Here is a 126,061-nt window from a genome sequence, read left to right as displayed (position 1 = left end):
CCTCTTCACAACTGAGGAGAGGCGGAAGATTTTACAAAATGCTGAGGCCATCACGCGAGAACGTGTTCCCGAGGGGATACAGGACCCAGAGGAATGGGTTAGAACTTGGTTCCCTCGCGCAGCTCCAGCTTGGGATCCAAATAATGGACAGCACTATGACCTGTTGTCTGGCTATTGCCGGGACTTGCTGGAAGGTATGAGGAAAGGCATAAAGAGGCCCATTAATCTGGCAAAGGTCTCTGAAATTCTCCAAGGGGCAACTGAATCCCCTGGGGCCTTTTTAGAGCGACTAATTGAAGCCTACAGAACATACACCCCATTTGACCCTGAGGCACTAGAAAACCAGAGAATGGTGAATAGTGCATTGGTGGCCCAGAGTATGCCAGATATCCGGAAGAAGCTACAGCGTCAGGAGGGATTCGCAGGGATGAATACCACCCAGTTAATTGAGATCGCAACAAAGGTTTTCGTAAATAGGGATCAGGAGATGCGCCGAGAGGCTGACCGGAAGATGCAGAAGAAGGCCGATCTTTTGGCGGCAGCCATTACTAATTCCACCCTTAACCGAGGTCGACCTCTAGCTAATGGGAAGCCAAAGTGGGACCCCGGACCGCCAGCCAGGCCCCGAGATTCCTTCAATCAATCCCGGCCACGAGGGGAGAATCCCAGACCAAGATTGGAGAGGGATCAGTGTGCCTACTGTAAGGAAAGAGGGCACTGGAAAGATGAATGCCCCCAGAGGCGCCAGGGACTGAGAAGGGGACCAGGAGATCGAGGAAGCCGAGGCCGAGTTCGAGAGGGAAGGTATGAGCCTTCAGAATCTGACATTGGGATAGCCGAGATGGCAGAATGGGATGAATAGGACAGACCGGGTTCCTACAAACTGGGCTCCCAGGAACCCATGGTCAAGCTAACTATAGGGAGCCGCTCAATTCCATTCATGATTGATACAGGAGCTGAACATTCTGTTGTGACGGAGCGATTAGCGCCTGTGTCTGGAAAAACGTCCGAGTGGTGGGAGCCATGGGGGTGCAGAACCGGAGGCCCTTCCTGACGACCCGTAGATGCCAATTAGGCTCACACACAGTCACTCATGAATTCCTGTATATGCCAGACTGTCCAATCCCTTTGTTAGGCCGGGACCTGCTGTCCAAGCTTAGGGCCCAAATTTCCTTTGACTCTGATGGCCAGACCTCAGTCTCCTTTCGGCCCCCGACATCCAGCCCTAAGGGCATATTGAGTTTCTGCTGCCCCCTTGAAGAAGAATGGCGGCTGCATCAGTCGCAGGGTCAAGTTGACCTACCCCTGGCTGACAGCTTCCAGGTCAGTGGGGTATGGGCAGAAGATAATCCCCCAGGGTTGGCCCGAAATATTCCTCCTGTCCATGTAGATTTACTTCCAAGTGCCCGGCCAATCCATCTTCGCCAATACCCAATTCCCCGAAAGGCTCTGGAAGGGATTCAAGCACATCTGAATCGTTTGTTATCCCATGGAATTATTCGACCTTGCCAGTCTCCATGGAATACGCCACTGTTGCCAGTCCAGAAGCCAGGGACTGAGGACTACCGGCCAGTCCAAGACTTACGAGTGGTCAACAAATCCACTATTTCATTACACCCTGTAGTGCCTAATCCATATGTCCTGCTGGGATTGATACCTTCTGGAGCTACCCATTTCACAACACTGGACCTAAAAGATGCCTTCTTTTGTATTCGGGTGGCCCCCGCCAGTCAACTGCTTTTCGCCTTTCAATGGGAAAACCCAGTAACAGGACGGAAGCTTCAGTATACATGGACCCGCCTGCCACAGGGGTTCAAGAACTCCCCCACCATTTTTGGGACTGCCCTAGGACAAGACCTTAAGACTTTTAAATCTGAGCCTTCCAGGCGAGTTTTACTCCAGTATGTAGATGACCTCCTGATTGCAGCAGTGACCCAGGAAGAGTGTTTTGAGGCTACCAGAGAATTGCTGGAGCTACTCTTGGATGCAGGCTAAAAGGTCTCACGCTCGAAGGCCCAACTCTGTCAGTCAGAAGTGAAGTATCTGGGCTTCTGCATCTCCCAGGGAAGTCGGAGACTGGATGTCAGTAGGAAGCAAGCAGTTGCTGCAATTCCCCAACCCAAGTCCAGAAGGGAAGTTAGGGAATTTCTGGGAGCAGCCGGATTCTGCAGAATTTGGATTCCAAATTTTGCACTGATGGCGAAACCCCTTTACCAGGCCACAAAGGGGGGTGAAAAGGAACCATTTGAATGGGGACCTATTGCTCAACAATCCTTCATCGCCATAAAGAAAGCCCTACTCCAAGCCCCTGCGTTAGGCCTTCCTGATGTGGAGAAACCTTTCTCACTGTATGTCCACGAGCGACAGGGGGTTGCTCTGGGTGTGCTGACCCAGATGATGGGATCCTGGCAGAGGCCTGTTGCATACCTGTCTAAACAGCTGGATGGAGTGGCTAAAGGATGGCCAGCCTGCATGAGGGCCATTGCAGCAACAGCCTTACTGGTCCAGGAAGCTGATAAGTTGACCTTGGGGCAAGAACTGGTTGTTAAAGTCCCCCATGCAGTTCTCACCCTCATGGAGTACAAGGGCAACCATTGGTTTACAAATAGCCGCATGGTTAAGTACCAAGCCAGTTTATGTGAGAATCCACGGATACACATGGAAACAGTGGCTACATTCAATCCTGCCACTCTTTTGCCAGCATCTGAGGGACCACCGGATCATGACTGTATCCAAACCATGGATGAAGTGTACTCCAGTCGACCAGATCTTAAAGATGTTCCTTGGAGGGACCCAGATGTAATTTATTTCACAGATGGAAGTAGTTACGTGGAGAACTCCAAGCGATTGGCAGGCTATGCTGTGGTGACAGAGGACAAGGTGATAGAAGCAAGAGCCCTGCCCCAAGGAACTTCAGCCCAGAAAGCAGAACTTGTGGCCCTCATATGAGCTCTGGAGCTAGCAGCAGGACTGGTGACCAACATTTATACTGATTCCAAGTATGCCTTCACAACTCTACACGCTCATGGAGCTTTGTATAAGGAAAAGGGACTCATAAATGCCGCAGGCCAACCTGTTAAGTATGGACCTGAAATACTTCAGCTGCTAGAGGCTGTTTGGGCCCCTAAGAAGGTAGCTGTCATTCACTGCCGGGGACACCAAAGGATAGATACTCCAGTGGCCTGAGGGAATCGCCATGCTGATCGGGTGGCCAAGGAAGCTGCTCGAGGACCCCCAGCAAGTATTGTGACTCCCCTGTTCCAAATTCGACTGCAAGAATGGACGCCTATGTACACCCAAACGGAAGAGAAATGGGCTCAAGAGGAAGGTGCAGTAAGGAGACCTGATGGCTGGTTACATCTCCCTGATACCAGAGTTCTGGTGCCACGCCACCTAGCTTGGCCTGTAGTGTCTCAAGCTCATGACCTGTCACACTTAGGGAAAACAGCACTAGCCCGCCTACTCAGTCGAGTAGTGGTCTTGGAAGGATTGGATAGTCTGGTTGCCACTGCCTCTGCCCAATGTACTCTCTGTGCCCAGAATAATGCTCGTCAGGGACCCCGTATTCCACCAGGAGTTCAGTCTAGAGGACTAACACCCTTTGAGTCCCTAGTCATAGACTTCACAGAAATGCCCAGGAGCGGTAGGCTCCGATACCTCTTGGTCATGGTCTGCACTTTCTCTGGGTGGGTGGAAGCATATCCTACAGTCACTGAGAAAGCCACAGAAGTAGCTCGAGCCCTCCTTAGGGATGTCATCCCCAGGTAGGGACTGCCCCTTGCCATAGGTTCAGATAATGGTCCCGCCTTTGTTGAAGCCACACTTCAGGCCCTGTCCCGCGCATTGCGCATTACCTGGAAATTGCATTGTGCCTATCGTCCCCAGAGTTCAGGGCAGGTTGAGCGGGCAAACAGAACCTTGAAAAATAGCCTAGCAAAGATTTGTCAGGAAACCCAACTGAAATGGCCACAGGCACTGCCACTAGCCCTCTTCCGCCTCCGATGCACCCCAACTAAAGGAACAGCCCTCTCTCCCTTTGAAATTGTGTATGGGAAGCCCCCAGCCATTTTGCAGGGAATTAAGGGAGACATAGGGACTTTAGGGTCTGCCCAGGTGCAGGAGCAGGTAGCCCTCTTGGGCAGGATAATTTCTGAGCTTCAGTCTTATGTGAGAGAAATAAATCCTGTCCCCTTCCAGGCTCAGGTACATTCCTTCCTGCCAGGGGATAGAGTTTGGGTGAAAGACTGGAGGCTCCAGCCTTTGGGGCCCCGATGGAAAGGACCTTTTACTGTTTTGCTTTCTACCCCTACAGCTGTGAAGGTCGCAGGGATAACTCCATGGGTCCATTGGTCTCGAATCAAGTCTGCTGACCAGACTGAGCCCAGCACGGATCAGACGGAGCCGAAACAGTGGAGAGCAGAAAGTGATCCAGCGGAGCCATTGAAGTTGCGCTTGACCCGAACCAAAGAATCTACTAGCTGAAAAGAAGGGTCAACTGCATACTGCAGGAGCTGCTGAACTTCGGCTTCATACTGAGACTCTTTCTTGCCTGATTCTGGCTTTCTTGGAATTTGAGAGCTTGATCCTTGTCAGTTGAGGTTCTATCCCAACTTGGTATAAGAACTCAAAGACTGAGAACATTATATTAGAGTAATCTGTGACTAGCACAGACTGTTGGAATATTATTGCTTAATTAGTTTGCTGTATTTGTTTTAGATTAGGAAGAAAGAAAATGTTAGTAGTTTGGGTGCTTTTGTTGTTTTCTACTCCTTGCCTCCTTGTTCCTAATACCCCAACTCGCTCCAACCTTTGGTTACACTCTGTCCAGGAACTAATTAGCCAGGCAAAGATTACTTCCCCTTGTATTGTGTGTTCCCGATTTTCTCCTTATACCACAGATGTCCCAGCTGTTCCTGTCCCTGTGCCGCTTACAGCTCTTATACCTCCCTACTTTTCGAGTTCAGGCCCTTGGAGCCAGGATTATACTTGGTGGTCCTTTTATAATGCTACTTCCCCCTCTGAATCTTCTCTAAGGCCAGTCTTTACGTCTCCCTATCCAGCTTCTGGAGTGTTTTGTTTAACAAGAAACATCTCAACTGTTCTTCCCATTCCCTGTAACTATACTAATGTTCTCCCAGAGAAGGGGGAATCTGTGTGGGTAGTCTCTCCAGGTACTCCTATGTGCCCTACTACCGTACCTGTAGATTATGACCCAGGTGATTATCTGGCTCCTAACCGTACTACTGAGAAGACTATAGTGTCCCGGCTTATTTTCTACTTTCATAAGTCCCCGGGGTATGAAAGGTTTATAACAATTGAGCAGCTTGTCACAATTGGGGATTGGCACCTATGGTGTGCAAAGTCTCCATTTCATCTTCGTTCCCCCTGGGATAGGGGCTCGCATTATGGGCATCCTAAGCACCTTGTCCATCCTGTGCCAACATTTATTGGGAACTTTCCTCACCCTCTCCTTGGTCATTACTGGCTCTGTGATAATGTCCTCCACATGATTCTTCCCCCCATGTATGAGTTTTGTGTATTGGTAACCTTGAATTATTTTCCTAAAGTTATTCCTCTCCTCAAGCCACCATCCCCGCACCGCTCTAAGCGAGAGGCTTTGTCCTTACCCTCTTCCGTTGCCACAGAGGATGAGGCGATTGAATTAGCCCTCCAGTATATCAACTCTACTTATCCTCTGACTAAAAAGAGACTTGTGGCCCTTTCTGCTATGGATTCCAATTGGGGGCCCGGTAGCGGGTATTACTGAACTAGGCATGGCTACCCGGAGACTTCAGTCCCTACTCCATGTTTTAGTTCATGAGCTGAACGTGGTAGTCAATGCATTGCAGGATCAAATTAATGAATTAAGTATAGTTTCTCGGTATAACCGTATGGGTCTTGACTACCTTTTTGCAGCCCAGGGTGGCCTCTGCACAGTGCTAAATTCTTCAGAATGCTGTACCATTGTCATAAATAGGACGCATGTAGTTAGGCATGCTATGGATAAAGTCCTACAGTTGGCTAGCCTTAATGTGGAGGATTACCGAGGAGGATTAGACCTTACCTCCTGGTGGTGGTCATTGACCTCATGGATACGTCCCTTGTTCATTTCCTTAATAGTCTTAGTTTTAGCAGGATTGTTATTTTGTTTCCTGGCCTCATGTGCTTCGGCAGTATGCCGTCGGACCTTAACGAGTAGGGTAATGGTGATTCACAAGCCTATTCCTAGAAGTTATGCCCCGGGAGGAGGTATGGAGTTGGGACCACTATAATCCCCAGAGTTTGAGTTGTGAGACTTATCTCTGCATAAGCTGATTTTAGTCTCAAAGGGGGGAATGAGACAGCATGGGCAGATTCTGCTAACACTAGTGGTAATTCCTGCAACAATATCAAATTGTTCATTTCTAACATTTAGTGTCTGGACAGCGCAGCCTCTGTAGGGCCACATTTTACAAACAATGTCCTGTAAGCTCATGCAGATTTTCAGCATTCTCCCATGGGCCTCCAGAGGCTGCCAAAGACACAGGTTCTGGTTGGTTGGGGGGGAGGCAGTATCTGTGTGTGTTTGGGGTACTGGGGACTATGGTCAATTTTAGCTTAAATGTAAAAGATGCCAGTCCTCAGTATTACCAAATACCCCTGAAAAAAGTCCTGGACTTATACACACAGATGAGGGCGTGTGAACCTTTTAAGTGGTTAGTGCACTGGTTTTCCTGTGGGACACATTTGGGCAGAGTTGCAAGATACCTGTAAACTTTATAAAATACACACATACCCACTGGGGACTCTAGCAAAATCCTCCCCAAAAGATTTTCTATGGGAGATGATATTCTAACTGCTGCAAGAAACATTAATAAACTGAAACACAGCAGTTAGGGGATTGCTCCATTCAAACTGCCTGTCTCACCCTGGCACAGATACAGCTACAGTCATTCACACAAAATATTAAACAGTTATATACACACAGTCAAGCACACAGACACAAGTTGGAAATAATTTCAAGAGTCATGCTTTCTCCACCAGGCCGCTGGGCTGCATCTTAGTGACTGAAGTAGATATTTAATTTTGTTGTAAATTTTACTATGAGACACAGTGAATGAACTGTATAGCTTTTTTAATGGTTGCTATATACAGTGACTGAACAATGTAATTTGCTAGCAGTTGCTATGTGTACTGCCAACTAGTGATGGAGAAGCACAATATCTGGTGTCTTAGGCCATCCTATTTCATTTTGACCATGCAAATGTTTGGTTACCACTCCATTCAAATCACTCCTCCCAGCCAGGTCAGAAACACACCAGGAAACAGACTGATTAGAAAGAATTCCATTAGTAAGGCTGCACCTGCTTTCCCCACTTATCAAAGGATTTATCTCATTAACTGGGCAGTTTTCACCCCTGTTTGAGCCTTTGCTCATCAAGTTTTCTCCCTTTATGTTACCTCATAATTGTGAAGCAGTAGAACTATAAAGGGCTACAGATGGAACCACAACACAGGAAGCTTATTTTGTTTGCAACAGATACAAAAATTTCTCGTATCGTCATCTGTTGTTATTGAGTAAACACTGTTAAGAAGAGAGATTGTGAGGTGACTATCTGACAGCCCCCTGACACAATTATTTGCTGAACCATGGGTCGTACTGTGTCACTGAATAAAATCTTCCTTCAAATTTTGACTCCACCTTGTGGTTTCAGGTGTTGCCCTACACACTCCTACTTGGTTTACGTTTCATTGTGTAGTTTCTCTCTTATCTGCTTGACTTCATAATTGCAAATTAAGAGGGCAAAAGCTAAACACAGTATTCAAAAAGACCCACACCAAACTATTTCATAAGTCACACTCAAGCTTATCTTCACTATTTCTAAATACTGGTTTTAAAATTTCAGAAACAGTGAAGACAACAAGCTTGAGTGTGATGTACATAGGAGCCAACTTTTCAAAATTATTGGGGGTGACAAAAAAAACTTAGGAGTGGCTGCGAAGGTCAAAAATTTACATCAGGCATGGATGCTGTTCAAAAACACCATCCTGGAACCCCAGGCCAAATATATTCCATGTATTAAAAAAGGAGGACGGAAGACCAAACGACAGCCAGCGAGGTTAAAAAGTGAGGTGAAGGAAGCTATTAAAGCTAAAAGAAAATCCTTCAGAAAATGGAAGAAGGAACTGACTGAAAATAATAAACAGCATAAGGAATGTCAAGTCAAATGCAAAGCACTGATAAGGAAGGCTAAGAGGGACTTCGAAAAAAAGATTGCACTGGATTTTCAGGAGGCGTTTGACAAAGTACCTCATGAAAGACTCCAGAGGAAATTGGAGAGTCATGGGATAGGAGGTAGTGTTCTGTTATGGATTAAAAACTGGTTAAAAAGATAGAAAACAGAGAGTAGGGTTAAATGGTCAGTATTCTCAATGGAGAAGGGTAGTTAGTGGGGTTCCCCAGGGCTCTGTGCTGGGACCACTGCTTTTTAACATATTTATAAATGACCTAGAGATGGGAGTAACTAGTGAGGTAATTAAATTTGCTGATGACACAAAGTTATTCAAAGTCGTTAAATTGCGGGAGGATTGTGAAAAATAACAAGAGGACCTTACGAGACTGGGCGTCTAAAAGGCAGATGACATTTAATATGAGCAAGTGCAAAGTGATGCATGTGGGAAAGAGGAACCCGAATTATATCTACGTCATGCAAGGTTCCAGGTTAGGTGTCACAGACCAAGAAAGGGGTCTAGGTGTCGTCGTCGTTGATGATACATTGAAACCTTCTGCTCAGTGTGCTGCTGCGGCTAAGAAAGCAAATAGAATGTTAGGTATTATTAGGAAAGGAATGGAAAACAAAAATGAGGATGTTATAATGCCTTTGTATCACTCCATGGTACGACCGCACCGCGAATATTGTGTTCAATTCTGGTCGCCTCATCTCAAAAAAGATATAGTAGAATTAGAAAAGGTGCAGAGAAGGGTGACGAAAATGATAAAGGGGATGGGATGACTTCCCTATGAGGAAAGGCTAAAGCGGCTAGGGCTCTACAGCTTGGAGAAAAGGCGGCTGAGGGGAGATATGATAGAGGTCTATAAAATAATGAGTGGAGTTGAACGGGTATATGTGAAGCGTCTGTTTACGCTTTCCAAAAATATTAGGACTAGGGGGCATGCGATGAAGCTACAATGTAGTAAATTTAAAACGAATCTGAGAAAAGTTTTCTTCACTCAACGTGTAATTAAACTCTGGAATTCATTGCCAGAGAATGTGGTAAAGGCGATTAGCTTAGCGGAGTTTTTAAAAGGTTTGGACGGCTTCCTAAAGGAAAAGTCCATAGACCATGATTAAATGGACTTGAGGAAAATTCACTATTATTGGGATAAGCAGTATAAAATGTTTTGTACTTTTTTGGGATCTTGCCAGGTATTTCTGACCTGGATTGGCCACTGTTGGAAACAGGATGCTGGGCTTGATGGACCTTTGGTCTTTCCCATATGGCAATATGTATGATCGTTAGCAGCAGCCATTAGTGCCATACTGGGTCAGACCAATGTCCCATCAAGCCTGATAACATGTAAAAAGTAAGCATACATTGTAGCATAGTAGATGACAGCAGATAAAGACCTGTACTGTCCAACAAAATAAACTCATTATATGTGTATACCTGATCTTGATTTGTCCTTGCCATTTTCAGGGCATAGACCATAGAAGAATGCCCAGCAATGTCCTTGTTCTAAAACTTCTTAAGTTTGGTCATCGATGCCCCTGAAAAGCGCCACTGCAGCCCATCCAAATCTATTCAGCCACGATCATGGCACAGACTGTAGAAGTCTGCCCAGCACTGGCTTTGCTTCCTGATCTCCCCTAAGTTTCTTTGGATCTGATCCTTCTAAACAGAATTCCTTTGTGTTTATCCCACGCATTTTTGAATTCCGTTAATGTTTTCATCTTCATAGAAGATGAAGGCAGATAAAGACTATGGCCTATCCGTACCATCTTCCTATCCCTTCCTCTCTAAGTGTAACGGATCTGGGTCACATGGCTGAAATTGCCATCATCAGAATAGGAAGAACCATTCCTACTACTACTACTACTACTTAACATTTCTAGAGCGCTACTAGGGTTACGCAGCGTTGTACAGTTTAACAAAGAAGGACAGTCCCTGCTCAAAGGAGCTTACAATCTAAAGGACGAAATGTCAAGCTGGGGCAGTCTAGATTTCCTGAGTAGAGGTAAAAGGTTAGGTGCCGAAGGCGACATTGAAGAGGTGGGCTTTGAGCAAGGCTTTGAAGATGGGCAGGGAGGGGGCCTGGCGTATGGGCTCAGGGAGTTTATTCCATGCATAGGGTGAGGTGAGGCAGAAAGGGCGGAGAAGGGTACCGAAAGGAGGGATTTGTCTTGAGAGCGGAGGTTACGGGTAGGAACATAAGGGGAGATGAGGGTAGAGAGGTAAGGAGGGGCTGCAGATCGAGTGCATTTGTAGGTTAGTAGGAGAAGCTTGAACTGTATGTGGTACCTGATCGGAAGCCAGTGAAGTGACTTGAGGAGAGGGGTGATGTGAGTGTATCGGTCCAGGCGGAAGATAAGACGTGCTGTAGTCATTCCTTGTTGGTTCCTAGTAATAAGAGGCAACATTCCCCACCCTACCTGGATAACAGATGGGGATAGACTTGTCCTATAGAAACACGTCCAAACCTTTTTTTTTTTTTTTTTTTAAAGCCTGCTGTACTACTGGCCTCCCCAGCTTAGTTGGGCAATAACTGAAAAAAATGCTTTCTTAAAGTTGTTTTACATCTGCTACTAGAGTCAATTATGGACTAATAATGTTGGCTGCTACAAGGACCATCCTGCATTACTGATCAAAGTATAAATGAGAGACAGATTTTTTTAAATTATTAAACCGGGCAGATCTAACTGAAATCAAGTTTGAGTTTACAAAATAACTTTTTAACCCTGCAGCTACCCCCAGATCCTGATCAGGCCATCTAACCGCCGTGTGCTCAGACAGGCATGTGCACCCTTCACAGTTCAGGTACTGTAGTCATGTACAGGCAGAGCTGTGAAGTCAGAGCACAACAGAGACAGGTACAAAAGTCACCCACATCCATAGTCTCTCCTGGAATGGACGGGGTGGGAGCGCTAGGACACAATTCCAACTCAGGATGCTTCTGTGTACAGGGAAAGCATTATAATATATATCTCGTTGGGAATGACGGCTGCATCAGTAACTCAACAAGCACTACTGCGTCATGGACAGTGATAAGTGTCGGCCACAAAAGCAAGACGGCAGCTGTATAGGAATTTGTTTTCGAAAGCTAGTATTCCACTGTAGCTGTACAAATGCAGAGTAATCAAGCTGTTCGCAAAGCAGCAGGCCTTTCCGTTTTTAGGAGAGTTGCAAAAAAAAAAATCTTTTAATGTTTCAGTAAACACAGACTTCATCTGTTGTACATAGTGTCAGTGGAAGGATCCATCTCAGCCAGTTTGTTTCTCAGATGAAGATAAAACAGTTCTGAAACATGGCTCTTGTGTAGTAGTTTTGCTTACATGATATACTTTTAATCTGTAGCTGTATTAAATGATGAATCAGCACCTGAGAGAGCAGAATGCCTGTTCTTTCTTTGGCAACACCCAGGGGCGTAGCCAGACCTCAGCGGGAGGGGGGTCCAGAGCCCGAGGTAGGGGGGCACAGTTTAGCCTGCCAACCCCCCCTCCCCGTCGCCAGGTACCTTTGCTGGCGGGGGTCCGCAACCCCCGCCAGCCGAAGTCTTCTTCAGCGCCAGTCGACTCCAGCACCTTCGCTGATGATCCGTTTCTAACTCCTGACGTCCTGCGTGCACATCCTGTATGTAGCCCTGTGTAGGATGTGCACGCAGGACGTCAGGAGTCAGAAACAGATCATCAGCAAAGGCACCGGAGTCGACCGGTGCTGAAGAAGACTTCAGCTGGCGGGGATTGGGGACCCCCGCCAGCAAAGGTACCTGGCAGCAGGAGGGGGGATCTAAAGTGGCAGGGGAGGGTCGGCAGCTGGGGGGGGGGGGGGGGGGGGGGGGGTCAAAGTAGAGGGGGCCAGGGCTTAATCTGTGGGGGTCCATGGCCCTACCTAGCTACGCCCCTGGTAACACCTAAACAACAATGTGTTCAAAAATGTTTAACAGTAATGCTTTATTAAAGCAAAAAGGAAAAAAAAAATCACTCCTTTTTCTTTCTCTGATCTCCCTACAGTCTGAATTAGGACTCGGTTTCAAAATCTAGCCTGTGCTTCTCTTGGTTTGGATTCGCTTGAAGGTTTAGGGCTGGATTTAGTAAACGGCACCCACAGACGCCATGCGCCAAACCAGTAAAGGTAACTTAGTGCTAAGCAACCGTTATAGACTAGCACTTGGCATGGATTCTTGCGCCCAACTTTGAGCGCAAGGACTTACGACCGCTGAAACCTGATATACATGCTGATGTGCAACCACCAGCAGATGGGAACCTATTCTAGAACACTGCGCCTAACTTTTGGCAACGCCCCTGACCAACACAAGTCCTTCCTCTGGTCACGACTCTAGTAGCACAAAGTGTTATAGAACAGTGTCTAGGCAGATCCGGGCATGTCCTAATTAGTGCTAACATCAAGAACTGTTAATGGCTCATGACTTAGCCTGCGTGCAGATTTGGGATCTGTGCCCAAATAAAATCTGGGTGGATGGCATTAATTGGGCTAAAATTTAAAAGGTGTGACCTTTCAGGTTCAGCTTATCACTAGCCCTAGGAACACCTCCAATCACGTCAGCTAAACTTATGGCCAGGTCTACCCTGTGCACTTTTGCAAGAGGCCTTTTCTGGACATGATGTACAAAATAGCTTCTTAAAATTAGCCTATGAAGAGGAGGAGGAATAGGGGAGACGATGGAGACGTTCAAATACCTGAAAAGATATAAATTGTACACAAGGGGCAGGTACGCTATGGCACATGGGCTGAAAGTCATGAAAGAAAGTAAGTAAGTACCTAAGTACCTAAGCACAAAAGGACAGTGGATGCCTGGAGCAGCTTCCCAGTAACCACAGAGAAGTCCAAACTGGAAGGGGTGGTGGGGGGGGGGGGGGGGGGGACGCCAGAGCTGTGGTTTCCTGGTGATCTTCATCTGATAATAGAATATACAAGCTAAGTGAACCACAGTCAGGCAATGTAACTTTGCATACAGAATATACTCTACAAAGGTGCAACTATTATAAAAAAATAAAAAGCTGTGCAAAAAAAGCTCTAAACTAGCTTCTGCGTCACTGTAACAAACGAGGACTTGCCACAGACCCGGTTTAGAAGCCAGCCCACCTCAGCCTCATGAAGAATATCTTGAATTGCTGCTAACCCAGCTGCACACAATCCCAAGATTGCTCTTCATCACTTTGGTAAAAGTGCGATAGTGCAAGGATCAGGCGCAAGAGTCAGAGAAGCTCAAAACCTTTTGGTACCTGCCAAGCAGAATCAGGGGAACAGGTACAAAGGAAATTAGATCCAACAGTCCGCAGCTCATGATTACAAAGCTTGCTGTACACACAACCGCTTCATGTGTTCTTCAGCACATTTGCAATGATTCCCCCCCCCCCTCCGAGTTTCACTCACTGCCCACTTTGATCAAAAATTGGATTCGGTTAGTATTTGCTTCAGATGGGCTTTGTGCTGCTGTTGTCTTATCAGTTTCTCCAGATAACAGCACCGAAGCTCGTAGTAGGATGACGACAACAGGCGCAGCAGCTGGTAATGGTGGTTGTCAATACCCGACTCTGTACGCAGAATGTGTTCGTGCAGGTGAAAAATGTCTCTGTTGGCAATGTCCAGAAGGACTTGATGCTGTAACTGCAGCCAACTGGTGCTACGCTTTGCCATGGGCTTGTAAATTTTTATCATGTGACGGAGTGCCCGCTCCGCAGCCAGCACCGTCCTAATGGCTCCTTCTGAGGGCACTAACAGCCCATAGTTGTGCTTAAGTCGCAGCAGGTGGTAGCCACTTCTGAAGTTCAGGGGCACAGCCTCCGTCACCAAAGCCTGCCTGCACTCATCGCAGGCGAGCTGACCGAGGGCCTTCTGCACGACCCAGCCCGTAACATACGCGGCCGGATTCTGCAGCAGCAGGTTTAAAGTGTCTGATGAGTAGTCGTGCCCCTCCACCGCTAAATTATTGCCCTGAAACAGAGAAGGAAAGAGTTGTGCACTGTTAGCTGGAACAGTGTAATCTTCCAGTGTGTAAACAAAACCTGTTTTATTCTCTGAAGGGCAGTTCCTTAGTTGTCCTGCCTGTACTCCGCAGCGTGAGAGTAATCTTCTGACAGCAGACTTAAAGAACAACGCGGTCGGTTTCTTATTCCTCCCACCTGCATGAAACATTAAAAAGGTCATTAGTATGGCTCAAAAACGTATGGCTGAAAAGTCAGAGGTTCTAGTGTACCAAGGGCAGAGTGGTGGGGGCGCTCCGCCCCAGGTGCAGGCAGCAAGGGGGTGAACGGGGCAGAGAACCGGCAGAACCGACACCCATGCGACTGCTCCGTGCACCCCCCAGGTGGTGAGGATGATGCTCTTGGGGGGGGGGGGGGGGGAGGAGGTGGGTGATACACTAAGGGGAGTGATATGCCGGGGGGAGGGGTCATAGAAGCGACCTGCTCCAGGTGGCCGCCAACCTAGGTACGCCAATGGTCAGAGGGGCAGTGGATAGCATTTATCCTGCTACCTAGTGGCACCATCCGGAAAGGCTGTCCTAAGAGCTACCCTGATAGCGTCACTATCCGGTTAGTGTTGCAGCTCGTCACTTTATCCAGACAGTCGGCAGCAGCCTCTCTCTGGCTACCTACCACTGCAGATCTGGACTTCTGTGCACATGGTGGCCAAGGTTTATCCCCCCCCCCCCCTCCCACAAAAACCGCGGGTTCAATCTAAGAGGAGACTGTATAAGATTGACTACTGTTATAAAAAGGATAAGGGGTTACATAGTTGAATGCAAGGATATTACATTTAGTTTACACAATTAACCATTTAAACTGTGGCCAACTTGGGGGTGAGCATGACAGTCTCACAGCCAGCCACATGGAAGGACTGAAGGGAGCCGCAATAGGACTCGTACATACCTGGTTGGCCACCAAATAAACTTATTTATTTGCCATTAAGCAGACTAACTGGTAAGACTATTTCCCAGGGAACATTTTATATTCTTAACTAGAAGAAGGAAACTCAGAAGAAACATGCAAAATATTCAGTTATTACCATCTACTGAAGGTAGACTAAGAGGGTGAAGGAGAGAGATGAACAGAGACTGAGTAGGAGTCTTTGCTGATCCACTAAGCAGTGAGCAAATGGGTGAGTTGAGAGGTCCTGGTGAACCATGAGCTATCGAATTATCACCCATTATAGGCCCTAGCTTTGTTAACCATATTGGTTTTATGTTACTTACTGAACACTGGCTAAAAAACATACATCCATTTACATCTGTTAACTGCATCTTAAAAACAAGTTCTTACATATTTATAAGGTAGGGTGTAATGCTAATGAAGTTTCCAGTAAAATGACATCCTTGATATAGAACAATTCAAGAGACACAGAGACATCCAGATAACAGACCTTAGAGTGTCATTCAAAGGCAAAATAAAACACCCAGAGGCTTCACCTGCTCTTCTGATGCTCTCACAGAAGAGTCGGATGTGATCCTGGCTGAATCTGTGCATCAGCACGTATTCCTGATCCAGCAGCAGGCTCGGGAGGAGGGAGGCCATGGATGTAATATTCACAAGAGAGCCAATCATGCAGCTTCTAGAAAGAATTGAAAGCGATTTACTGATGTAGTTGAGGAATAAATCCCGCAAGAGAGGACATATGCTGGCAATTAATGCTTATCCTGATGAGTTTCCACAATCAGGAATAACATTTGCTATGACAGTTGCTGAAACAAGGGATCACTCCTATCCCTTTTGGGCTTACGAGACCCTTCGGATGGGGTAAGAGGTGCCTGGCAGGGTGGAGCAGGCCAGAGAGGTCGTACTTAGAAGGAAAACAGAATGATGGGGGGAAAAAGAAAGAGCAAAACACTATTTTAACCTAATACCTTTCAGTTCTTATCACAAGACGAACTTTTCCTTCCTATAACCTAATCCATTCTGTCTCCTCTTCCTCAACTATGTATTTCTCCTCTCCGGAACTGGTAATCACCACTTACAGTACTATGTAAGCCACATTGAGCCTGCAAACAGGTGGGAAAATGTGGGATACAGGTGTTATAAATATAAATAAATAAATCAATTTTATTCACTTTTCTTTGATTCTGTTTTTCAAACCGAATGAAAGTGGACAAGTTTCACCCTAATTCCAGCCCCAAGAACGCTTCTGCCAACCATAAAAACTAGCCCCCTCCTTCTATAACATTAGTCTCTAAACTTAAGCACCATTTGCTCAGTAAAATTATAAGAGTCGATATTCAAAGAGATTTAAGCGGGCAGTAACGGCTCCTGCCTGCTTAAAATGTGCTCAGTGGACCAGCCATCCATATCCAGCAGTACATAACATGGCAGTGCCACCGAATACTGGTATTAAATGGCCAACATGTTCACTGAGGACTGAGGCGTCATATCAACTCTCAATTCTACCTTTGACAAAGTTTGCCTTTCCTATCGTGGAATCCATAAAATGAAGCAAACTGCCTATTACACCGAGGCACATTACGGATACTGACGCTTTTAAAATCTTGGTTGTTTGGGCATATGAGGTTAGTGATCATCTTATGACAGGCTGTGAAAGATGGGAATATATCAGAGTTTGTGTTGTGTTCATATTTTTAAATTGTTTTTGTGTTTGGTTTTTTTAAATGTTTTTACTACTTTGCATTTTTCTGTGTATGTGACTTATAATCCACCTAGTTTTTAGGTGGAATAGAAATATTAAATAAACAGATTTATGGCTAGTGCAGAATATACTTTTTCTTTTTTTAAATAAATAAAAGAAGACTGAGAAAATTAGCATCTTGGAGCAGTTGGAGGTGGAATTGAAGAGGAGACAGAAGACAAAACATCTTTCGGCAGCCTAAGAACTCAGACATCAGCCATCCTGCATTAATGAATATTTAAGCACCGAGGAAGAGACACAATTTTCTTTACCCTGAACTTTCATATAAGGGCTGGTTGTCAGCAGTGGTCAGAGTTACGAGATATCCCTTCGTCTCCTGCAGGACTCTGAGTTTATCTGGTAAGTTCTCGCTGCTGATTCGCTCGCCCTGCATGCGAGGACTCCTGCTGCTCATCATGTCAAATAATCTATTGAGAATCTGTAACAAAGCACAAGCGGAGACAGGATGAGCGATAAGGTTAGACATAAAACATGAGCAAACTCTCACCTTGTTCACTTTTCTTCATCGCTAATGGAAGAGACTTGCACAGCAATAGGAGATAAAAACCCCAAGGTGTGCAGTAGAGCACTAGGGGCTGGTCTTTCTGTTCTCTATATTCCCCACCACCCCCACCCCGCCTCCAGGAAGGCAGCAGGAATGGCACCCAATGGTGCATCAGTTTTCTAGGCTTCTGCGACTGCTCCCACATGCACTGCTCCTGTAGCCAATATGAAAGGAGAATACAATATTCTCTTGTGCTAGGCCCAGCTGAAAGAGTAACTTCCTTCCACCAAACCAGCCTGGCAGACAGCAGAATGTGGCCAATGGTTCATATAAGTTACTCGACTGGACAGAAGGGAGAGAAGGCAGGAGAAGCAGGAGAAAGGCACCAAATCTCTAGCCTGCTATTTTACTAGCCAGGCTGAGGAGAGAAGTGGAAGGCATAGGTGCCTACAAGCTGAGAAAGACTGGGACTTGTGAGGAAGAAGTGGTAGTGAGTGTGAACTCAAATGAGTAGGGTAAAAAAACGACTTAGAGTTTGCAGCAGGGAGGGGGGGTCAGGGGCTAGAGGGCCTGACTTGAGTTTTGGGACAGCAGAAACTTAGATGGGGACACAATGGAGACTTAAGAAAGTGGAAACCATAATGATGATTTGTAGAGCCTGGTGCTCACGCTTTCAGGTCTAGCCACAGAAACCTGGGTCACCTCAGGACATAGAGAACAGGTGGCTGATGACACCAGTAGGTCCTGGGCAACACAGTCAGTAACTGCTGTCACAAGTGAGACCAACGTCATGAGCTGTCAGAAACTACTGTCAGCGCAGCCCTATTGTGGGAGAAGGAGAAGATGGAAGGGAAAGAGACCATTTGGAAACGGGGAAGGAGAAAGGTTCCTCTAAAGGAATAGAAGGGAGGAGAATATGTGGAAAGAGAGAAGAGAATAAGGGAAAAATCATAAAAATAAAAGGAAAAGCATCAAAAACAGTAAGACAAATAGAATAATAAAAAAGACCAAGAAAACAAAAATCCCTTGGCACCTAAGTTTTCGACATATTTCCCCCCTCCCCACCTACTGAGTAGCGTAGAGTGACCCATCCTATGAGCCAATGTACAATGTGCTGCTTCCCTAGCAAGTACAGTAACATCACATTAATGGACACTCAGAGGCCCGTTATGAGGGACAAGGCCAGAACTGGAAGACCTTTAGTAACCATGGTGTAAAGGCAAAATTACTTAATGTCCATCCTGGAGTGTCTTACTGCAGCTGTAAAATGATGCCTGGGATAAAAAGAAAAGATTTTTCACTTTTAAAATAACTTCAGCTTGGACAGTAGAAAGATGATCAGTTAAGTGATGCTGAAGCGGACTTACTATCCAGCACGCTTCAAGCCGTCATTAACGCGCCTCTGTCTGTTCCAGAAATCCCAGGCATGGCTTTTCTCAACCGGGCCTAACTGCATCAACATTTCTAAAACCCTCGTCGACAAGCTCAGATCTGGAAGATGCACAATACCAACCTGTATAAAAGAAACCGTTCCCATACAGTCCGTGAAGTGCTCTGATCCGTGCAGCAGCCAGAGGGCTTTGGCGATAGAAGGGCTGAGCGCTTGCACAGCCAGCGCCACTGTCTTGATCTGAGAGAGACTAGGAACCAAATTCATGGCAGCCAGCAAGCTGATGTCTTTCTGCAGATTGCAGTGCTCGATATACTGCCACTTGATCTGTCCGTAATGGCTTTTTATGGTAGTACAGGCCTCCAACATATCACATGCCAACTCCAGCTCATGGCCCGCATCAAAGATGACATAACACTTTTGTTTACTACCAGGTAAAGAGAAATAAGTCTTCAGCTGCGTGGGTTTAGTAAAATCACAACCAAGTAAGGTACACATCTGCTTGTTCAGCTCATTTCCCTCCAGAACCATGGCCACCACCTCAAAGCCACCGTCGCAGACTTCTCGCAAGGTGTGTAGCACAAGCTGCTTCAGTGCTTCCGCAGTTAAACCATTTATTAGGAAGTAGGCAATAGGTGTTTTCCAGTGACTTACAACGCCAACGAGCAGCAGCAGCAAGGCTTCAGTGGCGACCTCTTGAGTCCCGGCGCCTTTGCCCAAGTCAATGAACCCAACCATCTCTGTGCGTGCCGCATCAAATGACACGCAAGGCCGCAGAGCGACGGTGTCCAGTAGCAGACAGACTCGCGTGTACTTTTCAGGTTTCTCTTCCTTCCTCTGCATTAGAGCCTGCAGCACGGCACAGTTGATCCCTGGGCCATCGTCCTCAGTCTTTAGCCACCTTTGAAAAACAAAAGCAGTTTCCCTTAGAACTACATTTATCTACAGAACCAAAAGCATTCTGCCATATGCCTCAAACTGGATGGTAGTTTGCCATGACAGTGATGGCAGAAACTCAACAGTTCTGAAACAGCATTTCAGATCTATTTACTTGCAGAGTAAAATTTTGGTCTCTTCATTAATGATTCTCAGTGGAAAAATCCACAGAAAACCAGCTAAAGCTGTGTGACAGAATGTCTTCATGATTTGTACAGTGAAATGTGGTATTTTGGTCATCTCCTGGATTATCTGGTATACACTGTAAATGTTCAGGAATAAAGAGCTAGATATAAGAGTTGGGGATTAAACTGCTTTCTTGGTGTCTGATCTAAGGGAATTGTTTTGAACAAGTCTACATGATTCTAGAGCAGCGGCTCCCAAACTGATCAATGACCCCTTTTTAGCCTTGCATGAAAAGAGCAGGAATACAGTTTGCTCTCTATTGCTGTCCCTCCAGTGTGCCTGTCACTAGCAGCTAAGGGACCAGGTAATTGCTACTTCTTTCCCACAATCACTGTCACCAGCCTGGACCTTGTCGATTCCCCTCTAGAATCTGCTTTCCTTCATCTTGTTAATGAACACCTCCTTCAGCTAGGGCCTGCTCTCCTTCACCTCATCATTGTTCCCCCTCACCAACTGGGGCCTACTCTCCCTCATCCTGTTGCCAACTGCTGTTATCAGACATGAGATGCTCTCTCTCACCATACTGCCGATTGCCACCACCTGCTTAGGCCTGGTCTTTTCTCCTTCACCATCACAAATCGCTACAGCTATCAACTGAGCAAGAGGAGGTGAACTGAAGATTGTTCTTCTCCCATCAGGCAGATAGATGGTTTAGAAAAAAAAAGACTAGCAGGAGAGGGATTAAAGACAGGGGATGATGCTGGAAGGTAGGAAGGGGACGAGAAGGACAAGACGCAACTAGACGGAGAAGGTATTAGTATTGGAGGGGAGGAGTTAGCTATTATTAAAATGGACTTGGGGAAAATCCACTGCTTATTTCTAGGATAAGCAGCATAAAATGTATTGTACTGTTTTGGGATCTTGCCAGGTACTTGTGACCTGGATTGGCCAGTGTTAGAGACAGGATACTGGGCTTGACTGACCTTTGGTCTGTCCCAGTATGGCAATACTTATGTACTTAAGTTGTTTAAAAAGTCTCAATTAAAAACAACCCCAAAACACATCTTTAATTTTCTGAACTTGAAACTTCATAGAAAGGGAGGACTCCCCTTTTTTTCTGCTATTGCCTGACAATGACATAACTTACAACCCGATGCTCTCCTCCAGATGCTGGAGGAATTAAACATGTGTTTTGTTTGTTGATTATTTTGTGGATGTTTTTATTGTAATCCGCCCTGGATAGCGGCAGACTAGAGATATAATAAATCTATATTACTTCTTTTGTACAATGAAGATAGTTATAAAGCTTACTGTCTAAGTCCCTGAGGGCTTGGAAGTGGCAGCTTTAACTCGTCCTTCAGATAGTCGTACGCCTTTGGTCCGTATAAATGTAGTGTCAATGCAAAGTACTGCTGTTGCAGAGAGTATTTGGATTCAGGCTTTCTGAAGAGATCCAGAGGAATATCTGAAAAGAACCAGCAGATCAGGTAATAAAACACTGTACCATATAAACTATTGTGCAAGATCATAACTGCATAATTTGCCATCACAGTGCAAAAAAAAAAAACCCCAATAAAAACCAAACCCAAAAAGAGTACCCTCCCCCACCCCCCAGGACTACCTTACAATCTCTAGTGGTCTAGTCAGAGCTGGAATGATACCCCAGTTGCAGCAGGCATTTTGCGAGCACTGCTGGAATAGTAATCCCGACCCAACTACAGCCCTAGACCACCAGGGATTATAAACTAGGCCCAGGGTGGCCTACAGGTTGGGGAAAAGGCATTCAAGGGGGGCCTGGGAGGGGGAGACAAACGCAACAAAGAACAAATTTTCGGCTTCCACTGAAAACACATGGCCATTTTTGGATGAAACTGAAAACATGCTCGAAAATTAAAATAACCTTTCTGCTGAAACCAAAACTGGGCAGAAAATGGATTTGGGGCTGGTTTCAGTGCCATAACTGAAACCAAAATTTGGTCAGCCTCTAAACTTTACCTTCTAAAATACTGCATTATTTCCACCCTTGTCATCAACTTCTTTAGCAGGCCAAACGAAGCAAGTTACAATCAAAGTAGGAGATAGTCACTGCCTGACTCACCAAGTTAAGAAATTCTTTTAATACTCCTTTTTACTGGGACCTCGATTACACCAATTAAGGTATTTTCTTACAAGGCGGCTCTCAAGTCCAGCACCTGATATCTGTATTTCAAAAATGACAACTGTGGCAGATTAGAGCAATTTTTTTCATTGGATGATTTACAAAAATTAATCCATACATGTATTTTTCACAACTGGACTGTTATAAGATGGGCCTTAGACCAAGTTATCATACAGAGACTGTAATAACTACCCTTATATCAGCGTTCAGGAAGAATGTCAATTTAGACAGAAATGTTATTCTATTGCAGTTTGATATGTTTATTTCTTTATCAATGTATTTATACCCCACATTATCCCCACAAACATGGAGGCTCAATGTGGCTTACAAAACCAGAGAGAGAGAGAGAGGGATCTCTGGGTGATATCAGAGACAAATTAGAAATGAAGAGTAAAAGTGCATGAAAGAAACACTTTACATAGAACGGTACAAAAGAATGGGTCCAACCAGAATCCACGTTTGCATGCTTGCAGGGGTTATAGTCCTACATAGAAAATGTTTTTGCAAACAGATGCGTTTTAGTGCCTTGCGAAAGAGAAGGTAGTCACTCAGACTGGTTACTGCTCTTGGAAGTGCATTCCAGTTTTGCGCACTGATGAATGGAAAGCTTGACGCCTGAATAGAGCCATGCTTACATCCTTTCCAGCTTGGGTAATGCATGGTGAGATATAATCGTGATGTCAGGTCAACATTTCTGGCTGGCAAGTCGATCAAGGTCAGCATGTAATTCGGTACAACCCCATTGATGATTTTGTGTACCATGGTGCAAACCTTGAATACAATTCGCTCCTTGACTGGAAGCCAGTGAAGTTTAGCAAGAAGAGGCGTTGCGCTATCGAACCGGGCTTTATTGAAGATAAGTCTTGCCGCTTATCTTATGTTGAGCGCTTTTGATGTTGTGGACCATGAAATATTACTGAAACTTCTAGATTTTGGGGGGGGGGGATCAGTGGGATGGTACTTAACTTGTTCCAGGGTGTTTTAAAAAGTTGATCTTAATCAGGTGAAAATGGGGGGGGGAGAGGTAATTTTCTTCAGTCTGGACCCCAGAATGTCATGTTCCTCAGGGCCCATCACTATCACCTATACTATTTAATATCATGATGGCACTACAAGGGAACAAACTGGTGACTGTGGGATTACACCCTTGCATTTATGCGGATGATGTTATAATTTTAATCCGTTTTGCTAATAATCGGTGAGATTTTGTCTGAAATTTAAAAAAAAAGGACTTCCAGGAGATGCTCAGCCCACCGAACAGGCCTGAATTACGTAACCAGCACAAAAGGCTAAGGCAGACAGCTCAAAGGAGCACTTCAGCACAGCCTCCAACCGACGGTCCTGAGGATCCTTAAGGGCCACCCCACCCTCAACAGAGATTGCCGTCTTCTTGGTAACCGCAGTTACCAGCGCGTCCAAATTAGGGACCCAAAAGGACTCCAGATCCGCCAGAGGGAGCCGATAAAGGCAAGCCATGGCCCGACCAATTCGTAAAGGAAAATCTGGGACCTGCCACTCCACCTCAACCTGCTCCTTCAAATCCTCATGATAGGAAAAGTCTGGGGCGGCTGGCGGACCCCCTTTTCTTGTCACCGGAGGAGGGTCCTCTTACAGCTTCAGAGCCTGGAGGACCTGAGACAACTAGGTTGGTAACTCTTGGTGTCTAAAAATGCGCACCACCGAAGGGTCATCCCCCGGAGGAACCTGACAAGGCTCATCCAGGGACCCTGCGTCCCTGGGCTCCCCACTGTGCCTCCACTTCAAGTGGAGGCTCCGACCTGAGGGAAAGAACTTCCTCAAGGTCCTCCACCATGGTCATACGAGGCTTCTTGGCACCAAGGGCCCCTACCGAAGCTCCCATCAGGCCCTCCTGCGCCAGCGGCCCCCAGGTCAGGCAATAAGCCTGATGTAACAAAAGAACAAATTCAGGTGAAAAATGAGAAGAGACCACGGAGACATCATGCCTAGTAAGCACCAGCAGCCCTTCTCCCAAGTCTAAGCTTGGAGTACTTGGAGTCAACATGGCGGACGTTCCTGCCAAAGCTGCATCAAGCACACCATGCACTAGAGGAGCAGGCTCCCCAGAAACAACCTTCTTATTCTGGAAGGATGCCTTTGCAGCACTCTGCCAGCGACAACCCCAATTCCGGCTCCGTGACACGCTCTGGCTTCGCCTCCTCACACACACAGCAGAGGCCACTCTGCACCAAGACCACGTAGCACACCTTCTCCAACTGTGCCGCTATGCAGTGAGCCGCCCTCAAAGTGTCCAGCCACCAGCCTCCCTCCCACTAAAAATCTTCCCTGGCCACCAAACAAGGCCTGCAGCTGCAACCAGCACTGTGTCCACGGCTGTCTGCCTTCTTTGTTTTTTGGGTTTTCTCACTTTTTTTTTTTTTTTTTTTTTTAAATCGGTGTTCCGATTTCCTCCCCCCTCCCCCAGCAGTACCACCTTAAGGAACTTCTCCCAGGCAAGCAGGGTAGAAGGCCAAGGCACACTGTGCAGAAGAAGGGCAGGGGAGCAAAAGGGAGGGTGGGGGGGGAGGGACCCAGAGACTGGAATGTACACCCCCAAGGTGCAGCTGCCCTCTCCTGAAGAATTATATAATTGCTCTTCTCCAAGTCTAAGAGTTTTTGCTTTTTTGTTTTTTTTTAAGTAGAAGCAAGAGCCAGAACTTCCTAGGACCCTGTGAAGGAGGCCCAGACCAAAAAGCTAACATGGGGCCAAAACCGGCACACCCACTAAAGCGGAGCAGAGTTGAGCAGATTCATCTATCTCTGCTGGGAGACTGAGAAATACTGAGGTCAGGGATGCAGTCCCTTATACAGGTGACTACTCAATAGTTCTCAGTCCCCTCTGCTGGTAGGAGTCCATATTACCCACTCATCAGGAATGGTCTGGAGCAGACGATAAGTAATGTGGGATACATACATGGATACATCAAACATATAAAAGGCGAGTGTCGTACTCACTCGCAAATGCGCAGTAGAGACTTTCCTCTCTGCCCCACCCCTGCATCAATATGTGATGAGGGGGGCGGGACAGAGCGGGAAGTCTCTACTGCGCATGCCGCAGACGTACTCGCAACCTCTCCCCGCTCCCCCCACCCGGAGTCGCCGCCACCGCCGCCCCTCCACCTGGCCTGAACACTGTCTTTCTTATTGAACTTACATCGCACCACGCAGACGCAGCAGGCACATCAGCAAAGCTGCCGTCGGGACGGCCTTCCTTCTTTGCCTGTGTCCCGCCCTCGCCGCGTTACGTCACACGAGGGCGGGACACAGGCAGAGAAGGAAGCCTGTCCCGATGGCAGCTTTGCTGATGTGCCTGCTGCGTCTGCGTGGTGCGATGTAAGTTCAATAACAGACAGTGCTCGGGCCGGGGGGGGGGGGCCGAGCAGCGGCGACCTCGGTGGGGGGGCCTCGGAACCCTCCCCATTCCAAAACTAGCCCGTTTACATGGGCTCAACGGCTAGTATATACATAAATGTAGGAGGTAAATCCCCCCCTCCAATAATATAACCGGTGTATCACAGACAAACTTATTTCATCCTGCTGTTCTGGCTTATGATATCATCTGACTGCATTGTGCTCTGTGCCTGAAAAGTCTTGTGATTACCTTGCATCTAAGGACTCCTGGCCACGACCCTGACCCTGACAGTGACACATCTGGCTCAGTCTGGAGGTATGCAGATTTCTTGGGCAAGGACAATTGTTTATGCAGCCCTGAGAATTTGTGGGGTGGGGGGGAGGGGATATCCAAGAAGACAGACATTCTTTTATAGGGCAATGGACAAAATCACTTGTATCGTGAATTGAAGGCTACTTCAGATAAGAGATTGTATATAAGATGCACCTTTAAAAAGGTACAGGAGCTCATGGAAAACCTCAACATCAGTGTCACAATGACCAGGACAGGCATAACAGATTTCCGCTTGTGCAGCCTTGGTTTTGGGAACAGAAGATTATCACTGCCTTACACCTGAGGCACCAGTTGTTATTGTGTGGCGATGACTTGTCTTTCTGAGGTGGCATATGTTAAGGTCTAGGATCACAAACAACTGGGCTTTTCAAATGCTTTTTGCCTGTAAAGGTTGTTATTTCATCTGACTACATTTCATCACCATCCTATACGTTTGTATTAGGGACTTTTATATCTGCCCTTAAAAAAATATATATCTTTCCCGTTGTTTACACTTGGTTCCTGCACTTTAGCTTTATAAATAAATCCTTTTCCATTTGTTCCTTGTGGCTTATCAGTGAATAAGAGGGAATTCTGAATTTTGGTATCTTTGTGTTAGATGTGTTTCCACTAGATTTAATGCCATTATTTACAGGAGAATAATCAAACACCCCCCCCCCCCCCCCCAGTAGGGGGCATATCATAGCTTCTCCCTCACAGAAGCCACAGTCAGTATGATAACTGGATAAGTTAAGCCAGTTTAAAAAGAAATCCCTGCATATCAGTCTCAATATCACCTCTATTTGAATACCAGAGCTGGTCACTGTTCTATCTAGCTATTTTGCATCGGCCATTATCAGAATACCAGTACCGTTTTCGCATCCTGTTCAAACTTCTTCTAACCTATAAATGTACTCACTCTGCTGCTCCCCAGTATCTCTCCACACTCGTCCTTCCCTACACCCCTTCCCGTGCACTCCGTTCCATGGATAAATCCTTCTTATCTGTTCCCTTCTCCACTACCGCCAACTCCAGACTTCGCTCCTTCTGTCTCGCTGCACCCTACGCCTAGAATAGACTTCCTGAGCCCCTACGTCTTGCCCCATCCTTGACCATTTTTAAATCTAGATTGAAAGCCCACCTCTTTAACATTGCTTTTGACTTGTAACCATTTGCCCCCACCTACCCTCCTCTCCTCTTTCCTCTACACATTAATTGATTTTCTTGCTTTATTTTTTGTCTATTAGATTGTAAGCTCTTTGAGCAGGGACTGTCTTTCTTCTATGTTTGTGCAGCGCTGCGTATGCTTTGTAGCGCTATAGAAATGCTAAATAGTAGTAGTAGTACTGAGTTTTTGTAGCTGCAGTGGCCAGTGTAAAAAGCCAGAATGTCTTGGGTGGATATTGACCTAAATATGCCTGCTCTTTCCCCCTCCCCCTGCCCAATAACTGCAGTTCTTAGAAGCGCCTGTCTCCCTACCTCTATAGGGCTGAAGTTTGTCCTGCAGCTCCAGGCTTAAAAGGCTTCTCTGGGTCAGTTCCTTGATGACACTAGGGCAGGTCTTCCCCCGGCGCTTCTCTCGGTCCTTTGCATTTTTTAATTCTTTCTCCTTTTGGGCTCTTGCTTCCTCCGACGCCTGCAGCTTTCTTTTCAGAGTCTCTAGATTAGGAGTGGAGTAAAGATGATCCTAGAAAAGTTAATAAATAATGTGAATTATTGATGCTTATAGATAATAAAAAAGCGAGTCAACCCCATTTCCTCCAGCCCTTCTGCGTTAAGAACACAACAGTTGCCTCAGTAAGACTGTTTTGATAACTCCCAATTAAGGAAAAACCCTTTGTATACAAACGTCTACATGTTACAAGTGGAAAGGGGCAGAGGAAAACCACAAGGATTCATTTGTCCAAAGAGGTTAGATTCAGGGAGCTGTTGCATTGTTAATTAATGTTCTCGGCCTCTCTTCCTCCTCTCCCAACTGTCACGGCCCTTCAGAACTGGCAACAACCAAAAAACCAAAGATTCTTTTCCAACATTCAGCATGCAATGACTAGCATCAAAATAGGGGTTAGACAAAATCATCACAAGCTGAATACCAGTCAGGGATATCACCCAGAGCTCAGTGTATCACCTAAATGATGACAGGGCAAGCGCAGAGAGACTAGGAGTGGCCTAATGTTTGCAGCGTTGGACTGGGAATGAGGGAAACCAGGGTTCAAATCACTTAACTTTCCATCGCTTGAAGTCCTGAAGACGTGCTTTGAGAGGACTTCCAGAGGGGAAGAAAACTTCACTGGTATTTTACCTGCTGGGAAACTGCATTTAAAATTGGGAAAAGGTAAACTTGAGTTAAATAGGTAATCTGAGTGTCTTTTTAAAGTTAAAGTTACTCTGCTTATTGAGCAATGGCAGTTTATGGAACAGTTTATCATTTAAGTCTCTAAAACTGCTCATGTATGAAACTCAAGAGTTTATCATAGCATCAGTGTACAGCAATTTTATGAAGGACTATTATAATAAATAAGGGCAATTCTTTGGGTTTTTCTTTCAGAAATGCACTGTGCGCAAAAAGATTGAGCATGTGATGGTTTAGACTCAATGGTGGGTTTTATCCCATGGAAAGTCCTTTTAACCTTTTATGTGAAGAACATTTATTTCCGATGCCTTTCATTACAGCTTTTACATTTGTTATTTATAAGGACCGTTATATAATCTCTCTGTTTTTGGATTGGTTATTAAAACTGTGAGATGGGGGGGGGGTGGAGTTCCCCTCTTTTTTTTTTTTATTTAGAAAATAACTATTTTCCATGTAGGTCCTGTGCTCACTTCTGCCCATCCAAAGTCAAAGGTTTTCCACTGCGAAATCAGACACCACACTGCATTACTAGGGAGTCTGAAGGAAAGACATCCTCACGGTGTGCCCTTCATGTAATGCTCTTTGTATTGAAGAAAGTGGAGTGGGGTTGAGGGTATAAAGCTACAGTCTATGTCTGAAGGAAATTTCCACAGATAACTGGAAAGGTCAGAAAAACTTGGATTTTTCACACTGCCAACGTTGTGGCCATCATCAACCACTCAAGTCTTAACCGGATATATACTGCCTACCAGGACCAGATCTATATCCAACACACCCCAAAGTGCAGGAATCTTCCAATGCTCTCTCCCTCTACCAGCAGGAGGGGAACAGCACTGAGTGGACCCTTGGCATGCTGCTCGTTGCAGATGCTCCTTGGCACGAGTCCATGACTAGTGGAAAATCCACCATACAGATCTTTCATCCTTATCCAGTGAAGGATGCTTATGTAACAGTAAACCCCTTCTAATTAGGCCATGCAAATGAGATTTACCTGCAGCTGTGCCTGAACGTCACTGGCAGATCTGGTGGTAAGTGGCATTTCTGGTTCCAAGGATTCCTCCCCTTTAATAGATATGGGGCCAGCTGCTGGGGCATGTCTTTTTAACCCTCTCCGGCCAACCTTTTTAACCTGAAATTGTGAAAAATTAGGTATTAATATCCCCATTGTCATTTAGCTGCTCATTTTTTGTTCCACGGTACCATGGGAACATTACAGAGGCAGCACCCACAGCCCTTCAGATCTCGTAGGGAGTTGAAGCATGTGCTTCTTGGTCAGGGATAGTCATTGCAAGCCAAGACACAGTGGGTGGGTGAATTACTGCAGAGGAAAATTCCTTGGTGACCTGCAAATGTGCAGGACGTCAGACTCACAGAAACAGAAGCCTGCGCGGCCGCGTTGCTGATCTGCAAGGGCAGGCTTCTGTTTCTGTGAGTCTGACATCCTCCACGTACTTGTACGTGCAGGACATCAGACTCACAGAAACAGAAGCCTGCGCGGCCGCTTTGCTGATCTGCAAGGGCCGACTTCTACATGGAATGTTGCTAGTGGAATAGCAACATTCCATGTAGAATCTCAAACAGTAGCAACAGAATCTCAAATAGTAGCAACATTCCATGTAGAATCTCAAATAGTGATCTATCTCCACCTGCGGTAGATGGACACAACCCACTAGTTTCTGGATTCATGTTCTGCTGATGCAAAGGAAATATAATTACCCTTGGACATCTTGTGAGCCAGTCAGTCCCCTATTTGCCCTATTCTATAATTTGGGGGCTCGTCCGGGATATTGTCCCCTACAACTCAAAAGAAAATATTTACAGAGGTATATTTTGGGCAGAATTAGGTAACAGCACACATGCACTGCCTTCTCAAACATATAGGCACTATTCACCAGCCAGAATTTGCCCATGTATTAAAACCTAAAAGGTGCAAAGCCCATGGGCAGTTTCACACAAGGGCAAATTTCAGAGAGTAAAGAGTACATGTACACTTTCCCTAAGGGAATTTGAAGGTGAGGATCTTGCACATGGGCAAGCTCTTTAGAAAGTTGTATTTGGGGGGTGGGGGAAGTAGTAACAGGTATGGCAATAGGATTTGTTACACATATAGAAAGAAGACACCAAATCTAAATGAAAAACACACACACATTTGAATGAGGGTTTGTCTTTTGGGTTTTTTTTTTTATAAGCACAAGCTCCACACACACACACATTTATTGCCACATGTGATGATATCACAACAATCTTTACAGAGCGGACAACAGGAACCAAGGCAGATTTAGTTATCATTGAAATTACAGCCTCTCTCATGCGGCAAACAGAGGCTGGCCTGAACGCATCAGTACACAAGACGTACAAGTTTCTAATTGTCATGCCAACCTGGGGGTGCTCTGGGAAATTGAAGATGCTTGGAATGACATCATCTCGTAACCTTTTGGTCTGTCCTGTGGTGTCAAAGCACTTCTCTTCGAAATGCAGACTACAAAGCCGCTGGTACCGTGAGGGCATCCATAGCTCACCAGTGCTGGTTGCTCTTTCTACAGCAATCCGCCACTTTTCAAGTAAAGCAGGATTAGACTTTGGAAACCTACAATACAAAACGTGAATTAACACACACCCCCGTCTTCTATCGGTCCTATGAGAATGAATTCAGAATAAACAGGATCCAAAAAGTGAGGCGAGGACCCAGCAGCAAGTATAAAATAGGGAAAGAAAGAGCCCTCTTCTCTTAGGCTGTCTTTTGGCCACAATCTGCCTCCGAACATGTGCATAGTTTCCCTATTCTAAGTACTTTTTCTAGTCTCTAGTTTAAAGCACACATTATCTTGCCCTTAGAAGAAACACCTTTGCTCACTGGATCGATACTTGTGTGCTGTGGTGTTTTATTATTTAAACATTCTTATAAGCCACATTATCTACCAATCTAGGTGGCACACAATAACTTTCCTTTTGTTATCTGAGCCTATTTTGGGCTTGTTCAGAAGAACTGTCCAAAGCCCAGGTGATCCATTCTGCCCTCACTCTGCAGGCCGTGGTTCTTATCACCTGTGGAAGGTTATCCCCTTCTCTCGTGCTTCCAGGGTGTATCTTGACTTGCAGCCATAAGCAGCACAAGACACGGGCATCTCGAGTCTGTACAAGAAACATAAAAGGAGTGGCAATCATCAAGTATATGTTCAGTTTCTCACTTCTCCCCATCCCCTGCGTTACCTACTTTTCATCATTTACCCAACTACAAATAGTAGAGTTGCACGGGGACAGAAATTTCATTTATGTAACAGTGGAAGGGAAATCGAGACGAGTGAAAACCCCCCGAGGGGAGGTGTGGTCAGCATTGAAAGCTCTGGGGTGCACTGGAATTATTATATATATTATCTACTATAATAAAACTCACCCTCAACATTCTGAGGACACTGACGTCAGTGAAGCCAAGCCCTGACTTCCTTCAAAAAGGTTCGAAGGTTCGTGGTGGTGAAGCCACCAAAATCGCTCCGGGCCCCACCCTCACCTCAAACGTCATGACGTTGGGGGCGGAGCAATGGCAGAACAACGAAGGGGTTGGCCAGGGAGGGGGGGGGTGTTGGCGACGAAAACCTTGCTAGCGCCCGTTTCATTTGCTCTGAAACGGGCCTCTTTTACTAGTTTATATATATTATACCTAACCCGTCCCCACCCATCCCCTGTACTAAAATAACCCAATTTAACAGTAGCCCACGTTGATAACTTCCCCTCTCAATGCTTAATGGAGATCACCATATCCATTAATTTTTTTAGTGCTATTATAATTGCTAAGCTAGCTTAGCAACACAAGTAAAGGATAGGTAAGCTGGTCTGGAACTACCTTTCCACAAGAACCCTGCAGGACCTGTGTCCATCCCCAAGGGAACCCCTCAAAACCTGTGCCCATCCCCGCGGAGTCCCATGGACCTGGAGGGGATCCCTGGGGGATTCCCACTAATCCCATTCCCGTGCAACTCTATAATGACTAGCAGAAACAGGATATCAGTGGCGCAGTACAGGCCTAGTTCAGATCCTATCACACTGGCAACAGCCCACACAGTTCCACAGTGTCTCATTACCACTGTGGGGGTTGAACTGTAGGGTGAGGTAACTGGAAGAGTTAACATTTTTTTCTGGAAAATAAACGTTAGAAAATACAACACTTAAGAGTTACTGACAAAAGATAGTTTAGCAGATTCCACTTTATATTGCGAAAAGAAGGCCAGTATGTACAAACAGAAGCCTTTAGATAAGAGAAGTTAAGGAAGGTCTGAAACTGACCAGTGTTTATGACAGATGTCTTCTTTTAGAAAAGTAAACCAGACTCTGTGTTTAACTAAACAGAACAGGTTATAAATGTCAGTCTATTATTAGATGTAGTTGAGAAATATGATATAATAGTTTTTTTCCATTGTACTATGCCCTTATACTTTACAGTTTTAGCATATATAATATTTAAAAAAATGCCCCCCCACATAACTTGGTCGGACCATGGAGAGATACACAGGCATTACAGTATTTTTGGTCTTATTCACCATCCCTTTTCCTAATAATTCCTAGCATCCTATTTGCTTTTTTGGCTGCCACCACACACTAAGCAGAAATTTTCAGCATATTATATACAATACCACCTGGATCTTTTCTTTTTTTTTTTAGTGCTGACCCCCAAGGTGGATCCCAGCATCAGCTAACTATGATTCGGATTGTTCTTTCCTTGCATTTGTCCACATTAAATTTCATCTGCCATTTAGATTCCCAGTCTTCCAATTTTCTAAGGTCTTCCTGCAATATTTCACAGTCCGCACATTTGTATCATCTGCAAATGTGATCACCTCACGCGTCGTTCTGATTTTCATATAAATTTATAAATATGTTAAATAGCAAAGGTCCCAGCACAGATCCCTACACACTCCACTGTTCACCCTCCTTTGAGAGAAATGACCATTTAACCCTACTCTCTGTTTTCTGTCCAATAACCAATTCCTAATCCACACCAGAACCTTGCCTCCTATCCCATGACTCTAATTTGCTCAGGAGTCTCTCATGAGGAACTTTACCAAAAGATTTCTGAGATACACTACATCTTGCAGCTCTAATAAAAGACCAGTTTTACTGATGTCTTGTAATACAATGTATTTTAGTTCTACTTTCCACAGTACCACAAAGATCAATACTGTTGCCTATTTTCTCCAGTATCTGCCAATAACTGAGGTAAATTGGTCAACAGATACTCAGTTCTACATCTACCCAGATGACATGCAGCTACTCATACCCACTGAGCCAGACTTAACTACAGCCTTGAATAACCTAACAGGAATTCAAGAATGTGCTATAAAACAACTTTGCCTGAAAGCAAGTAAAATAGATCTCTTGTGGGTCCTTAAAACACAGGAGAGGCGTATTTTCAGAGAAATTATAGACTTACAAAGTTACATGGAGGAGCATTTTCGATATGACCTCTAGTTCCAACTTTGGACGTTTTTGCTAAAATGTCCAAAATTCAAGTGGGGGATACAGTCACTTTCAAAACAGAAAAAAAAAGACTTCTTTTTTTTTTTTTTTTCCCAAAATGGCTATTTGCTAGATGTTTTTGTGCTCTGTGCATTTATCTTTTTGGTCTATTAAAAAAAAAAAGTCCAAGTGAAAAACGCATAAAGTCAAGCCAACAATCTTAGTAGATTGGCCACACAGACATCCTAGGAGAATGATGGGGCATCCTAGGGGGCACTGAAGTGGACTTCAAATAAATGCTCCCAGATACACATCTCACTGTTGCTCCCTTGTCTCCTGAGACCTCCAAAACCCACTCAAAACCCAACTGTACAACACTACAATAGGCCTTATGGGTGAAGGGGGCACCTATATGTGGGCACAGTGGGTTTCTTGTGAGTTTTGGAGCGCTCAGTTTTCACATGTTTAACAGGTAGGGGGAGATATGGGCCTGCACCCACCACTAGACTAGTCCAGGGACCTGCACGCTGCTCTAATGGACCCGAGTATAACATCTGAGGCTGGCTGGCATAAAGGCTGATACGTAATATTTTTAATCACATTTTGGGGAGGGGAGTAAGGGGGTTAGTGACCACTGGGGGAGTAAGGGAAGGTGATCCCTGAATTCCCTCTGGTGGTCATCTGGTCATTTAGGGCACTTTTTGCGGCTTCTTCATTAATATAACAGGTCTAAACCAAAACGTCCAACTTAAATCCCTGGATGTTTTTTGTTGTTCCGTTATGGCTAAAAAACATCCAAGTGTTAGGAACGCTCAGATCCCACCCTTAACACACCCCCTTGTGATCTGAATGCACTTCTGATGGACTTCATAGAAAAATGTCTAAAAAGTAGTTTTGAAAATACCAATTTGGATGCTAGTGGTTTCTGAGACTTGGCAGACTGGACGGACCAATTGGCTCTTCTCTGCCATCATGTCCTGTCTGTCCTAACCCTTATCCCTCACTTGTCCTGTCTGTCTGCCCTAATTAGATTGTAAGCTCTATCGAGCAGGGACTGTCTCTCCACGTTCTAGTGTAAAGCACTGCGTACGTCCACTAGCGCTATAGAAATGATAAGTAGTAGTAGTAGTAATGTTTCTATGTTTCTCTGTTTGGGGCTCGTCTCCAGCAGTGCTCCTGAGTCGGCAGCCTCTCCCCACTCTTACCATTCCATCTCCTTCTGCATGTCTACAGCGTTTTCCTTCTCTTTCTCCTTGCTCTACGCCTCCCCCTTGTCCAACCTATCCTTACTGCTCTGCTGTCTGTTCTCCTTGTCCGTCTTGTCCTCTAGATTGTAAGCTCCTTTGAGCAGGGACCGTCATTCTTTGTTTATTGTACAGCGCTGCGTAACCTTAGTAGCGCTGTATAAATGTTAAATATTATTATTATTGTTACATTTGTATCTCACATTATCCCATCTTTTTGCAGGCTAAGTAGTAGTAGTAGTCGTTGTAGGAAAACGTCTAAAAACTGGTTTTGCAAATAGATTTGGACTTTTTCTGACAAAAACGTCCAAATGCAGATTTATGCCACTTTTTGGATGTTTTTCCCTTTTGCAAATGAGCCCCAGGGTGCATTAAAGATGCCTTAAAAGTATATTGTGTTGACATATAGCATACCATAATGTACACTGTTATTGAAACATTTTTTTTTTTTGCTACTATGTTTGGATTGCTGTACTCTGTCTTAAGTAAGATTTTTTTTCAAAGAGATGGCAATAAAAGAACCCTATTTGTATGAGCTGCAGTCAGCTGCTGTCCCACGTTGTACTTACTCTCAGCAACAAGAGGATTTCACTTTCACAAGACATCGAGCCTGGATTCTTAAAGGAAAGCTGAACTTACAAGAGAAGGACCAGATGAGAAAGTGAAAAACAAACCTGTTCGGTACTTACCTACCTTTCAGTCTGATGCGCGACCTAGAAACACTTAACCAACCACAAGATGGCGGCCAGGCCAACGAGGCCCTGCGGGGCTTCAATGCCAGAAGTAAAGATGGCGCCGCGACGTGGCTTTTCCCAGCCTATAGGCGTTCGCCATGCTGGCTCGCTCAGCCAATGGGACGCTCCGGTGTTAGAGGGAGGAGGGGGCTTTGGATCCTTTGACGCGTGACGTAAGGGGAAAGGTGGAGCTGTCGTTTTGGCGCGCAGGCTGGACTTGAATCGTAGCTGGGGAAGAAGAAGGAGCAGGAGGAGGTTTAATATTAAAGGACTAATTAATTTAAACCTGGGCTGTTGCCGGAGGAGGAAGGCCTGAGAGATCCCGCTTGGGGTGAGGAATGATCAGCGGTGTTGTGGAGCAGACAACTCTAGGCACTGCTCCAGATGTCAGTCTTCTTTTATTTATTTATTTATTTTTAATTTTATTTATTCCATTTGTATTCCACATTTTCCCACCTATTTGCAGGCTCAATGTGGCTTACATAGTTTGGTTATGACATAATCATTCCATGATATCAGATACAATTAGTGATGTACAAAGATTAGGTGAGGGAAGAGAGAAGGAAGGTGTTAGGCAGGATATAAGGTGGACTGTAATAATTGGGTGAGTTAGTGAGGTAGTTTTGTAAGGCTATGGGTTCTCTTTGTACGCCTTGTTGAACAGATGTGTCTTCAGAGATTTGATTTGCTTACTTTATTTTTTGTCTATTAGATTGTAAGCTCTCCTCAAGTCGCTTCACTGGCTCCCTATCCGTTTTCGCATCCTGTTCAAACTTCTTCTACTAACCTATAAATGTACTCACTCTGCTGCTCCCCAGTATCTCTCCACACTCGTCCTTCCCTATACCCCTTCCCGTGCACTCCGCTCCATGGATAAATCCTTCTTATCTGTTCCCTTCTCCACTACTGCCAACTCCAGACTTTGCGCCTTCTATCTCGCTGCACCCTACGCCTGGAATAAACTTCCTGAGCCCCTATGTCTTGCCCAATCCTTGGCCACCTTTAAATCTAGACTGAAAGCCCACCTCTTTAACACTGCTTTTGACTTGTAACCATTCGCCCTCACCTACCCTCCTCTCTTTCCTCTACACATTAATTGATTTGCTTGCTTTATTTTTTGTCTATTAGATTGTAAGCTCTCTGAGCAGGGACTGTCTTTCTTCTATGTTTGTGCAGCTCTGCGTACGCCTTGTAGCGCTATAGAAATGCTAAATAGTAGTAGTTCAGAGATTTGCGGAAGTTAGTTATTTGATCAATAGTTTTCAGGGCTGTAGGTATTGCATTCCACAATTGCGTGCTCATGTAAGAGAAGGTGGTGGCGTGTATCAGCTTGCATTTTAATCCTTTACAGCTGGGGAAGTACAGGTTGAGAAATTTGCGGGATGATCTTATGGCGTTTCTTGGAGGCAAGTCCACAAGGTTTAGCATGTAGATTGGGGCATCCGCGTGAATGCTTTTGTGTACAATCATGCAGATCTTGAACGCAACTCGTTCCTTGATTGGGAGCCAGTGGAGTTTCTCTCTTAGGGGTTTTGCACGTTCATATTTGTTTTTTTCCAAATATGAGTCTGGCGGCGGTATGCTGGGCTGTTTGGAGTTTTTTGATGGTCTGTTCTTTGCAGCCAGCGTACAGTGCAGATGACTTATTACCATTTTGTCTGTCCCAGTAGAGGAGCAGGTCTCGGGTTCAGCAAACCAGTCTCTTTCCCCCACCCGACCGCTCGCAGGTACCAGCGGCCCTCCTACGTCCTTGATTGCCTGCTGGTAGCTGCACTGCATCGAGTAAACTAGGGGCTGCCTGCCTCGGCCCTCCTGGGACAGAGAAATATCCAGTGTACCTGAATGTAACTCACCTTGAGCTACTACTGAAAAAGGTGTGAGCAAAATCTAAATAAATAAATATGGTAATACTGAGGCCAGCTAAGGAACAGGTTATTTTGAGTTAGTCTTCACTGGACCAAACATGCTTTCCTTGTGCCATCACTATCCAGCGGGAAGGCAGTGTCTTAAAAGGTGGAGGATAAAGGACTTTTTTTTTTATACATTTATATCACACATTATCCCAAGCCAAGTTGCGTTCAATGTGGCTTACGTTTGAAAATACAGTGAGACAGATTAATATTCAGTAAAACAAAATATGAAAGTGCTCAACCCCTACTAGAAAAGCTACACTGGCTCCCAATCAAAGAACGCATTACGTTCAAGATATGCTCCCTAGTTCACAAAATAATTCATGGGGATGCACCAGCCTACATGTCAGACCTGATAGACCTACCACCCAGGAATGCCAAAAAATCATCCCGCACATTCCTTAATCTTCACTTCCTCAACAGCAAAGGTCTAAAATACAAACTAACGCATGTGTCAACCTTTTCCTACCTGAGCACACAATTCTGGAACGCGCTGCCGCGCAATTTAAAAACAAACTATGAACTTACTACTACTGAAGACCCATCTCTAACAAGGCATACCACAAAGACCAACAAATGTAAACCTCTCCACAAGTATCCAGAAAAGACTTAGCATATCTGCTTGTTAGACTACTATCTTGTCTTATCATAATCATGTCACCCAAGATCTGTCTGTAATACTAAATATCTATCTTATCATGTATATCCATTATTCATGATGTATTGTAAGCCACATTGAACCTCCAAAGAGGGGAAAATGTGGGATACAAATGCAATAAATAAATAAATAGGATTTTTATATTACGAAAGCTAATAGATGGATATGTGTGACACATTTAACAAAGTTGGGATTTGCATATCTACCCAACTGGGCATTTAAAAGTTTGTCCTTTAATGGTGCCACATGTTCAGAAATTATAGCCATGCACACACCAGAACAGGCATCCATCACATTGCAAAAGTAAATAACTTCTACAGAGTACATCCAAAATTTTATTTTATTTTAATATTTCCATCTTCCAAAATTCCTGACAGCAGATATACAGATCAGCAGACCCCAAAGCACTCCAGAACAAATAAAGTCAGAACACAATTTATACCTAATTGTGCGACCACTCTTAGGATTCACCTTTGGGTTTAAAATGCAAGACCATGTTCATATAAGGTCTGGATAAACAAATTAAAACAATCAAAATGGAAAACAAATGCCCATACTGTGTAATATGTGGTAGCAATAATGGAATATTCACATAGCAGGTAGCCTGAGCCAACATATTTATTTTCCACTGAACATAATTAATTTTGTATGAACTTGGTGGCTAATAGTGTGCTGAACTGGATAATATTGGGACACTTAGGGCCCTGTTTACTAAGGCACGCTAGCATTTTTACTGCGTGCTAAAAAGCAATAGCGCACCTACAGCGTGGCTTAGTAAACAGGGCCCTTAGACTAACTCTGGACTTCTGCATGAAGGTAGCTCTGCCCTCATTATTCAATATCTGTCTTTTAAATAGTAGTAATAAAAAAATATCAAGTGCATTTTTATAATATACTACTTAGACAAATCAAATCTATTAAAGGCAAAATATCTCCATTACCATGATAGTTATAAGTCAATAGAGGAAAAGACTTCAGACCCTCGGTAACAGCTGACCAACTTTTTTTTATATGGAACAGCTGACCGCTCTGCTCTGCGTGGCTGAATTTAAGGTCACGCTGGCGAGAATCCTCATTAGTCAAAAAACCTCTAACACTAGCAATAATATTCTTTCATATGAATGCTGTGTATATACAGTACTATACAAGTACTTAGCTGTGGTTGTGCTGGAGTAGTTACGGATGTCCGCGCTCAACAGCGAGCTCCTGTTTCGCTTAGTGCTTCTTAAGGAGCCGGACCATACAACCCTTCACAGCTGATATTGACTGATAAAAATGGCTGCCGTCCCTTTGGAGTGTTTTCTCTTTTTCATACACACTTCTGTAGCAGATGAGTCATAAAGCCCAGTTTTATTTCTGATATGATGGCCGAGACCCCAGCTGATCTGTTCCGCACGGTGCTCCGTGCTTACCTTATGTTTGAGCCAGTTTTGCCTTTGCTGCTGTCACTTTGTTTATTTTTTTTTTTTTCCTGTAGGTTTGCTTCTGTCTGCTCATCCTTATCGCATCTCCATGGCAGATATGGACGGTAAGCTCCTCCACTCCAAAGAGACACAAAAGTGGCCATTTATTTGAATTTATTTGAATTAATTTGTGAAATTCATATTAAGGGCCCTGTTTGCTATGGTGTGTTAGTGGTTTTAGCAAGCCTACACGTAGCTTGCGCGCTAACCATGTAGGCACTTATTGTAGGGGCGTACATGGTTAACGTGTGAGAAAAACATTAACGTGCCCTATAACGCTGCTTAGTAAACAGGGCCCTAAGTGTTGTCCTGTTTTAGTCCGCACCCTGCTACTCCCCTTTACTGTAGGACCCAGTTGGATATCAGACTTTTCCGTTGTCAAATTAAAACAAAAAAAAAAGCTCAGTCGAATGCAGTGGGTAAGGCAATGTTTGAATGTTATTCCATGCTGTCTGTTATGGTATTGTTTGTATTGTACTGACGTGTATCATATTTCTGTTATATGGTTCTGCAGTGCTGTTAATTCTGGTGCTGTTTCATGTAGTTTCAATTTGCTGTTTCCAAGTTTACCTCATATTTATGTTTATATTCGGTCATTTTACTATTGTTATGCTGTTGATAAAATTGTAAATTTTGTTAAACTGTACTGCCTTGGGTGAATCTCTTCAGAAAGGTAGTTAATAAATCCCAAGAAATAAGAGAGCAGCAGTCTATTTATTTCTAAAGTGCACTCCGAACCTTAACGGACAGCTGAGACCTTCTGGTTTCTTTTGCTTTCAACCCAAATTTACCCAATTTGTTTCTAGTTCTGAAGGGTGTATGAAAATTCACTACTCCTGTAAGGAACCTTTAAAAAGAACAAATATATATATATATATAAATAAAATTATTTGTGGCATTTATATCCTACATGATTCCAAACAAGTTTGAGTTCAATGTGGGTTACAATACACAATATAGTATAGATAAAGACTAATGCATAAGAAAGTAATTTGTTGTAAGAATCCAATTTTACAATATAGTATCATAGACATACTGGGATAACTATGGATGTTTAACATTTAGAAAATCTATTATGAATGAGACATTGTACATGAAGCAAAGAGAAAGTTAATGGTAAATAGAGTAATAACCAATTCAGGTAATAATTAATTGTTTGAGATATGGTTGTTCTTTGTGAGGGTTTTGTTTTGAATAGGAACGATATGAGGATTTTGCGGAATCGAGTATATTCCTGTATATTTCTTATTTTGGGTGGGAAGGAGTTCCACCATTTGGTTCCTAGGTAAGTGAAGTCTGCAGAGTGGACAGTTTTGTAGATCACTTTTTTTTTGCAGTTTAGGAGGTGTAGTCTGAGATAGTTTCTTGCCTCATATTTAACGTTTCTTTTATATATAAGATCCTTGCATTGTAGTGTGATGCTGCTGATAGATTTGGCTACAGAGCAGAGTGACAGAGGGTCTTCGTCTTTTGCAGATGTTGAGCTGTTGGCCTCCTTGTTAGAGGAGAGCAGAAGTGCAGCTGAAAACTGTTTGGGGGGCTGCGGAGAGCCTGCCGAGGAGGCTGTAGAACTCGATGAGTTTGACGAATTGTTTGATGCCGATGAAGAAGGTTCTTACACAGATGAAATTCCTGTTTCCGAGGAAGAGAAGGGAGTGAAGGATGATGTTGCTCTGCTATTTGGAGATGTGGAAGACCTGGAAGAGGAGGAAGAGGAGGGTGACACTGTGACACATAGTAACCACAGTAATATGAAACAATCACCAGACCTCAGTCAGGAGAAAACCCAGCAAGATCTGGAAGGTATTAAGCTGGTGTAACATAACATAGTAGATGACGGCAGAAAAAGGCCTGCACGGTCCATCCAGTCTGCCCAACAAGACAACTCATATGTGCTAGTTTTTGTGTATACCCTACCGTACAAGTCTGCCCAGCACTATCCCCGCCTCCCAACCACCGGCTCTGGCACAGACCGTATAAGTCTGCCCAGCACTATCCCCGCCTCCCAACCACCAGCCCCGCCTCCCACCACCGGCTCTGCCCAGCACTATCCCTGCCTCCCACCAGACAAACTGACGTTAGCTATTATATACCAATGATTTTCCATTTAGTAGGAAACCTCCAATCTTCCCATATGAAGGTGCTGGATCAGAAGAAACCCAAAACATAGAACTATCTGGCCCCGTTAGTCAAACTTCTGCATTATCTGGGTATTCTGTTTAGAGCAAATACTTTATGTTCCATTTGCGTTGCACGATGGAGCGGCATCTGCAAAAGCCGTTACGGTCTTCCCTCAAGTCACGCATTGGCCATTTCTTAGTGGTTTCAATCAATTTTAAGAAAATGGAAGCTAAGATGATTTGTGGGAATCCTAATTATACTTAGACTAGGTCTTTCATTAGCAGAGCCTGAAGTGGTTCTGAAGACAGAGGAGAGATACTTGGGAATTGTTTTGAATGCCCCTCCTTCCCAAAACCCGCAGATTCAAAAAGTTAGACTGCCTTTTTAAGTTTGAGAGTAATTAGGCACATGAAACAGGTGTCTTCATTACCGTGAGGTCCTCTGTGCTGCATCTGATTTGAGAATGTAAATGTGAATCCCCCTGATGTGGACGTTTTTTATTTTCCCTTTTCTAACTGCTTTCTTTTTCTCTTGTCCTAGCTGAATTGCAGCGAATGCAGGGACAGATGAGGAAATTACAGGAACAGCTACAGCAGACCGTCCTCGGGCACCCAGCAAGCACCCCACAGCCAAACGTTTTGCCTCCCACCAAGAGCAAAGGGCCAGGTAACAGAATTCCGAGAACACGCCAGACTATGCCTTCAGTGATTAACAAAACCCTATGAATGAATCCGTTTAAGAACTGAGATAGGAAATGAGCTGCAGAGAGATTACTCGATACTGGATTTGCCTTTCACAAATCAGCGTTCATTAGTCAAAGCAGGAGTAGAGAGCTGCATGGAAATGGATATTGTGGGACTCCTGCAGAAGCCACAGGGATGGGAGTTTCCCACGGGAGTGTAATCAAAATCTCTGACGGTGTCAGAGCAAGACTTGGAATGCATTGAGAGAGCCTGTTGGGGTACTAGAATGAGGCTTGGAAAACTTGTTACTGCACAGATTTAAGAAATAACTACCTTCAGTTAACAAATATTGTTTTTTTCCATTGGTTTTTGATGTTTGTGTGCTTTAGAACCTGAAAGAAAGTTTGGATGGAGTGGAGATGGAAGAGTTTGCAGTGGGGATGGGTAAGGGCGGATGAAATTTCTGTCGTCATGCAACTCTCTAAGCAGGAGCGATGACTTAGAGATTCATGATGCCAGTTAAGCAGGCACTGGTCTGTGGTATTGGAAGCCTATTTTTTTTTAACTTCTGAAATATAAAAAAATGAAAAGCATCTGGAAAACTAACCACTTAATCATGTTCTCTGTTTCCTATCTTTACAACCGTTCCCAGGCTAGAGAGTTGCACGGGGACAGAAATCATACCCATTCCCACCCATCCCCGCAAGAATTTAACCTGTCCCCATCTAGTCCCGCAAGAATTTAATGGTACATTTTTTTTTTTTTAATTCACTGGCACTGTGTGCGCTAAGAGGTCGCCACATACACACGCAAGTAGGTCAGCTGACATCTGATGCTTGTGGCTGTGTCAGAGCTGAGGTCTGCGCATCACCCCGGGAGCAGAGAGGATTAATAGTAACGTACTAAGTGACAGCTGAATGGTCCATCCAGTCTGCCCAATAGTCACACTCATTATCAATTCAAGATTAAATCAACAATGAACGTGATATATACTTGATTATGGTCTTTCTTTGGCATTTCTGGGACATAGACCATAAAAGTCTGCCCAGCCGTATCCTATTCGTCTTCTCATTTGTGAGACACAGACGGTAAAAGTGTGTTCAGCACTGTCCTCATGATCCAGCCACTTAGCCCTTTCCAGCCCATCCTAAACCAGATTGCCATCTATGAGAGACAGACCATACAAGTCTGCTCGGTATCGGCCCTAGTTCATGACAGATTGCTAAGCGTCACTCAACACATCCACACACATGCAGCCATTTAGTTTAGGAGTTTTTTTATAACTTCCATTTTTTAATTGGAGATCCTCTGTGTTCACCCCACGTCTTTTTGAATTCCATCACCATTTGTGTCTCTTACCACCTCCTTAATGGAAGGCTTTCTGCATCTGTGCTGTCAAAGTGAGGAGGAGGAGACAGCATTCAAAGAACCTGGTACTCGGTAGGTGAGAGGCTGGCACAAGTGCAGTGTACACTTCCACGGGATCCCCACAGGTCACTATCCCAGTCCACAACAGGACCTTGCCTTCTATCTCATGACTTTTTCATTTCCTGAGGAATTTTATTTTTTATGGAATGCTTCAAAATTCAGCAAGGTTAGGAAATTATTGATAACTAGTAAAAAAAGAAAAAAAAGGCCTGTTTCTGTTTGAAAGGAAACGGGTGCTAGCAAGGTTTTCCTCTGAGTGTGTATGTTTGAGAGAGTGACTGTGTGAGAGAGGCTTCTGTTCCTGCTGCTGTGCATTCCCAGTGTTCTGCTGATTCGCTGCTCCCTGTATCGTGGCTCCGCCCCTCTCCCTTCTACTGGCCAATCTGGTGTGGGTTGTGTGACATCACTATTATCTACTCCAACATGATCCACGGTTCCAGGCAGCCTCAGAATGTTGGAGGTGAGAATTATTATATAGGATGATTGGTAAGAGTCTCGCATTCCCCTTCTATCCACCCTGGAAGCACAGTGGATTCCCTACACTCCATTGCTAAGATCCAGCCAGTGATGCTCATGTTATGTGCTGTCTGTTTACCCTGGTGTTACTTCCTGATATCTCTCAATACCAGAATGCAGTACAACTAAAGCTTGAAAAATGAAATACTGAGATTCTTGACTGGAAGCACTGTTCAGTGCATTTGACTAAACTTTTTCTGTTTTTGTTGAATAGCAGCAGTTAGCCGCAGCCCCTTGAGAGATCGGACTTCGAGGACACTCCAGGAGTCCCCCTGCTTTGCTGCCCAACTCACATCCTCTGTACTACAAAATCAAAAGCAAGAGGTGAAGAAAACCCCCCTTCCAGCTTCAGGTATTGAGTTCTTATGTCTGGGTCCTCTTGGGTTTTGATTATATTGTGTGTACGTTCTACCCTTCCTATGTTTTAGAGTTGTGCATACATTCTGCACTTTTCCCTAACACCCCCCCCCCCCCCCCAATCATTCCCCACCCCGACCTGTTGGATGTGCTTTATGTAGTGGAGTTACTGGTGTAATTTGCCACTGTACTTCAATGCTTTGAAAGCAAAAACCTTCTAATGGAGCTTGCTGGGAACAGATTGGTTGCCTTGTGTGTGTGTGGGGGGGGTAATTTTATTTATTGGGGATTTATTAACCGTCTTTTATGAAGAGATTCACCCAAGGCGGCGTACAGCAGGTACAGTTTAACATAAAATGTACAATTTTGTTAACATAATAGTAAAATGAGTGGAGTGGAGGAGTGGCCTAGTGGTTAGAGTGGTGGACTTTGGTCCTGGGGAACTGGGTTCGATTCCCACTGCAGGCACAGGCAGCTCCTTGCGACTCTGGGCAAGTCACTTAACCCTCCATTGCCCCAGGTACAAATAACTACCTAAGCCGCATTGAGCCTGCCATGAGTGGGAAAGTGCGGGGTACCAATAAAAAAAAATATATATAAATATATATATATAAACATAAATTCAATAAATGAGGTAAACTTGAGAACGGTAAATTAATACCTAATAATAGGACAACCATGAAACAGTATCAAAAATATACACATTTAATAGCACTGAAATTCAAATAACAGAGATTATAATACTAATAAAATACTTTCCAAGTACACGTTAGAACATTCAAATAACATAGATATGATGCTAATACTTTTCTACAATACAGCTTACCATATAGCCAAGGAACCAAAAGCAGACATATAATGGGAACAAGATGGGGTGGTACAGAGTTAGTTGGGTAAATGCATTGGTACATAAACTGAAGCCAAGTTCTTTGTACAGTTAAGCAAAATAAAGGAACTGGTCTAAGTTACAGGATGTGTTGCAAGCCAGTCACCCTATGTATTAAAGACTTGTGAAAAGAGTCAGGCTTTCGTCTGCTTCCTGAAGTAGAGGTAGTTTTGAGTTAGACAAAGCCCATCTGAGAGTAAATTCCAGAGTGTGGGGGCTGCTCCTGAGAAGGCTCGTTGGTGGGGGGGGGGGGGGGGGGGGTCTGTGACAAAATGCTTAGTCACCCACCTGGGGCTAACCCTGAAGCCACCTGGCGAGTCTGGCCCCAGCACAACTCGGGTCCACCTGCACCTGCCGCTTGTGCTCTACACTAGCACCCTCCTCCTACCAGTTGGGTCCTAACTGCCTCTGGACGAGTCTCCCTCTCTCAAATTATTCCCCAGTGATTTCTAAGACACTAGGGCCGCAGTCCCACAATTCCTAGAAAGCACTCATAGACCCAACACACAAACCACCAGGATTCTTAGTCAGTCCAGACAATCACAGGCAATAAACTAAAGAAGGTTTATTGTCAAGAAAATTATTGAACAGATGGAATAAAAACAGTACATAATAACAAGGTAACAGAATATGGATCAATTATAAAACTATGTAAACATTTTATTACTACCTGGGAAGTACAGGAAATATAGCTGCTCACAGGTTATCACAGGGTGTCAGAGGAGAGGTCTTTCTCCCTCTACTTCCAAACTGAGACTAATTACCTCACAGTTAGGCAGGAAAAAGAAAAATGTCACTTCCGGTACAGCTTTAAAAAAAAAAAAAAAGCATTCTTTAGATGAGGGTACAGATTTTGATTCTCCTTGGAAGGACCTTAGAGATCTCAAAAGGTATGTAAAGGGGTAACTTATTCTTTAAGTACTCTGGCCCTTTTTGTCTGAGGCCCGTGAAAATCAAACATAAGAGTTTTTTAAATTTAGCCCTGTAAGGTACTGGTAGGCAATGTAGTTTTTACAGGAAGGGTGTGGTGTGACGTCACGCCACTTGTAGCCTTCTATCAGTCGGACTGCAGCATTCTGAATTAATCGGAGATGACGCAAGCTCTTTTTGATTTGACCAGTGTACAGGGCATTACACTGGTCTAATCGTGATGTTATCATAACATGGACCACTGTGGACAGACTTATCTTATATAGAGAGAGATTTTGTAAGTTTCACAAGTGATAGACCGTTTTTGAATTTGTGAGATCAGAGTGAGTGATGAATCTGGCAGTATCCCAAGATTTTTCATCTGTGATTTTAGGGGGAGTTCATACTTCCCAAGGTATTTGAAGTCCGGTATTTTTTTTTTTTTTGCATTGATACTTCAGTTCTGTGGAAGATTGTCATTCCCATTCTTTTTCTGTTCCATATAGGCAGCAAGAGCCCCTCCCAGAGGTCAGTGGCCGCTCTGTTGGCCAATGGTTTTCCTGCTCGGGCAGGAGCAGGCAGTGGTGGGAATTCAGCTGTTTTCAGTGTAAAACATCAACAGATTCCAGTGGAAAAATTTTCTGGCCTTCGATTAAGGTATCCAAATTTAAGAGAGCGTTTTGAGACTCTTGAGTTCAGGTGTCATTCTCTGTATATTTACTGCAGATGGCCCTTCACATCTCTCAACGTGCTGATGGATGTCTCAAGGGTGGTTCTTCCCCACAGTCGTTTCCTGCTTTTGTATGACCCTGTGTATTCTTTGAAGGCAAAAGAAATGTTCTTTAAAGTGTCTTTTCACCATTGCAGTTTGAGATATGTGCCAGTATCTCAGGAGAGGTGCAAAGTGCCAGTACCTTAAGGACGAAGGAAGGAAATAAGATAAATTCCTTGTCACTAGTTCAATTCAGACAGATGGGTTTCAAAGAAAAAAGGCCATGGATTTGATTTACTGTCTTTCTGTTTATATTTATTGCATGCAAATATTTTCTCTGTCCCTAGTGGGCTCACAATCTTAAGTTTTTTTTTGTTGTTGTTTTTTTTTTTGTATCTGAGACAACAGAGGGTTAAATGACTTACCCCAGCAGCCACAGACTGTGTTAGGCCTACTGCCGGAGGCCCTACACTAACTGAGTTTCTAAACACCCATTGCCCGGGATTCCTGTAAATAAACACTTCTTTTGTGTTCATACCTGTGACCAGCTGTATCCTTTCACTGGCCTGCTCCCCACTCTCGCTCAGGGTCTCGCAGTCCTCAACGTTAAAATGATGCGTGTTTATAGCCAGTGTACTAAAGCTTGGGCAAAACGTTGCTGAGGTTTAATGGGTAGCCTAGTGGTTAGCGCAGTGGATTTTGATCCTGGGGAACTGAGTGTTTGTTCCCAGCCTTCTACTCTTCCACTAGGAATTCAGAAATGAATTATTACTATCTCACTGTTTGCAGACATATATTTTCAAATCTGAATACAGGACTTGTGGGGAACTTCAGGCAGCTACTGCACCTGTCAGCCTGGTTGATGTCTAAATCTGAATACTCGGTTAAAACTTAGTGGCAAATACCTGTCCATAAGCTTTACGACTATTATTTCAGAAACGCTCCTCCGCCCCAGGGTGCAGGCACACACCTGGTGTCTGGAACCCCTGAAAACTTGTAAAGAGAGGGAGGGGGATGAAATGCAGAGAAGAGCCCCTCATTCTTTATATGCAGAGACTGTGGATCCAGTTTGCTCCAAGTGCAGTTGGGTGAGCTGAGGAACAAGGGGATGGAGACCGGTCTGAGGAGTGTATAGGGCACTCCCTTCTTGCCTCTAAGGAGGGAGCTGCACAGAAGAGACTGGGGGGGAAAAAAACAAGCCCTTCTGGCAAAGGAAAAACACTTTAGAGTTCAGTTTTTCTCTTTTATAATAATGCTAAAATTTGTTAGAGTAAATAAATGGTTACAGTAAAATGGTTACAATAAAATTTCTTTTATCCCAGTATTACAGAAAATTGAATTCTTATTTATATCAGTCCAAATTTCAGTATAAGGAAAATAAATCTCTCTCTCTCTCTCTGTCGTCCCCCCCCCCCACCCCCTTTTGGAAGCTATCAGTCTCTGGCTCGTACAAAATGTGACTTAGCCAGAATACTGAAGCTTAATTTTGTCCAATCACTTAATGCCTTATATTTTCTCTCTTACTTATCTGGTATTCTTCAACTCTGACCTCTAAGATCACCTTCACATAATTTTGTTTCTTTGGTATTTTTCTCATATATTCATCATTTGCCCTTTGTAACCTCCTTCCCTCGAATACTTATCACTCATACTTGTCCTTCGCTGAAAATGTCCCTGTGTTATGTTTTAGAGCCTGTTTGAAGCAAACAAACAGACACTTGTTAAAGTTTATGGCCCATTACTAGGGTTAAGCAAGCCTGTCTATGGTCTGTAAGAAGACACAAGCTAACTAATTGCCCTACTAGATCATAAATAAGGGAATAAGTTTTATATATACAAAGCTGACTGAACTGCAAAACCAGACAGCTGTATACTAAACAGGAGATGCAGGTGTTGGGACGCTTTGGCTCAGAAATGTTTCTAGACCCCGTTCTGAGTGGATTTCTGGTCTTTGCACTCCAGGAAGCCTCGCGTGTCATCCGTGGAGATGGAAAAGAAAATGAGTGGACGAAAACTGATCAGACTCTCGCAGTTGCGGGACAGGCTGGCTACAGAGAAGCTGGAGGACACAGACTGGGTGACGTTTGGCGTGATCGTGAAGAAAATCACCCCCCAGAGCTCCAACAGTGTAAGCAGTCTTCCAGCTGCTTCTAAAAATTGAGTTACGAGTAGGGTATTGTGTTGCATAAACTTTGCGATGTAAAACATCCTTGGGGAGTCCAGCCACGGCTTAGATTCTGCTGCGATGCAGGGTGGTATCACTGAAGCTTGTCCTCAAAGGACAGGGGTGGGGCCAGTCATTATGGCCAGGTTCAATAAATGGCGCTGTAAATTAGGTGCCGGAGAAATCTGTGCCATTCGCTATTCTATAAAGGACATTCTGGGCTGGGTGCCCTGTATAGAATAGAACCTAGCTTTTGGCATGAGGGACTTGGGCCTGCTGAACCCCAGTGTAAATCCTGGCACATAACCCCGGTATTCTGTGACACCGCCTACATTTTTGGAACACCTCTGACCCACCCTTGCCCCCTTTTGGTGTGCAATGTTATAGAATAGCACGTAGGCAGATGCACACTTACATCCAGCTAACTTTTCCCAATGTTAAAAACCTTCCCCGACTCTCCACTTTAAACATCAGCAAATGTTACAGTCCAACAAATTGCTTTAATGACAGTATTCTCCCATGTGTTATTAAACTAGTATTCCCCCTCCCCCCCCCCCCCCCCCCCAAACCGTGTCAACTATAACAATACCCACATCAACTGTAAGGGAAGCCACGTTTTTATCTTTTAATCCTGCATAGAAGTGAGGCAGTTTGTGTCTTGGTGCCTTTCCCCACAGCAGGGTCTTAGAAGCTGTGAGTTTATTCAGGAATTGTGGTTTCACGGTTCTGTTCTTTTCACTTAGCAGAGGGCTGGTGTTACGCTGAGCTTTGACCCTGCATGCTAAGAATCATGAGCAAATATAACAAGTTAGTAGGAAAGCAAGCAGCTGAGCAGAAGTGCTGCTTTAACTTCTCACGTTTCTGTTCAGGGTAAAACCTTTAGCATCTGGTACCTGAATGACCTGAGAAATCTCGACAGATGTGTATCCTTGTTCCTATTTGGTGATGTGCACAAGGAGCATTGGAAGACCGAGCAGGGCACTGTTCTTGGACTGCTCAATGCTACACCCATGAAACCCAAGGATGGCTCCCAGGAGGTAAGGTGGCACATTTGAACCATTTTGGCTTCTGGGGACTTTGCGGATTTGCAAGGGGATGAACATAAACATTTTTCAATGGCTCTTAAGAATTAGTTCTTGCCTAAAAGTACCTGCAAATGTACAGTAGATGTGTTTGGGGCCAGAGCAAGGACGGGGTCGATTTTTACTTGCATATTTTTATAAAATAATGCGCCAAGTCATTAGTGAACTCGCATTACGTGAGTCAGTAAATAGTAGAGCTGTACCGAATAGCTTATTTCACTATTATCTCTTGTTTGTCCTGTTTGTCTGTCCTAATTAGATTGTAAGCTCTGTCGAGCAGGGACTGTCTCTTCATGTTCAAGTGTACAGCGCTGCGTACGTCTAGCAGCGCTATAGAAATGATGATAAGTAGTAGTAGTATTAGGCCGAATACAAATAACAAAAACTATTATTCGGACAAATAAAAATAATGGGCATTGAGCTTTAACATAACAAATAATAAAAGAAGCAACGTCGGAGAGTGGGTAGGTCGAAAAGAGAACTATGCACTTATACATGTAAATGTTTAACCTTGGAGGTATATTGTTCTACAAGGAATGTAATACGTGTTCAGTATTTTGAGGTGTTATGCTTGTTAAGCTCTCAATAAAAACTTTAAAGTAAAAAAAAAATAAAAGAAGCAACGTGAAATTAGGTGTTTATTTCAGTAGGATTTAACACAGTAGATCCCGGGATTATTCATATTGGAATTTAAATCACTATTCAGTCAAATACAAATCAAATATGAATAGTATTCTGTAAAAGCATGTAGAGCCTGGATGACCTGTGGCTCCAGGGGTAGCCCCAAAACAGGAACGTCATCGGTTTCTTTACTTCTAGGGAGGAGGGAGTTAGATTCTTGGAGTCTCTCTTCCTCTCTGCAAAACTCCGAGCAAGTCACATTACCTCTGTTCTTACTTAGGGACTGATTTACTCCTCCCCCGCCCCCCCCCCCTCCCATTTAATTCTATAATTGGCATCTACTATTAGGCACCAAGTGTACGTGCAGTGTACAGAATGCGCTCATTTACATGTGTAAATGCCACATACAGTTTTGCAAAGTACACGCCAAAGTCACTTAGCATGTAATTGCACATGTGGGCAGGCCGTGGCACGCACGCACAACTTATAGAATGCCATCAGTTACACATGTTGCATACACGAACCTGTACTAGCCATTGACCTGTTGTAAGTGATTGCATCCCCCCACCCCCCCCCCAATCCAGTAAATTCCACTTCTTGTCATCCTTACCAGACCAGTCCAGAACCTGTGGGTTTGTTCCTGTCAATCAGAAGATGAGAGCAAGCAAACAGACTTGTGAGCCTTGTCTTACAAGGGCACCATGCAGCTTGAGGACTGCAGTATTTCTCTGTCTCCAGGATATGGTGATGGTTGAATCATTCCGCTCCTGGACTGGTAACTAATTTACCTGTTTTGGGGTTTTGTTTTTTATTTTTTTTTTTTCAGTTCAAATTGGTAAAAGATCGTACTTGTCTCCATTGCTTCATCATTTGAAATTCTGAAGGCCTCAGGCTGCGTCGGGTTCTTATAGGGCAGGGCTCACAAATCTTTGTTCTCTGTCTCCATCTGCTGGTTAATGGGCACAAACCCATATGTTCTGAACTGGTCTGGTAGGACTCTAGGAAAGAAAATTACCAGCTAAGACCTGATTTCTCCATGTCCCATCATTCTTTCATTGTAATTTTTATCTGTGCTTACCTGCTGACTTTAGTTCTCTATAACTAACTAGCGATTCAAGAGGAAAATATGAGTGGCCTCTGATGCTGCTCTACTCTGCAGCCATGTGGCTTTTAGCTGGAAGCACTGTATGTCCCTGAAACTGTTGGTATTATTTTATTTCTCTTTTTAATAAGATCTGTCTATCTCTAGGTTTGCTTGTCCATTGATCACCCCCAGAAGATCTTAATTATGGGTGAGGCCTTGGATATGGGAAACTGTAAAGCCAGGAAGAAGAATGGTGATCCCTGCACACAGATTGTCAATCTGGTCAGTCTCTCACTAGAATTTCATGAATTTGGGGATTGTCCTGTCTGACCATGATAAGCCCAGGGCTCATGTTTACTGTAAGGTGGAAAAAAGTACCGTAACATTACCAAGGTGTAAGGAATCCAGCTGATCGGTGCGTTAGCATGTCCTGCGGAGCAGAGCATTAATGGAAGATGCTTTGCTTTGTCGTGCTGTGTAGAGGTTCCGAATTTCATGAATGCTCCAATTTTCAGGTTGCACTAAGGAAAATTTTGGTTAGTCTGTGGCTGAAACCAGCAGCTCCTGATTCAGAATCCCATCTAACCACAGTCTCGTGACCAATATCATTAATAAAATCAATCTATGAATCGGGCATGTTTGCTTTAAAGCTTGTAGTGTCCCTTATACACAGCAGAAGTGAAAATCGGAGAGGCTTCCAAAGATTTGTGCCTGGCAGCTAACGTTGATTCCACCCCTCTTCACCAGTGATCGTCAACCTTTTTTTTTCCATCTGGACTTACCTGAAAGACAGTGCTCGCATATGTGACACATTGCACACGTGACTCTCGCGGATCTTTGGTCTGACATAATGTATAACAGTTCTTATGAACTGAATGTAAATATTTTGCATCCACAAACAGCTGTAGAGCAGAACTAGGACATTTTTTCAGTGGAACTCACCTTACAAAAAATGTTCAGATTTTCATATCTGAGTAATAACACAACTTTTCCACTACCGAGCACATTGTGAAATAATGCCAAACCTGAATAAAATCCCCACTCATGTAGCGAACTTGCCATACAACAGTAGCACTAATTTCTCTCATTCAAGCCGCAAGAACCCTACCTATTAATAATTCTACAGAGTTGTATAAACATGTAATACATAAGTACATAAGTAATGCCATACTGGGAAAAGACCAAAGGCCCATCGAGCCCAGCATCCTGGCCCCAACAGCGGCCAATCCAGGTCAAGGGCACCTGACAAGCTTCCCAAACGTACAAACATTGTATACATGTTATTCCTGAAACTGTGGATTTTTCCCAAGTCCATTTAGTAGCGGTCTATGGACTTGTCCTTTAGGAAACCGTCCAACCCCTTTTTAAACTCTGCCAAGCTAACCGCCTTCACCACGTTCTCCGGCAACGAATTCCAGAGTTTAATTATGCGTTGGGTGAAGAAATATTTTCTCCGATTTGTTTTAAATTTACTACACTGTAGTTTCATCGCATGCCCCCTAGTCCTAGTATTTTTGGAAAGCGTGAACAGACGCTTCACATCCACCTGTTCCACTCCACTCATTATTTTATATACCTCTATCATGTCTCCCCTCAGCCGTCTCTTCTCCAAGCTGAATAGCCCTAGCCTCCTTAGTCTTTCTTCGTAGGAAAGTCGTCTCATCCCCGCTATCATTTTAGTCGCCCTTTGCTGCACCTCTTTCAATTCCACTGTATGTTTCTTGAGATGCGGCGACCAGAATTGGACACAATACTCAAGGTGCGGTTGCACCATAGAACGATACAACGGCATTATAACATCCTCACACCTGTTTTCCATACCTTTCCTAATAATACCCAACACAACCCAATACAACGTACTTTACACTCTAGCAGTAGCGCTTTCTCCAAAGTGATTCCATCACTACAGGAGTACGTTGTATTACATGTTTATACAACTCTGGAGTTATTGATTTGAAGGACTTGACCCCTGAGGAAGGCTCTCCAGTGTTGGGTCCTTTTTATTGGGTCAGATTTACCACTGGCAAATAAACTTTTGGATACTTTCTACCCATGATCAGCCTTGGTTACTTGGTACGGTCCCACTTCCACCTTGCTCTCTGTTTATTTTTGCTCTTTCCCTGTAGAAGGTGCTTGGACCCCTTTTCTTTGGGGTTTTCTTCATCTGTATACCTCCCAGGTAACCAGTGGAGCATTGGGACTGTAGGAGTGATAACGTCTAGACTTCTTCAGGCCACATAAAACCTTTTGCAGCTGCATTCTGGGCAGCCTATAAAGAATTCCAAAAATATATCCCATAAATCCCAAATATTGGCTATTGCAATAGTCTACAAACGAAAAAAGCAACACTGGGCCTTCAAGACTAGGACAACAGGAGTACTTTATTGCTGTATTGCCCTCTCTATTTGCTTTTTTCTTTCTTATTACAATAGTCTAAAATGGAAGAATGACAGGTTGCATCACCATTTTGAAAGTTCTCTATTTCCAAGCTCTATCGAGCAGGGACTGTCTCTCCATGTTCAAGTGTGAAGCGCTGCGTACGTCCGGTAGCGCTATAGAAATGATAAGTAGTAGTCCAAAACCTGTTTCATGTGCCTAATTACTCTCAAACTTAAAAAGGCAGTCTAACTTTTTGAATCTGCAGTTTTTGGGAAGGAGGGGCATTCAAAACAATTCCCAAGTATCTCTCCTCTGTCTTCAGAACCACTTCAGGCTCTGCTAATGAAAGACCTAGTCTAAGTATAATTAGGATTCCCACAAATCATCTTAGCTTCCATTTTCTTAAAATTGATTGAAACCACTAAGAAATGGCCAATGCGTGACTTGAGGGAAGACCGTAACGGCTTTTGCAGATGCCGTTCCATCGTGCAACGCAAATGGAACATAAAGTATTTGCTCTAAACAGAATACCCAGATAATGCAGAAGTTTGACTAACGGGGCCAGATAGTTCTATGTTTTGGGTTTCTTCTGATCCAGCACCTTGGAAGTTTCCTACTAAATGGAAAATCATTGGTATATAATAACTAACGTCAGTTTGTCTCTGATTTAAAGTTGACTGTATTGTTTCCTTTGATAGGGTCATGAAAGTCTTTCCTTTCCCTGGCTAGCAATCACGGACGAGCAGCTGATTTGTGTACTGAGGATTTGATTGGCTCAGGATACAGAATTCTCACTTGCCTGTCATTGGCTTTCTCCTCACAGGGGGACTGCGAATATTGTCAGTTCCATGTGCGAGCACAGTATAAGAAGCTTAGCGCCAAGCGAGCGGATCTTCAGTCAAGTTACTCCAGCCGTGCTCCAAAGAGGAACAGCCTGAAGGCTCGGCTGTGCCAGGAAGGCTTTCACTATGGAGGTGTGTCTTCCATGGCTTACGCAGCCTCTCTGTAAGTAACCAGCCTCATATTTTTGAAGAGGTTTGGGTGTGTCTGAATTTCATCAGGTTTTGTGTTTTCATCGCTTTGCTTCTGTCCAGGGCTTACACTTTTATACAGGATATAAATTGTTATAGAAAGACTGCTTGATTTTAGTCTTCTCTTAGACCTGGGATTTTTGCATTTTTTCCCAGTTGACCTTTAGGAAAAAGCTTTGAGCACAGGTAGGGGCACCCATCTGTCAGCACAGTTCTGCCAGTATCCCAGCCTGCAGCTCACCCTTAATCTATTCCCACAGCTGCTTGGGAAGCACATAATATTGCGTTCCTCTTCATCCCTACAGACTAGTCGACACGTGTGGGTTTATCCTCTTCTACCAGCAGATGGAGACAGAGCACAGCTAGCCAGTATTTCTCAATCTGCAGCAGATGGTAGATGAGGTACCTATGCAGTCTTAACCTCGCCTGAAGTACCAGTATCTTTTGAATGTATCTAAACTACAGATGCTCTTTCATTGATAGGACTAGACCTAAAAGGTTTAAAAAAAAAAAGGGGGGGGGGGTTAAAGGTACAAAAATAGGGCTAAAATTGACCAAGGCTGATCCATAGAGCCCCCAGTGGTGCTAGATCCCTCCTTTCTTCCAGTCCTTTAGGAGTGTGTGGCTATGATACCTGCTGTCCTCCTCTACTTTTGGGAACGTACAAAGGTACATTCTTTGGAGTGCTGGCTCAAAGCTTAAGAAAAGAAGAATGTGTTTAAGGGCTGAGTCAGGCAGTCTAAGCAACACCGGTGACTGGTCCTGGCACAGATGGGCGATTCATGAAGGCAAAGATTAGTGAGAAGACTGCTGCAGGCGGAAGCTCTTCACCTCCTCACTTTAATATTCCCTTATCTCTTGTTTGTCCTGTTTGTCTGGCCTAATTAGATTGTAAGCTATGTCGAGCAGGGACTGTCTCTTCATGTTCAAGCATACAGCGCTGCGTACGTCTAGTAGCACTATAGAAATGATAAGTAGAAGTAGTAGAAGGTACAAGGGAGCACAGCAGGAGTATGGCCTGTACAGCTCCAGAATCAGGTCTGGCAGCCAGTTCCACTCCTGTGAAGTGGAGTGTTGGGTGGTGAAACATGAAACTGACAGTCATCCAAGTGGAGGGGGGAATACTCCCTCATTGTCCCAGTGAACTAGGTTCCTCTCCAAGGACAGTCCGTTCAGGGCAGAGGAAGCTGGGACAGACCTACAGGGGGGCACCAGTGGTCCACCCAGTGAAGATTTGCAGGCACATTCTGCAGTGCTCAAAGTTATCCACTAGGGGCATGCTATCGAACTAGCATGGCCCCTTCCTGATGCTTTTATGGCATGGTTTTCAGTTGAGCTGAGGGGCTTCTGTATCAGCCTGGGTTTGATTGACATGTAGTGCGAAAGGAGTTGTATGTTGGGGAGGAGGGTGGAGGGAAGATTTTCTGCACTGTTTTTGTATGCACGAGTGTACCGGGGTGGGGCAGAGAGAAACTTGGGGAATGTTCTATATTTCTGTTCACTGGAGTGAGAAACAGAGAAAAATAAAGGCAGATAAATCTAGTCTGCCCATCCATGCCGTCTACTCTCCTTTTCACTCCCTGAGAGATCCTATTTACTTGTCGCAGCTCTCTTGAAGTCGGATACTGTTTTCGTCTCCACTTCCACTGGGAGGCCGTTCCACGAATTCACCACCCTTTCTGTAAAGAAGTATGTCCTCAGGTTACTACTGGGTCTATCCCTTTTCACCTTCATCCTATACCCCTCGTTCCAGAGCTTCCTTTCAATTGAAAGAGACTCCCCTCCTGTGCATTTATGCCGTATAGGTATTTAAATGTGTCTATCATATCTCCCCTCTTCCGTCTTTCTTCCAGAGTATACGTATTGAGATCTTTAAATCTGTCCCTCTAGGTTTTATGACGAAGTAGACAGAACCTGTACTGATTTCCCCTTACTCCTCAGTGCACTGTAATATTTTAGGGTGTCTCTCCTTGCAGTGGAGCTGCAGCTCCTAAGAAAGCCGTTCAGACGACACTGACGAATCTGGTGGTGAGAGGAGCAGAGGCCGCTGCGCTTTTAACCAAACAGAAAATTGGTAATTTCTACTTTATTCAAAAATAGTCAAGTTAGATAAAATGATGCATCAAGTTAGCCAGAGTATTATTTAGTCTTGCATGTTTTGCAATAGATAAAAAAAAGTCACTAAAGTTTCTTTAGTTGCCCCTGGTACAAAATAAGTACCAGAATATATGTAAACCGCTTTGAATGTAGATGCAAAATACCTCAGAAAGGCAGTATGTCAAGTCCCATTTCCCTTTCCCCCTTTCCCTTATGACATCACAATATCAGAAGTGAGCCAAGTATCGGGCAATCAAGCCATTGTGACATCACTGATGAGGTTGGCTCTTATTGGTGGAATGAGTGGAGGAGTAGCCTAGTGGTTAGTGCAGTGGACTTTGATCCTGGGGAACTGGGTTCAATTCCCACAAAGCTCCTTGTGACTCTGGGCAAGTCACTTAACCCTCCATTGCCCCTGGTACAAAATAAGTACCTGAATATATGTAAACCGCTTTGAATGTAGTTGCAAAAACCTCAGAAAGGCAGTATATCAAGTCCCATTTCCCTTTCCCTTATGACATCACAATATCAGAAGTGAGCCAAGTATCGGGCAATCAAGCCATTGAGACATCACTGATGAGGTTGGCTCTTATTGGTGGAATGAGTGGAGGAGTAGCCTAGTGGTTAGTGCAGTGAACTTTGATCCTGGGGAACTGTATCTGGCAATCAAGCCATTGTGACATCACTGATGAGGTTGGCTCTTATTGGTGGAATGAGTGAGGAGTAGCCTAGTGGTTAGTGCAGTGGACTTTGATCCTGGGGAACTGAGTTCAATTCCCACTGCAGCTCCTTGTGACTCTGGGCAAGTCACTTAACCCTCCATTGCCCCTGGTACAAAATAAGTACCTGAATATATGTAAACCGCTTTGAATGTAGATGCAAAATACCACAGAAAGGCAGTATATCAAGCCCCATTTCCCTTATGACATCACAATATCAGAAGTGAGCCAAGTATCGGGCAATCAAGCCATTGTGACATCACTGATGAGGTTGGCTCTTATTGGTGGAATGAGTGGAGGAGTAGCCTAGTGGTTAGTGCAGTGGACTTTGATCCTGGGGAACTGAGTTCGATTCCCACTGCAGCTCCTTGTGACTCTGGGAAAGTCACTTAACCCTCCATTGCCCCTGGTACAAAATAAGTACCTGAATATATGTAAACCGCTTTGAATGTAGATGCAAAATACCACAGAAAGGCAGTATATCAAGTCCCAGTTCCCTTTCCCCCTTTCCCTTATGACATCACAATATCAGAAGTGAGCCAAGTATCGGGCAATCAAGCCATTGTGACATCACTGATGAGGTTGGCTCTTATTGGTGGAATGAGTGGAGGAGTAGCCTAGTGGTTAGTGCAGTGGACTTTGATCCTGGGGAACTGAGTTCGATTCCCACTGCAGCTCCTTGTGACTCTGGGAAAGTCACTTAACCCTCCATTGCCCCTGAATAAGTACCTGAATATATGTAAACTGCTTTGAATGTAGTTGCAAAAAACCACAGAAAGGCGGTATATCAAGTCCCATTTCCCTTTCCCTTTATCTCGTTAGTGTCTGTCTAACCAGTAAATGGCAGCATGTGGAATATAAAACATCCTTTCCAGAGCTGAAATTAGGTGCAGGTGGATTTCTAGTTACCAAGCCATTTGGCATCTTTTGTCTATAACATTTCTGCACTGGATACATAGGACACTGGAGTGAGGTGGTGTAACTTTCCTCCAGACATCATGCCAGGAATGAAATGTGCCAGTTCAGCAATTTGCAACTCTTGGACTGAAAATTAGATTTAAAAGCTTAGAAACTGAACTAGTCCTTTGATTTTCCACCCGCTGACTCTTGTCTGTGGTCTTCCAGCTGCAGGGAGCAGAAGGGACTTACAGTGTTCAGAAGAATTCAAGGGGCTGATGGAGCTGCCAACCCCTGGAGCTCTAAACCTTAAAAAGCACCTCACCAAGTCTACAGCACCAGGTACATCTTCCTTGCTGAAGCGAGTGAAAAACGCTAGAAATTTCAATCTCCGTTCCCGGATCATTTCCAAAGTATGTGTCCCACCTGGTGGTGAGGACAGTGAAGTGATAGCAGCACCGAGATGTGTAAAGGATAATCCTTAATGCTGGGGTTGTTAATGGTCTTCTCTCCTCTGGGAGCAAAGTGTAAAGAGCTTATTCTGCAGTGGGGGAGGGGCACTGAGCGGGTGTCCTCCCGACAGCATTGCTACCAGTAGGGGGTGGTGCTTTAACATTGTGTTTTCAACCACTAGGGATAGACAGGTTTCCCTGGAGTCCTGCAGAACTTGCCTGTCCCTCACTGTAACAGTGAAATAGCACCCCCCACTGGCAGGACTGTCGGTGGAGGACTCCTGCTCAGCATACAGGCAACACTGCTCAGGGGCTTTCTAATGGAGAGCAGTTCAGCCTTGGCACAGATTAGTCAGGGAGGATTTTAAGAGTACATGGGATGGGTTTGGTACAGGGAATCTGACCTGGAGGAAGAGGAGTGAATCGTCATTCACTGGTTTTTTAGAATATTACAACTGGGCCCAGGCTTAGAAACTAGAATTAATTCAAATTGAACTTGACACGGGTGGGCTCAGGCTTAACTTTGCCTATGTGACCCTGAATTGTATTTAGCACTCTCAGATCTCTGAATTTCTCATTTTCTGTTTGAACATCTATCGTGTGTGTGTTTCAGGGGCTGTAGGGAAGTCTGGGCCTGCTTTTCAGTCAATATCGGCCTCTGTGCTGCTTAAACAACAGAAACAGCAAATGCTGGATGCCAGAAGGAAAAGAACAGAGGAGATTCAGAGGCGGTAAGAGCCCCTCCATCTGTTGAAGAGCTGCTGATGTAACCTTCAGTACTGGATATTGAGAAGCATGACCTCTTCTGGTTTTGGTCTTAGGGTTATTTGTTTTTTTTTTCTTTTAAGGTTCCTTCAAAGCCAAGAGAATGTGGAATTCACTGGTCTGTCTGCCCTGGGACAGCCTGTTCCTCAGTCCCCAAGGCCTGGGGCTGAATTCCCTAAGGGGCAGGAGGTATCGGCACCACAGACACCCAAACTTGGCCGAGGGTTCTCCAATGATGAGGATGTGCTCTTTTATGATAGTTCTCTGCCTCCGGCACTGAAATTAAGCAACTCAGAAGAAGCCAAAAAGGTGAGCGTCTTTTTTTAAATCTTTTGAAACTGAAGGGTAGCAAGTGCTTGTTGAGAAGAAAGTGGGAGGAGTGGCCTAATGGTTAGTGCAGTGGCAGCCAGATAATCAGATGCCTATCTCTTGGTGTCCGGCTCCTTCCCTCCCTGTGGCTGGGACTGCATTTTCCGCTGTTATAATCCAGAATACATGAAGTGCCTTCCTTTTTAATCCAGTGTTTCCCAAGTCCAGTCCTGGAGTACCCACCCCCTTGCCAGTCAGGTTTTCAGGATATCCACAATGAATATGCTTGAAAGAGATTTGCGTGTAATGGAGGCAGTGCATGCAAATCAAGTTCATGCATATTCATTGTGGATATCCTGAAAACCTAACTGGCAAGGGGGTTGGGTACTCCAGGACTGGACTTGGGAAACCAGTTCTTTAATGCACGTAAAATAGAAGACTGGAATTCACTCGCTAACTAACTAACTACTAACATTTCTAAAGCGCTACTAGGATTACGCAGCGCTGTACAATTTAAACATAGAAGGACAGTCCCTGCTCAAAGAGCTTACAATCTAAAAGACAAGAGAACAATCTAAAGACAAGTACAATCTAGAGGACAAGTGAACAGTTAATCTGATAGGGCGGAAAGATTGGGGCATTCTATATTTCTCAAGCGGTTAGGTGCCGAAGGCAGCATTAAAGAGGTGAGTTTTAAGCAGAGATTTGAAGATGGGTAGGGAGGGGGCAAGGCGTATGGGTAAAGGAAGATTGTTCCAGGCATAGAGTGTAAATGTCCATTTTCTGGATACTCACCCTTCTGTAAATACAATGGCACGTACTTTCACATGACTGGAGTGTGGGCACTGTGCCCATTTACGCATGTAGATTGCTAAAGAACCCACCTATAGTATTTTAGAATCTGGGTGCAAGCAATTACACAAGCCCCTCCTTCTCTAATCTTACACGCCACAGTTTTACGCTTAGCGTGTACTTACAGTTGCTTAATTGACAAATTAGCTGCTAATTGACACTAACGATTATTGGAGATAGTTAATTGGCACTTTAACAGCAACTGTGTGCGCAGTTGCTACTATAGAATTCGCACTTAGCCCGCAGCACCCCAGCGCTTAACTTTAAGTGACTTGTACTGCGCTACTGTCAAGCGGTTTAGCTGGTGTAAGTGATCTTGCCTAGAATTTGGGGGTATTTTAGATTAGTATTCTGTAAAGTAGGTGCATCGCAGGCGGCCCTTATAGATTACCCCTATACTATGCTATTGCTTTGACCGTTTAAAAGCCTGGGTGCATACGCATCTGTCCTTGCTGAGGTGTTTCCAAGTGGCGCCATCCTCTCCTGGATTCGTGGTCCTGCCATTAAACTATAAGCCAGCACAAGGAACGTTTGAAAAGGCCTTCTCTATTCATTTAGGTCCCAATGGCCCTCCTGGGATCCACTAGCCCTTCAGCCTCCCTTTCTTTCCTCACTCTTCCTTCGCTTTTCTTTTTTTAAACCTGGCATTCCTTTACTCTTTTAATTTATTTTATTGAAATTGTACATCACTTTATCTTTTTTTGAGGAAAGGTGATCAAATAAGTTTTTGTTTGTTTTTTTAGTTCAATTTTATTGATTTTAATTAGAGAGGTGTGGTAGCCGTGTTAGTCCACTTTTAAAGGTAATCAATAGAAATAAAACAAAATAAAACATGGAAAATAAAAAAGGTATCATCTTATTTTCTTTTCCATGTTTTATTTATATTGATTGATTTTAATAAAAGCAAACAATTTTTTTATTGGGATTTATTAACTGCATAGCAATAGTAAAATGTACAAGTATAAACATAAATACAACGAAAGAGGAAAACTTGAAAACGGCAAATTGAAACCAATAATAGCTTTATGAAATAAGAAATGAAGTGATTGCATCAGACTCGTAGAAGTTGTAGCTCGGAGAAGTTATACCATCCATCATCATTACCAGACCAGGTAGTTTCATTATACCAAAGTTGTGTAGTATATCTTTTTTTTTAAGAGTGTATTTCTTAGAACGCAAGATCTGGTAAAACAAGGAAGTAGTATGTCCATTGGCCATACTCAGTTTTACAGCATTTTAATAAGTCTGATGTCTGTCTGCAAGAACTGAGAGATTTAAATTCAGTTAAAATGCGATGTTGAAGTTGAAACCAATTCTGAACCGGGTAGCAGATATTAGAATTGAAGTTGAGAAAAACTAACTAATGAATTTCCCTCCATAACATGTTCTAGCTTCCAAATCCTTTATCCAACCATTGAGGTCAGAAAATTTCAATTAAGTTAATCAAATCAAGTAAACTACAGAAGACTCTTTCCAGAAGTCTGTTCAGATGTGTTTCCCCCCACCCCCATATTCTCCATTTTGGTGATTATTTTCAGTGGAAGGGTAGCCTAATGGTTAGAACGAGTTCAGAACCAGAGGAGTCCAGTTTAAATTCCACTGATGCACTCTGTGTCCTTGTTCAAGTCACTTAACCCTCCGTCACCTCAGGTAAAATGATTGTGAGCCCTCAGGGGACAGAAAAATACCTACTGTCCCTTAATGTACCTCACCTTGAACTACAGCTAAAAAAAAAAAAGTGCAAATCAAAATACTTCAAAATAAAATAAATTGATTTGCTATTGAGTAAGTAGGATGTTGACTTTGGAAAACTCGGCTGTTCTCTTGCAGGCTGATTTTTATGATCAAAACTGAACACGGATGTATTTTTATCTTTGTGTCTAGTTATTGGCTGTTGACAAACTGCGATTAAAGGGGCAGATCCTTGCAAAGATGGACCCCAACAGCATAAAACGCAAGCGAGCTAGTCCTTTTGATACCCTGAAGGTGGGCCAAATTGTTGAGAAAAATATTCTGGCCCCACAAGGTAAGCCTGGGATTGGACCGTAAAACATTAGCATCTGTGCCTTGTCAACCTCGTAACACTTCCAAAATCTTTTCATTTGTTAAAACACCTACCTTTCTTTGAAGTATTTCAGAATTCATCCCAAAATTAAAGACTCGGCATATAGTATTTTAATTCTGCATACTCTTTGTCAAAACAACCCAACTCCCGGGGCTTGACGGAGCATCAGTCTGACAAAGCAAGGCGCTATAACAATGGTTGAAGCAGGTTATAAAAGTACAATTAATTTAAATTAAATCTGCCCAAGAGGTGGAGTACAAAAGAGAAAGATGACAAAAATCTGTCCAGGTTAAGGAAGAGGACACGTGGTCACGTTATATGGCTGGCAGCTGAGGCGTATCTTTAGCAGTATGGTCAGGAATAACCGGGTAGATTAAGGGGTTGATTGGTCTTTTTTCCTGCCCTGATCTGTTACAATAAAACTCTTGCAATAAAAACATGGCACATTATCTTAAAACAATATGGGGTGCTTTTACTAAGGCATGCCGAAAAATGGCCTGCGCTGGTGTAGACGCATGTTTTAGATGCGCACAGGTCCATTTTTGATCGTGCCTGGGAAAAAGGCCTTTTTTTTTTTGTGGTCGAAAATGGACATGCGGCAAAATTAAAACGAATACACATCCATTTTCGGCCTGAGACTTTACCGCCACCCATTGACTTAGTGGTAAGGTCTCATGTGCTAACCGGGCGATAAGTGTCAACGCACGTAAACTGACGATTACCGCCGGGTAAGCGCCACGCGGTAGAAAATATTTTCTACCGCATGTTGTGGACGTGCATCAAAAATGAAATTACTGCCCGGGGCATACGGTAGCTGGGCGTTAGTTCCAATTTGCCTACGCACCTTAGTAAAAGGGTCCCTATGTTCCTTCTCGCTGTAAAACTCAAGGCATTCTTCTGTTGCTCACCTGTAGAATCTGAACAATGTTAAACATTCTCACCAAGCCCTCAGTTGAGTTGTCTCTACTACAAGACTAGGCCTTCGCCTAGGGGGCAGCAGCTTTGAGGGGAGGAAGCAAAGGGCATCTGCAATCAAAGCAAAGCAATAGTCCTGACAGCCACAAATTCAAGAGGCATCATCCTGTATTATGCATTTTTCTAGGTTTGGTCTGGGACGTGTGGCATTGAGGTGATCCTGATTGTTGAGTTGATCAAAATCTCAAGAGGGTACCTAGGGGCTTTGGGGGGGGGGGGGGAGCAGAAGGCTGAAGATTCGGAGCACTAAATACCCTTGCACTGCTTCTGCTCTTCTACCAACAAAGTTGGCTGTGACTTGAGAAGTTTGCTTTGGTGTCACTGATTGCTTAAAACAAATCCGATGTTTGTTGGCAGAAATATAATACCTGTGATTGAGATAGTGGGGTATCAGTGGGGCATGTTGTAGAGTGTGCTTAATCCAATATTTGTTACTGCTAATCCTGTGGTGCTTGGTAAAGCATTTTTATTTCAGTACGTCAGAGGTAGATAACTGACTGGTTTGCGGTATCCTTAAAGCTGCTTGTTGGCAAACATTGCGCTACCGTTGCTGGTCTTAAGGTTTCTCCAGAGCGGGATTACATTGGCAGTATTACCATTGCTGCTTGGTGACCCCTGAGGAAGGCCTAAAAGCTGAAGCACTGCCCGTGTTGGGTCCACTATTTGTTTGGTCTTCACCGTTTTGAATAAAGTAACATAGTAACATAGTAGATGACGGCAGAAAAAGACCTACATGGTCCAGCCAGTCTGCCCAACAAGATAAACTCATATGTGCTACTTTTTGTGTACCTTACCTTGATTTGTACCTGTGGTCTTCAGGGCACAGACCGTATAAGTCTGCCCAGCACTATCCCCGCCTCCCAACCACCAGTCCCGTCTCCCACCACCGGCTCTGGCACAGACCGTATAAGTCTGCCCAGCACTATCCCCGCCTCCCACCACCGGCTCTGGCACAGACCGTATAAGTCTGCCCAGCACCATCCCCGCCTCCCAACCACCAGCCCCGCCTCCCATCACCGGCTCTGGCACAGACCGTATAAGTCTGCCCAGCACCATCCCCGCCTCCCGTCACCGGCTCTGGCACAGACCGTATAAGTCTGCCCAGCACTGGTTCTGGTTATTCATCCTGTTTCAGCATTTTGTGGTTGTTCCCACTCTTGTGGTGCTCTGACCAATTCTACGGTGCTGTCATTTCAAGGGTGTTTTTTTTTGGGGGGGGGGGGGGGTTTGCATTTTTATCCTTCATTTTCCCACTTATTGGTAGGTTCAATTTGAGATCACAATCTTACAGCCTTAGGCTGCTCTGTCTTATATATCTGTAGATTAATTCTGGCTTAAGCTTTTCTTTCTCTTAGATTGAGCTTTGTTTCCTCTTGTCCTTTAGTACAGGATGAGCAGACTCCAGTGGTGAAGAAGAGACGAGAGCAGCTGGCCTACCTGCAGTCTGTGGAGTTTCAGGAACTCTTGAATGCTAAATCCAAGCACGTGGATGTACTGAAAGAAGTGAGAGATGTTGGTGATTTGTAGCAATGACCTGAGCTGTTGTGATTGCCTCATCTCAAAAAAGATATAGCAGAATTAGAAAAGCTACAGAGGAGGGCAACCAAAATGATATGAATATGGGATGAAATGTCTCTCCTTTATGAATAGCCAGCTTTGGGCTTGTCACTGGAGGAGAGGATCTGATAGTTCATACCTGCTCATCTCTGGGTATGAACCATAAGAAGTGGATCTACTCCTTGGCATCCCACTGGACACAATCTGAGACAGGATGCTGGGCTTAATTGACCTTAGGTCGGTGCTTCCCAATCTTTATGCGGCTGTGATCCCATGATTAAGGCCAAATAAGGGGATGGGATTTGATATACCACCTTCCTGTGGTTAAATCAAAGCGGTTTATATATTATATACAGGTGCTTTGACAAGGTCATCCAAGAGGAAGCTTTAGTCTGGCCTGTTAAAGCAGGGCCTTCTTTCTGTAAATTGTGAGTTCTTGCTTTAAATGACCATCTTGCTGCTAAGACTTTGTCATTCTCATCGTGTGCAGGCAGAAGCTGAGATGCATGAGCGCTACTTTGAACCTCTGGTGATAAAAGAACAGATGGAGGAAAAAATGAGGAACATCAGAGAGCAGAAATGCAGAGCAGTGACATGTAAAACAGTGAGTTGAGTCCGAGTCTGGGGGCACTGGACACACTGAGCAAAGAGGGTGTTCATGGAGCAGCCTGGCATGCTCGTCTGAGAGGGCAGCGTGCCACAGCTGGCAGGATTTACCATTTAATTGACTAGCAGAGGGTTTGCTATTGCAGATTAATTAAACCAGGGAAGGGGGGAGGAATGGATACAGGGAAAAAAAGAGGCCTGGCACTCTGAATCTAGCAGATTCACCATTGTGGGAGGAAAGAGCCTAGGCGGGACTTTATCCTCAGGTGTTGGGAACAAGGGGTGAGACGGACAAGTGACACAAAAACTCTGTTTCTGTCAAGCTTTGTGGATGAGCCACACTGAGCTTGTATAGTGCCCAGTCAGACGAGAGAAGCTGCAGATGTAAATCAGGCAGCGGATAGTTCAGCAAACTTCTCCTTTCTCAGTGAGTTTCTATAAACGTCACCTTTACTCTTGCTGTTAAGTACCATCTTGCTCCATCGGGTTTCCATTTCAATTGGAGCGTTGCCTCAGATACAGACTTAGATCTTGAGCCCTCCAGGAACAGGAAAATACCTTTTGAACCTGACACTGCACTGCTTCAGTAGCTTTCAGGCTTGCAGGTGGTATATAAGAAATAAACATTTGCCTTCATTCATAAGTTCCCCAGGGGTTTCTCCTCTGTTTTACGTCCCCTCTCAACTCGTTTAGTGCTGTTACCAGGGACCTAAGCACCACAGCTGCTCCTGCATTTTGGGCCGTAACCCTCCCCCCCCCCCCCCCCCCCCCCCCCCAAAAAAAAAAAAAAAACGCACACACAGAGCAGCCTCGGGTGACCTGGCAAACAAAAGATCTGTCCCGTGGGGACGGAAGCAGTTCCTGCGGGATCCCGTGGAAGTGTACACTGCACTTGTGCCAGCCTCTCACCTACCGAGTACCAGGTTCTTTGAGTGCTGTCTCCTCCTCCTCGCTTTAACAGCACAGATGCGGAAAGTCTTCCATTAAGGAGGTGGTAAGAGACACACATGGTGATGGAATTCAAAAAGGCGTGGGATGAACAGGAAAATGGAAGTTATAAAAAACCTAAACTAAATTTTATATATTTATTTATTTATTAGGATTTAGGCAATTACAGCAGTAAAAATATTCAAATAACAATACAAAGTATGGCATAGTAGACTACTTACAATGTCAACACGTGTGTGGATGTGTTGAGTGAACGCTTAGATTGCGATTCCGGCTGTGATGAACTAGGGCCGATACCAGGCAGACTTGTAATGTCTGTCTCATATATGGCAATCTGGTTTAGGATGGGCTGGAAAGGGCTTAGACAGCAACTTTAGTGGCTGGAATATGAGGACAGTGCTAGATAGACTTTTACGGTCTGTGTCCTGCAAATAAGAAGACAAGATAGGCTGGAGTGGGCTTCCACGGCAACTCCAGCAGTTTGGAACGTAAGGATAGGGCCGGGCGTACTTCTACAGCCTATGTCCCAGAAACGCCAAAGAGAGACCAAAATCAAGTATATAATATCACGTTAATTTTTGATTTAATCTTGAATTGATAATGAGTGTGACTATTGGGCAGACTGGATGGACCGTTCAGGTGTTTAGCTGCCGTCACTTACTATGTTAATATTAATCCTCTCTGCTCCTGGGCTGATGCGCAGACCTCAGCTCTGACACAGGCATGAGCATCAGATGTCACCTGACCTACTGGCGTGTGCATGTAGCGACCTCTCGGCACACAGTGCCAGCGAATCGGAGATGAGCCTTACATGTGCGCCCCAGAGTGTTGCAAGTTCCAACTTCCGTTCCTTCCTTGCCTGCAGTGCTACGGCTCGAACCCAGAGAGAGACACAAAGAGCCAACCAGAATTTTTTTTATGTACCGCTAAATTCTTGCAGGACTGAGTAGGGACAGGTTAAATTCTTGTGGGGACGGGTTAAATTCTTACGGGGATGGGTGGGAATGGGTAAGATTTCTATCCCCGTGCAACTCTCTATTCTGAGAAGAGCCCTGGGGGGTTAGGATTGCATAGTTTCTTGCCCAGGACAATTGCTGCAGTAATAAAACTAGATATGTTGGTGGGGGGAGGGGGAGGGTGAAGGATATAAAATGGGGAAGAATCAGTTGCAAACCAGGGTTTCCAGCCCTCATTCCAGTAGAGTTAGAATTACAAAGGAGCAGCAGGTAGCCACTTGGCTTTCAGTGCAGTTCTGCTGTAACACTTCATGTGATGTGATGTGCAGCCCAGAACACAGGGCTGTTGTTAGCCCTCTGCTTTCTTGGGTAATGTGTCGTAGCTGCAAGAGGGAAAATTTGAGGAGCACTGGAAGCGTATGGAGAGAGTGTGTTCAGGCCAGCTGATCCATCAGAGAGACCGAACACAAAGGAGAGCTTTGTTCCTTTCAGACATAACACTTGGTGGCCTCACTTGATGGGAGGGAGGGTACAGCTGCTGATGCTGGAAGTGGCACAGAAGCCTTCAACTTCTAATTGGTGCTAAAGGGTTTTTTTTCTGTGTGTGGCAGTGTAACTATACCCACTTCAAGCCCCTGGAGACGTGTGTGAGCGAGAATCATGATTTCCACTGGCATGACGCAGTGAAGCGCTTCTTCAAGTGTCCGTGCGGGAATCGAACCATCTCCCTGGACAGACTGCCCAGAAAGCACTGCAGGTAGGGCAGCACTGTGGAAACCTTTTACTTTTCATTCTTTTTAACACGACAATTTAATGGTAAAACTTCAGACCCAGTAATGTCAATCTGTCTTGTTGTATTCCCCCGCCCTCCAATGAAGTAAATGTTACATTTCACCAGTTCCTGCTTTTCATGCAGCAGTTATCCCTTTAAATATTTTGCAGAATATTAGAGCTTAACCACAGACATTTTTGTTTTCATGTATCCTTATAAATGACTTATAAATCTATGCGGGAGAGCAGATTCCCTGCGTCAGGCAGTGTGGTCAGCAAGAACCCGGCACGGCTCTGGTGACTTTGGGGAACCTACACTGGCTCCCACTGAAAGAACGTACCATGTTCAAGATATGCACGATTGTTCATAAAATCATTCATGGAGATGCCCCGACATACATGCTAGACCTAGTGGACCTTCCACCCAGAAATGCTAAACGATCTTCCCGCACCTTTCTCAACCTACACTTCCCCAGCTGTAAAGGGGTCAAATACAAACTCACACATGCGTCCAACTTTTCCTACATGACTACGAAGATGTGGAATGCACTACCAACTCACCTGAAAATGATCCACAAATTAAACAACTTCCACAAAGCTTTGAAAACCCATCTCTTTAACAAAGCCTACCACGAGAACCCTTAACTGCTTGAACACAACCTTTATACGCCTTTACTCAGAATGTCTCACTGTACAGCTGCATAACCAGATCCTCTTGTCTTCTTTTATCTCTCTGCTACAACAATTGTATTTCTTCCCTGTTATGGCACTGCCATAACAGACCTTTGTAAGCCACATTGAGCCTGCAAATAGGTGGGAAAATGTGGGATACAAGTGCAATAAATAAATAAATAGTATTAGATTTTAGATGAAAGTGTGATGTAACACACAATAACCCACTTTTCCTTTTCTAGCACCTGCGGACTCTACAAATGGCACCGGGATGGAATGCTGAAGGTAAGCTGCTTTTCCTCCTCCTCCTCTCCCTCCCTCTCACACACACATTTAGACTTCAGGATGGGACTTAGGATAATCCCTTCCCCATTTCCTGTGCATGTTTTAATACCGGAGAGATTGTAGCCTTTTAAAGAATCTCCCTTTTGAGGCTAAAACATATGTGGGAACAGGGAGAGCAAAGCCAGCAGTTATGTCCCGCACTTCTGCCCGATTGAATGGGTGTCATTTCTCCATTAGATACCTGATTTCTTCTGGGTTCTCTCTCTTAGTTGTAATGCCTGTGATAAGTACAATGTGTGGAGCAGTGTATCTGCCCGCTGTCTTTGCATGCTAGCCTCTCTACATCACATTAAAATTCACTGATGGGCAGATGATCAAAATAGCACTGGAATCTCGCAGAGCTTTATCGTACCTATGATCAGAGATAATTGCAATCATCCTGCACTTGTTTGACAGGTCTGGGCTTTTCAAACACATGAGCTGGAGGTCCATGGGACCACCAGACCCCAACTACCTCCGCGCCAGCCAGGTGAAACGGGGGCCAGAGGTCCGCCTGCCCCCCCCCCCCCCCCAACATCCCTCAGATGTCCCTGGTGGCTCAGTGGGTGACCGACCCCTTGGAGATCCGATGGGTCTCCAGCCCCCTAACCCCTCCCCAGCATTCCTGAGATGTCCCTGGTGGCCCAGTGGGCTGTGGTCAATTCCCCCCACCTGGCCCTTCCCCACCCCCCTTACCTTAAGTATCCTGAGATGCGCTGGGAGGGACTTCACACCATATAAGGGAGCGGTAACAAACGCAGGCGCTAGTATGGCGCTAACAGCCTCTAGCGCCCGCGTTTGCTTCTGATCATCAGCCCATGAGGCTCTGAGGTTTTCTGGTTTCAAGCTTTGAGTGTAGCCATTTAAGAGGTTGGGGCTGTGAAGATGAGACCCGGCTTCTGACTTCCTGCTGTTCTTCTGTTTGATCCTTTTTTTAGGAGAGGACAGGCCCAAAGATCGGAGGGGAAACTCTTCTGCCAAGAGGAGAAGAACATTCTAAATTTCTCAACAGTCTCAAATAATCACTTTTGGATTTTTTTTTTTTTTTTTACAACACAGTACCTCACTTTTAATGGAAAAAAAAATCATCAGATATTTTAGTTATGTTTTAAGTTGCAAAAAGAATCAAAAACCCCTGATGGAAAATGAGTTGTGAAGGTGATTCCCAAATCTCTCGCCTCCCATCGGCTTAGCTTCCCAATGCAGGACACACGGCCTTTTAAACCAAATCACTTCCTGGGGTGGAGCTTAAAGATCTTAAATCGAGGTATTTTGGGTTTTCTTCTTATCGTGGAATCTGAGTCAAAGTGAGGGGATGGCTGTGGAGGCTGGGGGTTAGACTATTCTGGAAGGAGCAAGACTTGAATGTTCTGATGTCCTGGGTTCACTGAGAATTGCATTTCCGGTTCCTTCACTGCACTTCTTAACAGGGATGTAGCCAGACTTTGGGGGGGGGGGGAGGTCCAGCGCCCGAGGTGAGGGGGCACATTTTAGCCCCCCCCTACCCCGGCGCCGCCACCCCCCCCCCTCCCCCCCATTGCTGACCCACCGCCACTTTTGACAACCTCCCGTCCTCTCGACCCCCCCCTCCCCGCGAACCCTCCCAACCTTCGGTTTTGCTGGCAGGGGACCCCAATCCCTGCCAGCCGACGTCCTCTTTGTCCTGTAGTGAAAAAAGTCTTTGTTCTTCTGTTGCATGCAGGTTCTCTGAGTCTGACGTTGTCAGCATGCAACAGAAGAACAAAGACTTTTTTCACTACAGGACAAAGAGGACGTCGGCTGGCGGGGATTGGGGTCCCCCGCCAGCAAAACCGAAGGTAGGCGACGGCGGGGGAGGGTTTGCGGGGGGAGAGGGTCGTCGGGAGAGGGGTCCAGGCCCCCTCAGGCCCCACGTAGCTACGCCACTGCTTCTGAAGGGAGCCGTTTTCAAAGATGTTCTCACAGGTTAAAGGTATTTACCCTCAAAAAATCTCCCATTGATAGAAAATAGACATCATTAGGGGCAGGGCCAGGGTAGGGCTTTCATTTTGAAATCCTTGTCTCTGCTTCCCCCCCTTTTTTGCCTGTATACCTGGGACCCACAGTGTATTCAGGGGAGAAGCCTGCCTACAGCATTGGCGGCTTTTGAAAGGGAACCTCTAAGCTCTCTCCCTATCCTGTCGCTAAACAAACAGATTTTAAAATCCTCTCTCTAGGTTTTTTTTTGTGTGTTCAACTGGTTCAGTGGCTCTATACCAAGGGTTCTCAACCAAGCCTTTGGGACACATATAGCCAGTTTTTCAAAATATCCGTAATGAATATGAGGTATATTTGCATACACTACCTCCGTTCTATTCAAATCTAGCAGAGGTGTATTCGCTGTGGGTATCCTGAAAACTTGACTGGTTAGGTGTATCCCAAGGACTGGGTTGAGAAGCCCTGCTCCAGACTGAGACATTGTGATACAATTGTTAGTAATACTGGGCCCCCACAGCCTGCACATTAAGAAGGTAATTTTATAAAGCTTTTTCCACATCTAAAAGCCTGACATAAAATTGTGCAACATGCATCAGTGGACATATGGAAGTGTACCCTCACTTTTATACTATCTGTGTGTAGATGTTTGGGTGAAACAGAGGTGGATTCCTGATGTGTGCATGTATTTTATAAAATGTATGTGTGCACACTCGCAGACTTACCCCTTTCTTGTGACTGGACATTTTGTGGCTGGATCTGGGAGCCCATTTCATAAAAGGCACACGAGTCCTTGTATTGCCTTTGTAAAGTAGGTGCCCTGTTAGAAAATCAAACCCTAAAGAATAAATTTGAACTGCACTTCTCAGAGCTGTTCTCAGTGCATAGTTAATAACACAGAGTCGTACTTTCTCTCTCCTGACCGGTTCGGGAGGAATTTTTAACCCGACAGGTTCCTTCTCCTCCTCTTCCTTTGGGAATCAAAGAAAATTGGAACCTTCTCTAGTTGGAGGTAGAATTCCCAGAAGCTACAGTTCCAATGAGACGAGGTTATGCCCCAGTTTCAGCCACTGCAGCGGTGGTGGCTTCAGTCAGTAGCAATAAATGGAGCCTCAGTCTGCATCCTGAGCTCAACCACTAGGTGTCTCTGTCAGAAGACAGCTGTGAGGGCCAACTATGCAGGTTCAGCTTCCTCCTCTCTTCCCCTTCCCCAATAAAATGACTAGTTATCCCCCAATCCACTAGCCATTTTATTTTCCCTGTAGCATATGCAGCACTTTTTTAAAACGCCTTTATTTTTCATGTTTTGACCATTTCCCGTTTTTATCAAGTTTTAGATATTGAATTTGGGGGGCTCTGAACTGTCTGATTTACAACCTTCTTAAGCCTTTGATAATAAATGGTTTGTAAAATCTTGTCTCGCTTGTCGATAATGAGGTTTCAGTCTAGTTTCCAATAAGAGAACCAGCCTCCCCAACATTCCAGAACGGCTGCTTTTGTCATTAGTTTTCTGTAATGGCATCACGTGTTCAGTTTAATACACTGAGCTGCCCCGCTCTCGTTAAGACTGCTCTACAATTTTGAGCTTATGCTAAAACATGGCCTGTATTGCTGAGAAGTCGTGTGAAGGGTTGCGTAGCATTTGCAAAGTGCTACGCAACACACGTGGGTTAAAATTTTGTGGTCTGATGAGATTTGTTTCAGTGCTGAGCAATGTGTGTAATCAGCAGTGCTTTTTTTTGTGCCAGTACGCGCCGGTACGGCATACCACCACCTTTTTTGTGAGGTCCATCTCACTTGTCCATTCCCGTTTGTGCACCCGTGCTTCCCCCCGCTCGCTCCCATTCATGTACCCTTGCTCTCCTGCCCTCCATGCCCTCCCTCAGCTCCCCGACTTTCCTTTAAATCTTTAATTTACCCGAAGTCGCAGCAAACCAGCATTAAAACAGCTGGCAGGCTTGCCCCCTCGTCGCTTCCCTTCTCTCTCAGCACATCCCGCCTTCCTCTGATGTAATTTCCTTTCTGCGAGGGTGGGACGCACTGAGTGGGAAGGGAAGCAATGAGGAGGCAAGCCTGCCTGGCAGCTGTTTTTACTGCCGGTTCGCCACCACTTCGGGTAAATTAAAGATTTCAAAGGAAAGTCGGGGAGCTGAGGGGGGCTGGGGTTTGAACGAATTGCTGGACATGGAGGGGACGAAGGGCAGGGGAGAGAGGAGAATTGCTGGACATGGAGGGGAGGGGAGGGGAGAAAGAAGAATCGCTGGACATGGATTTGAGGGGAAGGCAGGGAAGAGAGAATTGCTGGACATGGATAGGAGGGAGGGTAGGGCAGGGGGGAGAGGAGACATGCTGGACATGGAGGGGAGAGCAGGGGAGAGGAGAATCACTGGACATGGATGGCAGGGGAGGACAGGAGGCAGAGGAGCATCGCTGGACATGGATAAGAGGGGAGGGGAGAGAGGAGACATGGATGGGAGGGGAGGGAAGAGAGGAGACATGGTGGACATGGAGGGGAGGGCAGGAGAGAGGAGAATCGCTGTCCTCGACATGGATGGCAGGGGGAGGACAAAGGATAGAGGAGAATTGCTGGACATGGGAGGGGAGGGCAGGGGAGAGAGGAGACATGGATGGAGGGGAGGGAAGACAGGAAGGAGATGCACATGGATGGGAGGGCAGGGGAGAGAGGAGAAATGCTGGAAATGGATGGATGGATGGAGGAGAGGGGATAGTGAATTATTGCTTTACATGGATACAGGGGAGGGAAGAGAGAAGAGAAATGCTGGACATGGATGGAGGGGAGGAGAGAAAAAAAGAAGAAGATGCACCTGGATGGAGATGAGGGAAAGGGAAAAGAGGAGAAAAACTGCACATGGATGGAGAAAATAGGCAAAAGCTGGATCCACGTTATACCTCCTCCAGTCAATTCCACGGAGGAGGATCCAGCTTTTACTTATGGATGTAGGGCAAGAAATGAAGAAGAAAGGAGGAAAGTAAAGAAATAAATGGAAAGGAAGCCCTGGAAACAAAATTAAGAGAACCGATAGAGAGCAGCAGAATCAGAAACTGGGACCAATATGGATAGAAAAACAAAGTCACCAGATAACAAAGGTAGAAAAAATCATTTTATTTTCATTTTAGTGTTTGTAATATGTCCGATTTGAGAATTTACATCTGCTGTCTTATTTTGCACTGGGTATACTGGAGCTGTAACAGCTTACAGAAATTTATAATGGAAAAAAATCACGTTATTTTTTTCTCCTATACTAGTATAATATTTTCAATGATGTCTGTTTATATGCGCCATGGCTGGTATAAGGGGTGTGGCTATAATAGGGGTGGAGTCATGTGGTGACCCAGCCCATAATGAGTACCGGCACCTTTTTTTCTACAAAAAAAAAAAAGCACTGGTAATCAGCAAAGTTGATGCACAATATTTCCTGAAAATCATTCATTTAGAGTCTAGCCAGAGGGATCATTTGACTGCTGAGTGTCAGGCAGATTTTCCTATAGCTTTCTGGAGAGGGCAGAAGCTTTTTTTCTGCTCATGCATTACATTACATTAAAAAGATCTTATAACCTGCAGTTACCATTCAGGTTCAAATTGTACAGCGCTGCGTAACCCTAGTAGCGCTTTAGAAATGTTAAGTAGTAGTAGTAAAGCCTGATCCTTCCGGTGCTGCTCTGGCTCTCGATCTCTCTTCCTTTCTATTTGAAAGCTTTGTGTGACCCGTGAATTGGGGTCTTTGGAGATCATTCGTTTCCAACCAACGGTTTGCCCTAGTTGCATATATGAGGCTATCTCGCTAAGAGTTGTCTTGAAGAGCAAGAACAAATCTTGGGTATTGGTGGGGAATATTTTTGTTGGGAAACCCCTTTATTTTATATCTTAGTCCAAAATTATAAAATAGATCCTAGGCAGGATACAGATGGGCTATACCTTGGGGGGTAGGCAGCACAGTCGTTTTGACTATTTTTGGGATACTGGCAAGCACCTTCTGTGGTGACTGTTGGACACTGGGCTTGAAGGACCTTTAATGTAACCAAGTATGTTCTTACGACCACAATGGTATAATGCAGGGTGTTGGTGAGTGAATCCCCGGAAAATTCCAGTGAGATGGTTTTGCAGCTGGAGAGAAAGGAAGCCTTTCCCATGTCTGGTGGTCAGCCATGGAATTGGAGGGACAGTAACGTCCTTGTAATGCTTCATTTCATGGTTAAGTAGTAGCCCCTGAGAAAGCCAGTAATAGTGGGGGGAGTGTCACTTCTCTAAAGGTATAAATCTCTCACTCTTGGTCTTTCTCTAAGAGAAGACACTGATCTGAGTTCAAAGATCGACATAGGTGAAATGTGTGTCAGGTGCCTATCCCAAAGTATCCAACCATGTAGCAGGTGAAAGGAGAGACCTGTGCAACAGCTCAAAGGAAAAGAGGGTAAAAAAAAGGCGGCAAGATTTGAGCATGTTGGGGGAGGGGGAGGAGAGAGTCTGGTACAAATCCAAAGGGAGCTTCAAGCCCAAAGGAAAGGGTATCCCTGGTCAGTGTGGAAGCAAGAATCGGAAACTTACACTATTGTGAGTTTTCAGAGGTATTTCTTTTTAGAAAAATGTCTGAGCAGTGGTATCAAACCTATAAATGGCAAGTGACCGACTCACCTGCAAATGCGCAGTAGAGACTTCCCTCTCTGTCCCGCCCCCGCATCAAGACGTGATGACGGGGGAGGGGGGCGGGACAGAGAGGGAAACTGCGCGGAAGGGGAGGGAGGGAACCGCTGACGTCGCTACCGCTCCCCCCCCCCAAGGTAGCCGCTACCGCCCCACCCCCCCCGGAGTCGCCACCACGCCCCCTTCACCCGGCCCGGGCCCTCTCTTCGTTATTCAACTTACTGCAGCGCCAAAACAGCAGCAAGCAGCAGCTCCCGTTGGCCTTCCTTCACTGCCTGTGCCCCGCCCTCGCCGACGTGACGTCACACGAGGGCGAGGCATAGGCAGTGAAGGAAGGCCAACGGGAGCTGCTGCTTGCTGCTGTTTCGGCGCTGCAGTAAGTTGAATAACGAAGAGAGGGCCCGGGCCGGGTGAAGGGGGGGGTGGTGGCGACTCCGGGGGGGGGGTGGGGCGGTAGCGGCTACCTTGGGGGGGGGGAGGGGACATGGGAGGTCTCAGAAGGAGGGGGGCCTTGGAGCTGGGAGGGCTGGACTGAAGGGGGCCTTCCAGCTGGCTGAGAAGAAGGGAGGGGGGCCTTGGAACTGGGAGGGAAGGGGGCCTTGGGAGCTGGGGGGCCTTGGGAGCTGGGGGGGCCTGGGGCCTTGGAACTGGGAGGGAGGGAGGGCGGGGGGACCTTGCAGCTGGGAAGGGGGGAGGACTGGAGCCTTGGAGCTGGGAGGGAGGGCAGGGGGGGCCCTTACAGTTGTGAGGGAGAGCAGGGGGCCTTGGAACTGGGAGGGAGGGAAGGGGGCCTTGGGAGCTGGGGGGGCCTTGGGAGCTGGGGGGGCCTGGGGCCTTGGAACTGGGAGGGAGGGAGGGCGGGGGGCTTGCAGCTGGGAAGGGGGGAGGACTGGAGCCTTGGAGCTGGGAGGGAGAGCAGGGGGCCTTGGAACTGGGAGGGAGGGAGGGAAGGGGGCCTTGGGAGCTGGGGGGAGGGCCTGGGGCCTTGGAACTGGGAGGGAGGGAGGGAGGGAAGGGCGCCTTGGGAGCTGGAGGGGAGGGCTTGGGGCCTTGGAACTGGGAGGGAGGGAGGGCAGGCAGGGGGCCTTGCAGCTGGGAAGGGGGAGGACTGGAGCCTTGGAGCTGGGAGGGAGGGCAGGGGGGCCCTTACAGTTGTGAGGGAAAGCAGGGGGCCTTGGAACTGGGAGGGAGGGAGGGAAGGGCACCTTGGGAGCTGGGGAGCGCCTGGGGCCTTGGAACTGGGAGGGAGGGAGGGCGGGGGGCCTTGCAGCTGGGAAGGGGGGAGGACTGGAGCCTTGGAGCTGGGAGGGAGGGCAGGGGGGCTGTTACAGTTGTGAGGGAGAGCAGGGGGCCTTGGAACTGGGAGGGAGGGAGGGAAGGGGGCCTTGGGAGCTGGGGGGGAGGGCCTGGAGCCTTGGAACTGGGAGGGAGTGCAGGGGGCCTTGGGAGCTGGGGGGGGAGGGCCTGGGGCCTTGGAACTGGGAGGGAGGGACAGAGGGGGCCTTGGAGTTGGCAGGGAAGGAGGATGGCAGGGGGCCTTGCAGCTGCAACGGGAGGGGGGCCTTGGGAAAAAAAACATTCCAATACGCGCCCGTTTTAACGGGCTTAACGGCTAGTAAAGCATTATTTGGACATTTGTCTCCCAAAAATGTCGAAATTGGTATTTTTGAAACTTATTTTTAAACATTTTTCTATGCAGTTTGTGTGCAGTGCGTTTATATCTCAAAGGGGTATGTTAAGGGTGGGATCTGGGCGTTCCTAAGACTTGGAATTTTTTTTACCCATAATGGAACAAAACGAAGATGTCTAGGACTAAAAAAACTGAGACGTTTTGATCTAGACCTGTTTTTACAACGAATGACCATTGCAGGAATAAAGGAATGACACCCCTTTACTCCCCCAGTGGTCACTGATCCACTCCCACCCCACAACGATGTACATGAGACAGTATATACCAGCCTCTATGACAGCGTCAGATGTAATGGCTGGTCCTATGAAAGCAGTAAGCATGTCTCTGAAATAGCCTATAGAGAAGGTGACTCAGGCCCATAATCCTCTCTAACTATTGCACTTGTGGTGGAAAGTGTCAGCCCCCCAAAACCTACTGTACCCACATATAGGTGATACCTGCAGCCAGAAGGGCTATTGTGGTGTATAGTTGGGTACAGTAGGCTTTTTGTGGGTTTTGAAGGCCTCACCATACAATATAAGAGGGTAATGGTGAGACGTGTACCTAGGACCTTTTATGTGAAGTCCACTGCAGCGCCCCCTAGTGTGTCCCGCTGCTCTGCAGGGATGCTTGTGTGGCCAGTCTACTAGGAAAGCTGGCTCTTCCAACATCTCAGTGGCTTGCTTTTGTGCATTTTAAACAAACTTAGACGCACTAAGCACAACAATGTCTAGGAAATGGCCATTTTCAAAGAAAAATAGATATATAAATTTCTGGTTTGAAAATTATCTTTTTCACTACTTGATTTTTGGACATTTTCAGCAAAACATCCAAAGTTGGACTTGGACGTCATACCAAAAATGCCCCTCAATGAGTCTGAAGTATCTCCTTGAGATACTTCATTATTGGGCGGGGGCGTTTACTAAGCTGTGGTGGCATTTTTAGCTTGCAGTAGAAATCAGCTGACTGTAAATACCGAGACGCCCATAGGAATATAATGGGTGTCTCAGCGTTTACCACCAGCTGATTTCTACCATGAGCTAAAACCGCTACTGGGGCTTAGTAAAAGACCCCCCCCCCCCCCCCCTCTGCTTTGAGCCAGGGTTTGGTAAAGATCTGTAGGATTTATTTGTTTGTTACATTTATATCCCACATTTTCCCACCTATTTGCAGGCTCAATGTGGCTTACATAGTACCATAGAGGCGTTCGCCATCTTCGGTAGAGAAACAAATACAAGGTTAGTGCAGCGGCCTTTGATCCTGGCAACCTGGGCTTGATTCCCTTTGCGGCTCCTTGGGCAAGTCACTTAACCTTCTATTGCCCCAGGTACAAAAACTTATTGTGAGCCCTCTAGGGACAGAGAAAGTACCTGCATATAATGTATAACAATGCAGACTACCTCTAGTAGCGCTATAGAAATTATTATTAGTCGTAGTGGTAATAATTGGATGTAGGTATCAGGTGCACCTCTTAAACATGGCATTAAGAAGAAAGTAGAACACAAAGCCAAAAAAAAACCTAGATATTAAGAGTCCCAAAATATTAAATTCCAATTTAATATATATTTAAATTATTTTTTTGTACTAAAGCCATAGTCTCTTTATAAACCAGAACTGAATGTTGGTGCATGAAGCAACTTCTAAACAGACACAGTTATGATCTGTGACATACGTCTACATATATACAGAGTTACAGAGGCTAAACTTTTAACTCAAGGGCACCTTGTGCTCATCAAAGCCCCAAATTGTACAGAGAAAGGAGAGAAGCAGCTAAGAGACACTTAGAGAAGACAGCAGAGTTGATATCAAGGTTGCGGAAGTCTTCGGTGCTTCATGCGCTTCCAGATCCTGCCAGCCCCAGATTTTCTCTCTAAGAGTGAGGAGTTCTTCATTTTTTGTAGGTTTTTAGTAATACCGATGGTAAAGGTAGGATGGATACATGTTATTGTAGTGCCACTGACGCCACTGTTCAGTATGTTCCCGGTTTCTCTCCTGGTGCTCTGTGGGGACAAAAGCAGAGAACTGTCACCCATGTGAGAAAAGAAGGTGATGTGACCTCAGGCAAGCAGAGGCGAGGAAGACTATTTTTATGTACTGGTTGTTTCCTAACCTGCCCTTAGATATAGTAGTAACATAGTAAATGACGGCAGATGAAGACCTGAACGGTCCACCCAGTCTGCCCAACAAGATAAACTCATTTTACATGGTATGTGATACTTTATATGTATACCTGAGTTTGATTGGTCCTTGCCATTCTCAGGGCACAGACCGTAGAAGTCTGCCCAGCACTGTTCTTGTTCTAAAAGTTCTGAAGATTCTGTGAACCTTGTTTGTGGATGGTTCAGATGTTGTATTATTCAATTGCAGATGTTAATAAAATTATAAACAAAAATAAAAAGGTTCTGAAGATTCTGGAATCCTAAAGAGTTACAAGATTCCGGAACCCCAATTAGTAGCAACATTCCATGTAGAACCCCGAAGAGTAACATAGTAAATGACGGCAGCTAGAGACCTGTACGGTCCATCCAGTCTGCCCAACAAGATAAACTCATTTTACATGGTATGTGGTATGTCATATGTATACCCGAGTTTGATTTGTCCTTGTCAGTCTCCGGGCACAGATTGTAGAAGTCTGCCCAGCACTGTTCTTGTACTAAGTTCTGAAGCTAACGTCAAAGCCCCTTAAAATTTACACTCCAGCTCATCCATATCTATTGAGCCATGATCAGGGCGCAGACCGTAGAAGTCTGCCCAGCATTGGTTTTACTCTCCAATTACCCGCGTCGCCACCAAATCTCCGCTAAGATTCCTTAGATCCATTCCTACTAAACAGGATTCCTTTGTGTTTATCCCACGCATGTTTGAATTCCATTACTGTTTTCATCTCCACCACCTCCCGAGGGAGGGCATTCCACATTTTTCAGCATATCCACAATACATGCAGATGAGAGAGATTTGTGGGCGGTGCTTGCAAATCTCATGCAAATATATACATTGCGAGTATTTTGATGACAAGTTTGGGAGCCACTGTCCTAGGCTGTGGAATTCCTTACTCTAGCTATTAAATGCCTCCACTGTTGATCACTGCTTCCTGAAAACTGCAGACCAAATTATTGCGGGGGGGGGGGGGGGGGTGTTAGGAAATGAGGGTGAAATAAACCAATTCTTCCACTTCTCTTTTTTCATTTCTCTTTATTACCTTTTCGAGTGGAGTGGAGGAGTGGCCTAGAGGTTAGGGTGCTGGACTTTGGTCCTGGGGAACTGTGGAACTGAGTTCGATTCCCACCTCAGGCACAGGCAGCTCCTTGTAACTCTGGGCAAGTCACTTAACCCTCCATTGCCCCATGTAAGCCGCATTGAGCCTGCCATGAGTGGGAAAGCACGGGGTACAAATGTAACAAAAATAAAATAGATACTATTGGAGATTCTACATGGAATGTTGCTACTATTGGAGATTCTACATGGAATGTTGCTACTATTTGAGATTCTGTTGCTACTATTGGAGATTCTACATGGAATGTTGCTACTATTGGAGATTCTACATGGAATGTTGCTATTCCACTAGCAACATTCCACGTAGAAGCCTGCGCGGCCACATTGGTGATCTGCAAGGGCCGACTTCTACATGGAATGTTGCTAGTGGAATAGCAACATTCCATGTAGAAGCTCAAATAGTAGCAACAGTGGAGGAGTGGCCTAGTGGTTAGGGTGGTGGACCTTGGTCCTGGGGAACTGAGGAACTGAGTTGGATTCCCACTTCAGGCACAGGCAGCTCCTTGTGACTCTGTGCAAGTCACTTAACCCTCCATTGCCCCATGTTAGCCGCATTGAGCCTGCCATGAGTGGGAAAGTGCAGGGTACAAATGTAACAAAAATAAAATAGATACTATTGGAGATTCTACATGGAATGTTGCTACTATTGGAGATTCTACATGGAATGTTGCTATTCCACTAGCAACATTCCATGTAGAAGGCTGCGCAGGCTTCTGTGAGTCTGACGTCCTGCACATACGTGCAGGACGTCAGACTCACAGAAGCAGAAGCCTGCGCGGCCACATTGGTGATCTGCAAGGGCCGACTTCTACATGGAATGTTGCTAGTGGAATAGCAAAAAAAACAGCACCACGGGCCTTTAAAAATGGAACACAGTTCTTTAATGAATGAGCCTTGACAAAAAGACCCGACACGGGCCGTGTTTCGGTGACTAGCACCTGCGTCAGGGGTCACAGTGATGACGTGGAAAACTTGGGGAATAACTCGAATATATTCCTCTACAATATATTATTCCTTACCCCACGTCTCATGTAGTAAAAGCTACAAAGCACCAAGGCACTTTCACTTTATTGTAGAGGAATATATTCGAGTTATTCCCCAAGTTTTCCACGTCATCACTGTGACCCCTGACGCAGGTGCTAGTCACCGAAACACGGCCCGTGTCGGGTCTTTTTGTCAAGGCTCATTCATTAAAGAACTGTGTTCCATTTTTAAAGGCCCGTGGTGCTGTTTTTTTTGTTTGGGCTAGTGGAATAGCAACATTCCATGTAGAATCTCAAATAGTAGCAACAGTGGAGGAGTGGCCTAGTGGTTAGGGTGGTGGACTTTGGTCCTGAGGAACTGAGTTTGATTCCCACTTCAGGCACAGGCAGCTCCTTGTGACTCTGGGCAAGTCCCTTAACCCTCCATTGCCCCATGTAAGCCGCATTGAGCCTGCCATGAGTGGGAAAGCGCAGGGTACAAATGTAACAAAAATCAAATAAAAAAAACCACACTATTTTAACCACCAGATGAGAAGCATCACTATATTGAAGGATGACCCTCCTGAAGCCCAGGGAACATGTGCCCGATGGACCGTACAGGTCTTTATCTGCCGACATTTATTATGTCATTATGTAATCAGTTGCCTTCACTGGGGTTGTGACCACAGTAGAGAAACATGGCCTGTTCCCCTATGTGCCAGGGTGCAGAGTGACCATGCTCCAGCCATAGGTGCCAGCTCTGTGGGTGCTGAGCAACCCGATATTACATAAGCTCCTTCACAAACTGCCTTTCCCTGGACACAGTGTTGCATAGAGCACGTCCAGTCATTTTGAAAAGTTGGCTCCTACGACTCCAGCTAGATAGTTGGCCAATGCCCAGCTGGGGTAGATATTCGATACATATATCTTTGATTTTGCTCAGTCCCTTAAAATAACTTTCCCTTAAGCTTGCATAGTGGGTGAGATTTGCATTTTATTCTGCATGACAAGAATTTGCTAAATGTTATGATATTCTTGTCATCTTTATAATCTGAGTTCCACCAAGGTCTGTAAGTCCAGTGCTGCATTTGGTACAATACATATGAGATAACATTTACATCAGGGATTCTCAAACCAGTCCTTGATACACACCAACCAGTCTAGTTTTCATCATATCCACAATGAATATGCATGAGAGAAATTTGAATGCACTGCCTCCATGGTATACAAATCTCTCTCAAGTGTCCCGAGGACTGGGTTGAGAACCCCTGATTTAGCTGATTGATGGGGGGGGGGGGGATGAAGTATTATTCTGGACCAGGGGTTCTCAACCCAGTTCCGGGATACACCTAATCAGTCGATACTACTTAATTTAACCGCTTTGAATTCAATTGGATTATAGCGGTATACAAGACTTCGATGGAACAGAATATCCACAATGAATATTCATGAGAGAAATTGGCATGCATTACCTCCATTGTATGCAAATGTATCTCATGTGTATTCATTATGAATATCCTGAAAACCTGACTGGCTTGGTGTGTCCCAAGGGCTTCCTAGACAGAACATTTGCCAGTGTGTATCCTCCTTCACATAACTAGTTCGTGTATCGTGTAAGATTTTTATCGAGTGACCGGCAGGAGAAAATGTTTATACCGCCCCGCTCCCGACCCTAATGTGTTTGCCAAAGCAGTGCTTTTCAACCCAGCTTTCAGGATATCCACAATAAATATGCATGAGAAAGATTTGCATGCACTGCCTTGTTCGTATGCAAATCTCTCTCATGCATAATTCATTGTGGTTATCCTGAAAACCCCACTGGTCAGGTGGTCCCTGAGGACTGAGTTGAAAACCACTGCTCTAAAGTGCACCAGCCTTGGGGCTAGTACCTCTGCTCTAAGCAAGCCCACAACCACTTTAGCCCGCAAAAGCCACAAATGACTCTCGCTGGCCTTCTGAAGTAAAACACAGGAGGGGGTTTTTTCCTCCGCTGTTTGTTTTTCAGTGAGCTCTAGAGATGCACCTGGTATTACTAGTAAATTAAACATAAATACTGAACTATTTACCAGCCAAAAATACCAAAGAAACTAACCACAATTGGCAACAAGTTTGTAAGTTACGTCTAAGTGTATAATCTGCCTAATTTTTCCAAAGGGATAGTGTTCACCATCTTAGAGTTGAATTAAACTATCTCCATGTCCCAAAACACCAACCTCTCCCTCAATTTGGTTACAAGTGGTTATGCTATGGAAGCTCATGTGGAAAAGTGAGGGTGTCCACCAGGGTGACTGGTCCTCGATATGTCAGGGACGTTGGCTTTAGATGCTGCCATGCGGTATGCATGTAGGACCAATAATATTGAGCAAATCTCCCAGGTGCTACTTTTTGCTCTAAAATAAGCTGCTCTTTTTATACAGGATTAATTTTTGAAGTAGAAGAGAAGAGAGACAGAATAAACATTAATTCACAACTTCATCCACAAACACTTTACTGTGCAAACTCCTGGCTGAGTGATTCGTTGTTGGGAGTTGTGCTGGATTCAGTGTATGAACTGTTTTACACAACGTGTTTGCATTAGTGACCCTTCTGACTTCTTTCCTTACCATCGTGTTGTTCTTCTGCATAGTTCTCGTATTCGTTTCTCTGTTCCTCATAATATTCTCGCCTGCGTTCATCTGCTGCTTGTCTTTGCCGGTTCTCAGCTGGAAGAAAGATTTCCAAGGGGTCAATATTGGAAACATTTCAGCAGGTTAGAGGCGGGATTCAATTTTCTGGAAATACATTTTTCTATACTGGCTGGGTGGAGCATTGCCGTGTTTCCCTGTTATTCCTTAGTCTGGACTTTGAAATCCTAGTAACTTCACTGATTGCACTCACTGTGACTGCCACTGTAAAAAAGTGCTTCTGATGCCTCCAGTGTGTGCAAATCTCTCTCGTGTATATTCACTGTGGATATTCTCAGGGCCACTGAGAGACTGAGCCGGGCCAGGGCCACTGCCGCAGTTGCCCCCCCCCCCCCCAATCACCACTTCCCCCATATCGCCACCGCCACCCCCAGATCGTCACCGCTCCTGCCCCCTCCCCCCAGGATTGCAGCTGCCGCAACTGAGGTACCTTGGGGCTGGCAGGGATCCTGAGGCCCCGCCAGTGGAAGAATCCAGCGCTGCTCTTCACTCCATGCCTGCCCTGCAGCTGCTTTTTTTCTCTCGTCGTGCATGCTTGGTTTCAAAACCGAGCATGCGCCTGAGGGAAAAAGCAGCCACTCTGCACGGCAGTAGAAGCGAGTGAAGAGCAGCGCTGGAGGGGGGGCCCAGCGCCAGAGTTTTCTCTCTCCTGCTTCTGTTGGGACCTGATCACTTGGGGCCCATCAGGAGCAGGAGAGAGAGAAAGATCCTGGCGCTGGGCCCCCCTTGGAGGCCAGGCCTGGGAAAGCCCTCCCCCCCCCCTCCCCCCTGGCAGCCCTGGATATTCTGAAAACCTGACTGGCTAAGGGATACCAGTAACTGACTTCAGGATGCAGTAATTTAGGCTCCCGTCAAAATAAATTAATTAACTTGGTTTTTTTTTTATCTGTCACTATTAACTGTTCAAAAGGTCTGAGCGTTTCTCCTGCTCCCACCATCAGCAATAACTGGACAGCACTGATGTCTGTATAATACAAAAACAGGAAAATCCACTGCTTATTTCTACGACAAGCAGCATAAAAACTATTTTACTCTTGTGAAATCTTGCCAGGTACTTGTGACCTGGATTGGCCACTATTGGAAACAGGATCCCGGGCTTGATGGACCTTTGGTCTGTCCCAGTATGGTAACGCTTATATTCTTATGACTCAAAGAGCAGTCTGGAGGGCAGATATTTAATATTTACCAAATTTAACTGCCTTTTTAAAAGCACTCTTAAAGCTCCAAAGAAAACATATACCAAGCAATTATAGTCTATAAAAAGATTACCAAAAGGTGCATCCCAAGGACTGGGTTGAAAAGCAGTGAGATAAAAAATAAAGACAAATCAGGTAAGCTAACTCTTCTTGAGGACTGAGCCGGTACTGTGACTTTTCAGAGAGTTTGAGGTCTTTTATTCACTATTTGTAAAGAGCTATTAGTTAAGACCAGGGGTTCTCAACCCAGTCTGGTTTCCATGATATCCACCAATTAATATTTCAAAGGAGCTAACTTTGCCGAGATGGGGGAATTTCTCAAGGAACAGTTAGCAGGATGGGAACAGATTAAAGATGTAGAACAGCATTGGACAAGACTGAAAGGAGCTATATTAAAGGCAACTAACCTTTATGTTAGAAAATTACATAAAAGGAAGAGGAAAAGAAGGTCACTCTGGTACTCAAATGTAGTAGCTGAAAAGATAAGGGAAAGGAGGCTAGCCTTTGCACGTTACAAGACGTCTCAGAAAGATGAGGACAGGAGAGAATACCTAAACAAGCAAAGAGAAGCTGGAAAAGCTATCAGGAAAGCGAAGCGGCAAATGGAGGAAAAGATAGCTAATACAGTAAAATTGGGGGATAAGACCTTTTTCAGATATGTAAGTGACAAGAGGAAGTGTCATAATAGCATTATGAGGCTCAAAGCTGAGGGAGAGAAATATGTGGAAGATGATAAGGATAAAGATGAACTGCTTAACGAGCATTTTAGCTCTGTGTTCACGAATGAAAGACCGAGGGTAAGGCTGCAGAAAGCAAAGGCTAAAGGGGATGGATGTATGGTAGACCAAGACCCGTTTACGGAGGACTGTGTTCATGAGTAGCTTGCCAAACTAAAAGTAGACAGAGCAATAGCGCCTGATGGGATACACCCAAGGGTGCTTAAGGAACTTGGAGAAGTTCTGTTGGATAGTGGTAAATGGAGCTTGCTCAGAAGAAAACGGTCATCAGTGCAGTACCGCAGGGATCGGTCCTAGGGCCGGCTCTGTTTAACATCTTTGTGAGCGATGTTGCAGAAGGGCTGTCTGGTAAGGTTTGTCTTTGTGGATGATACCAAACTCTGCAATAGGGTGGACACCCTAGAAGACATGATTGACATGAGGAAGGACCTAGCAAAGCTGGAGAAATGGACCGCTATTTGGCAACTAAGGTTTAATCCGAAGAAATGCAGGGTCATGCACTTGGGTCGCAAGAATCCTAGGGAACGGTACAGGATAGGGGGTGAAGTGCTTCAGTGTACAAAGGAAGAGCGGGACTTGGGGGTGATTGTGTCTGATGACCTTAAAGCTTCCAAACAGGTAGAAAAAGCAACGGCCAAAGCCAGAAGGATGCTTGGGTGCGTAAAGAGAGGCATGACCAGCAGGAAAAAGGAGGTGATAGTGCCGTTGTATAAGTCTCTGGTGAGGCTTCATTTGGAGTACTGCCTGCAGTTCTGGAGACTGCACTTACGCAAAGATATAAACAGGATGGAGTCGGTCCAGAGGGCAGGTACGAAATTAGTAAGCGGTCTTGAATGCAAAAATTATAGGGACAGGCTTATGAACCTCAACGTGTATACGCTGGGAGAGAGGAGACATGATAGAAACATTTAAATATCTCAAGGGCATTTATGTACAGGAAGAGCCTTTTCCAAATGAAGGAGAGCTCTGGAATGAGGGGACATATGACAAAGTTAAGAGGGAATAGGCTTAGGAGTAACCTAAGGAAGTATTATTTCACAGAAAGGGTGGTGGAGGCGTGGAATGGCCTCCCGATGGAGGTGGTGGAGTTGAGGACTGTTCCAGAATTTAAAAAGGCATGGGACAAGCATGTGGGATCGCTTAGGAACAGGAAGAGTTAGGAGTTACAGAGGATGGGCAGACTGGATGGGTCATATGGCCTTTATCTGCCTTCATGTTTCTCTGTTTCTATTATTAAATTGACTTGGGGAAAATACACTGCTTATTTTTGAGATAAGCAGCTTAAAACGTATTGAACATTTTCGGGATCTTGCCAGGTATTTGTGACCTGGATTGGCCACTGTTGGAAAAAGGATGCTGGGCTTGATGGACCTTTGGCAATACTTATGTACTTTTCTTTGAAGGGGTCAATAAAGGTGAGCTAGTTGATATTGTGTATCTAGATTTTCATACGGCATGTGACAATGTTCCTCAAGAAAGGCTCCTGAGGAAATTAGAAAGTCATGGGATGGGAGGTAATGATGTACTGTGGGTTAAAAACTGGTTATAAAATAGAAAACAGACCGTCCCCCCCCCCCCTCCCCATTACAAAGCCAGCAATAGGCTATGATGGCATTACCGCATTGGCAGACGCTAGTGGAGCTTTGTAAACAGGGACCAGAGAGTAAGGTTCAATGGTCATTATTCTAAATGGAGAAGGGTAGATAGTCGGGTTCACCAGGGGTCTGCGTTGGGACCGCTGCTTTTTAACATATTTACAAATGAACTAGAGATGGGAACAACTAGTGAGGTAATTAAATTTGCTGATGACACAAAGTTATTCAAAATTGTTAAAATCACAAGAGAATTGTGAAAAATTGCAAGAGGACCTTACGAGACTGGGAGTCTAAATGGCCGATGATGTTTAATGTGAGCAAGTGCAAAGTGATGCATGTGGGGAAAGAGGAACCCGAATTATAGTTACCTGATGCAAGGATCCACATTAGGACTCACTGACCAGGAAAAGAATCTAGGTTTTATCATTGATAATACGTTATCTAGATTGTAAGCTCTTTGAGCAGGGACTGACTTTTGTGTATGGTGTACAGCGCTGCGTATGCTTTGTAGCGCTTTAGAAATGCTCAATGTGCAGCTGCGGCTAAGAAAGCAAATAGAATGTTAAGTATTATTAGGAAAGGGATGGAAAACAAAAATGGGGACATTATAATGCCATTGTATCACTCCATGGTGCGACTGCACCTCGAATATTGTGTTCAATTCTGGTCGCCGCATCTCAAAAAAAGATATAGTGAAATTAGAAAAGGTGCAGAGAAGGGCGACGAAAATGATAAAGGGGATGGGACGACTTCCCTATGAGGAAAGGCTAAAGCGGCTAAGGCTCTTCAGCTTGGAGAAAAGGCGGCTGAGGGGAGATATGATAGAGGTCTATAAAATAATGAGTGGAGTTGAACGGGTAGATGTGAATCGCTTGTTTACTCTTTCCAAAAATATGAGGACTACTAAATAGTACATTTAAAACAAACTGGAGAAAATATTTCTTTACTCAATGTGTAATTAAACTCTGGAATTCATTGCCAGAGAATATAGTAAAAGCAGTTAGCTTAGTAGGGTTTATAAAAGCTTTGGATAATTTCCTAAAATCAAAGTCCATAAACCATTATTAAGATAAACTTGGGGAAAATCCACTGCTTATTTCTAGGATAAGCTGCATAAAATCTGTTTTACTTTTTTGGGATCTTATCAGATACTGGTGACCTGGCTTGGCCACTGTTGGAAACAGGATACTGGGCTTGATGGACCTTCGGTCTGTCCCATATGACAATACTTATGTTCTTATGAGAGGGATTTGCATGCAGTGAAGGCAGTGCATGCAAATCTCTCTCTTGATCATTCATTGTGGATATCCTGAAAACCTGACTGACTGGGGTGCCTCCAGGACCAGGTTTGGGAATCACTGACTTAAGGGCCTTTTCTACAGCAGGTGGAAAAACACTGCTGCAGTTCCTTAGGCCAGTGATGTGGTTTCCAAACCAGGTCCTGGAAGCAGCTCAGTCAGTCAGGTTTTCAGGATGTCCACAATGAATGATCAAGAGAGAGATTTGCAAGCACTGCCTTCACTGCATTTCTCACTGGGCTAGAACCAATCAAGATCGCATTTTGCTGGCATGGTAAGTTTTATGGGCCTGGCCCTAGTCCCATCAGGTTTTCAGGCTCTTCACAGTGGCTATACATGAGATAGATCTACATAAAGGTGCATTCATATTCATTGGGGATATCCTGAAAACTGCCAAGCATTTACTGGATGAGCTGTCCGTTTAAAGGCAGGAGAACGGCACTGATAATATATATATTGCTTTGTGCCTTTCATAGCTGAAGGCACAAATAAAGTCTACGTGTTCTTTTTGCCTATTTACCACAGTTTGGGGTTTTGTTTTGGAACCCAGCAGTATATTTGTGAAAATAGCGTGCAATGTACAAATATAGCGCGCGCTGAAAAAGAAACAGAAGGAAAACGAAAGGCAAAACGAATCATTTTCGGCCCACAGCCCTCTGGACTATGACTGCAGCAGTGATTTAGATAAGATGGCATTTTCATGTCACAGCATACCTGAGCAACTGAATTACTCCACCTTTTACCTAAGCTGCATTTATTTAATTTTAAAGATGAAATGATGTCCAGTTTCCTTATTCAACATTATGAAACCAAAAATATTTCGAATGCAACATTTCTCCCAATAAACGAAAGAGGAAGTGGGACATATGAGAGGCGACAGAAGAGCTCGGTACCTGGTCCTTTAATGTCTCAAAGAGACTGCAAAGTTGCAGAAATAAAGCCTTACTCACCATTGACCTCGTCCCGGGATCTGGGCGACCTCTTGCTCCTTCTCTTCAAAAAGTTGGAGGCTTCGGAGTCTTGCAGAAAAATGTTCTTCTTGGGATCTAAAGAGGGGAAGATGAGAAACATGAGATCGGCCGGTTTGTCAGGGTTGGTACAGAGAGATCCTGCTTGTCTCACTTACTTGGTTTGGTCTTTTCTGCATCTGTCTTGGGCGATCCTAGAGCTGCACCTTCCCCCTCCTGCAGAACTGAGGGTGAAAACAGAGAAACCAGTGAGCTACAGCAACCCAGACTCGCTGGCCATCCCATCTCACCCACATCAGCCCCTCTTCTCTTTCACACTGGCTTTTGCCCCTTCCTGCCAGCACCTTAAGGCGTGGCTCTAACTCAGCTCCAGCTCAGACTAAGCTTGAGTTCTAACTTACTGGTCAGGAGAACGAAGGTGGCCAGGCCGGACAGGAGGAGAATTTCTTTCCTGTTCATCTTGACTGAGCTCGGCTTAACTGCTCAGATTTTAGCAGGGTGCAGACAGCAGACTCCCCTTAGCTTCGATCATAGAAAGAGAGCCGGGAGGGCACAGCTGGAGGGTATTTGGGGAGGGGGAGTGGCACAGGGCAGGGCTTCCAGGGCTTGACCAGGCATCAGTTAGCAGGTTGTTTTCTGTAATGTAAAGGTCACTCCCTTGCCCACAAGTAATGATTGCAGCCCAAGGCACTAGAAGTTTGATCCGGAAAGACCCTGACTTTCCCTGAAGGGAGGGTTTCTGTACCTCATGCAGGTCAGTTCAGTATGGTTTATGGTTTCTCGATTATTACCCCTTTTTCCGAAGGCATAACAAGACGGTGAACAGACTAAAACTCAGATACTGACTGAGAAACCCTCATTCTTTGATGGGAAAAAGAAAGCAGAAAACAGTCAGGTATTAAGGCACAATCCACATGCTAGAGATAAATGCCATCAGAGCAGGACAGAGATGAAGGAAGAGCTCCCAGAGAACAATAAATGGGGTTTTAATGCAGCCTTGAAATTGGGAAATGAAAGTACTTCAAGGCAGAGAGTGGCTGAGTCCCAGAGAGATGGCTCTGGGCACTAGGAAGGTGCCCTGTCTAGTCCAGTCTTGCACAATATTCTGATGCAGACAGCCATCAGCAAAGGATCACAAGAGTGTTGGGGGGGGGGGGGGGACATAGGGAACAACAGAGGAGAACAGGCAGGATGGGGGAACAACAGAGAACAGGCAGGAGGGGGGAACATAGGGAACAACAGAGGAGAACAGGCAGGAGGGGGGGAACAACAGAGGAGAACAGGCAGGAGGAGTGCCTGAATGCAGTCTTGTGAATAAGGCAGAGAATCTTGTATTGGATCCAATGCTTTGAAATATTTCAGTGTCTCCAGGACTGCTCCAGACCAATTGCACTGATGTGTTAGAACTAGATCTGATTTTGTTTTAATCAATAAATGTAATAAAACTCTCTGGGGGAGGGGAGAGAACAGTTTCCCTAGTATTCTCTTACCCCTCCCCTGGTTTGTTAGAATATTGTGTGCCTGCAAAATATAGACACCCCTCTTTACCCCAGATCTGTAGCAGGTGTGAATGGAGGTACCTAAATGTCTAGGGACCCGAATGTATTCAATAAGGACATATAGAATTCAATAAGGGTCCATAATTGCAAAGGCATAAAATACAAAGCGCTGCAGGCATCAACCTTCTCTTATATGAGCACGCAATTCTGGAATACACTACCACGCAACCTGAAAACGATCTACGAACTAACCAACTTCCGCAAATTATTGAAGACTCATCTCTTTTATAAAATTTATTGAAAGGATCAAAACACATGAAGTCCACACACACTGTCAGTAATGCATCAATACACTCTCTTGGAATTTTCATCCCCCTTTAATATTACCACATTTATATCTTTACTTACAGAAAAATGTTATACTGAATGATCTCCTACTATTGTTTTGTTGCCCTATCAGTTTCCAGTTGTCTCTTTCCATTGTTCTTTTCCCTCAACGATACTCTGATTTTGTCTTCGCATAACTCCTCACAATGTAATCCATAACCGAGTTGTAACAAATTGTATTTCCATCATTTACAATGTATTGTAAGCCACACTGAACCCGCAAATAGGTGGGAAAATGTGGGATACAAATGCAATAAATAAATAAATAAATCTCACCCTGTGTTCCGCCTAAAGGGAGATGCCCTGCTGAGCTTGTGTCACTTGGAAACTTTGCTCTGCTTTCAGTGGCCACATTTCAAAAAGCCTTGTATTTGCAAAGTTGCTTTTACAGCGCATATACTGCAACTTATTTTCAAAGATAATCCACTCAGTTGTTTCCTGTTTTGAAAATCAGCTGCAAATAGCCCACAGCTTAACAGTGCCCAGGTACTTTTGCATGGGGGAGTAAAATAGCTGCAGTCTTTGGGAACAAAATGAAAATGTCTAGGACCAAAATGAAGACATTTTTGGCTAGACCTAGTTCAATCGACCAAAAGGTGCCCTAAATGACCACTGGAGTGATTAAGACACTCCCCTAATGCCTACTGACTTCCTCCTAGCCCCCTGTACATATGAGGCTGTATGACAGCTTTAGATGTTATGGCTAGACCTATTGGAGCAGCAGGCAGGTCCCAGGAGTACCCTAGTGGTCACTGCAGCAGAGAAGAGGACCGAGGCCCATATCCCACTCTAACTGGTACACATATGGTGGAAGAGTTAACCCTCCAAAAAAACACTAAATACCTACTGTAGCCACATATAGGTGACACCTGCAGCCATAAGGGCTATTGTAGTGATGTACAGTTGGGGAAAGGGAATGGGACTTGATATACCACTTTTCTGTGGGTTAAGTGACTTGCCCAGAGTCACAAGGAGCTGCAGTGGGAATCGAACCCAGTTCCCCAGGATCAAAGTCCTCTGCACTAACTATTAGGCCACTCCTCCACTCCTTGGGATTCCGGAATCTTGCTATTCATTGGGGTTCTAAATGGAATGTTGCTACTCTTTGAGATTGTGCCTGGAATCTTGTTAATGGGACTTGATATACTGCCTTTCTGTGGTTTTTGCAACTACATTCAAAGCGATTTACGTACTTATTTGTACCTGGGGCAATGGAGGGTTAACTGACTTGCCCAGGGTCACAAGGAGCTGCAGTGGGAATCGAACCCAGTTCCCCAGGATCAAAGTCCTCTGCACTAACTATTAGGCCACTCCTCCATTCCTTGGTATTCTGGAATCTTGCTATTAATTGGGGTTCTAAATGGAATGTTGCAACTCTTTGAGATTGTGCATGGAATTTTGTTAATGAGACTTGATATACCACCTTTCTGAGGTTTTTGCAACTACATTCAAAGCGGTTTACATATATTCAGGTACTTATTTTGTACCAGGGGCAATGGAGGATTAAGTGACTTGCCCAGAGTCATAAGGAGCTGCAGTGGGAATCAAACTCAGTTCCCCAGGATTAAAGTCTGTTGCACTAACCACTAGGCTACTCCTCCATACAATATAAGGGAGTAATGGTGAGATGTATACCTGGAACGTTTTATGTGAAGTCCACTGCAGTGTCCCCTAGGGTCCCCCACTGCTCTGCTTGGATGTCTGTGTGGCCAGGACTACGAATGCTGCCCCCCCCCCCCCCATATATCCCAATGGCTTGTTTTTGTGCGTTTTTCCCTTGGACTTTTTTTTTCACAATTGGTCCTAAAAGATAGATGTACTAAGCACAGAAGTGTTTAGCAAATAGCCATTTTCGAAACAAAAAGTTGGACGTTTTCCTGTTTGAAAATGGCCATCTTTGCTACTGGATTTCGGACATTTTTCTCAAAACGTCCAAAATCAGATTTAGACATATCTAAAATGCCCCTCCAAGTATCACTGCAGGAACAAAAGAAGAGGGGGATTTTGAGAAAGCAATGAAGAGAATTGACTGGGAAGACTTCAGTTAAAGAACAAACGTACAGTATCTTGATACTATTGACAGCCAAAGAAAATTAAAAACAATGCTGTAGACCTGCTGACTCCATCCCATCCCACTCTATTCTGTCTCCTCTCATCCTATCCCTTCTTATCTAACCCTTGTTCCATCTAATCCTATCCCACTGTACGTTATCTCCTCTCATCTAACCTCATTCTATCCCATCTCATCCTATTCCACCCTTCTCTGTCTCATCGCTTCCTATCCCATCTCATTTAACCTTATTCCATCCAATCCTATCTCATTCTGTCACACTCTACTTTATCTGCTCTCATGTAACCTCATCTCTTTTAACTTTATTCCAGTTCAGTCCAGTGGAATGGCCTCCCAGTGAAGGTCGTGGAGACAAGGACTGTGTCAGAATTTAAGAGCGTGGGACAGGCACGTGGGATCTCTTAGGAAAAGGAGAAATTCGTGGTTTCTGAGGATGTGCAGACTGGATAGGCCATTTGGCCCTTATCTGCTGTCATGTTTCTATCACACTTCAACCTATAAGCATTGCCATATAAGGACAGACTGAAGGTTCATCAAATCCAGTATCCTGTTTTTAACAGTAGCCAATCCAGGTCACAAGTACCTGACAAGATCCCAAAAGAGTAATAAACAGATTTTTTTTTTTGCTGCTTATCATAGAAATAAGCAGTGGATTTTCCCAAGTCCATCTTAATAATGGCTTATGGACTGTTAAGAAATGATCCAAACCTTTGTTAAACTCTGCTACGCTAACTGCTTTTACCACATTCTCTGGCAATGAATTCCAGAGTTTAATTACATGTTGAGTGAAGAAATATTTTCATCAATTTGTTTTACATTTACTGCTTAGTAGCTTCACTGCATGCCCCCCCCCCCCCCTAGTCCTAGTATTTTTGGAAAGAATAAACCAGTGATTCACCCGTTCCATTCGATTCTTATACACCACCTGCAAAGCCCAAAAGTTATCAACTTTCAGGTACAGTAAGAATTGTTTCTGTCCCTGGAGTGGGCTCACAGTCTGAGTTTGTACCTGAGCCACTGAGGGTTAAGTGACTTGTCCAAAATCACAAGGAGAAACAGTAGGATTTGCTGTAAATATGATATGGAATCACATGCCACAAAGAAAGAGCAGGGGAGGAGAAACCTATGATTTTTCTGTTAACAAATAGCAAAATTCATAGAAATTTGTGGGCAGTTCTTAGAAGTAAACAATAATCGTATAAGAGCTATTTGTCTCTTGAGATGGAGGATGACCAAAAGGACAGCATTTATAATCATGGAAAATGATACTTTAGCATGAGACTAAATTGTTATTTAGCTTCATACTTCTATGATTTTACTGCTTTGGTTGCACAAGCGTATCGTTACTTAACGGTGGCCACCAAGCTGCAGCCTTGAAGCCCTGAATGTGACCTCTGAAGAAGGAGGTCCATCATCATGTTCTAGGTTGGTAGTTTGTTCTTAAGGCCACTGAACAACAGTTTTCAGAAGGAGGAAGGGGAGGTAAAAAGATGAAGAGGTTTATTTTTCAAAGATTGGTGCCAGCAGTGGCATCTTTTAGCAATTTGCTAATTAGTGTTAAATTGGCTTTACTAAACTTGCACATGCGGGTCTGCAATGTAGGATGGCTCACTCTGTGCCTGCCTTAGCTTATGCAATAGTTTCTTCATTTGCAAGGTTTATATTTTTTTTACAGGGCTTTATCAATCTTTATTACAACATCAGCAATGAAATAGGAGAGAAATTGGTGCAACTTCTCCTTTTTCTGGGTAAAGATAAGGGTTTATTCTGGTAACTGGAAGTATGATGAAGCTGCTGCACTCAAGTCAGTCCTGTGCTGACCCTGAGACCCCAGGGACAGGGAACAAGATCAAGGGGATCCTTTGGGGAATGGGGGTGGGGGTGTGGATCTGGCTAGTCGAGGGTTCTATAGAACCACAACACAATTCTGTACTTGGAATATTACAAAATTAGGGTAAAAATCAATCCAGGATTTTTTTTTGTGAAAAATGGTTTAAATTGAAAACTAAGGACCCTAAAGCAGTGAGTGGATACAGATTATAAGCATAATTAGAAAGCAGGCAGAGCTTGTAGCAAACGTTGTTGCATGGTGAAGTTTGCCGCCTCATTCACATTCCAAATTTACCACTGCTGCAAAGTGAGTCAAACTGGCTTTGGCTCTGCAAAAGCTCCTTAAGCTAAAAAAACAAATCCATAGTTCTGAGACTTGCCTTACAAAGTCGTGCACATGGGGTGCAGGTTTGTTGACTCCCTGATCTCAGAAAAATAATTGGCCAAGCTCTCTCCCTCCCATGTCAGTACTTGCTGGGCTCCATCCTTGGTACTGTGGCACACTTCACTGCAGGGGTTCTCTCAATGCAGTCCTGGGGACACACCTAAAGTCATTCACAATGAATATGCATGAAAGAGATTTGCTTGCACTGTCTGCATGCACTACCTCCATAGTATGCAAATCTCTCTCATGCATATTCATTGTGGGTATCCTGTGTGTCCCAAGAACACTGATAATAGATTGGTTCCCATCTCCGTCTAGGGCTAGATGGAAATCTACAGGTGCTTCAGCTTCCTATTTTCTTTCTCCAGCTCTCTGGAATTCACTTCCACAATCCATTCAGTTAGCGAAATCTTATTCTGTCTTCTGTTCTGCTTAAAAGTACACTTTTATTTCAGCTAGCATTTGATTTTCCATAATCTTTATTTCCATTTACAGTTTAGACAGTATTCTGCAATGGGGAAATATACGATTTTGTTTTATTATATTGTTTGATTGTAATGTTGAACATGGAGTGTTTGATTTTGTTTCTTGTATGTATGAAATGGTTGGTTTCTTTCCTATAAATTTTATAGAGTTCTTTTATATTGTACATTATTTTATGTTATATTGTGTACTGTAACCCATTCTGGCTTGGCTTTGCAAATATTTATTTATTTATTAGGATTTATTTGCCACCTTTTTGAAGGAATTCACTCAAAGCGGTGTACAGTAAGAATAAATCAAACCAAACATGAGCAATAGCCAATTAGAAGCGTAAAAATATTCAAGTAACAATACAAAATATGGCATGGTATACTACTTCTATGTTTTCAATTATTACAATTTAAATATAGCCTCATACGTCCAGGGTACCTTTATAGAAACTTAGGACACCACTGACTGACATTCATCATAGGCTACCACCACCTGCCAAGCGTTACAGAGAAAAACTCTCCTATTAAAAATGAGAGAAAAGTCTGTAGCGCTACGGCATATGGGACTATCAATTTAATAAACACAGGTTCAAAAACTCATCAATCCTAATTCGACCCCTTTACAAAAAGATTTTTTAAGGGTCAAAATGAAAAGAGAAGAAAATGTAAATATCGCAAAACCTTGGGGTACATTTGCCGGGTACAAATATAGTCACTTAGCTTTTGCCCAAAAAGAGCTCCATTAAAGGTGAATTCACTTCATTTCAGTGTCCATAGTTGTATCTTCTTAAACTCGACATGTAACTCCCACTCTTTCTCATATAAATTCCTCGACAGGATTAGGACTCCTACTGTTTCGATTTCTTCATCAGGAGAAACAATAAGAAAACTTCATACATTCTCTTTCGAGTCTCGAAAGAGAAATGTATGAAGTTTTCTTATTGTTTCTCCTGATGAAGAAATCGAAACAGTAGGAGTCCTAATCCTGTCGAGGAATTTATATGAGAAAGAGTGGGAGTTACATGTCGAGTTTAAGAAGATACAACTATGGACACTGAAATGAAGTGAATTCACCTTTAATGGAGCTCTTTTTGGGCAAAAGCTAAGTGACTATATTTGTACCCGGCAAATGTACCCCAAGGTTTTGCGATATTTACATTTTCTTCTCTTTTCATTTTGACCCTTAAAAATCTTTTTGTAAAGGGGTCGAATTAGGATTGATGAGTTTTTGAACCTGTGTTTATTAAATTGATAGTCCCATATGCCGTAGCGCTACAGACTTTTCTCTCATTTTTAATAGGAGAGTTTTTCTCTGTAACGCTTGGCAGGTGGTGGTAGCCTATGATGAATGTCAGTCAGTGGTGTCCTAAGTTTCTATAAAGGTACCCTGGACGTATGAGGCTATATTTAAATTGTAATAATTGAAAACATAGTTGTTCTTTTTCTCATCTTTTTCCTAATGAGGTAGAGCAATTTGAATTATTTAGTTTCTATTATAATATTGCTCCATGCAGTTCTGAAGAAGTTTGCTATGGTATACTACTTGCAATGACAAAACAATATGTACTAGAACATTATAATTGGTAGTGAAGGGTAAGGCAAAGTTGTAACATATAGATGAGTAAGAAAGTAGGAAGAATTAGAAAGTAAGGTGATTGATTTGAAGAAAGTTGCACGTGAGGTCAGAGAGATGGTTAAATATTATCTCAGTTAGGCTAGGAGTGGATAAACATATCCCGCTGCAGTATGTGCAGCCCGAGTCACTCCTTGTGTGTGTGAGTGAGACTAACAAGTTAGTTACTTCTTCCATTAAAGGCTTGGTTGAGAGCCAAGCTTTCACCTACTTCCTGAAGTAGAGGTAGTCTTGTGTTAAGAGGAGCCTTTCAGGCAGTGCATTCCAGAGTGTGGGGACTCGCTGAGCCTGCTCATACTCGCCTTTCACTACTGCTGCCGCCGGGACCCCGGTAAGATGACTTTTAAGTTATGGGCGGCATGCAGGAAGGCGAGGGGCAGGCAAAGGACTGTTGTGGGAGTGGGAGAAGAGGTCGGGCAGCGGGCTGGCTCCTGGGGAACTTCCGGTTCTGGCGGGGAAATATTGGGAATGCTCGAGCACCCACGGAGTTGGCGCCAATGTATCCAAGCTGTGTAAGTCATTTTAATGGAAACACAGCCATAAATCTATTTGAATTTAAATTGGGTGTTCTCCAAGGACAAGCAGGCCTTTAATTCTCACATGTGGGTAACGTGGTCCGCGCTACTCATTCCGGAGCTTGTAACAAGCTTTTCAGAGCTTTTTGATAACGAGTCACGCTCCGCTGCACATATGCGAGTGCCGTCCTGTCTACCACAAGAGTGCAGGACCAACAGTTCTCTTTTTTTTCTGCGGTGAGGAGAGGTTGCTGTTTTTTATCTGCTCCTCGCACCTGCTGGTTTTGTTTACACAGCTTTGATTTTGTGTCTTCCTGGTTTCTTTATTTACCTTGTTTTGATTCGGGGTGTGGTTCCTTTCATTCCCGTCCCCTTACCTCTTAGTTTATTTTTGTGCCTTTTTAGGTTTTCTTTTGTTTTACCGTGCTCTGTAGGCTGCACTTAAGCCTGATCCCCGGTCGGGTTCTTCCTTTGTTTATTCTCTGATGCTTTGCCCTGAAAGGCTGCTTTTGGGAATGATAAAATAATAATAAGAACATAGAAGAATTAGTTAAAGTCACAAATATTGGCACTTTTTTTAAAAAATGTGAAAATAGAGGTTTTTGGACCTATGATAGAAATTGGAACCCAGTGATACACACATAAGGAATCCTGTTCAGAAGGAAGGGATCCTCAGAAGCTTAGCAGAGATTAGGAGGCGGGGCTGGTGGTTGGGAGGCGGGGATAGTGCTGGGCAGACTTGTACGGTCAGTGCCAGAGCCGGTGGTGGGAGGCAGGGATAGTGCTGGGCAGACTTATACGGTCTGTGCCAGAGCTGGTGGTTTGGAGGCGGGGCTGGTGGTTGGGAGGCGGGGCTAGTGGTTGGGAGGCGGGGATAGTGCTCAGCAGACTTACACGGTCTGTGCCCTGAAAAGGACAGGTACAAATCAAGGTAAGGTATACACAAAAAGTAGCACATATAAGTTTATCTTGTTGGGCAGACTGGATGGACCGTGCAGGCCTTTTTCTGCCGTCATCTACTATGTTACTATGTTTGGCACCATCGAGTATTTTGATTTAACCACAGTTGTTTTCCCTTCCATGTCATCGAAGGTTCCCAGTGGCTATAAGTGCTGTAGCCGGTGCAGTAGGACCATCTCTGGCAATGACACCCATTCTCGGTATTTTCAGTGTTTGCGGCCTGAACATACCCCTTCTAACTGTGTTCTGTATCTTCATATGAAGAAAAGAACCCCTTTAGCCATAACGGCTCAATGAGAGAAAACGTTTGGAGCCGGGTCCAAAGCCTCAACGTTGGTATTGGCATCAGAGGTTGCATCGGTTGTGAGGCCCTTTGATGCTGAGAGTAGCTGTGGGTCGAGTGGGTGTTCACCTGCCTCGACGCTGGCCGCTGTGCAGGGCCCCCGGGACTGATTGTTATTGGACCTGATCCCGAAGTGACGCGAGTATTCAACATTGTACTTGGCACCGAGGAGCGTCAATGCCCAGCATCGAAAGAAGCATTGGCATCAGTCACTCTTGACACATAGTGCCGGAAGCTCTGGAACACCGAGGGAATCCCCGGTCCCTGAGAAGCACCAGGAAGACTGCTCCCTCTCCATCCAAGAGGAACCAATGCATGGTCTCCGGACAGCTAGAACCAGGCACGCGCTTCAGCCCTGCAAGTTCACCAGCCTGTCTCTACACCGATGCCCCAGCCTTTCCCAAAGTTGGCCCTTGCTCCCTGAGCTTTTGGCGGAGTTCATACAACAGAGTGCGTCAGTATCTAGGGTGCTTGCACCTACCATGCCTCTGGTTACTGCCCCGCATGGCCATGAGCCTGTGATGAGATCTTTGACGCCGATGCTGCATGTGGCCTTGACATAGAGTGCCACCTCTGTCGGCACCCCCTCGACGTTGGTGGAAGAAGCTTTGCAGGAGTTGAGGCTGGAACAGATGCTTAGACACCCCTCCCAGGGTCATGGCTTCTTCTTGTTGAGGTGGGCTCCCATGAGGAGTTCCTGGCTGACACTGTTGGGGTTTGAGGAAGTTGAGAGAAGTCACCCTATCACCTGGGGAGGATGTAGAGGGGAGAGATGCTGGGCAGGGGGCTAAATTCTCATACCCACCCATTTTGGGCTCAGGCCCACCCAAAATTGGGTGTCTTGCTATGTCCCTGCTTTCACCACATTCTCTGGCAACAAATTCCAGGAGTTTAATTACACTTTGAGTGAAGAAATATTTTCTCCGATTTGTTTTAAATGTACTACTTAGTAGCTTCATTACACCCATGGAGAGTTAAGTGATTTATTATTATTATTAATAGCATTTGTAAAGCGCTACCAGACGCACGCAGCGCTGAACACCTGACTTACCCAAGATTATGAGTAGCAGTGGGATATCCATTTGGAAAACAGACTGTCACATGGGGTGGTGAAGTCTGTCTCTCTTCCCAATCAGAACTAAGGCATATGCTTGGCGGGGCTCATAATTTCACAGGTTGCCACTGCAGATAAACATTTTTGTTGAACTAGTTAAAACAACTCTCAGCCAGTTCTGCTGAGAATCCACATCTGAGCTGAAGAGTTGGTCCTGTACAGATGTTTGCCTAGAGAAGGGCGATTGGGCTGTGCTGGTCAGGAAGAGAGAAAAACCTGAGGTCTGCAGCAGAGCTTCCAGGGCTCAAGAAGAGTAGATTCTGTTTGTTGAGAACTAAGTAATGGAATATAAATTAGGTGAAGCTAAATACTGCTAATCCTTTAGGCACAGTTCTGGGCAGTCTCCGGTTCCCATCAATGTATGGTCTGTCTTCTGGCTCTCCAGTCCCTGGCAGTCTGGCATCAGTCACAGAGTGTTTATGAACAGATGGACCAGTGACAGGCCAAAGTGACTTACACACCGGTTCTCCCATGTCAGGGAAGTACTTTTGCAAAGGTATACTACCTAGCGTGCCTGCATGGAGGGGGAGGGGGGGGGAGAGAATGCGCTCCCCTCCCCCAAATTGACTACACCCAGAAAGCCTGTTAAAAATTTCCCAGCACACCACTGGGCAAATCTCTCTTATCTGTACCCTTCTCCTCCACTGCAAACTGCAGACTCCATTCCTTTTAATCCACACCACTGACACTACCAATACCTCGATACATCCCTCCCTCATGTCATACCCCACACAACTATGCTATTTCTGTGACACTTTGTACCTAACATTGTAAGCCGCACTGAACCTGCCATTGAGCGGGAAAGAGCGGGGTATAAATGCTACAAATTAAATAAATAAATAAATTTTATGTATGTTAGGATTGGAGCAGACTCAGTGGGTGCTTGAGCACCCCCAATATTAAGAAAATTCCTTGGATGTGTCCAGGGAAGGGTTATATCCATTGGACTTAGCACTCCCAATAATTTTGAAAAGTTGGTTCCTATGTGTTAGGTGGTCAAGGGGCGTTTACTGTTTCATCACCGGATAGTCTGGATGTGACGGCAATGCTGGAAACACCTCAAGGGGGCAGTGTTGATCAAACCACTCTCTTAGTTTCCTTATTTGCTCAAGATGTGGACATGAGTATGAAAAGCACAGGTTTTGTTTAGGGGTCAACCTATTTGGGTATTTCCTGATGTGACAAGAGAGACTCAACATCATAGGAAATTATTTCTGGCATTGTGAAATAAGGTTAGGTCTGTTGGGTTTTCCTTTAACATATCCCTGTAAATGTGTTTTGAAAATGGGAGATACTAGAGGCTCTTTTTGACCCTGAACAACTGAAAACTTCTTCATTTGTTTGCTTGTTTTTTTAGTAACATCACACTCTTCCAATATTGGCATTAGGCAAACAGTAGTTAGATACAAGAATGTATGTCTCTGATTAAAATGTTCTCTGCTGAAAAAACATGTCCAGCCTTTTCTTTTTTTTCTTTTTCTTTTTTTTTTTTTGGGGGGGGGGGGGTGGGCTTCCCTTGACTATGTCCCTGTACAATTGTTCTCTTTTGTTCACAAATGATACATTTGCGCATACAACGCAAGAGATCCAATTACACAGTGAAGGCTCTGGTCCCTCCCTGGAGTTGCCCAAGATCTAGGCATCAGGCTTCAAAAACAACTGGAATGTATTACACAATGATATTCAGTGAGGGCATGAACAGGTGTGTTGTGGTACATGGTGTGCCTCCAGCTATCCACCAGTGTGTTTTGGCATAGTAGGTGCTACTGGGTGTACCAAATAACTTTCAAATAGACATATTGGAAACGTTTTGTACGAAATGCTAGTTTGATTTGGAAAAGAATTCTGATGTTTTCTCCATCCATTCATGATGGTAAAGGGTGATACCATGAGATGCTACATAAAGCACATGATATTAATTTGCCAGGTGTAATGGTCATATTTGTATTTCTCAACCTTCAGCTGAATTTTCACCCATGACTGATCACCTAATCAAAGTCATCAAAATCTGGCTGTTTAAATGTAGGCCAATTTTAAGCTAAATCAAGATGTCTTAATTTTTGTCTGAGAATTTCCCTAATCCAGGTGGCCAAACTTTTGGCCCCCTAGCTTTATTTATTTATTTACATTTGTACCCCACATTTTCCCACCTATTTGCAGGCTCAAGTCGGTTGATAACAAATACAAGGTTATATTGTGGTCTAATGAGGTAGGTGTGTATCAGGCACCATGAGGGTCGAAGGGAATGTAGATTGTATATTGTCCAGTACGATCCTTGGTTATGTTGTGTTGTTGGGTGTGGGGATTTACGGTGGATGGATCGATGGGGTAAGCCTTTTTGAAGAGGTTGGTTTTTAGTGATTTCCTGAAGTTTAGATGGTTATGGATTGTTTTCATAGCTTTTGGGAGTCCATTCCATAATTGTGCGCTTATGTAGGAGAAGCAGGATACGTAAGTTGTTTTGTATTTAAGTCCTTTACAATTTGGGTAATGTAGGTTTAGGTATGATCATGATAATCCGATTCTGTTTCTGGTTGGTAGATCTATGAGGTCTATCGTGTATCCTGGGACTACGCCGTAGATAATTTTGTGGACCAGGGTGCAGATTTTGAAGATGATCCTTTCTTTGATTGGGAGCCAGTGCAACTTTTCTCGAAGGGGTTTGGCACTTTCGAATTGAGTTTAACCAAATATCAGCCTGGCTGCTGTGTTTTGGGCGGTCTGGAGTTTTTTGTGTGAGTTGTTCTTTGCATCCCGTGTAGATTCCGTTGCAGTAATCTGCATGGCTTAGGGCCATTGATTGTATTAGGTTTCAAAAAATTTCTCTTGGGAAGAAAGGCTTTAATCGTTTGTTTCCACATTGAGTAGAACATTTTCTTTATTAAGTTTACTTGGCTCTCAAGAGTACTACTACTACTATTTAGCATTTCTATAGCGCTACAAGGCGTACACAGCGCGGTAAGGTTGCGGTTGATTGTGGCTACGAGTATTTTTAGGCTGTCTGAGGTAGGGAGGGTGTGTCCTGGGGCGTTTATGGTTCTGGGTTTGTACTGTAAATAATTTGTGTGTTCCCACCAACTATTCTGATCTCATACTCCCCCAGACTGCTCTTTACACAGTCCAGGAATTAACAAACTCCATAATCAGAAGGACTCGCTGGGATATAAGAAGATAGTTTATTATAATCTCACCAACAGCAGTACAGGCAAATCAGGCATCTATCTCTGGATCACACAGCAGGTGCAATCTGTTCCCTCTCTTGTGCCGTCTAGAGCCTTCTAGCGCGCAGTACCCTTCAGACTGCCTTTTTTAATACCATTTTGGCCCCATTGATTCCAATGGACCCCAGCTTTCTCACCAGAGCTCTTTGGCCCTTATCAGTTGATCAGAATGATTCACATGTTCCCAAACCTTCCTCTAGCCCCCCCCCCCTTTGGATGTTCTCACCCGGGGTGCAGCTGACCCCGTACTCTCTCTACATAACCACAACAATCTTGCTCATGACGTCTTGTAGGTGTCAGTCTCCTCATTGTTTACAGAGTAGATTTCCCCCACCCTCTGTCAGCTCTCAATTACCTGATTTCAGCAATTGCCACAGTGAAATGTAACTGTGTCAAAGGTGATCTCTGATTTTAAGAGGCCTAGCTCTTAGCCTGCGCCATTGACCTGTATTTTACTGAGAGCAAGGGCTAGCATATTTCTACAGTACGTGTTATGTTGAGATGAGAGGATGAGGTGTGTTTTTCCAGTGTTCAGTTTCAGGCCCCAACCTCAGTGAAAAATGTCTGCCTAAAGGGAAATGGGACTTGATATACTGCCTTTCTGTGGTATTTTGCAACTACATTCAAAGTGGTTTACATATATACAGGTACTTATTTTGTACCTGGGGCAATGGAGGGTTAAGTGACTTGCCCAGTCACAAGGAGCTGCAGTGGGAATCAAACCCAGTTCCCCAGGATCAAAGACCGCTGCACTAACCACTAGGCTACTCCTCCACTCCCTTCCCCCTTCCCATCCCATGATGGATAAAACGTGTTGCAGGGAAGGAGTACAAATAGTCCCCTGCTATCCCCTCTTCCTTCCACCACTTGAAACGTGCCTCCTGGGTACCCCCTTCACAATGAATAAAAGGTGGTACCAGGGGAATCGAACAGTCCTCCCTCCCTCCCAAAATATAATACAATACAACCTGTATCATTCCCCTCTTGCCCCCCCCCCCTCTCAGAAACAAGGCAGGAGAATACAATCTATCTTACTTTCAGTCTGGCAACAATACAGTCTCTGGAGTTGTCCAAGCAGCAGTGGATGCCAAGCTCTACATAGTAGATGACGGCAGAGAAAACCTGTACGGTCCATCCAGTCTGCCCACAAGATAAACTCATATGTGCTACTTTATGTGTATACCTTACCTTGATTTGTATCTGCCATTTTAAGGGCACAGACCATAGAAATCTGCCCAGCACTAGCCCGCCTCCCACCGGCTCTGCCACCCAATCTTGGCTAAGCTCCTTAGGATCCATTCCTTCTGAACAGGATTCCTTTATGCTTATCCCACGCATTTTTGAATTCCGTTACCGTTTTCATCTCCACCACCTCCCGTGGGAGGGCATTCCAAGTATCCACTATTCTCTCCGTGAAAAAATACTTCATGACATTTTTCTTGAGTCTGACCCCCTTCAACCTCATTTCATGTCCTCTAGTTCTAGGTAGCAAAATTGTATCCTGCTCCTGGCTTGGCTTCCAGAGGGCAGGAGGGAGCTTCTGCCATGGCAAGGGAGCTGACCCTTCCCCTATGTACACTTTCTACATTTTTGGGCAGAAGGAGATGCTTGCAGTGGGGCACAGCTCAGGCACCCGCAGAATCCTACTTTTTGCTTTAAGAGGTATTAAACACACACACACAAAAAAATCCACAATATAGTTTTAATCCAAGTACACTTCTATCAGCAATCATATTTCAGAAACACTGCAGTATTTCTGCTCAGGATGAACCAGCTACCTCTGCTCTATGTCCTGTCTTTCTGTGTCTCAGTACTTCATGTTGATTGAACTTTTTCTCAATTTACCCATATTCTCCCTCGACAAAAAAAAAAAAAAAAGGACGCCAACAGCCACGCCCCCTCCATACTCCCATGCCAGATAGTCACCTTGATCCCTCCTAAAAAGAAAGCCTCCCTCACCCCTACCCACATTCCATCCATGATCCACCTCCCCTCCCTTATTGTGCCCTGGTGGTCTAGTGGCCTCTTCAGGGCAAGAAAGGACCCCCACTCTTTCCTGCCCAGTGATGCTGCTCCCGCTTGCTGCCAGCGCTGCTTCAAAATGGCTGCAGACTTCAAACGGTGATTTCACAACTCTGGTGAGGCCGCCGCCGCCGCTTGAAGGCTCGGCAGTCATTCTGAAGCAGCGCCGTCAGGGAGCGGCATTGCTGGAAAGAATGGGGTCCTTTCCTTTCCCGAAAAGGCCACTATGGCACTCCGAGGCCCACCAGCACCAGCCTCAGCCTGCCCGCAAACCCGGATTAACAGGCAGGCTGGAAAAACCCGCCTGGACGTCCTGCGGTGTCTTCAAAAAGAGGACACGTCCGGGTAAAACCGGACATATGGTAACCCCTACTCCTACTCTTTCTTCGTGCCCAAGGATTGCACAGAAACAGTAGCTCACTCCAGATTCCTTTTGATCTCTTTGTTGAATAGGAGAAAATATTTTTTCACTGAATGAATAGTTAAGCTCTGGAACTCATTGCCAGAGGATGTGATAACAGCAGTTAGGATATCTAATTAAAAAAAAAAAAAAAGGTTTGGACAAGTTCCTGGAGGAAAAGTCCATACTCTGCCATTAAGAGTCGGTAGTATGGATGCTACTCTTGGGGGATTCTGCAATCTTGCTACTACTTGGGATTCTACCAGAAACTTGTGACCTGGATTGGCCACTGTCGTTAGCAGGGTGCTGGACTAAATGGGCCTTCGGTCTGATCCAGTTTGGCTATAATATTCTTATGAAGGGATTCCTGTTTTTTATTCAAGTGTCTCCCTTGGTATTCTGCACGGTGTTCTTTAACATGAATACTTTGTGCAAACCTCGTTATCCTAAATATATAATTTATGCAAACACAACTTCTGAAATCTTTGATCTTGAAAACATGCCCTGAAGATTATTTCTAACAATAAGACAGCTAGATGTAGAGGAAGATTTTGATTGCTATGAATTAATGGTACTTAAAAAAGCTATCATACTGTCACTTTCTCCTCCAATCTCATCTGTCTTGGGCTTCTTACATCCCTCCTCAAATTGGCTGATTTATTTCACACAAGCTTAGTGAACTGCAGTGTAACACATAATTTATTAAAATTAAAATTCAAGAGTATGAAAATATTAATTACACAATCAGATCAGATCACCGCTCCCATTTCTGAGAAAGACTCAGCTCCGTATCTTCATTAGAATAGCAGCAGGATAAATATTTTACAGGTTTATTCTTTGTCCTTGCACAAGACGGCTCCTAAACTTCCACACATCCTGAAAGGAAGCAACACAGATTATTCAACAGACGTAATTTTCTCATAGAGGAAAACACCTGAAAACAGACAGTGAGCTCAGTGGCGTTCCGAGGGGCGCTGACACCCGGGGCGGATCGCCGATGTGCCCCGCCCCCCGTGCAGCGCGACCCCGACCCCCCCCCCGGTGAAGAGACACCCTCCCACCCTGGCAAAAGACCCCCCCCCCCCCGGGTGCACGCCGCTGGGGGGGTGCCGCGCGCCGATCAGCGTCGTCGGTTTCCATGCTCCCTCTGCCCCGGAACAGGTTACTTCCTGTTCCGGGGCAAAGGGAGCATGGAAACCGACGACGCTGATCGGCGCGCAGCATCCCCCCCTTGGTACGCCACTGAGTGATCTTCACATACAGAGTCTTTAATAGTTGCTACGATGCCCCAAACATCTGAAAGAGCGAGAAGCTATATTAACTAAAGTGCACTACCATATTATTTTGCATTAACACATAATAACGCACATTAAAAAATGTATTCCAACAGGCTTCACTGGCATTATGTAAACATTAAAATTAAAACTGGCTGTTAAGGACTCGTACAGTAGCCCATTTTTAGCGCTGCATAGTGAATGAGGACTAACTACATTGCCTTGAGTGAATTCCTTCAAAAAGGCGGTAAATAAATCCTAATAAATAGACTCTATTGTAGCAGCCATGGAACCTAGAACCTGTATGTAATCTCACAGCCAGGGTGACCTTTGCCTCAAGGTAAGAGACGATCTGTTCTCAAATCCTGGATCTTCTGTGTTTGAAGAGGAACGCCTTCCCTTTCAATGCATCAAAGCAGGCTACCAGATAGTCCAGGAACTGTGAGGGCCCCAAATCAGTCTTATAGAAGTTGTGACCTATCTGAGGCTTTACAACAGCAAAGAATCTGGACCATATCTAGTCAGCTCTCTAACTCCAAATTCACCCCAATGAACAGTTGTCCAAATACAAATGAACCAAGGTTCCTTCCTTACGTAGAGCTGCTGCTGCAAGCACACCATCAAAAAGGTGAACAAAGCTAATCGCCATACTGAACAGCAGCATCTGAAACCGACAGTGGGCTTCCAGAGCTGAGAATCTCAAAAGCCTCTGGTGAGCCCTTCCAAACTGGAATGTGCAAGTATGCTTCATTGAGCTTCAAAGATGTGAGAAATTCCTTTGCGAATGGCTACTAACTGAACGCAGTCTGCATCCTGAAAACAGGGATCTGAAGGCCAAGTTTAGACCTTTCAAACCTTTAAAAAAAAAAAAATTAAAAAAGGCAATAAAATCCTTCTTTCTTTGGAACTACAAAGTAGATTGAGTATCAGCCTGTACCTCATTTTGAGGTTGGGAAGTTGAGTGGCTTCCACTGTTGCTCTCTTGACAGAGAATGACAAGTGAATCAACAAAAGGCATTTGCGAGAGGGCAGGAAAACTCGCAATGTAATCTCACAAGACAGAGAGACAGCAACTGCACAATCCCTGCCAAATTTCAGCTCCAGGTAAGAACTAATTATATATTAAAAAACCATCTATATAAATAATTCTCACCCGGCACCACTCACTGTCACTCCACCACTCCCAGCGACGCCCCAGCCACGCCTCTTCAGCACATAATTCGCATAGTCCCATTCTACTGACCTTATAGTACACAAAACTTTCAAGAATGAAAGCTGCCTAAATTTCCACTTTTGGTACCTTTTCGCTCATTTTAAAAATTTCCCCTCCATGCAGACCACGGAATTAGAGCTGATTTCTTGCATTGAGACATCCTGTCTACCGCTACATCAAACATGCTTCATAACCTCAAGCAAAGGATAAACCATCTCTAGCAGAAAGAACACATGACGTTTGGTATCATTTAAATCTTGTTTATCAGTATAATTTCTCTTCAAACCTACTTTGAAGGAAACAGTTACATCTTCTCCATAGCGTTTCTCCACAATTTGCTTAATTTCACTTGCGATGTTTTCTTGGCTTGTGCCTCCTACGTCGATGTAATTGCAGTCTGAACTTGCATAGTGACAGGAAATAGCCTGCCGAAAGCAAAATGAGACACCAGTTACAAAATATCAACCCATCAGTGTGTTTATGCTTTACAATAAAATCCTCACCTTTGGTTTACCAGGCTATTTTTGTTTTTAAGCCTGAAATATATATTTTGTTATTTATGAAATTCAACATTTATAAATCAAGTTACAGAAAGCTAAACAGGAAATCAAATATATTCCTAAACTCCACTATAAGGGGGTCCTGTATTAAGCGGAGAACAGGAAATCCATAACACAGGGAAATAAGATACATTAGCTTTGTAGCAAGTGCAAAAAAGCAAGCACAAATACTTGTACACCCCTCTCTACATCCTGAGGTAATCTAACACAAACTTGCTTAGAAGCCATAAAATACATTCACTGCAAAGGGTCCCAGAAAACAGGCTTTTGAGAGTGATAGTTCACAATACAACTTAAGCAAATAATCTTTAAGTTTCAACATTTTTATTGATGACAAATCACAAGAAACACATTCCACATTCTGAATATACAGAAACTCAGACATGAACAAGTATTCAGTGAAGGCAAACTGTTACCTTCCGTCATCAAACGTTTTACATTTGATTCCCTTCCCCACCCCTCTATTTTATGTTTCAACAATATTTAGTGATGAGATTCAAAATGAAACATACATTCCACCCCTCGGTCTTCCTACTGGTATTTTAGATTTCAGCATTTTAATGATGACAGGCACAATTAAGTACCGGCCTCGGCAAGTATATACTAATTGCCATCAACAAAACATGCTAGGATTCCTTGGTCTTTATCTTTAACACTTTATTGAGGAAATAACGAAAGGCTATTTTTTGTTTTTTTATAGATCACCTCTTTTAAGGTAGTTTACAATGTTTTGTCAGGTACAGAAAGTCTCTTCCCTAATGAATTTACAATCTCTGTGGGTACTCGAGGCAACGGGAGATTTTGGGACCGATATTCAGGCCACGGTAGTTAGCCTGGCTAACTCCCGTGGTCAGTGTTGGTCCGTTTCCGGTGACTGGCATTGAATATCTGGTTTATTTTTGGCTGGTTTGAACATAACCGGCTACGTTGATAGTCAGACTTAGCTGGATATGTTTAAACTGGCCAAAGACAGTCTCTAAAGTGGGGCTGAAAAATCGCCTCTTAACCTGCTATCCGCTAGCCACTAACCAGCGATATGCAGCGGGCGATAGCTATGAGGTATTTAGCCTGCCAGACGCTGATCCTAGTCAGTTAAATGCTTTTGAATATCAGGGGGAAAGTGATTTGCTCAAGGTCGGTGGGAAAAGTGTGATCTAATCCATATTTTCCTGTCCGTTATTCTAACTCATCTGGATGCTGCAAATCCATTTGGGTATGTGGACTTCAATAATCTCTCTCTAGAGCACTGATCACTTCACTTTCAAGAAGCCGTATTTTTATAACAATCTTTATTATAATTTTTAATTGTATCTGTCGCAACCTGTCTTATAGAACAATCTTAACTTTATAGCACAGGTCAAAGTGTCTCAGAAATGGTCTATTACAGATTATCTGGATTCCACAATGTTTACTAGCCATACCTTGTTGCCTTCGTTAGAAAACAAAGTTGGAATTGTATCACCCATTTTTAGAGCCACTCTCAGGTGACTTGAGCTGGCGCCTCCTTTGCCCCCTCAATACCTCCCTACCCTCACGCAAACCCCCTGCCTATCTTGCTGCTCTCCTTTTCCCCCCCGACATAACATAATCATCCTCTCCAGGCTGCCCAGGTGGGTCTGCTCTCTCTACCATCTCCCTCCCGTCTCTAGGGAGTCGGCCTTTTCCCATCCTGGGCCATACCTCTGCAATTCTCTGCTGCCTCGCATCCGTTCTAAACCCCCCCCACCTTTGCAGAAATTCAGAAAACCTGGCTCTTTGAGCTCTCTCTAAGGTGACTTCAGTTGATCCCCCCTTCTTTCCTAGAACCTGTCCTTCACCTTTACTTGCTACTTCCCGAGCCCATACGCCATGCGCCCTCCCTGCCCATTTTCAAGTCCTTACTCAAAGCCCATCTCTTCTCCCTTGCTTTTGGCGCCTAACCACCTTCCCCATTCATGATACCTACACTGACTACATAGTTTGTTACCTTTAGATTGTAAGCTCTCTTGAGCAGGGACTGTCCTTCCCCATGTTTAAACTTGTACAGCGCTGCGTAACCCTAGCAGCGCTAAGAAATACTAAGTAGTAGTAGTAGTAGTATTCTGTGGTATTTAGAGTTATTTATGATTCTAATCTGCTGTGATCTACTTTTGGTGTGAACAGTGGAGTATCAAATTGTCATACATCCTCTGTGTTTTATCTTATAGTTGGAACAAAAGGTGATTTGCTAGCTCTGCTCCCCCCTGACCTGGTCTATCTGGACCTCTCCACTCACTGCTGCTATTTGTAAAATACCCCAATCACCTCTACTCTCATCTTTTGGGTATTTCTGACTCTTGGCATACCTGAGAGAGAAATGAACAATGCCGTCCTCATTGCCAGGGCTTTCTCCTGGCAAGCTCAAGGTAAAACATGTATTAGTAAAGATAGCGGAGGGGAGGGTGTCCTGAAGTGAGAGAATGTAATGATGTTTTGTAATACCACCATCATCATCTATTCTGATCAACCTTCAGCACTGCAGGCTCTTTATTCATGTGCTGAATCTCATTAAAAAAAAAGTTGTTTTTACCCCTTTCCATCAGGCAACAAAGCAAGGTTAAAGTGTAAAAGCCAGTTCCGTTCTGGTTTATAATTAATTCTTTCATAATCCATGAAGGCTGAATGTGCTCCACATTATTCACCAGCTGATATAAACCTGACTCACCTTCTAAATTACCAATTTTACATTTCAAACTTTTGGCCCCCAAATTCCTCTTGATTTTCCCTTCAGAGCAAAAGGTAAGTGGTTTCTTCAAAGGAATGAGCTTTAACAGCAGAGAAGGTGAAAAGGAAGGGAGAAGCCACAGGAACTGTGAATTAATGATCATGGGGGTGGGGGGGGGTGGGGGGGGACGGAGGGTCAATTATCTTCAGGGTTCAAGAAAGGATCTAGGAGTCAGCCATGAAACAACTGGATGGGTTTTTTTTTTTTTAATTTATGCACATTTATTTCCTACTTGTGTCGCTTGAAAGATCTGGATACAGTAATAGTTCTGAGGATCCATTCCCTCGGAACAGGATTCCTTTGTGTTTGTCCCATGCATGTTTGAATTCTGTTGCCGTGGTGGAGAGGAAAACGGTGGCAGAGTTCAGGCATGCATGGGATAAACGTGGAGGAATCCTGTTCCGAGGGAATGGATCCTCAGAAGCTTAGCTGAGATTGGGTGGCAGAGCCGGTGGTGGGAGGTGGGGCTAGTGCTGGGCAGACTTCTACGGTCTGTGCCCTGAAAAGGACAGGTACAAATCAAGGTAAGGTATACACAAAAAGTAGCACATATGAGTTTATCTTGTTGGGCAGACTGGATGGACCGTGCAGGTCTTTTTCTGCCGTCATCTACTATGTTATTTCTAAACACTATGTAATTGCAAATTCATAAGGTGCTCAAGGTAATGCACAGCAAGTTATTACAGAAGCAGGGAAACGTGGGTTGAGGCTACTGCTCTCTCCATCACCCACCCATCTACCGCGTGGCATTAAAGCTGTGGTTTCTAGGGCAATGGGAGAGAAGCTTAAGCTGCTAGGAGTGGTGCATTCACCCATCTACCCCCAGAAGCTGCAGTCTTAGCCTTTCAGAAAAACGTCTTGGTACACACTGCTCCTGGTACCATTTCCATAACTGAATTCTGCCTCACGGAATTCCTACTCACATAAAACTGCCTCAAGGAGGGAGGGAAAGAGTGACTAACAGAGCCCCCCCCCTCTTGCTGCCAGTCACTTCAGTGTATCCTCCTGTCACCATCTGCTGGAGACAGATAATACTGAAGAATCGGTGACTGCATGGTGCCTTTTGTAGGGCTCACAGTTCTTAAGTCTGTCTCCAGACATTCCTGTAACCTATTTGTTCTGGACCTGTCTGGTGGATGAAAAGGATTTCATAAATGAAATCTACCAGAGCAAGCTGGTTCTAGCAGCGGCCTGGAAGCAACCGTCGCTACCTGGCCTCCGGACAGTCTTGCAAAAACTGGACTACGTTTGCTTGATGTCAAAACTTACGGCTCTGCGGACTGGTTATGTGGTACAGCATCAGAAAATCTGGAATTCTTATGAACAATGGTCATCCTCACAGCACACCTCTGGATAGCAGTATATGTTAAAATTTTGGGAAATGTAGAGTTGATAGAGCAATCGGGGGAGAGGGGGTTGAAGAGGAAAGATAAGATATGACTGTATAGAACTGTTAGGGATAATTAATGGATAGCAATTTTGGTGTATTAGAAATGTTCTATCTACCATGTTTATATTTGAAAACAATAAAATAAATGCTTAAAAAAAATGAAATCTACCAGTACTTAAAGAAGGCAGAATGGGATACTACTATATCAAAAGAGAGTAAACATTTTTAACAGTTTTCAACTAGGAAACTTACAAATGTGAAACATGCAAGTATGTGTCACCATATCTCTCTCTCTCTGTATATATAAGCAATGTAACCTGATAAGGTACCTTTCTAAATCCTTCTGTTCTGTTCATGCCAGAGCCGTGGACAAGCAAAGGATGGAAGAATACAGTGTCACCCTTCTCCATGACTAGGTGCACCCTCGGAAGACTTGGGTCATAGTCCTGGATTCCATGGTACATCTTATTTACTCCACCCTTTAGAGAGATACAAAGGAAGTTTATTACATTGCAGAAAGGCATCGTAATTATATTTCCTACACATGGTTCTCACAGCCCCAATAATACCAGATTAAAGGAAATTAACTTAGACTTAGACTTATAGGCGATACACAAGATATTTGTTTCTTTTTCAAGATATTTGAAAATCCCTGTGTCCATAGTTAAGTGGTACTCTTCGGACTTCCGGTGACGTCATGAGCTCGAGTGCAGCTCGATACTGAAGCTCCGAGCCTAATCCCCCTTAAACCATCGCAATCCACAATAAAAATCAAAGCAAGGTACTTACTTTATATGGAAAAATACTTAACAAGTTCGCCCACAAATATGGCGCAAAAAACGCTGAAAAAAGATAGAAGCAAAGCGAGTAGCGGCGACACTAAGACGCTGGAGGAAACCGCGCCAATAGGGCCTATATTTACAGAGGCTCAGCTCCACCAACTGACGCAAGCGACCGAGAGGGCCTGGGAACCCAAATGGATAAGCCTGAATAGCAAACTGGAGGCATATCAGACGACCCTGGACGGGTTCAGTATCCGGCTTGGAGATTTAGAGACGAGGGTCTCGGCAACGGAGGATGACACGCGAGGATATGGCCCCGATATCGCAGAATTAAGGCAACAAGTGGTGGAGCAGCGCAACCTCCTAGATGAATATGAAAACAGAGCAAGAAGGAATAACATACGCATTATTGGACTAGATGAATCTGTCCCGGAGTGCAACCTTGAAACATGGTTGGAAACTTGGCTATCTAAAGAGCTGGCGCTCACGGACACGATGGGCCCAATGGTCATCGAAAGAGCACACCGCATGGGCAGGAAAATGGAGAATAGAAATAGGCCACGTGCCGTCATAGCGAAGATAATGAACTACCGACATAAAGTAGAGATAATGCAAGGCTTCAAAATTAAAAGGGACTCGCTACAGTATAACCAGAGGAATATTTTGATATTTCAAGATTATTCTACTGCTGTCCAAGAAAAAAGAAAACAATACCATCTGCTTTGCTCAGAACTGGCACAGAAAAAAATTCGATTTCGACTACAATACCCAGCTCAATTAAGAATATATATACAGGAGAAATGGCAGCATTTCTCAACGGCAACTGAAGCCAGGAAACATTTAATGGACAATAAAATCTTGGAGGCAGTTTAAGTTAGCCATCTGGCACAACTGAAATAACATACCAATCACAGCAAGTATTACTGAATATGTGGATAGCAAGATTATTGTTTATTGTTTAAAAATGTTGGGGAATCGGGAGCTCCAGGTGATCACCGAGGTCACAGGACATCCACCTGGAATATCTAGGTGGATGTACAAAGGTCACATGCGTGGATGGGATGGTAGGGAGAGGGGGGGGATTAGGGAAGAAGAACCTACTCTAAATATGGTAAATAAGGGACAAAAGACAGAACTCTTCAGAAATATTGAGGTTATGGTAAAACATGGAAATATGTTGATCAAGATGTATGCAAGGTCCCTAGCGGGCGCAAATGTTATGGGTTATAAGCGTAAAAATATGTGTATAGCCATGCAACAATGCCAATTAGAATTATAACATGGAATGTAGGGGGCATAACATCCCCTATAAAACGGAACAAAATACTCACAGCCCTCAAGCGACACCGGGCAGATATAGCCTGCATACAGGAAACCAGATTAAATGATATAGAACATTCTAAATTACAAAGATTATGGGTTGGAGAATGCTATGCGGTGAATGCCCAGGGGCGGAGGGGAGGAATTGCGGTCCTAATTCGTAAAGGGTTGGCCTGTAAAGTAACAGTGGTAGAAAAAGAGAAACAAGGTCGATATATAACACTACGAGTATGGCTACAAGGGTTTGAATTTTACTTGATTGGGGTATATGGGCCTAATGAATATGATAAAGAATTTTACCGGACGCTGGGAAGTAAATGTCTCCAATACCAACAGGGTAGGATTTTAATACTTGGGGACCTCAACTTAGTTCTTAACCCAAGAGAGGACACCACTAATCCGCAGTCGGCACACTACTCCGGACAACGAGCAGGAGAGCTGCCAATGTTGTTAAAGACGTTAGACCTGGTGGATGTGTGGAGAACACTACACCCTGGGGAACGTGATTATACACATAGATCAAGGGCCCATGACACACAATCGAGATTGGATTATATTCTCTTAGGTCGTACTATGTTCCACCAGGTGAGGGGGGCAGCCATAGGACCGGAGGAGATCTCTGACCATACTCCGGTATGGATGGATTTAGAGTTACCAGATGACAGGCCGAGAGGGGCAGGGTGGAGATACCCGGCATATTTAGACGGAGACCCTCAATTTCAAAAATATCTACTGGATAAATGGGGAGAATACTCATTTCATAATAAAGAACATGCAGAGACAGACCCAATCTTGTTTTGGTCCGCACTAAAGGCGGTTCTTAGAGGGAATATTATTGCATATTGTAGTACCCAAAAGAAACGCCGAATGGCAACAATATTACAACTGGAAAAACAGCTCTCCAAAGCTAAGCGCATGCACATTTCAAGACCCTCCCAGGTCACATTGGAGCATTTAAAGACCATACAGGTCACACTTAATACTCTGCTCCATGAAAAAGAACAAAGATCAGCAGTGTATTATAAATATAAATTACACAGATTTGGGAACAAAACGGGACGCTTACTGAGTAAAGTCATAAAACGTTGGGGGGGCTCCCGGACGGTGGCGGCCCTGAAAGATGAGCAGGGTAGGCTTAGAGTAACACAAAGTGAAATTGGGAGAATCTTTACTACACACTTTACACAACTGTACACATCAGGAAACCAAGTAAATAAGCAGGTGATACAAGACTATTTAACTCAGGCGGGTCTGCCCATTATAACACCTGAAGACTTAGCTATACTCAATGCTCCATTAACCCTAACGGAACTCCAACAGGCTATAAAAAAATTGAAAAACCGAACGGCACCAGGGCCAGATGGATATACTGGGGAATTCTATAAAATCTTACCCCTAGAAGGCCAAAAGACACTGTTGGAGTACTACGAAGAGGTGATCAATGCAGGGACATTTCCCAAATATGCAAATACAGCTTTAATTACTTTAATCCCTAAACCAAAGAAATCGCTGGCTAAAGCAGAAGATTATCGCCCAATATCCCTCATAAACGTTGACATTAAATTACTGGCAGGAATGTTGGCAGACCGAATGGCAAAATGCCTCCCTAACCTAATAAGTCCGGAACAAGTTGGATTTGTTAGAAATAGACAAGCCACACACAATGTCCGGCGGTTGTTATTGGCTATAGCGTCATGTCAGGGGCAGGAAACGCCAGCGGTAATAATGAGTGCAGATGCAGAAAAGGCATTCGATAGGGTGGGGTGGGACTATCTCTTCCAGACTATGAGAACGATGGGGATTGAGGGCTGGTTCATGCAAGCAATAGAAACACTATATTGTAACCCGGGGGCGAGTATTATTGTCAATGGTATAAAAGAGACTGAATTTAAAATAATGAGGGGAACTAGACAGGGGTGCCCATTATCCCCTGCCCTTTTTGTGATATCATTGGAGCCGCTGTTACATATATTAAGAAAACAGACAAGCATCACGGGAGTACAGATAGCAGGTCAACATATAAAGGTATTAGCTTTTGCAGATGACTTAATGATGACCATAACAGACCCCCCTAGATCCATGGCACGTCTGATACAGGAGATCGAGCGATTTGGACAAATCTCAGGATTTAAATTAAATTTGACTAAGACTGTAGCCCTGGAAATAGTAAAACATCCACACAGGGGATGGACTGCTGGATTTCCCCTTGTCTGGGAATTAAATTCTGTTAAATATTTGGGAGTGCAAATACCGGCAGATCTTTCTCAGCTATACGATCTTAATGTAAACAACTTACTCAAAGAGACCATACAGACATTGCGGACCTGGGGCGCCCTTCCAGTATCCCTATTGGGTAGGATTGCACTCTTTAACATGGTCATTGCACCAAGATGGACATATATATTCCAAACCTTACCTCTATACCTGAAAAAAAAAGATGAGCGCACATTACACCGCCACACGCAACGATTTCTCTGGCGGGGGAAGAAAGCACGACTACCGATCTCTATATTGACTATCCCGGTGGAATATGGGGGGCTAGGACTATTGAATATTCGCTTCATGAGTATAGCTAATGGCATGAGACATATAAATGACTGGTTCAGGCAGACCAGTGATTATACTAACACAGCCCTGGAGCTGGGGGTGTCCCCGGGGATGCATTTTAGTAACTATCTGCATGGCACTGGAGTGGAGGTTCCATACCCCCTGAAGCACTCTGGGATAATGACAACTGCCAGGGCTGTCTGGGAATGGGTGTGCCGCCTCCACCATTTTTCACCTAAGGTGACACCATATTTGCCTATCTGTAACAACCATTCCTTTATACCCGGACAAATGTACAGTGTATTCAAGAGGTGGGAAAGGAAAGGTGTGGTATACCTTCTCCAGGTGGTGACTGCTGAAGGCAGACTCAAATCATTCAATGAACTACAAACCAAATATGGTTTGCCTGCCAGTGATGAGTTTTATTATAGACAACTGCGACATTACGTGTCATCCTTACCATGGACATCATTAACAGAAGACGTACAGGAAGAAATCTCCTCAGCATATTCTTTGGAATCCCAGCAAAAAGTACCTATGGCATATCACCATAGACATATACGAGATACAGCTTTGGAACTGGACTATGCCAAATTAGCACATACCTGGACCCTGGATTTACAAACTAAAATAACTACACAGATGTTACAATCTCACATATTGCAGATTCGGAAGACCACAAATGCAGCTGCACACTGGGAACTACAATATAAGGTGGCTTTGAGACTTCACGTGCCACCGAGAAGGGCATTCCACATGGGACTATCCCCTTGGGGCGAATGCCCAAAATGCGGAGCTCCAGGAGCGACAACGGGACACATGCTCTGGCATTGTAAATATACGCAAAGTTTTTGGCGGCAGATTGTGACCCAGGTAACCACTATGTGGGGACAAACGTGGCATTATGATGCCCAATTATTATTTGGACAACCAAAACTGGGGAAAAGACCCAAACGAGGATACACAGCATTTGTGATGCGAGCCACACTTGCAGGTAAAAAGACAATACTGTCAGAATGGATATCCCATCAACCCCCCAGGGTGCAACAGTGGAGGACACATATGATACACATGATGCGAATGGAACGCATGGCTATAAGGGACATAGATTCTACAGAAGGAACACAATTCCAACAACGCTGGAGCCCGTTTTGGATTACCATGACAGCAGCAGCGAGAAGTCATATCTTAAATCCCTGATAATAAGACTTTGGAAATAAGTGGATGTAGGAGTGGGAAAGAGAGAGGGAGGGTAGGGGTGGGTGGGGGGGGGGGGGAAGTTAAGGGCAGGGGGGGTGAAAATTAAAAACACTGTTTTCCAAATATGGTTTAATATGAATGATTGTAGAACTGGTAGAAAACATACAATGTATATTTACCATGTGTTGTTTATTAACAATAAAAAAAGATTTAAACATAAGTGGTACTCTTCATGGAGCGGCATTAATCACTGCATCAGACTTTAAAGATGGCACTGGGGCAAAATGCATGGAAAAACACAAAAAGTAGGGTAGTGGAACAGTACAATCTCAAAATAAGGAATCCACAAAGGGCAATAGAAAGAGCAAGTCCACGAACCAGACTGCCAAAAGAGAACTCAGACTCTCTCTCCACCGAGAGTAGTAGGCATCAAGTAAATGGCTGTTTGTTTACATTTGCAGTTGTTTCCTTACAACTGAGCAGTTCTTGTGACTCCTGAAGCAGGCGCTCCATTCACGAAACATGGATCCAAGTTGAGTCCAACTGAATTGATGCTGCACCCTACGCCTGGAATAAACTTCCTGAGCCCCTACGTCTTGCCCCATCCTTGGCCACCTTTAAATCTAGACTGAAAGCCCACCTCTTTAACATTGCTTTTGACTCGTAACCACTTGTAACCACTCGCCTCCACCTACCCTCCTCTCCTCCTTCCTGTACACATTAATTGATTTGATTACTTTATTTTTTGTCTATTAGATTGTAAGCTCTTTGAGCAGGGACTGTCTTTCGTGTTGCCCACCTTTAAATCTAGACTGAAAGCCCACCTCTTTAACATTGCTTTTGACTCATAACCACTCGCCTCCACCTACCCTCCTCTCTTCCTTCCCGTCCACATTAATTGATTTGATTTGCTTACTTTATTTATTTTTTGTCTATTAGATTGTAAGCTCTTTGAGCAGGGACTGTCTTTCTTCTATGTTTGTGCAGCGCTGCGTATGCCTTGTAGCGCTATAGAAATGCTAAATAGTAGTAGTAGTAGTAAAAATTGCCCTTTGTGGATTCCTTATTTTGAGAATCTACTTTGAAGACTTATTGCACTACCCTATTTTTTTCACATTTTTTTTCTTGTGGACTACCGTAGGGTGGGTTGGTCATCTTATTTTTTTTGTTTGTGCAATATGCATGGGAGTCACCATGGTTAAAAAAACAAACTTCAATAAACACGAAGGGGAGCTGGTTGGATTTTACGTTGTAATAAACCTACAAGAAGATAACAAGGCTTAAAATGGCCCGTTAGTGAAGGTGGTAAAAACCAGTACTTTAAAGACTCTAAGCACACTAGGACTGATGGACAGTTGTGACAGGAAAGAGGTTAAAAGTTCAGGTAAGGCACATGGGAAGTAGGGAGCTGGTGTGAGGCTGAGTCTGTACAAGTAGAAGCAGCATAAATATGCAGACTGGATGGCCTAATTTGGTCTTGTTCTGCAATCACTTACTGTTACCTTCTCTTACAGGTAAGGCCAGTGATTCAGAAATAATGGGAATAGATGATTTGGCTAGGAAAAATCTCTTCTGTTTTAGGAGTGTGTTGCTGTTATTGACTGGATATCCTTCCTAAGTCAACTACTGACTTTAGGCTTTCTTTGTGTGTTGGTAAACCCTAACCCAATTCCACTGAGATTTTCAGAAGTTATAGAATTACGTGGAGATTCTTATCTAATCCCAACACAGGGTCACTGCCCCAAAATGCCATGGATCCTATTTTCAAATTATCGGCATGAACTCTGGATCTCCACATTTAAAGCTGAGGATGTGACTAAATGTTCGTGGTTGGCCTCCTTGGCCATACCCAACCTTCTCAGCAAACATCTCCTGTGCTATTTATTACCAACTAGCCATTATGCCCGTTAAAACGGGCGAGATTTCCAGCTACCATCCTCGCCAGGTCACCGCTGCCCCCCCCCCCAGAGTTGCCAGCCCGGGCCCTCTCTTCGCGATTCAACTTACAGCGCTGAAACCGCAGCAGGCAGATCAGCTGAGTTGCCCAGTTCTCCAGGTTCTCAGGCTGCTGCACTAACCACTAGGCTACTTCCCTCCAATGCAACAATGGAAGTTGTTTACCATAAACCTCAAGTAATATTAGTAGTTGTTTGTGCGATATCCACGTGGCAGCAGTGGCGTAGCCACAAGTGGGCCTGGGTGGGTCGGGGCCCATCCACTTAGGGCTCAGGCCCACCCAACAGCAGCACATATTTAGTGCTAACTAGTGGGGATCCCAAGCTCCGCCAGCTGAAGACCTCCCCCTGATGGTGCTGAAAACACTGCTTTCCACTTCAGCAGTCTAAGCTTCCTAAGCTGCTGATACTGGCCTCATTGCATTGGGGGGGGAGAGATCACTTGGTGCCCACCCACTTCTTGACTAGGCCCACCCAAAATCTGCTGTCTGGCTACGCCCCTGCGTGGCAGACGATTTTATCAGCACTTAAAATTAAGTTGTGCTTATCTGGTTTTTTTTTAACTATGGGGCAACGTTCAGTTGGCAGTGGTCAGCCAACTGGCTGCTCTCTGTTGAATTAGATTCGGACATTCAATGCTGACCCCTCTCTGGGTAAAGGCACTGCCACCAGGAGTTTCCTGGGTACCCGCCAATATCCAGAGGGGGTACCTGGAGTGCTACCTGGTTAACTTAGGCCAGGTTTTTTTCTGTTCTAGGGTAAATGGGTAGCTCTAGGGTTACCACTGCAGCGCCCTTACTCCCAGCTCCACCCTGACTGCGCCCCCTGGACCACGCTCGCTGGCACTAACCAAATAGTGCTACTGAAAATCCGGGCCGGACCCAGTGAGTGGGAGTTATAAAGGCGGGAGCAGCTCCTACCCAGAATCAACTCCTTGCTGCTTCTGCAAAAATTAACAAAAAGGAGGAAGCAGGATTTTACCTCCCAGGCAGGGTAGGCGTGTTTCTTCAAGGAACCTTTGTGTGTTCCTGGAAGCACAACAAGACAACCGTTGTTCCGATCTATGTGCTCCATGGCTGTCCAGGCACACACGATCTGATTGGCCGGCCTGAACGGGAAGTAATGCAGGTCTTGGTGCAGTGGGTGGCGGGAAGTCATTTTACCTGAAACAAAAACATCACTTAACTATAGAACTGCACAACGAAAACACTTTACAAAGTCTGAGTGCTAGAAGTGTCCTGCAAGAGCAGCTGCCACCCACAGTGAAGGGCAGAAAGACAAGTGGCCATCCAGGGGCTACTCTTGTAAATTTATAATTGTTACATGTGTTTAAATACAAAACAGCATTAAAAAAAAAAAATTATTTTAATTTCTTCTGTCTGTGCCAGACGAATACTTGACAGCGTAAATTTAACAAAAAAATACAATCACTAATATTAAAAACCATTTATTAGATGCAACAGAAAACAGAACTATACATGGATTATAAGAAAGAATACCAATTTCTATGCAAACGTGGCATCAAGTATTTGCCAGCCATCTGCTTTTTAGAGGCTCCTTTACTAAAGCGCAGTTTTCGCATGGTAATTTTTGCAAAGTGATAACCGCAGTGACTGTTCAAGATATACCCAGCATCTTCCCATACAGTTACCAGACAGAAAAGGCCTTTATTGCACAGGAAGAACATACCAGCTCAGACTGAGGGTCCATCCAACCAGCATCCTGCTTCCAACAGGTCCCCAGAGAGTAGCAAGATTTCAATGCTACCAATCCCAGGAATAAGTACTGGCTGCCCCATGTCTATCTTAATAGTAGATTATGGACTTTAACTCCAAGAACTTGGCCAAACCTTTTTTTAAACCCAGATATACTATCTGCTGTTACCACATCCTCAGGCAACGAGTTCAGGAGCTTAATTATTCATCGAGTGAAAAAAGATTTTCTTCTATTTGTATTAAAAGTATTTCCATGTAACTTCGTGGAGTGTCCCCCTGGTCTTTGTACCTTATGAAAGAGTAAACAATCGATTTACCTTTACTCGCTCTACTCCACTCAGTGAACCTCTATCATAACCCCCTCCACCATCTCTTCTCCAAGCTGAAGAGTCCTAACCCCAGCCTTTTCTTGTATGACAGTGTGGAACACTTGCTGTCTCTTGTGGTAACAGCACATGGTAAGTTACTGTGTGCTAACTGCAAGACGAACTCCACGCCCACAACCCCTTTTACCATATCATTCCCACCTTAGTAATTCCCTTATCCCTTATTTGTCCTGTTTGTCTGTCTGTCCTAATTTGATTGTAAGCTCTGTGGGGCAGGGACTGTCTCTTCATGTCCAGTGTACAGCACTGCGTACGTCTAGTAGCGTTATAGAAATGATTAGTAGCAGTAGTAGTCTTTGGGATTCCGGAATCTTGCTACTCTGGATTCCGCATGGAATCTTCCTACTCTTTGGGATTCCAGAACCTTGCTACTCTTTAGGATTCCGCATGGAATCTTCCTACTCTTTGAGGTTCCGGAATCTTGCTACTCTTTAGGATTCTGCATGGAATCTTCCTACTCGTTGAGGTTCCGGAATCTTGTTACTTTGGGGTTCCGGAATGTTGCTACTCTTTGTCCTTATCCCTTATTATCCTGTTTGTCTGTCCTAATTAGATTGTAAGCTCTGTGGAGCAGGGACTGTCACTTCATGTCCAGTGTACAACACTGTGTACATTTTGTAGCGCTATAGAAATAAGTAGTAGTACCGTATACAGACAGTATATAACTTTGCGAATGCTGTCATGGCAGCATAATAACTGCGACTGTGGCAGCGCATTATCAGCGTGCACTAATTCACATGCTGCTTA

General features: G+C 44.6%; 4 protein-coding genes across 7 annotated transcripts in view; 1 reads left to right on the top strand and 3 right to left on the bottom strand.

Moving 5' to 3' along the window:
• Nucleotides 1-12,127: 12,127 nt before the first annotated feature.
• THAP9 (THAP domain containing 9) lies at nucleotides 12,128-35,422 on the bottom strand. 2 transcript variants are annotated; one of them, XM_030216321.1, is made up of 10 exons: nucleotides 35,368-35,422; nucleotides 31,029-31,115; nucleotides 30,363-30,570; nucleotides 28,975-29,112; nucleotides 27,110-27,317; nucleotides 21,102-21,255; nucleotides 18,852-19,629; nucleotides 17,106-17,272; nucleotides 15,626-15,768; nucleotides 12,128-14,342 (listed from the first exon to the last, which is right to left on the bottom strand). In XM_030216321.1, exons 2-10 carry the CDS (start codon nucleotides 31,106-31,108, stop codon nucleotides 13,606-13,608), a joined length of 2,613 nt encoding a protein of 870 aa, XP_030072181.1. In that variant the 5' UTR covers nucleotides 31,109-31,115; nucleotides 35,368-35,422; the 3' UTR covers nucleotides 12,128-13,605. The 2 variants fall into 2 exon arrangements, with proteins under 2 accessions (XP_030072181.1, XP_030072182.1); XM_030216322.1 differs by lacking the exon at nucleotides 35,368-35,422 and adding an exon at nucleotides 35,248-35,320.
• A 212-nt stretch (nucleotides 35,423-35,634) lies between these two features.
• LOC115478750 (protein MCM10 homolog) lies at nucleotides 35,635-71,423 on the top strand. 3 transcript variants are annotated; one of them, XM_030216324.1, is made up of 20 exons: nucleotides 35,635-35,743; nucleotides 39,458-39,508; nucleotides 40,920-41,246; nucleotides 42,105-42,230; nucleotides 44,409-44,543; nucleotides 46,850-47,000; nucleotides 49,018-49,183; nucleotides 50,089-50,256; nucleotides 52,172-52,288; nucleotides 55,209-55,390; nucleotides 57,393-57,490; nucleotides 59,358-59,471; nucleotides 60,195-60,312; nucleotides 60,430-60,655; nucleotides 63,392-63,533; nucleotides 65,932-66,050; nucleotides 66,595-66,708; nucleotides 69,226-69,371; nucleotides 70,300-70,342; nucleotides 71,320-71,423. In XM_030216324.1, exons 2-20 carry the CDS (start codon nucleotides 39,493-39,495, stop codon nucleotides 71,401-71,403), a joined length of 2,592 nt encoding a protein of 863 aa, XP_030072184.1. In that variant the 5' UTR covers nucleotides 35,635-35,743; nucleotides 39,458-39,492; the 3' UTR covers nucleotides 71,404-71,423. The 3 variants fall into 3 exon arrangements, with proteins under 3 accessions (XP_030072184.1, XP_030072183.1, XP_030072185.1); XM_030216323.1 differs by having other exon boundaries at nucleotides 44,406-44,543; XM_030216325.1 differs by lacking the exon at nucleotides 69,226-69,371 and having other exon boundaries at nucleotides 44,406-44,543; nucleotides 71,320-71,409.
• An 8,684-nt stretch (nucleotides 71,424-80,107) lies between these two features.
• LOC115479006 (unique cartilage matrix-associated protein-like) lies at nucleotides 80,108-91,888 on the bottom strand. Its single transcript, XM_030216710.1, has 5 exons — nucleotides 91,778-91,888; nucleotides 91,535-91,600; nucleotides 91,359-91,454; nucleotides 85,502-85,600; nucleotides 80,108-80,663 (listed from the first exon to the last, which is right to left on the bottom strand). Exons 1-5 carry the CDS (start codon nucleotides 91,833-91,835, stop codon nucleotides 80,569-80,571), a joined length of 414 nt encoding a protein of 137 aa, XP_030072570.1. The 5' UTR covers nucleotides 91,836-91,888; the 3' UTR covers nucleotides 80,108-80,568.
• Nucleotides 91,889-107,495: 15,607 nt separating this feature from the next.
• The window catches only part of LOC115478397 (phytanoyl-CoA dioxygenase, peroxisomal-like), a 49,052-nt gene continuing 30,486 nt past the window's right edge, over nucleotides 107,496-126,061 (bottom strand). Inside the window, exons 6-9 of the mRNA XM_030215696.1 lie at nucleotides 124,195-124,376; nucleotides 115,739-115,888; nucleotides 111,007-111,141; nucleotides 107,496-109,105 (exon numbers count right to left, since the gene is read on the bottom strand). Of these exons, the coding sequence (XP_030071556.1) occupies nucleotides 109,052-109,105; nucleotides 111,007-111,141; nucleotides 115,739-115,888; nucleotides 124,195-124,376 (521 nt within the window). The 3' untranslated portion in view covers nucleotides 107,496-109,051. The remainder of the gene's footprint in view (nucleotides 109,106-111,006; nucleotides 111,142-115,738; nucleotides 115,889-124,194; nucleotides 124,377-126,061) is intronic.

This window comes from Microcaecilia unicolor, chromosome 10, assembly GCF_901765095.1.
Source record: "Microcaecilia unicolor chromosome 10, aMicUni1.1, whole genome shotgun sequence".
NCBI classification, from domain to species: Eukaryota; Metazoa; Chordata; class Amphibia; order Gymnophiona; family Siphonopidae; genus Microcaecilia; species Microcaecilia unicolor.
The sequence above is the reverse complement of the archived record's forward strand: the minus strand, read 5'-3'. Positions and strand labels throughout refer to the sequence as shown.

Bases quoted from the DNA above. Each gene is read 5' to 3' on its own strand.
- THAP9 (XM_030216321.1), bottom strand. From the start codon at position 31,108: ATGCCCGTGTCTTGTGCTGCTTATGGCTGCAAGTCAAGATACACCCTG. The intron at 30,571-31,028 runs GTGATAAGAACC...TTTGTATTGTAG, and splicing joins AAGGGGATAACCTTCCACAG to GTTTCCAAAGTCTAATCCTG. The intron at 19,630-21,101 runs GTAAGCTTTATA...TGTTTTTCAAAG, and splicing joins AGCCCTCAGGGACTTAGACA to GTGGCTAAAGACTGAGGACG.
- LOC115478750 (XM_030216323.1), top strand. The intron at 57,491-59,357 runs GTAATTTCTACT...GTGGTCTTCCAG, and splicing joins TTTAACCAAACAGAAAATTG to CTGCAGGGAGCAGAAGGGAC. The intron at 60,656-63,391 runs GTGAGCGTCTTT...CTTTGTGTCTAG, and splicing joins ACTCAGAAGAAGCCAAAAAG to TTATTGGCTGTTGACAAACT.
- LOC115479006 (XM_030216710.1), bottom strand. From the start codon at position 91,835: ATGAACAGGAAAGAAATTCTCCTCCTGTCCGGCCTGGCCACCTTCGTT. The intron at 91,601-91,777 runs GTAAGTTAGAAC...TTTCACCCTCAG, and splicing joins CACCTTCGTTCTCCTGACCA to TTCTGCAGGAGGGGGAAGGT. The intron at 85,601-91,358 runs GTGAGTAAGGCT...TCTTTCTTCCAG, and splicing joins ATCCCGGGACGAGGTCAATG to CTGAGAACCGGCAAAGACAA.